The sequence below is a fragment of the Podarcis muralis genome, chromosome 2 (genome assembly GCF_964188315.1).
Source record: "Podarcis muralis chromosome 2, rPodMur119.hap1.1, whole genome shotgun sequence".
NCBI lineage: Eukaryota > Metazoa > Chordata > Lepidosauria > Squamata > Lacertidae > Podarcis > Podarcis muralis.
In genome coordinates, this window is record NC_135656.1 from 52,945,915 (window position 1) to 53,069,318 (window position 123,404).

The following is a 123,404-nucleotide window of genomic DNA, read 5'->3' on the forward strand; positions in this document are numbered from 1 at the left end:
TTTTGTTGCCTCAATACATCTTGCAGGGTGTGACACAATTTCTGTCCTTACATGGAATTTTAACTGCAAGCAGACATTCCCTGATGTATTAATGCTAGCATCCTGGCAGCCAAAGTTTGGGCTGATAAGTTCCAATCAAATGTAAATTTTCATCTCTTCTCCAAACTTTCCATGTTTTTGGTCACCTCTTTGGGTTTCTAACTCTTAAGGCCACATTCAGCTAAACAGGCACACTAGCAGAAGTTTCCAGCCTTGGAAACATACCACAGCCCTACTTTCTCATTGGCCTTACATTTATTGCCTGTGTTCCCTTTTCTTTCAAGGCTTAGGCCCATAAAGACTTAGTCCTTGCATAAAACTTTTAGAAGACATCTGAAGTTTTTAATATTTGATGTTTTGTTATGCTTTTATATTAGTTGGAAGTCGCCCAGAGTGGCTGGGGCAACCCAGTCAGATGGGTGGGGTACATAAAATAAAATAAAATAAAATAAAATAAAATAAAATAAAATAAAATAATTCAAAACAACATCAACAATAACCTTGCACAAACTACAGCGAAAACCACACTCTGTCCTAGGCATTATTTGTGCTGGGGGGCATCAGACATAAGCTCTGGAATCTGTTTTCATTTATATACTACTTACCAGTGCTTTTTTACTATATATATATATATGTTTAAGGGTACTCTCATTTTCCTACTCATATTGAAATACTGCCCCTCAATGAGGCCAAACTTAGATTCACAAAATGTTTAGGGGTATGCGTACCCATGCGACCTGCCCCCTTCGAAAAATCACTGCTACTTACATGCCAGAATGGCTTCCAAGTTCTCCATTCTTTGTCCACACCGAGGGCTATATTGCTCTAGGACTCAGGCCACTTTTTTTTTTTTAATGCCAGGTTGGCTGAGCACAGATAGTCCCTTTTCCCCCTCCACGGTAAAAGTCTACACGTGCAGTTTCTGACAAGACTTCATTGCTTGCAAGCCTATTACAATATTATATTGATTTTTCCTTGGTGTTATTAGTGAGTGAGCCTCCCTGTTGGTTTAAAATATTTCTTTGCTTTCCCTTAAATTGTATTTCACTACATTTGTTGAAAAAGAAATACTAAAAGGAAAGCCTTGTTTGTTTAACAAAAGCCTTTCTCCAGTCATCACTGTGCACTGAACACCCCTCCCCCTGCAAGCTTTCGTATTAAACCAAAATTGTTTCTCTATCCAAGTGTTTTTCCCTCACTAAATTGCTTTTGTCACTATCAGGCTGCACTTGAAGTCTGCCCTCATGATGATGTTGAAAGCAGCTTACAGTGCAGAAAAGGCATTATTGTTGTTGTTTTCTGTCAAGAACCGTGAAATATTTATAGGAGCGAGTGCTGAGATCCATGCGTGAGCCCTTCTTTAGGCAAAATTCCTATTGAATATTGTTTCTGAAGTAATAAAGATGAAGTGCGGATTTAAGCCACCCATTCAGGTTGCAATGCACAGACTTCAAAAGCTCTGTCAGCAGATTTCAGATGGGCTCAAGGAAATCGGTGTTGTGGAAGGGCCAAGCTAGATGTGAGGCTTGTCACGTAGTTAACCCAGGCATGCTTGCTTATTTTAAAAAATAAATAGCTGGTGCAGGACTGGATTTAGGTTTGATGAGGCCCCAAGCTACTGAAGGTAATGGGGCCCTTTATATGTCCAGCTGTCCTTTGTCAACAACAAATTGTCGCTGTTTTTCAAGAATTTGTGAGTTCTGATTTTTACCCTCTTCTGTGTTGTTGTCTTGTTGTTTGTTTCCTGCTATTTTTATTCTTTTGTAGGCTTGCTGACTGGCTATATCTATATGCAGGAATGCTGACTGGCATATAGATATTTACAGCAAATTTTGTAAATGATCTCTTCAGCTTGATTTATGCATCTTTTAAATCGTAGATAGAAGAAACAAAACTAAATTCTCCAGATGACAGGATAATTCAGCAGCAGTAAAACAAATCACATACACACAATTAAGAGAGTTCATGTTCAAGTGTCAGAGGATAGTGCAGAGCAGGAGGGGATATTCTTCAGAAATAACCTGTGTAATGTAAGCCATCTTTTGTGAAGTTACAGTCTTTAGATTTGCTTTCTGAAGTCAGGCCTGACACGAGCAGAATCTCCTCTTGCTTACCCTTAGATAGTATTTTGTGAAATTGAGACACAGAGGAGCAAAGGGTTAATCATCACCTTGGCTCAAAAGCCATACTTTCCTTTTCAGAATAAGCTGCATATTCAGAGTAAAACTGATATGCAGGGCCGGATTTAGGTTTGATGAAGCCCTAGGCTACTGAAGGTAATGGGGCCCTTTCTATGTCCAGCTGTCTTTTGTCAACAACAAATTGTCACTGTTTTTTATGAACCTAATAGGTATCTAAAGCCATTTGCACATAACAAAATATGTATTTTGTATGAATTACAACTCCCAGATAGCTTTGCGAATTTGCTTGCAGGTAAAGCACACCATATCCTTGTTCTCTCCCTCTGTATCTTCACCCTCATGAGCTACGTAGTTTTTTAAGCCTGAAATACGGTGTATTGGAACACATACAAAGGAAATGTGTTCGATTTCCCGAATTGCAGGGGTTTGGACTAGTTGACCCCTGGGGTCCCTTCCAACTCTAGAATTCTATGATAGCAACAGCCACCAAAAAAAAAAAGTCTTATAAATTTATTTCTAGAATCCAGAATGAATGCAACACGAGCATCTGAATCAGTGTGCAATTCCCCAAAGGTGGACATCAGATTAACTCAGGTGTGAATTGCTTGGGACTCAGGGTTCACACTTCAGTTAAGGTTTGGTTTGGAAACTTGCTGCTCAGGACTTTAGCTACATTAGTAAACAAGCTTTTGGTCTCACTCTCAGAAGAAAAAGAAGCCATTTGGAATTGTGTGACAACTGCAAATTCTGTGAACATTTTGAAGACTTATATCACCATTATCAACTTTTAGGCCGCAAGCAAAGACAGATCTGTTTACCCCAGAATTTGATTTTTAACTAAGATCATATGGTATCATCATACTTCAGCCTACTGCTGTGTTCACCCTTTTGGTAGGGAAGGCTAGGATCCAGCCTTTTTATCAAATTGCAGGAGGAGTATTTGTACTAATACTAATACTAATTGTACTAATACTAATACTAAGGAAGTTTAATTCTTTTGCTGTTGCTTTAAACTTCTGTGTTGGTATACTTTTTTATAATTGCCATCTGCTTTGAAACATTTTATGTAGCGACAAATGTAATGGATAGTCATTGTCATCATTATTAATTGTTTCATTACATCTATTTTTCTCTCTCCCTTGCTTTATTGTCTTCCTGTAGGTAAGCAGACTCGAAAGGGAGAAAACCCAAGAAACGAAGCGGATCCGGGAGCTGGAGCAGCGCAAGCAGACAGTGCAGATCACTGAACTGAAAGCGAAGCTCCACGAGGAGAAGATGAAGGAGCTGCAGGCCGTGCGGGAGAATCTCATCAAGCAGCACGAACAAGAAATGACTCGGACAATGAAAATCAGAGACAGTGAAATCCAGAGGCTCAAGTCAGCCCTGTACGCATTGCGGGAAGGGAGCAGCGACAAAGTACGGACAGCACTGACCATTGAGGCTCGCGAAGAGGCCAGGAAACAATTTGACTCTGAGCGCCTTAAGCTTTTGCAGGAAATTACCGAACTCAAGTCTGCCAAAAAGCAGGTGGACGAAGCCCTGAACAACATGATCCAGGCGGATAAGATCAAAGCAGGGGATCTTCGGAGTGAGCACCAATCCCACCAGGAAGCAATCTCGAAGATCAAATGGGAGAGCGAGAGGGATATCCGCAGACTGGTTAGTAACCTTATCTGGATGGGAAGCCACTTAACAGGGCTCAGAAGTACATACAGTGGTACCTTGGTTCTCAAACTTAATTCGTTCCAGAAGTCTGTTCCCAAACCAAAGCGTTCCAAAACCAAGGCACGCTTTCCCATAGAAAGTAATGCAAAATGGATTAATCTGTCCCAGACTTTTAAAAACAACCCCTAAAACAGCAATTGAACATGAATTTTACTGTCTAATAAGACGATTGATCCATAAAATGAAAGCAATAAACAATGTACTGCAGTCACACAATCAATCAATCAATCAATCAGTAGCTGAACTGGGTTCCACACAATCACACAAAAAAACAAAACAAAAAGAGCTGCAAAAACACAAAATAAATAGCAAAAATAGACCTCAGCGTAACACTCAAAATGGAAGTGTTGCACTCAAATCGGGAGCGTAACACTCAAAACGGAAGCGTAACACTCAAAATGGAGCACATTTGGCTTCCCAAAACAGTTCACAAACCGGAAGACTTACTTCTGGGTTTGCAGTGTTTCGGTTCCAAGTTGTTTGAGTACCAAGGCATTTGAAAACCAAGTTACCACTATACTGGTTTTGTGCAGTTGTCACAACTCTTATGTGGTGCCTGCAATGACAAAAGAAAGGTTACAGGGGCAGGAATGAATTGGCTGCCAAAACAGGGCAGTGTAGCTTGAGATGCCCCCATCCTCTCCACCACACACACCACACGGATCAAATTCACTGTGGGAACATTGCATCCTCCTTCTGAGTGTTATCGAGACTGACATATAAAATCAGTGAGCATAACTTACATAATAGTAGTTAGTCTCCCTCGTCGTTATTAGGGCATGTGAACAACGCATGCAAGCAGCCCTCTTTGACTCCGCTTGAATGTGTGCATGGGTACGCAGCTGCCAAGAAAAAAAATATATTTCTGTGAACTTGGGGTGGAGGCCCACAGCCATTTCTTTCTGCACAGCCCCTAGGGTGGGGTGGGGGGAATAAGCCAAAGCTGTACAAATGGCAATGTATTCCATGAACCCCTCCCCTAGGCAAGCTGCCTAGGGCTGAGGTGAAATTGGTGTTTCGTGTACATTTCCACTCTCGGTGAATGCATTATTCCTTTATATGTCATTGGGAGGTTCTTTTGCACCCCTTTGTGAAAGGGTCTAACACTTTGCTCAATAGGATAGCAGGTTGGGGGGGTAAAGAGGAGATGTGAATCCCAGTGAAGGTGTTTCATGGCAGGCAAATGACACCTTCCGTCGCATGTGACATTCACACTGCGTCACTTAACTGAGATGTGCATTTGAATTGATATACTGATGCAACATGCATGCATAAAGGAGGCGCCCATGATTAGAGTTCGATTGTAGCAAAAATGCACTGCCAGTGAGCAGTGGAACTGATAGTACAGTATGACACAACCAGGTGGACAACAGGGATGCTTTCTGTCCTCAGTGATGTCATCATATAACAAATTTGACTGGATACGTGCCACTGTGACATCACCAAATTCAGTATGTTATCCCTGATTAGATTAATTAATCACTGGGTGAAATCCCTTCAAATAATAATAATAATAATAGACTCCAAAGCAGCAGCAAATGGGAAACAATGGCTTCAAACAAATGTTGAAAACTGTGTTAAAGAGTGGAAGGTAAAGGATCAGCTGCAGATGTTCCTTTAATTGATTGTTGCTGTTTAAGAAAGTATTTCCCTCTTCCTCTGGCCTCCAAGCTTAAAGAGGATCAACTTGCTTCTCACTGCTAGTCTTGTAAAGTGTGCACAGAGTCCTACACAGAACAATACATATAAAGGAACATGAGTATACCTTTCAAAATCATATATATATTCAGTAAAGCAGGAAGACATCTAGTGGCAAGCAGAAGTCTAGAGAGAAATAACAAAGCCAATATCTCTCTCTCTCTCTCTCTCTCTCTCTCTCTCTCTCTCTCTCTCTCTCTCTCTCTCGTGTGTGTGTGTGTGTGTGTGTACAAACACTGCTGAGTGTATACAGAGAGGGAGTGTTGGGTTCAGTCCACAGCACTGAATTTGTCTGGATGACTAGCCCAGAATACAAACTTTTTGGGAGCCACATACAAAGCCAGACTCTTGTGTCATGCATATTGGCTTAAAAGCACATTTCACCAGACTGGCAGCTCTGTAAACAAGATCAGACCCTGCCTCGCAGACTTTGCTTTGCTTTTAGGAAAGCAGCTCCCGTTAAGGATTCTGCAATCACAAGATATTGGCAGGCTCTGGAAGTGGCTTTGAGTTATGTCTGGAAAATTCCCCAGAGTCTATTTTGTGTGAATGCTTGCACATAGACACCCCAAATTAATCATTTTCTTCCGCTGAGCATTTATTATTCTTATTTCTGTTATCTAGTTCATACCAAATCGTGACATTTTCAAGTCTCACATTGAGAGGTCTCAGTCAAAATCAGTCTTCCCCAGTGTGGTTTCTCCCTGGTATTTTGCACTACAACTCCCAACATCATGGTCTAAATTCTGGTGATGATGCTCGATATCAACTCCGCTTTAGCCAGCATGGCTGATGGTCAGGGAGGATGGGAATTATAGTCCAATAACTTCACATTGTAATGACCAGGCCTTCTTGGTAGTGGCACCCGCCCTATGGAATGCCCTCCCACCAGATGTTAAGGAAATAAACAACTACTGTATCTGACTTTTAGAAGACATCTGAAAGCAGCCCTGTTTAGGGAAGTTTTTAATGTTTAATCTTTTATCGTGGTGGTGGTGGTGATGATGATGACACAGAATAAATTGAACATGACATTGCAGAGAGGAATGGGAGATCTGAGTGTTGAGGGTCTATCATTTGTTTGTGGCTTTTTTCCTTTGTTTAGTTTACTGGATAGCACTGTGTTGTTGTTTTGCAGTACAGTATACAGTCCCACACTTAGCTGGGGAAATTGACTTTAGTTGATAAATGCTAGCCAGACTTTAATCTGAGTCACCTTCTTGTTCTAAAATTGTTCTATACTCATCTTACATAAGCAAACATTTGTATGACTTTGCAAAATGAAAAGCTGCTCAGCATCTACTGATCTTATCGACTGCAAAAGCTAAACGTTTTATGTATAGCTTAACAACCAGTACTGCAGTTACGACTACTGACATTTTTTATGGACAACTGCTTCATTTTTATAGAGTTGCATGCAGAAAATCAGGTTTCCCTGTGACTGCATTCCCATACAGGCAAAAGAGCTGACTGACTTCTGGATATCAAGCTTATATTAGACACAGAGCCTTTGCCATAAAACTGTGGGCAGGTCTATGCCATGCATTTAAACCACATCCAACACACATTTAAAGTACATGAATCTCCCCAAAGAAACCTAGAAGCTGCAGTCGTCGTCTCCCCCCCCCCCCGTGCAAAAAAAACTACAATTCCCAGCATGGTTAAACTACAGTTCCCAAGATTCTTTGGGGAAAGTATGTGCTTTAAATGTGTGTTGGGTGTGCTTTAAAGGTATGGTGTAGATCTGCTCTAATTAGCCTACATCGTCCAGAGTAACATATGTGGAAGTTAGCAAAATGTGCTATGTCCAAGTCAAAGGTATGCCTTTAGCACACAATCTTAAATGGATAGAGTGAATGGGGTGCACCTCACATTAAATGACCTTACAGGTGCCCTCTAGGTGTTCTTCCCTGCCCTGTGACAGCTGCTTGCTCGCAAGTAGTTTGCACATGGCTGTGAGAATGCTTAAAAGAACCAATCACATCTTTATTACAGATTTGGCACAGCAAACGCACCCTTTCTTGATTTTGTAAGAAATATCTACTTTATAAGGTCATTTAAGCAGTCTCCGCACCATACAAGAACTCCCTACAGAAGGACACAGCAACCTTTCCACAGAGTAGTGCCAGCCAATACAAATTGAGTGAAAACTTCTCAATCCTAATTGCAGGCCTGGTTTAGATGCTCTAAAACCCTCAGTGCAAAACCTCCCAGAAAGTAGCATAAGATCATGTGCAACAACCCTGATTAGTGTTGCTTCCTAGTAGTGATTGGTGTAGGTGCAGTAATAACACACACCCCCGCCGCCGCCGCCGCCTTTATGACCTGCTACTGGGAAGCACCACCTCCTAATGTGGTCGGATTGGGTTCAGATCAGACACTACTTCCTCCATACAGCTGCCTCTATGGACCTTTCCACCTGGAAAACTTTAGATGTAGGCTCTTTGAACCAGCCCATATTTATCACCCCATACTGACTCAGCATGTTTTTCCCCTGACAATCACATGGTAAATAGGGCAGCTATGAGCTGGCTTTTGGGGACATGCTGATCTGTCCATCACAATTAAACATTGCAAGTTGTCTCATTTTGGGAAAGTATCAGAATGTGGATTGAGCTCAGATACAGAAAGAAATAAAGAAGAAAAAATCATGAGGCCAAAATAATTCAGTTTAGGGTAGTTCCACCCAGGGCTGGATTTAGGTTTGATGAGGCCCTAAGCTACTGAAGGTAATGGGGCCCTTTATATGTCCAGCTGTCCTTTGTCAACAACAAATTGTCGCTGTTTTTTGTGTTGAATATATGCTAAATGGTAATTTATGAACCTGATAGGTATCTAAAGCCATTTGCACATAACAAAATATGTATTTTATCAAAGTAGATGTTGAACTGAAATACAATTAAGAAGAAAGATATTAATATTAAGCTCTAACTTAAAAAATATTCCTTTAACTTTTTTGGGGGGGGCCCAAGAGAGTGGGGCCCTAAGCTATAGCTTGTTTAGCTTATACGTAAATCCGGCAATGGTTACACCACATAGCTGCTACATAACAAAATGTTGTGTGCCCACCAAATAAAATATTTTCTCAGCTCTGTAAAATCTATATGTCCCTTTTCAACATCCTGTTTTCAGCCTTGGCTTGTGAAGAGTTGCAATCTATTTTTTCTTTGGCTTTTTCACATGCCAGGACATAACAGTCAAAAATCTGACAGGTGTATCTTTTCTAAACATCCAGACACAGATACTGTATGGAGATTCTTTGCCTTTTGGATTATTCCTGCTGTGCAGCTGTATAATCATTCCTTGACCATAAAAAGTTGCCGGCCATAACAGTAGGGGGTGGAGAAAATGAAACAATTGACTGAAAAGTTTCTGTTCGTAGATTGAAAGGCCTGTTTGAATGTAAACAAGTTGAGCTTCTGTATTCTGTAAACTGCCTTCATGAATGTGTAGAAGGTACGTTGGCTCACTGCTCTGGCTTGTGGAATAACACTGTCCTCCCATGTCTTAATTCAGATGGATGAGATCAAAGCAAAAGACAGAACCATCTTCTCCTTGGAGAAAGAGCTGGAGACCCTGACTGGATATGTTCAGAAACTTCAACTGCAGAAGGAGGCTTTGGACGAACAGCTCTTCTTAGTAAAAGAGGCCGAATGTAACATGAGCAGTCCCAAAAGAGAGATCCCAGGCAGAGCAGGAGATGGCTCTGAACACTGCAGCAGTCCTGTAAGAAAGGGGAACATTTGGGCTTTGACTGGATGCACTTTGCCCACTTATTGCATCATTTCCACGAGGAAGCATCCATTTGTGGTGCATGAAACGTGCCCTCTTGTGGCTGGCGTAAGACTGCACTTCAATACGCTCAATTTAGCACAATTTGCAAAAATGGTTATGGAAGTTAAAGCTTAGCATTTTTGTAGTACATGGAAGTGTTCAAATTTAAAATAATCTGTTCAACAGTTCTGTAAAGTGGGGGTGTTGAAGCTGAGAGATAGTGGCCTACCTGCGCCCATTGCATTCATGGCCGATTCAGGAGAGACCCATGCATACTATGCAACAATTATTTCATTGTTTGAATGCTTTATTTTATGTGAAATCATAAATGAATTGAATCCCAGAGGGTGAGAGACATGGTTTCAGGGTGGGGGGGCTAAATGTTTTGTCTTCTTTGGGTTAAGGTTACCAGATTTTTTTCAATGAATCCAGGGACACTTTTCAACTTCCTACCAAATAGGTGGATTTTGTCAGGGGACTGATATGTAAATCTGGGGACTGTCCCTGGGAAACGGGGAGATCTGGTAACCTTACCTTGGGATCCATCATTTCTGCCAAAGAACCTTGGGCTAGTCACACTTCTCTGAAGTCTCTCAGCCCCACTCACCTCACAGAGTGTTTGTTGTGGGGGAGGAAGGGAAAGGAGAATGTTAGCCGCTTTGAGACTCCTTCGGGTAGTGATAAAGCGGGATATCAATTCCAAACTTCCCTACACAGCCCAGCTGGTAACCAAGCAGCTCTTGCAGTCCATTTATCCAGCAAATGTACAGAACCTGGCATTTCGGATCAGCTCAGTTTCTGAGCAACCATCAAAGGCAGCCCCACATAGAGCACATTACAGTTGCCCAAGCTAAACCATGGGTATGCAGTAGAATAGACTTATCAGGTCCAGTAGCATTAGACAGACTAAGGTGGTCGCCTCAGGCAGCTGAACTTTGGTGTCACGAAAAGGTAGCAAGTTGTTATTTATTTCATTTGCCACGTGGGGTTCAGGGGAAAGGTGCCTGTGGGATTTTCTTCCTCAGATGCCAAAATAACTTGTCTGGCCTTGTGCACTGCACTGACAGCAGTTTGCCTATATGCAGCTGTTGTATTAAATGATTTAAACATTTCCTTTGCAGGACCTACGCAGAAACCAGAAGAGGATGGCAGAGCTCAATGCTACCATACGGAAACTTGAGGACAGGAACACACTGCTGGTGGATGAGCGGAATGAACTGGTGGGTGCTTTTAGCAATTTTTCAGTGGGGGTGCTTGAAAGCTGTATCACAAAGAACAAAAGGACCTAAAAGGGGCCATGACTTATTATTTTGTTTATTAAATTTCTACGCCACCCTTCATCTCAGGGTCAAAGGGCGGGTTACAGCATAAACCAAATGGATGATTTACATGGCTCCTCATCACTTTTAGATGGAAGGAATAAGCAACACATGAGTAGGAAAAACAGAGGGCAAACACAAGCACATTCCCTAAAGAGGTGGGGAAGATCTCTCCTCCAAGATTTACTCCAGTGGCAGCCAATGCAGTTCCCTGCAGATGTTGTTGGACTCCAACTCCCATCATCCCTGACTATTGGCCAAGCTGGCTGGGGACTGATGGGAGTTAGTGTCCAACAACATCTGGAGGACCAGAGGTTCCCCATCCTCTTTCAAAGCACCTTTAGTGCTCTAATCTCCCACCCCCACAAAAAAACCCTCTGCCTTCAGCTTTAATGAAAGTTAGAATTACCATGTTATCATTCCTTTCCTTGCACAGTAGACACCAGCAATGAGAAACCAAATGAAGAAATGAAGAAAGGGGTTTCTCTTATGAGTTATTATTGTTGTTACAGTTGAAACGTGTTCGGGAAGCTGAAAAACAATGCAAACCTCTTCTGGAAAGAAATAAGTGCCTCTCCAAGAGAAATGATGAACTCATGCAGTCGTTGCAGCGCATGGAGGAGAAGCTCAAAGCAATCGCTAAGGAGAATTTAGAAATGGTTTGTACTGAGTGTTCAGAACAATTTTTTTTTCTACTTGTGCATCGTAATATTGGCAAGTTTTTGCCCATAAGTTTTCTTTGCAGTGAATTTCTGGGATTTAACCGCAAAAGGCAAAGCTGACACTTGATCTCGTTAGTTGATGAAGGCTTTTCCTTCTTCAAAACTGAGTGTGAAGATTTCAGAAACTTGAAACAGGGAAATTATCAGTAGCTAAAAACCAGTCAATTTCATGCTGATCTTTGTAGCTATGACATTGTGACATTTGACACATCCAAATTGAACATCCTGGTGCATACAAACTGAACACAGCAACCTGCATGCCTAAACTTCTTGCATTTCACAGACTTAAGAAGTTTATTCTGGCATAAGCTTTTCATGGACTACAGTCCAATTCATCAGATACATGGTCATAAAGACCAATGCAAACTTTGTGCAAGCAAATCAGGATTAATACTCATTAAGTAGGTTGCATAGAGCAGCATCCATGCATGCAAATTTACATGAGAGCCTCCCAATTCTCACTTAAACTATGCTTGCGTTTGTACACATGAACATCCAGCACACCACACACACACCAAGATTCCCTTTGTGAAGTGGTGAGGGGGGGGTTCTTTCCCTTGAACCACACCCCACAGAAGAGATGTTTGAACCATTCCCAAGTAAGCTGCCTCCATTTGCTTCCCTTGAAACTTCTCCTGAAGTTTCTTTGTGTCAAGAGTAATTGACAAGCAAGAGCATTGTAAAAAGAACAAGGAATAATTTACACAGATCTGTTTCAAATCATTTCCCAACCTGCTCTCCGCTGCACTTTTCTCTTTTGAAAAAACAAAAACTTTGTAAGCCTATATCAAAAGATATGTTCAGTGATTCCTAGTCTGCAAGTAAATGGGTCGGGATTCATTTTAATGATTTTATGCAACAGAACTAGATGTCTAATTCTCCATGAAGTAAAGTTACAAACATAAGCTGCTTTTAGCATAAATTAATTTTAAGCAACAAATAAAATCCTAAGCATTTATATTCAGAAGTCCTACTGATTTTAGGGACTTACTCCCAAATAAGTGTGTTCAAGTTCTCAGCCCAAATCACAGAATCTAACATTCATACTATAGTGCAGGACTTTCAGCTCTAGCAAGGTTTTGTTCAGTTTTCTAAATAAGGGAGTATATCAGCCATACCCTCAAGACCATAGCAAGAGAACACTTCTTTTTTTAGAAACTATTTATGTCTACCTAGAAATACACAAAGTGGAAAAACTGCAGCCTAACTCCCTGACATCCATAATGATTTCACACTTAAGGCAGGAGGCAACAAAACAAAAAGAAAATACTAAAAATAGCCATGTCAATTTGGATGTCAGATTGTAGACACCTGGCAGAAAATGTTGCTGAAGCAGAAAATGTTGTTTAAAAGAAATTTAAAAGAAATTACTTGTTTTTAATAGTCAGGGGTTGCTTTTGTTTTGTTTGCTACACAGAAAGAAAAAATGACATCACATCCTCCTCTGAAGAAATTAAAATCTCTCAATGACCTGGATCAAGCTAATGAAGAGCAAGAGACTGAATTTTTGAAGCTTCAGGTTATAGAACAACAGAACATAATTGATGAATTGACACGGGTAGGTTGACACTTCTGCAAGACATTAGAAGTAGAGGAGTAGCGCCTGAAAGCTATCATTATGAAAAAGCAAGATGGCCTATAATTATGGAACCATTTCTCATATCCTGAAGTCAGGAGCAAGGCTCCCAGACCACATAGGATCAGACATAGCAAAGAAATTATAGACAATAAAAAGAAAAAGAAATAATATATTAATAATATGAATAATAGCAAAAAACAACCATCAGTTCACTTTATGGATACAATGACCATCAGTTACTGCATCAAAAGTTAAACATTAACTTAAGCCCGCCAGATATCCAAATAGATATCAACACAACATTGGCATTTGTATGGCATGAATTAGTCTCCCACTGTTATGGGTTGTGTATGGATTTCACCTTGATTTCCGTTCATGAGTGGGTGCCCTGTTGGCTGGATGGTGGTGCAGTCTGCCACAAACTGAACCCACCACGGGCAGAATAATCATGAGGATTGGTTTTTAATTCAGGGATGCAGAAAACTTTCCAGATTTTGCTGGACTCCATCTTACACTAGTCCCAGCCAGCAAGACCAATGGTTAGAGATGACAGGGGTGGCTGACCTTTTTCAACTCATGGCCTTCATTTCCTCAAGATCCCACCTTCCATTGGGTGAGGGCTAGAGACTTCTCAATGTGGGGAATATATTTGATGCCTGAGTGTGAGCCTGCCCTACCCTGGCACTCACTGTTCCTTGCTCTTCTTCTATAGGATAGAGAGAAACTTATTCGTCGCAGGAAGCATAAAAGAAGTTCCAAGCCAATCAAGGTAAGCGAAGCATAGAAATGTTTTGGACAAACAGGCTGTGCTGTATTTCATTATTGCAGAGCCCAATGTCGTGAGTCGCAGGCATTTTGGTGAGAAAGGCACTAGGCCTCGCAGACTTGGTTTTGCCAATAGAGGCAATGAATTTGCACAAATAGCAGCAAATCCAGGATGCGTTTGCCAGGGGTGGAGCATGTGGAGCCAAGAAGAAAAAGAAGTGAAAAAAGCAGAGATTTGTGAACCTGCACGTTGAGCTCAGTACACTCCTGGACCTCATCTCCCTAGAGAGAGAGAAGCTGCAAATCTTCTGCCAGTTGACCATGCATATCCCATACGCTTTCCACCCCTGTGATGTCTTATCCTTTATGTGGGAATAGAAACATTACAATACAAGTGTGCCTTAAATTCTCGTTGATCAGTCTGTCTGCAAAACAATTTCACTTCACTTGGCAAGTTTTAAGTGCTGATGCCAGTACTTTGCTATCCAAACCCACAGATTAAGCAGCTCTGTCATCTTACAGCATGACTCATCTTTCCTTTGATGTTTTCTAATTCAATTAGGAAGTCTGAAGGCACTAAGCTGGGGGGGGGGGGATGGACTGGATTTAACATGGCTTACTTCATAAAGTAGCAGTTACTTTAGCATTGTTCCTGTGCCTTAGCTCCAACTAAGCCTGTAACCAAGCATAAGGACATGTAACTGAAGCAACCATATATTGCTTCCCTGTTTCACCCACACCCCTTCCCTTCCTCTTCTGTTTTCCCTGTGTCAGATTTTAGAATGGAGGCTCCTCAGGGCAGGGATCTCAGTTCTTATATCTCTGTAAAGCAGCATGCACAATGATGGAACTATGTAAATACATTGATAACAAATCAATAGTGGGTGCAACAACAGTGGGTTGTATACAGCAGCGTCCTCCTGATCAAGGAAGGCTCTTTGATCCATCTGTGATTCCTGAATTGCATGGGGTTAGGCGAGAACACTCTTGTGGTCCCTTCCAACGCTACAGTTCTGTGATTCTGTGTGAAGAAAAGCGGGAGGCAAACAATTTTCACTGATTCCCTCTGTGTTCCCCCTTTGCCTCCCCAAATCTGTAAAGATGTTGGGGGGATTCTCTGGAAATGCGTGGAAGGTGGTGCAACAGGGGGCTGCAAGAGAAAGGGCGGCTGTGTGTGAAAATCACACCTCTCCTATTTCCATTCATGAAAGCCTGCACTAGATCAAGCAGCCTTCCCTGTGCAGGGCCCATTGCTAGCAAACGGAATCCTGGTGCCCCTGTGCACTGATTTCAGTGAGATTTCTCTCACTTGTACAGCACACTGTGAAGCTGTGTCCAACAATGACTGCTACTACTCTGACACTGGGGGGAGTGAGAGGAGGAATTCTGGTGTGCACTGTACTTCTAAAACAGAAATGGGCCCACCAATGACGCCATGTTGTACAGATCCCAGCACAGCAATCACATCAGCTTGCTGTCTAGATTTTGTGGCTCAGCAGGACATGATGAAATAGTCAGTGCAGAGCCAGCCAGGCTTCACCCATGTGCCTGAATCAAGAACGTAATGACTGGACTTGTAAGCATGACTGACTATTGCCTGTGGTGATGGAACAATACTGGCAGTATTTTTTCATGTGAGGTTTTTCCTCCCTTCAGAGGCATATATTGGACACAGTTTATGGGGGTGATGATGACTCCATGGACTCAGAAACCTCATCCATGGCTTCATTCAGGACAGACAGAACACCAGCAACTCCAGATGAAGACCTGGATGAAGTAAGATATTTTGCCTCATACTATACACCCTGAAGGGCTAGCAGTGGGGACTTCTGCAGTGGCAACAATTATTATTTTTATTATTAAGTGACTGATCGGAATTTTAAAAACAGGAAGTCTGGGACATGGCACAAATCTGAGCAAAATGTAGTTGTTTGATAAGTATTTGTTGAATAAACTATGTGAAACAGAGGACTCTCTTGTGACCTATTTAAAATATGCATTTTAAATTGAATTGGAAAGGGCCAAAGCTCAGTGGTAGAGCATCTGCTTTGCAGGCGCAAGGTCCCAGATTCAATTCCCAGCATCTCCAAGTTGGGCTGGAATAGACTCCCTGTCTGAAATCCAGGAAAGCTCTTGGCTGTTAGTGTCGATAATACTGAACCTGATGAACCAATGGTGTGAATCAGCTTAATGCAGCTTCCTGTGTTCCTAAACGAAAGGTAAACCATGGTATGGTTAGCTTCTTGTCAAAGACTACCATGTTGAGGAAAAAATGTTGTAAATTTCAGTGAATTTCTTCACGTTTTTAAATGTTTTTCTTGCTAATTCTTTGCCTTGTGTGTCATTTTGTTTTCAGAAAATAAATTCCCAGCTTTTTGAAAGCGTGATAAAATACCTTCTTTCCAGCTGAATAATCCATTCAGCTGAATTGACACGAGCCAAACTACATGTGATGTTTACAACACATTGAATTCCACAATTATACTTCTGCTGTTTGTTTAATGTGTGGAGGGGATCAGGATCAGGACTGGGGGGACTGTACCATTTCCCCACTGAAAATTCTCCCCTCCTTGCAGCTGCTATTTGCTCCCAAAGCAAGTAATAGCAAAACCAGCAAAACCTCATAGCAGTTGAAGGTGGGACTTTTTCTGCTGGGAAGCGGCATGGGAAAAGGGGTCGCATTTCCTGCCCTACGTTGCAGTCCTGATAGTTTTGCCCCACCTTGGAAATGCTGTGAGTTAAATAGAGAATTCCAGTCAGGGCATTCAGAAATTTGTTTAGCATCATGTGCCATTTGACCAAGTGTTCTAGTATTGCTTAACTCTCAAAATAAGCATGGTGTATAAATTGTGGGGGGAAATTATTTTGAATTATTGTATCTGGTGTGTTATAACTAGTGCTTTTTTTCTTAAAAAAATGTTTAGGGGTACTCTCATTTTCCTACTCGTATTGAAATACTGCCTCTCAATGAGGCCAAACTTAGGGTCACAAAATGTTTAGGGATATGTGTACCCCTGCATACCCCTAGGAAAAAAGCACTGGTTATAACTACATTTTAAGTATGTTTACATCACATTTTTTGAAAGAGAACTGAGTGTTTGGTTTTTAAAGGAAACCACATATAAGAGAGAACACAAGCTACAACAATGCTCTCTTTAGGTTACATGTAAATTGTATTCCCTTAATTTAAAAAAAAAAAAATTCCAGGAAGCAACAAACAAACCTTTTCCCTTTAAAAATATGTTATTGATGGTTGCATTTTGATATGGTGACTCTTTTTAAATTTGTGTTCATTAAACTCCTAAACAAAATACCAAAAAATTATGTGGCTTTCAGCATGGTAAAAACCCTATACAATCCTTCCAAGTTTTTGCAATATACATTCCTACAGTTTATAACCACCTGAGACTTCCTTTATTTATTTCTCTGGCAGAGCTTAGCAGCTGAAGAATCAGAGTTGCGATTTCGACAATTGACAAAGGAGTACCAAGCCCTGCAGAGAGCCTATGCATTACTGCAAGAGCAAACAGGAGGTATCATAGATGCAGAACGAGAAGCCAAGGTTAGCATTTGCCATGGGCAACATTTCTCTAAAACTCAAACATACACCCCAAACTTAAAAACAGAAGAGGAGGAGAGAGATGTTGTAAGAAACGTATAGCTGTGCTACATAATGTTGTGGCTATTCTTTTTAACAGGCACAGGAGCAGCTCCAAGCTGAAGTCCAGAGGTACAGAGCTAAAATAGAGGATCTGGAAAAAACGCTGGCCCAGAGAGGACAGGTATATTCTTTTCAACTGGTGTTTTCCACAGCTGTTTTCACCCATAGGCAATATTGATTTGCTTTTGCATAAAGAAGTTGTTAGAAGCATGGTTTGTTGTATGGGAAATAAATGCTTTGCATACATGTCTCCACTATGTGAAAGGTGACATGTGAAGACCATAAGAGATACACAGAAAACTGTAGCAACACGCCAAATTGGGTGATCATACATATCCCACCCATTAAATGTAGCTGCTTTCAATGTCCCACTTCCTACAACACAACTGTGGATTAATTTGGTAGTAAGTGCAATATAAAGCTGAATAAGAGTTGAGTCAGCACAGTGAAAATAACATCCATTATTTTCTTAGTCATGGTGGCTTTAATTACTATCATGACTGTGGTTTCCTATCTCCTGCAAATGTCAGCCCTTTCAGGGCCAATTCACACAATACAATTTTCTTTGACATGCATTAGTTCCGTTTAACAAAAAACTTGTGTCCATACACATCATAGTGTGTCTACTTCATTACATATCACACTTCTTTTAATGTTAAAATATTTCTTCCCATCAAACAGGACTCCCACTGGGTAGAAGATAAGCAACTTTTTATTAAGAGGAATCAAGAGCTTTTGGATAAGGTATGTTCAAAACCTGAATTTCTAGATTGTACATGAGTGCGTAGAATTTGGTGCTGAAAACTAGAGCCATTGCACTTTGTTCTGTCCAGGATTCCAAATGCATGATAAGAAGTTTTTCATTTCTCTGCAAATTCTGAAAACAGTAGTCTAGCCAACAGGTAGGCAAAAAGCACAGATATCAAAACGTTGCTGAAGTTTGCATAGGAAGAAAGTAAAATATATTAATTCCAAAATGCAAGAAATAAAGAACAAATGAAAGATATCAATATGAAACTCAATTGCAAAGAAAGGGCAGTAGTTGTAATCAAAAATAAAACAAGAGACTCTCCAACAACATCAGACAGTAAAAGTAACTTTTAGCAGCAATTTTTTTCATCCTTCTTCAGAGTTGGCCTTTCAGAGCAACTAAGAATTCTTCCAATTTTGCTCAAAGGCCAGTCCTTACACAATGCATTTAATAATATAAAATATGAAAACTGAAAAGTCATCCAAGAAAACTGCATGAATCATCAAAAATAATCTTCAAAAGTATCTCTTAGCCACAAGGAACAATGAATCCCTCAAAAGTCCCAAATCAGCACATGCAGATCTTGTTTTATGTGCCAGGTTGCTTTTGATATATTTCCATCGATTTTTAAAGGCAATTTATGTTTATAGCACATGACCTGTAACCTTTATAGGCTTTGTTATGTTTTCCATTATCAGGCTGACAATGAAGTTTAAACAGTTGGATAACTTTCGTTTTGGGGAAGGGGTGGAATATTGCAGGGGAGAGAGTGGTGGTAACCAACTTCTAAACAAACATGGTCCGGAATCTCCACTAATTATATATTTACATTTGCCTTATAGATAGAAAAACTGGAAATCGATAACCATCGATTGCAGCAAGAGCTGCAGGATGCCAGAGATCAAAATGAGCTGTTGGAGTTTCGGAATCTGGAGCTTGAAGTAAGACGCCGTGGACCCTTTATTGCAGAATGATTTTTTTTTTATAACTTTGTGTTTGTGGTTTGCTGTTTGGAAGCTGTTAGCTGCTTTGAATATTTTATACAGAAAAACAGAGTGCAGATGCACAAAAATATATAAATGATCATTGATGAACAAAGATAACTGAACTGGGAAGAGCAGTGTGGAATAAAAGTTGCCTCCTTCCTTCCTTCCTTCCTTCCTTCCTTCCTTCCCTCCCTCTGAACAACAGTTGCTGGGAAGCACAATTGGGGAGAGTGCTGTTATGCTCATATGCTCCTTGCAGGCATCTCATAGGCATCTGGTCAGCCACTGTGAGAACAGAATGCTGAACTAGTATTGACCTGATACAAGCAGAGCTCTTTGTATGTCCTTATGTTAAAGAACAACAGAAATAATTAGATGGGCTCACCACCAAGCATCTCCAGGTACAAACAGTGCGCCACATTCAAGCTTGGTGTTGCTATTTCAGGAGTTCCCCAGTACAGTGTCTCACTGAGAAATTCACCAGAGCACGCATTTTTAATGTAGGTCAGCTAATCCAGAATAAATAACAGGCTCCGAATCTGTCACAATCATCCATATGAATAGTCTTCTTTGATATATGTTGACAATACCATTAATAGCAGATCGGTTCCCCCTGCTTTCAATGATATTTAATAAATAATATTTAATGAATTTAAATATTGTAAGAACAGATAGATAAATAAAGCCAGTGCATATTTTTGAGAACATTCTTACTGGCATTTGGTAACCCAAATATTTCATTTCAGATTAACATTCTCATGATTTTTATTTTTTATTTAGTAAATATATATACCGCTTACTCAAAAAATATATCTGTTGTTTATTATTGAACCTACTGATTGCTTTTCTTACACAAACTCAAAGCAGCTTATAAACATACATTAAACCAAACAAATGCACAGCATATATTAAAGGATGAAGAACAAATTGGGTAAAAGGAAGAACAGGGTAAAAAAAGCAAAGTTTTCATCTGCTCAATGTACATAACTCTTCTAATTCTTACATAATTCTTACATTTTACTTGAAGGAAAGAGAAAGAAGGTCTCCACCATTTAATCTACAAATCCACCCATTCTCCGATGGTGTAAGTGCTCTGCAGATCTACTGCATGAAAGAAGGTGTCAAGGTATGTTAGCATGGATTCAATAAAAAAAGGAAAGATCCTTTTTCCTTTCTGAAACAACTGAACTAATTTCAGTTGTTAAATTGTTCGTCTAGGTACAAACAAACACATGAAGATACAAGCGGAGTTAGGATTATGGTGATCCCAATTTAAGCACATTCAAGGATCTCATTTGCATAGAGTCTGTACATTTAATCCATGGCCCTCCATTATCCAGTGTATTAGTCCATGTACATGCAAAGACACATGACTTTTGAGTTCAAGGAAGTTGGGCACAGGATCAGTGGGCCCAACCCTGATGAGCTCTTCCCAAAGTTCATTGAACACTTGAGTTTCGCTTTTATGAATGAAGTGTGGTAGACTGTAGAGCTGGATATGATTTTAAGCACTCTAGTTTTGTTGATTATACTGACTGTGAAAAGCCTTGATCCTTTTGTTCTTAATAAGTGTTTTGGTTTTTTTTAACAGGATGTTAGCATTCCAGATCTTATAAAACAGTTAGACATCTTGGGCGACAATGGGGTAAGTGATATGCATACCTGTACATAATATGAATATTATGTACAGCACCACAAGGGAAACCTGTAAGGCTGCAGAGTAATGCAGCAACCTGTTTATATCAAAGAGGAAAGCAATAGAACTGTGTTCATAATCTCTTTTTTTCAAATTAGTTTTTATTAAGGGATTTGGTTTTTTTTACAAAGAAAATAGATAAACAGGGAAGAAAACTTTGTCTGAGATGTTTGGTTTTCAAGAAAGGAATCGCCCAATTGTGCATTTTGGAGATATTTCTGTCAGTTACAAAGACTGGCCTTTTGTGGATAAGAAAGGTTTTGTCTCTGGTACAGAGTTCTGCGCTCACTGCAGAATGTAATATCCATGCAGGCATGTTTCCCCATTCATTTGAAGAGAGAATGTGATTTTGCACAGTGCATCACATTGCCTGTACACAAAACTGCTTCCTCCACTTAAGTGAATGGGGAAAGTCCATTAGGGGCATGGGAATACTAAGATACTAAGATGCATTGGACTATAGGAGAAACTGAATCAGAATTCTCTCCCTCAAAGAGAGAGAGAGAGAGAGTACCTATTTGGCAAACAACTGCTGCTTTTCTCAGTTTGATCTTTTGCCTTTTGAAATTTACAGAATTTAAGAAATGAAGAGCAAGTGGCCATAATTCAAGCTAGCACCGTGTTGTCCCTGGCAGAAAAGGTACTTTTGGGGCACTTGGTGTCTTTAAGTGTACATGAATTTAAGCTGTTAATTGGAAAGCAATGTAGCACAGAATGAGGGGGAGAGACTGAAATATTATCTGTCTGTCAAAAAGTATGTTGTCTTTTCATATGAAAGAATGGATAAGAGTAAAATATGATTCAGGTGCATTCTCCACAAAAGGAAACATTAGTTTTTTCCTGCTTGTTTGTTTTTTAAATAATTTCATTCATCAATCCTGTTGTTCATGTTGGCCTGGTTCTCGGATATAAGCCAAATCATTTTATTTTGTGACTGTTTACTACCTTTCAGTTGCCCAAGGCACTGCTCACTTTAACATTCTAGTTCCAGTAAGAGTTCATTACAGTGAAGAGTAAAAACCAGCATTTCATTGTTCAGATAAATGACAATTTGCTTGACTTGAAAGCTCCCACTCTGTGAATAACAACAGATTAATGAGCAATATGCACTTTAGCTAGCAGAGTTTGTCCTTGAAATGATGAGATTACTACCCAGAATGATGCACACACTAGTGATTCACATTAACACAGACTGCCCTTTAAATGGAGAACAGGCCCACAGTAGGGTACATAGGACATAGCAGTTTACTGAGACCATTGATCCATCTAGCTCAGTATTGTCTACATTTGACTGGTAGCAGCCCTCCATTATTTTTCAGACATGGTTTTCTCCCAATCCTACCTGGCAGGGATTGAACCTGGGCCCACCTGCACACAAAGCAGATGCTCTTCTGCTGTGCCATGGCTTCCTGTCACTGATTCTTCCTGTGCTGTAAATGATAAACTGATGAGCTCTGAGCAGGAGCAGAACTACTCAGCCCTTTGAATGGGAAAAGATGAGCAACATCAAACATGGGGTATCCAGGAAAAAATATCTCAAACATAGGGAAGATGGAAGATGGAAATATCCACAAGAACAGACTTGGAAGGATTTGCACAAGTGGTTAAGAAACAGAACTTGCCTGGACTTGGCTCTTGGACAGGTTGGGTAACTTGTAGACTTCTACATATTGCTGGGTTCCATCTCCCTTCAACCTCAGCCATCATGGCCAATGGTCTGGGCTAATGGGAGGTGTAGTCTAGCAACTTCAGGAGGGCCATAGAGGTTCCCCACTGTTACCCTAGGCCACGTTTTCAGTGCTTGAGATGTGAACAAAATGTCTGTGATTAGGGGTTTCTTTTTTTAAAACCACTGGGCAGCCATAGCCTCTTACCACATTTGGAAGAAAGAGGTATGGATCCGAGTCCAACACTTCATACAAATTAATGGCAAACAACTAAAGTAAGATATTTATTTATCCACATTATGAAAACTTACATCCTTACGGGTTACAGGTTGAGCCACAACTACAATACAAAACCACATAAACCCAACATTCTAAATGTTCTGTTTCATTCTATTATTTCATTGTGATGGTTTGCTGCTTTGTTGTTTGCTGCCCTGGGCTTCTTTGGGAGGAAGGAAATAGGAAAGAAATGTCAAGATTAATAGATAACAAATGCATAGAATTACAGGTCAGTAAAATCAGTGCTGTTATCTGTTAGAATCCCATTAACTGCCTTTACAGCTGCTGAAAGAGAAAGCCGTTCAGAAGGCTCCTATTTCCTTTGTTTCTTGTTTTGACAAGAGTAATGAAAAAAAGATGCAAATAACTTTTTGGCCTTGCTCCTTTTTCTAGTGGATACAGCAGATTGAAGGGGCTGAGGCAGCTCTGCACCAGAAGATGATGGAGCTGGAGAGTGACATGGTAGGGGAAAAAAACATAAACTAGACCTTGTAATTGTTGCAATCTTTGTCCCATACATACATCACACATTTTATTATTTATTTCCTGAATGATTCTGAGCATCAAATGCTACAGCTTTTGAATAATTAACATGTGGGTTTGTTTGTTTTTTCCCAAAATCATCCTTCATTGTAGGAGCAGTTCTGTAAAATAAAAGGTTATCTAGAGGAAGAACTGGACTACAGGAAACAAGCTCTTGACCAGGCCTATATGGTAAGTTGAAAGCAAGAGCTGGAATGAACACCAGCACATAGGTCTCAGAACACTGATTACATGCACCTCAATGTATTTGGGGGTACATTCTCATGTCAGCCATTGGAACTCGGTGTGTGTGTTTGGGTTTTTAGAAGGTAGAGCATTTTCCCTGTTGCGGGGGTGGGAGGGAAAGAAATCAGCCTGAGCTATGGGTATCTTGCATATGCGAAAGCTCCATTGCCTACATGGAGCTTCCGTGGGCATAATGGCAGAAAAGGGTGCATATTGTTCTCTATGTGCAGAGTTACATCTGCTGTTGAAGTGAATGGGAAAATCTAAATGTGACTGTAAGCATTCACTACAGTACGTCTAGGTGTGTAGGCAGGTAGATGATTTTAGACCTTCATGTAGAATTGTTATCATTCACCAAATTCTAGAGACTAATTAATACACTATATATACACATATACACACACCAAGAAAGAGAGAGAGACAAAAAACTATCACAAACTTTCCGTTTTCATTTTGACTCCTCCAGTCTAGCCACCTTGTTCTTCCACATCATAGTTTTTAAACATATGCATGTTAAGGAAACTCAGGATTATACCTACCCAAGTGGTTTAATGTGAGGTTATACACCTTTTCCTCTTCCATTGCTTAGAGAATCCAGGAGCTTGAAGCCACTTTGTACAACGCTTTGCAGCAAGAAACAGTGATCAAGTTTGGAGAACTGCTCAGTGAGAAGCAGCAGGAGGAACTTAGGACCGCTGTCGAAAAATTAAGACGGCAGATGCTGAGAAAAAGCAGAGAATATGATTGCCAGATCTTGCAGGAGAGAATGGAGTTGCTTCAGCAGGCACATCAGGTGAGATTCAGAAGAAATACTATTAGGTTTTATCTTGCAAAAATTGGCATTGTTGTCCACTGTTTCATGGCCAATGCATTTGCCCCGTAAAACACCAGCAACAAATCAGGTAGACCTGTGGATTTTGCATTACATAAGGCACCTCCAGACTGGCAGTATTTCACAGGATGGAATCATACCAGGAAATTTGGGTTCACACAATTAAAGAATAAAAGCACTCTGTCACCCTAGTGCAACAGACCTACTTAAAAAAAGAAATGGATTTTTTGCAGTTAGGAAAGTAATGCATTGAAAAGTGGGAAATGAACCAATGATTTACAAAATAAACATCCCACAAGCAAATTAGGATGAAAGTTCAATAAACAGGTTGTCCAGAGGAACTCCAAGTGGTAAATAAGTAAGTACATGCTTTACTCATTTGCAGAAATTAAGGAAACCCAAACTTATTTTTGACATTTTGAGTCTGTGATCGTATATTCACTTCTGGTGACCCGGAAACTGCAATTAATCCAGAATGCGGCAGCTAGACTGGTGACTGGGAGTGGCCGCCGGGACCACATAACACCGGTTCTGAGACATCTGCATTGGCTCCCAGTACGTTTCCGAGCACGATTCAAAGTGTTGGTGCTGACTTTTAAAGCCCTAAACGGCCTCGGTCCTGTATACCTGAAGGAGCGTCTCCACCCCATCGTTCAGCCCGGACACTGACGTCCAGCTCCAAGGGCCTTCTGGCGGTTCCCTCATTGCGAGAAGTGAGGCTACAGGGAACCAGACAGAGGGCCTTCTCGGTAGTGGCGCCCTCCCTGTGGAACGCCCTCCCATCAGATGTCAAGGAGATAAATAATTACCTGACATTCAGAAGACATCTTAAGGCAGCCCTGTTCAGGGAAGTTTTTAATATGTAACGCTGTACTGTTTTTAACACTGATTGGGAGCCGCCCAGAGTGGCTGGGGAAACTCAGCCAGATGGGCGGGGTATAAATAATAAATTATTATTCAATAGGACTTATTTCTGAGTAGACAGGTATCAGATTGCACTGTAAGTAGAGTGCACATTAACTGCTCACCATCAATACAAGTTCTTAATTTAGAAATCTTAAATGGTATTTTCTCTGTCAAAATTCAGCAAACCTAAAGTTTCTTTCTCTTTTTATGTGTGCATTTTATTTCTAGAGGATCAGAGATTTAGAAGATAAAACTGACATCCAGAAGAGACAGATCAAGGATTTAGAAGAAAAGGTTGGTTATTTACATATTTTAAAATGTGTAGAAGCCTAGATAGTTTAATATTTTATGTGTTCCTTTCCGGTTTATTAAGTATAATTGGTGTTAATTAATTGTTCTGTTGCTTTGCATTTTTTACTCTACAGATTGTACTCCATGAAATTTTGCAGAGGCTTTTCTGTAAACCTCTACCTTTCTATTGGAAATCAGCTGTTTCTGATAGAGCTGAGCCAAAATACTCCCTCCTTCACTTCAGTGCCCCCATGACTCATTGTGGATATTTGAAATGAACATGTGAACAGGTGTAAAGAATATGCCCCACTACCCAGCAAGCATGGTTCTTGCTCCCCATTGTTACTGGATGCTATTTTGTTTCCTCCCCACCTAGAAGATATCAGAGTAAGGGCTGAAAACTTTCTGTACCTGCCCTTACTTTGATTTGGCTTCAGGCTGACACCATCAGAATGAGGGCAGGAGCAAAAAACCCTGACTTTGGCATCTTCTAGGTAGGAAAGAACTTTGAAGAATAATTGTGCTTTGTAGCAACACGCACATAATCACTCCAACACTGGAGAAAAGTGATAGAGGACTATGGAAGGAGAAATAAGTTTCAGGATACCTTCCAACCCTCCAGGATGAGTGAAAAAAATGTTCTTTAAATAACTTTCAGCTCAGCACTAGTGTCTATTTACTGCTATCCTATTTTAAAATTTACAAAGGGAAAGAAACACTGGCCTGAGATATTAGTTGTGATTCAGACTTGCAGATTTGCCCATATTTGTGTAATGGCTGATCAAGAGCAGTTTTTGTTTTTAAGTCAGTCTACCCTTCATCGGATTTTTTTCCTTCCTGTTAATTAATCAGACAGCTGGTAGTGCACTTCACAGCAGCAAATGGATTTTAACTGAAGAAGCCATCCAGCCTTTAATCTCTGTGTGAAAATCAAAGCAAAATATTGGCGCTAATCCACCTATGCCATCATGATGGAAATCGTTTCAGGGAAAAGAATCAACCCAAAAGATTTTCCATCATGGTTAAGCACAAATAGTTGATGTTCATAATACAAAGGCTTTCCCTATTTACTATTTTTGCATGACCAAAATGTATCATTCTATCATTTTGCTAGTACAGATTTATGCAGGCTGTCCAGTCTTCCACTCTAACCCTGTGTTGTGATCAAGACATGGGAGCTCCAGTGCACCCAAGGAAATAAAAATTGCACTTCAAAACCCATTCTTGTGCCCTCAAATTGGGTTCTTTCAGTGACATGAATTTTGATTCCTACATGTGCATCTGAGACCACACTTCTTTATCAGATCATAAATCCCCAACTATTCAAAGTCAGCCTAACAGGCTGATTTCCATGGAAATCTGCCAAGCTACTAAGCACGAGGCCTTTAATAATGATTTGTGCCAGTTAAATGTTAACAAAATGGACGCAACCCTATAGTCTAAGTGATGTATCACTTCCAGGAGAAAAGGTTTACTGGAAGTATAATCATTGTAATCACATGTCTAATGGAGTTAGATCCTTATCACATACATCATAGTGAAAATAAATATTATATCCCCGAAAAATAATGTGTTCTTTTCCTCTTCCTCTGCAGTTTCTTTTTCTGTTCTTGTTCTTCTCTCTTGCCTTTATTCTTTGGCCTTGATGTCAAATGTGCCTCTTGAAAGGTAAGACTGCTTTCTTTGTTTTCCCTTAAAATACTAAGCCACACACATACCTCTTTCCAGGTTCTTATCCAAAGCAGCACAGCTGAATATCTAAACCAATGTTGATCCAGAAACAAGATCAATCAAGTGTGTTTCAGACCTTCTACAAAGGGCCATTTCATACATTATGCAGAGGCCAACTTGAGTTTTCCACAGGAAGTTGTAGCCAATCTCAGCTCCCTGAGTGGACCTTTCTGTTGTATGTGTTTGTAAACACATTTATTGCACTCAGACTTTACATTAGATGGTTGCTGTAATGTGTGGTGACCCTAAGGAAATGTGGAATGTTGCCTTTGTCCAGAATATATTATTGGTTGCTTCTAACCTTTGTCCTCTGTCCAGCAATCCTTCCCTCATTATTTTCCATAGCACCAGCTTTTGGTAATATAGAGTGTGAACCGTAAGTCATCATTTGGAGTGACTAGCTTAAGATGCAGAACAACAACAACAACAAAAGATTTCATGGTTTGACTTCTCTTTATGTCTTTAGAGTATAATAAACTAATAGCTACTCACCTAGACTGAACTGTCTTTGAAGACACTATCGAAGTAGAAAAAATACCCCCAAATTTTAAATTTAAAGATTGGTGTCTTCTAAATAAATATAAAGGAAGACACATATCTGGTTGCTTTTCAAGTCTCCTTATTAACAGTTGACATTTTACTTTGATTTGTATAGGTTGTAGCAAGCTGCCAGCAATCGCCACTATGCCCCACTCTCTCCAAACTGGTGTGGGAGACGAGCCAGGAAGGTCACAAGTGTCATTGCCCACTGTGATGACATCACTTGTGGGTGCTGTTTGCTTACCAGCCAGCACCACGATCAGGTGTAGCCATGATTGCTGCCAGCTGGGCAAGAGAGGGCCTAGCTGGGCATTAGAGCCATGTAAATGGTCCAGAGATGCTTAGAAGAGGGAGGAGATGGAAGGAGAGGGGAGAGCAGAGAGACTGGAAGCGGGTGCTACTCTTTAATTAGAGAGGTCATTTGAATGGTCCCCTTTTACCAGACATGCTTTTCTCTTGCTTTCTAGAGCGATTGGCTATACAGAAAAGTCCTCAAAGGGCAGATGCTTCCAAACACACGAAGAAGAGAACACTGTTTACAACCATTGCAAAACAAAGCGACACTCTGTCACTGAGAGACCACACCCACCATGTAGTTTTAAGCCATTACTTCAAGATTTGTTACTTGACAGTTCCCTGTCTAAAGCTACAAGATATGCTGCACTTAATAACATTCTATAAGGAGGGAGACAAATATGCCATCAGCATATATCACTAGGATTTTTATTTTATTTTTTATGGTGAAGAATCAGCAAGCAAACCACATTCAGTCGATTGAGTAAAGGTATGCCAGGCAAGGAACCAAAGTTACTATGAACAATCTATCCCTGCTGTGCAGGGGGGTTATTTTAAACACGGACACCAACTTCCCATGAAAGTCATCGATAATAAAGGGGACAGAGCAGAAGAAACGTATCCAGGACTCTTAAGGGGACAGTGACAATAAAACAGTTGATGTGGAAAGTCTGGCTTTCTTAATACAGGGACGCTTTCTCTCTCTCTCTCTCTCTCTCTGATTTTAAACTCAGGAACAATGACAGCTGCAATGTGAACAAAAGGGGGGGAAACATACTCTGTTTTTGTTTCATAATGGTTTGAAACTGACAATGGGATAGACGTGGTTGGAATGTTAATCTACTGCTGCTTGCAGTATAGCATGGGTGATCCATCTAGTGAGAATGCCTGACAGTGCTCTTGAGGATTCCTAACAATGCTGTAGCCTTATTTGTCGCCAGGGTCCTTCTGCAAAGGGAGGATGGCTGTTACATCAAGTGAAGAACTTGACAAGGACGCAACACTCATTTCACTAACCGTTTAATGTATCTTCGGCCACTGGAATGGGGCGGAAAGGTCCTCCGACAAAGAAATAGCTGTGTCAGAGAGGAAGCAAATGCCTGTTAATCTAACCTCAGCTTCCGAAGAGTTTCTGCCTCCACTCACTTGTACAAGTGAAATCCTCCTAAACAATTTGTTTTCCCCTGTCATGTTGTGTTTTCCCAGTTGGCCGCATGAACCAAAACGATGAAACCTAGGATGTACCCTTTATTATCTCACCCATACATGACCAGTACATATCTTGCTGTTGAGATTAGGCTTGCGTTCATCATCAAGGCCTGCCTTTTAATGCAGCATTTATCTTCCAGGTGACAAATAACTCTCACTTGATTTTGCAAGGTTTCTTGTTGGATGTAGCACCTGCTTGTGGAAATTCCTGCTTGGAATCCTTGGTTTGTGTTTGAAGAAGTTCTGATGACTGGCAACGTGCATTGAGGGCGGATGTCATCCCTGTGCTGAAGGCAGCAGTAGAGCCTGGTTTGTTATATAGCGTGCGGAGAACCTCAGCTCTGTTCCCAGAAGCCTGCACTGACCTTCTCTTCCATTTTACCACCTTATGCCTCTTCTCCCTTACAGAGATGGGAGAAAAAGCAAGGACTTATCTTCCACCTGTGCACCTGCAGAATTTAAATACATTTAGAAATATGAATACGGCAAGCATAGAATTTGCTTGTGGTTGTTTGCTCCTAATAACAGTGGCCAACATAAGATTATGCTATGCATTGCTTAGCATTCAAAATGGGGGCTTCATACAGACATAAAGCAAAGTCTCTGATTTTTTAAATGCTGGAATACTGCAAGAGCACCCATTGGTTCATTGCCATGCCATCATGTCTAACATTCATGCACATTTATCACCCCTACCTGCTCAGAACTGTCCTCCTGTTAGTGCCTTGTAAAGGCACAGTACCAAACATTCATACAATCAAGAAAATCAGTAATGAAGGGATGAACAACATTCTTACCTACAGTAGATCCGCACCGCAATGTTAGTCTTATATCAGTTGAGTTTGCCGCAGCAACACCTTGAAAGCATGAAGCTATGTGGCTAGGGTTACCCATGCAACTGCCCCTGGTGCCCATGAAGGTTTTAAGATCCTCCTTATGAGGTGGTGACCTCCCACCTACCTGGAAAAGCACATAGAAATGAAAGAGGAAGTATTAAGAACCACAGATCTTGCACTTTCAGTTACTGCCATGGTGCAAAGTATGGATGTGAGGCATGGATCCCATCCAAACCACCAGTCATGTCATAGGTCACCTCTGTGACCTTAGGTGTGTTTTGTGACTTCTTGGTGGTTTTGTTATTATTACAAATAATGAGGATTCGTGCCTTGGATCCATGTTTTTTATCATATTGGCAAGCCCTGGATCTGTCTTCTTTATTGTGCAGTCTACCAAGGTTGGCTTTAACTTGATGATGGTTTAGGGGACTGGAGGGTATAAAAACATGCAAATTCAACAGGATCCATTTTAATTCCACTGGATTCGACTTTTATTCAGACCCCATGGCAAAGCAAAGTTTATGTGTGCGTTTTCTCCCAGCCAAAGGCTCACAAGCTCTGTTTCTCAGATGTGTCCATGATCCCTTGTAACAGCTTGTCAGAAAACAGATGCATTGAAGGTTACATTCTAACATGCTTTATTGCTAAAGTAAAACTTACATAAGAGATTCTGTACAGTTCTGATTACAACCTAGGTTCAGAGTCACTCCTCCTCTAGCTCTGTCCCTTGTCCTCTCACACTACATCTTCCAGCATTCAATGCTCCAAGCCCATGGCTGATTACTAGCAATACTTTCATACCCTCCAATATTCCTCAGAAAATAGGGATGTTCTATTCTACATCAGTAGAATTAATCTTAGATCACCACAGAGCATAAAATGAGACAAAGGTTCCATAGGTGTCACTTTCCTCCACCACAAAGGAATAGCACTCAGCAAAATCAGTAGCGGTAAGAAATTGGTCCTTCAGAGAAGCTTGCCTACCATAATTGATCCTGTCAGTAAGGAACAGCTTGCTGTGTTCTGTCACTTAAAGTGATAGAAGCTCTATCCATTTTCTGCGTCTTGTCCATTATATTATGTCCCTTTTGCAATATGATGAGTGCAGATCGGTACTGAATGGTTAAGGTACTTTGCTGAGCAAAGTTTGTAACATCTCAGTTTGGAAACAAAACACTGTGGTTTTCTATCTGCTTGCTATCATTACTTTTCTATGCGTCACACTCATTTGTCTCTTAGCATCTTGTGAGAAGCCAGGATAGAGTTTACTTCCCAACGTTAAACCTGAATTTGGTCCCAAAATTCTTGTGCAGAGGTTTGCTGCACCACAAAGAGTTGTATCTCCCATACAAGATGCTGAGTAGCCAGCATTGTCTTCTGCACCTGACCTAAATACTGAAAAAGAGCTTGCTTTGTCTTACCACAGTGTGGATTGATTCTGTCAAGTCAGGTTAAGGCTATGAAAAGGCACCTACAGTAAATCTTCCCTGCAGAACAGGGCTGTGATTTTCTTTGAAGCTATTTCCTTTGCGCTTTGGAATACCAGAAGGCTAAATCAGCTTACTTCTGCTGCAATTTACATGGAACCTTACAAGATGCAGTATGTGTTGCAGGGCATGTCCACACTGTGTGTTTGCAGCTTTTGCCATTCCTGTTTAAATTACGTAGTCCACGTGACGAATCTCAACACTAATCTCAACGCTTTCCCCCAGAAAATTCCCAGTTTACCCAAAATGGGGATAATCCAATAAATTGTGGGGAATCAGGCTCCAAAACACTCCACTTATTTTGTTCCAGTGTCTTTGAGTGGATCATTCATCACTATCTACTACTCTCATTTCCATGCTTCTTCAAAACATTCATTTCTTTTTCTGCTGTGCTCCGCTATTTCTGGCATGCCCCTGAATGGAAGAGGAAGCCATAGCAATCAATCTATCATCTATCTATTATCTATCTATCGTTTGATCCTTCACATTTGCATAAAACTGCACAAGCAAAAAACATTAAAAATATCTACAAGAGATACTGCACAGCAATCTGAAAATTGTGCTCAGAAATTACGGTTGCTTTCATTTATTCCCCAGGCAAAACCCTCAATGGAGAAGCATAGCCTCAAAAACAGCTCAACAACTTTGCCCTTCCCCCAATAAAGCTCAACAACTTTGCCGCACAAAAAGCTCAACAGCTTTTAAAGTTAGGACTTGCTGAAAGGTGCTTGTGCTAACCTGTTGAGTGAATACAGTTCTCAGGTACCACTTGCATTCTCCCAGCAAAATGAAAACCAACCTCCATTTTATGTTTCGTGTGCTCTTATTATTTATCGTCTCCATTTTTGTGTACATTTCATTTGACATCTCAGAATTCTAGGCATTGCAGGTTTACTACCATATCCCTGGTGAGTGGATAAATATTTACCTGAGAAATATATCCCTTTATCAGCACTCTTTAAATTAACAATAACACTGCCCAGAATGGGATCTACAATTTTCAATTTTCTGCAATTTCAATTTTCTGGAATCTAGCAAAAAGTATGCATATCACTGATGGTAAGAGAAAATGGCTGGTTGATGGAATTTTTGTTTTCATGAATTGGGGCCAGGAGTGAAAAAGAGCCATGTAGGCAAATGGAATACCCACACAATTATCTTTATTCCCCCAGTGGAAATAACTGCTGTCAGATGAAATACAGTTTATGAGATGCCATTTTATGGTAATTCTTACCTTATCTTCAAATTGTCTGAGGCCCTGTAATTACTGTGGAATCCACCTTCAGTATACAAAATATTTCCCATTCTTTCAGGGAGAGAGTGTTGTTCATCCCATCGAGCCAGATTTCCATTGCTAAAAATACAGGCATACACACACACACACACACACACACACACACACACAGACAGGTCCTGTGACCGTCTTATATTTTCTCTCGTTAGCACTGATGCAATATTTGCAATGTAAAACATGCATTGCCCTTTAACACTACATCCCTGAATTCTAAAATATGCAAATAATTATGGCAGTCATATGTAGGGGCAAATAACATTGGTACTATGCCACTCAATTTATAGCATTTCCCAAACATGTGGCTTGGAATTAAGACCCTTTAGAATCCTGCAATAGCAGCCCAGAATGCTGCAATATGATTTTCATTGTACCACGGGGTCTTTGGGCCAGTGCTGCCATTTTTGCTATATCCATTTTTGTTTTGTTTGAAATGTACACCATTATAGGACTGCTTCCTGAATACCCAGTTTCGCACTTTAGAGTGCTTTTAACATATGGAAATTTGCCTTGTGTGCCCACATGCCAGTTACCACAGGTGGTGCCAATTATTCCTCTGAATACATCAATAAAAAAACAGTCCAAATATGAACAACTTGTACCTTCATTGGATAACAACTGTCTGATGTGACCTTATGTTTTAATCTTGTATATGCCTACCATGTTCTCTGTTCTGATCTACTGCAAATATCATTCATATAATGTGTAATTTACATGCCTATGTCTTTCAATTTTATGCATTTTTACCATTTGGGATCTCCAGTATTGAGTAACTCAGATTTGGTTCCTGTAAAGACCCATGGGTCTTCAGCTATAGACAAGAAGGTTGCTTTGTCAGTCTATGGCATTTTGTCTTCTGTCACACTGTTCTTGTTACGAGACATAGTTTGATTTCTACTTAAATGAATGGCTAAATTTTCATGGATTTCCATGGTTTTTCCAGTCCTTCCATGGGAAGATGGAACTGCTTAAGGTGATGTTCCACAGCATTCTTAGCATGCTGAAGAAATTTACGTTTTCAGTTCTGTCTTTGGTATTGAAATATGTTCCTTGTGTATGCATGTTCATCTCACTTTCTCTAATACATTCAGCCAACTTTCATTAAGGCTCTGAAGGAGGGTGGACAACCCCCAGCCCCTTGGTGACAATTCTGTGACTCATATAGTACAGAGTGGTCTGTCGGATTTGCTCTGTAGACTTTGGAGGCGCTTTTCTCTCTCTTCAGTGCAACACAATCTGTGCCTAATATTCTTGACACTGACTTTGCAAACCCTCTGCTGATCAAAATGAGTTCACCTTTTGAAATATGTACGTAGAAGCAAATACATGCATATGTTACTGTACATATATCTATCTCCAGTGTATATAGTAGGATGCTCTTAGATCTTATAAAAAAAAGTGTACTTCCAATTCTAAGAATGAGGATGTGGGGCCAAGGGTGGTTCAAAGGTGATGTGACTAGTGTGAATGAATGGCATGACTTTCAGCTCCTGGGGAATTTGGTGGCAAATCTGCAGTTCCACCCTGCAGTGAAACTGCAGCCGTTGCACCATTCCCAGCTAAGCAGGCCTCTCTGTGCATGTACAGATAGACCTAGTGCATCATCAAAGCCAGAGGTGGCCTGGACTCACCAGAATCTGGTACTTCAGACAAGTGGAATCAGGACTTCCAAATTCCAAAAGAAGTTATGGAGCATTCAAAGTGGGTGGGGCGAATCAGTGTCCACTGAGCCTTTTCCTGAAATGGAGTCCACGGCACCGCCCAGTTTGAGCAGTTCCTCTTGTTTCAGTTTGGCATCTCATTGACAATTCAAATGTTTTCTTTTTAACCTCAGCGTGTGACTCTTTTCGGGCTCTTTTTTGCCATGTGGCCCCTCAATTGACAAGGAGCATGGAGAAAGACCCCTCAAACTGACCTTTGAAGTGCACATAAGGGGGAAATGCTTTGAATGGCAAACTCTGGGCAAAAGATAGTCCCACATCACGCAGTTCAGCAGTATTACTACTCACATGGATCACAGTGGCAAGCCTTCTCTTTTGACATATCAAAAGGGCACATTATATAGTTTACTTGTAACTACAGCAAACTTCCCAGTTTCTCGATTTGAGGGCAGTATGAAGACACTGTGAATCTCCAAAGTGTTTCTCTCTGCTCTATCCCGTTTGGACTAAGCTAGCCAACCCCTTTTTAATCCCACTGCATTTAGATTCAGCAAATTGCTCCTGCGTTGGACAAAAGTTCCACTTTCTCTCCACTGCATCTCCCTGTATATAAATTGATCCCATTTTTGTGTCTATAATTCCAGAAGAGAATTGTAAATTATTTGGCAGAATGACCCTTTGATAAACACTGCGGCCATGTATATGTACTGTACGTATTAACGTGTAGATGAGAATCCTTATTGTATGTAAAGTTTTATGAATGGTTATTTTTTAATTTATGTATTTAATATAGGATTCAATGACCTCTGGTGTTTTAGTTTGTATAAAAAAAATAAAAATAAAACAGCAGCATTTTTTAAAACTTCACTTTACATTAATGGATGTGTTATCCACAGCTTGTTTGAAATCTATTTTGAAACAATACAGAGACAGTAATAAAGCAACACACCTGCTTCCTGCCATGTGCTATATTTTCACAGGAAAGTGAGCAGAGTGTGAGAAAATAACAAGTTTCAGGAGTTGTGCCAGGGATCATCAGGGATCAGCCTCAGGACTTGTTTTCAACATATGCAGTGATAATAAAGTTGGTCCTGCAACATAAAAAGAACATATAAAGATGTGCATTTGAGCATGGGCAGAGTGAATCTTCTCCACCATTAAGATTTAGGTAATAGTCTCCCATGCAGTCCTGAGCCCCATTCAGCTTTATTTTCAGGAATTTAGCAGCGGAGTCAGCAGCCAGATGTTCTAGTGGCAGAATGATGGGAAACCTCCTAAGCCACGAACAGAAGCTAAATGGTTTCAAAAAAAAGTTGGATGTTTTAATTAATGGTAAAACTGATCTATGATTTAGCTCACAGCATATAGCAGAGATCCCCAGACTTATTTAGCCTACCGCCCCCTTTTCAGAAAACAACAACTCCTCAGCGCCCCCCTGGAACATCCGACAGGGCTTCCATGGGTTCTGATTGGCTGCAGGAGCTTCCTGCAGGCAACCAGAGGCCACACTTTGGTTTCCGAATGTTCTGGAAGTCAAACGGACTTCCGGAATGGATTCCATTCAACTTCCAAGGTACGATTGTATGTAGGAAAGTGGTCTTCAAGTGGTAAGTTGGCATCTACTACCAGGTCGCAGAGTGATCTAAAGTGGGTCACAAAAGTAGCACCATCACCATACAAATACAGTATATAAGCATATATATTTTTAGGTAAAGGTAAAGGACCCCTGGACAGTTAAGTCCAGTCAAAGGTGACCATGGGGTTGCAGTGCTCATCTCACTTTTCAGTCCAAGGAAGCGGGTGTTTGTCGGCAGAGAGCTTTCTGGGTCATGTGGCCAGCATGACAAAACCGCTTCTGGTGCAACAGGACACCGTGACAGAAGCCAGAGCACATGGAAATGCCGTTTACCTTCCTGCCACAGTGGTACCTATTTATCTACTTGCAGTGGTGTGCTTTCGAACTGCTAGGTTGGCAGGGGCTGGGACAGAGTAACGGAAGGTCACCCTGTTGCGGGGATTTGAACCGCCAACCTTCTTATCAGCAAGCCCAAGAGGCTCAGTGGCTTAGACCACAGTGCCACCCGCTCCTGAACCCTTTTTTTTTATTAATGGGATCTTCAAATGCATTTTCGGGTTAAAAGTGGGTCCCGGGTCTTAAAACACCGAAGATTACTAGTGTTACATGAGATTTCACAGTACAGTGGTAAAGCACACACTTAGCATGTATGAAATCTATGGCATCCGTAGTTAAAAGGGACTCAGATATCAGAATTCTAGAAAGAGATTCTGATTCTTTCCACAAGATGGCAGCCGTTTACTGTCATCAACACTAAAATAGGACTGGGTGGGGTAACTGGGGATAGTTTCTTGAGCGTTCAGTATTGCACTTTCATATTTCTCTCTCTCCGTCTAAAGTATATGTCTTTTTCTTCTACACACAGATGAGTCACAAATCCAAAATTATTTGACATTAGATACAGTGCCAGACTATGCTTTATTACAAATGAAGGAGGAGTCAAAAATATTATTCCAGAATCTGTCTTTGTGAGAATTCTCCACATTTCTTCCTAAAGACTGAGGCTGGCTGTTACTAACAGATGCAGTAAATTAACTTACGAATCCAAGAGACTCAGCAGTCACAAAGAGCCCTGCAACTAATTAATTGCACACAGAACAACTCATCCTTGCTCTTCTGCCAGACAAGAAAAGGCTAAAGGTCTGTGTGAGTCACCCTCTTAATTTTCAGCTTTCAGAGGCACAAGTCATTTGCTTCTGTTTTGAGATGAGAAAGCATTCACACACTCCAGTTTACATGTCTTCTGCCTCTAGTACTCTTTTTTATTGTTGCTGTTCCAAGTATAACCATAATTTCTAATTTCTAATTGTTGTTCCAGCACTCTGATTTACCAGGAGACCAGAAAAACAGGACCTGTTCCAAGTACGGTAAATAAGGCACAGGCCATCCAAGTGTCCTTACCTTCCAGGGAAAAGCCCCAGATTTACAGAAGCTGTCCTGGTTTCTGATTTCATCCCAGAAGGTCCCCCTTTTCTTTAGGGTATCCCTGTTTTCATATATTCAAATGTTGGAGGGTATGATCTGTAATCCTACACACACTTTCCTGGCACTACTCTTTCTGGCAGGTGTGCATACCTAGAGTAATACAGAAGTGTTTCACATTTACAAAGAGATTAAGGCACACTTGAATTTCTAGCCACTTTTGATTACGCTTTCCTTTTGCAAGTGAAATAATCTGTTTCTCTCTAATGTCCCATTTAGCACTCCTTGCAATTCAGGATTAAATAAATAGCCCAGCAGCCTGTGCATATCTTTTAGCCAAGACAGTTTTAGCCCCTCAGCTGTTATTGACCTTTGCCCTGCCCCCCCCCCAACCAGGGGTAGCCCTCACACATTGCTGTAATCCAACCCCCAGCATGCTCCATTCCTCTGGAATGCACTGACCTGGCTACCCCTGCTCTAAACCAGCCTTTCCCAACCTGGGGTTGTCCAGATGTTTTGGACTACAACTCCCATCACCCCAGCCAGGCTAGAAAAAAGGTGGGCCTAAACTCCCCAGCAATCGAGAGATCAGAAAGCTCAGCTCCATCTGGGTTATTCCAGCTCAGCTTTGCCAATAGCTGCTTCCCTCCTAAGGCAAGCCACAGCTTTGGGAAGTCAATTCTTGACAGGATTGGGCAGGATGGGAGGTAGAGGTAGGAAAGAGAGAGAAAATTCCTCCTCCGCTATGAAACAGCAACACAGACACTTTAAATGTGATGGTGCTTTTAACACAGTATGTTTGTAGTTTGGAGCTCAGCTTCTGCTGCTGGTACAGTGGTACCTCGGGTTAAGAACTTAATTCGTTCTGGAGGTCCGTTCTTAACCTGAAACTGTTCTTAACCTGAGGTACCACTTTAGCTAATGGGGCCTCCCACTGCCGCCACCGCACGATTTCTGTTCTCATCCTGAAGCAAAGCTCTTAACCTGAGGTACTATTTCTGTGTTAGCAGAGTCTGTAACCTGAAGTGACTGTAACCTGAGGTACCACTGTATCTTGGATCCCACCCCCCTTTTTTTCCCTTCGGTACAACCGCTGCTGTTGACCAAAGGAAGATATTTTAGAAGCCTGTTGATGTTAATCTCAACTCACAAACTTTGGCTGCATTCTTCCTGAGGAGATTTAACTAGCTACTGCAAACTTTGTTTTCTGAGTGAGATCACTGCAGGGCAGATACTTTGCTTTCTTTCCTTTAAAAAAATATATGCTTATTTAAAACTTTATTTAGCACAGAAATCAATTTTAGTCTTTTTGACCCCAGGAGCTGTTTGTGTTTTAAAAGGGTGGCTTTATAAAAGAGCAAGGATCAGCTCCTTAGCACATGACAACGCAACAAAGTTCAGTGAAATCCAACTCCTTCCATGTTCTCCATGAACAGCTTCCATTGTGCTAGTTTTGCACAGTCCAGAAAAGGAGGACAAGGGAGGGGGACAGAAGGACGGGCTCGCTTTTGTCTGAAACAGCGAGACATGGTGCAAAGACAAAGAGACCCCTTGGAATGGGGTCAGTGTGATAATTTAAGCAAAAGAAGAGCTCTTATTTTTAACCACTGCAATGCTGGATGCTAGTTAAATATTTGGTACACATTGAAGGGTTGCCCAATCTGCATCCAGTTTAAAGAAAGAACCATAAGTACAGAAAGCTGTGAAACTGCCCATCTGAAGTTAGCACCCAGACAGAGTACCCCTAAACATTTTTTAAAGAAAAAAAGTACTGTGTGTGTGTGTGTGTGTTTATATATAGACATACACACACATATATGCACATGTACATATAAATTAGCATATGGGAAGTATCATCTTTTTTATAATGCGTATGTAACCACAACCCTATCAGAGAAACAAGGCCATGTTGCATGTTATAGGCCCAGCCATCAAGCAAAAGCTCCTTCAAAATACTCAGGAGAGAAACTGACATTTTTGTGATAACTTATGGAATGGATGGCTGGGGTGGTGTTCTCCATGCCAACTCAGTGTCTGGCTTGAACCTCTGGAAGGGAACAGGACTGACAACCAAGTAAGGAGCTCTCCTCTGGCAAAATATAAAATCAGAAATAAAATGATTCAGTGACATTACACTTGTTCAAGGAGCAATGATGTGAGATTAGATTGGGGACCTTAGCTGGAAAGCAAAGAGCTTGGTTTGCATGAAACATGCCAGCAAGTAACCCTCCAGGGATGCAGGTAGTGCTGTGGTCTAAACCACTGAGCCTCTTGGGCTTGCCGATCAGAAGCTCAGCAGTTCGAATCCCCGCAACAGGGTGATTCTTGCCAACCCAACAGTTCGAAAGCACACCAGTGCAAGTAGATAAATAGGTACCACTGTGGCGGGAAGGTAAACGGCGTTTCCGTATGCTCTGGTTTCCATCACGGTGTTCCGTTGCACCAGAAGCGGTTTAGTCATGCTGGCCACATGACCCGGAAAGCTGTCTGTGGACAAACGCCGGCTCCCTCGGCCTGAAAGCAGGATGAGCACAGCACCCCATAGTCACTTTTGACTGGACTTAACTGCCCAGGGGTCCTTTACCTTTACCTTACCAGGTAAGGAGTAGCTACACATTTATTCCACATATTGCAGTTCTTAAAAACAAGGCAACAGAAAAGGGAGAAAGCAATGATGACCTGGAAATATACAAATCCCGTTTAAGGCTGAATTCTAGAAACTACCAAAGAACAGAACCCTCACCCCACTCATTGCTAGCCTCCATCTTCTGGAGACTATCTTTGCTCTGATAACTAAACTCGGTGCGTTGTTGAAATTTTAGGAACATGGGAAGCTGCTTCATACTGAATTGGACCATTGGTCCACCTTGCCTAGTTTTGCACAGTAACTGACAGTGGCTTGCTGGGTTTTCAGGTGCTCTCCCAGCGCCATCCATAGATGGCAAGGAGTGGACCTTCTGCATAGAAAACAGATACTGTACTCTGCTGCTGAACTACAGCCTTTCCCCTTGTTCACTCTAGCTGAGAAAAACTGGTTCCTTTCTCACTTCTTGAGGTGGCAGCAGAGCTTTGCTTTCATTGCGTTTGTTGTCAAGAGAGACAAAATATTATTCTGCCTTTCTGGCAAAGTGTGCAGGCCCATGGACGGAAGGGCAGCCACTCACAAAAGGGAAGGCAGGCTGCACCGCAATGGAGGCCTTGTGGTGGGGAGTTGCCAAGAAAAGCCTCAGAGGAGAAACAGAAAGTATATTTTTATAACTACAAAGATTTAGTTAATTGCTTTAATTTACAGTCTTCCCCCCGCCAAAGTCAGTTCAAATCCACAGCATCCTTGGAAAAGTGTGTTTTATTGCTACGGACTTGGTAAATAAAAAAAGAAAGAAAGAAAATGCCATTTTGAAATGGAAAAAAGCTGTGTGTGACTTTATGCCTTTTGCATGTGTGTGTAATGTTCCACCCCATGACTCACAGAAAGATGGGAAGCCATGATCCAACCATTTGTTTTTGCATAAATCAGAAGACAAAGTGAAAAAGAATTATATAAATGGAAACGAATTATTCTGGCACTATAGTTTTAGATTTATTTTTTTTAAAGAAAATAAAGGATCATTTATAACAGTGAATGTTGCTAAGGGAATAAACACATAACATGGGATCTGGAATGTATCTAAATGTCACTGAGTTTTGTAGCGTCTGGACCATCTCTGTAAATTAAAGCATTCTGAATCTAGTGTGTAAGACTCAGTAAGACATCCTTAAAGTTTATGTTTGCTAAGGGAAATAAAGCAAATAGATCAGATTTGAAGCTTTTGAAGCACAGTCCAAACACATTTCCAAGGATATCTCAGCAGAATCATTTGTAACATTCTTAGCCAACCAAAACTGGCTGCAGAAGAAAATAAGAAATGATACTTATGCATATGGAGAACCGGCATTTTCACAGGACAGACTAATTCTGATAACAAAATTAACTCATTTTTTTAAGGATTGCATGCCTAGCAAATGTTGGGTGGTCGCCTTAGTCCCGGGGTCCCAAATGTAGTGCCCATGGGTGCTACAGTGACCTCAGACATCTCCCTTGCCACCTGTCAATACCTTCTGTCCCTCCCTTTTTAAAAAAAGTTATTTTTTGTGTTTTGTGGGGAACATTGTCTATTTCAGGGGAGAGATGTTTCTGAGCATTAACACCATTTTTTCTCCTATAAACGCCCTGCCAATGAAGCATGTGTTGAACTTATACCAAAAGAGGGACACAAGACAGTGGAATAAATATAGTAACAGTTCTCAGGGTGTCATAAGAACATGAGAAGAGCCAGCTGGATCAGGCCAGTAACCCACATGGTCCAGCATCTTGTTCTCACGTATGCTGCAATGGATTACAATGTGAGAACAACTTAACATGCAAGGAGGAATAACACGCAATATTGTGACAGTAAGTGCTTTAGATTTGTGAAGCGCAGAAATACTGGTTCTCCTAAGGGAATGGCGTGGGGAGCTTCCCAAACCCCAGGAACTGCTGTATTTTCTATGACTGAAAAAGCAAGCCACATGTTTAGGAGCATAAACGCAGCTGCCTAACTTTAATAATCCTCCGTGGCCTAAATCTTTTTCCAGTGGCAGACAACAAAAGCGAACCATTTTGCACGCGGATGAAGACCTTGTGAAAGAACAACTTCTAACCAGAGCCCAGTTCACAGATGTAAAGCTTTCTTTTTCAGCTCTAGCACAACAGATGGGGTCTTCAGGGAGAAGAGTTGATAATCTGTGGATTAAAGACTCCCTAATTACACACCGATTACAGCTGTATTGTGGGGGCAGATGAAACAGGCAGACATAGCCATATCTACTCTAAACAAGTACCAGATGGCCTTTAACCTGGAGGTCCCTTTGCCCATTAGAAAGAACCTGAAATAACATGGGAGCGTTCTTTGCTAAGCTTAGGGTATAGAAGAGTGGCCAGAGCTCTCCCAAAGCTGGTAACACTACAGTTTACATCAATGGGGCAGGACAGTGCTGTGGCATTGAGGTTAGGTCTGTGCCAACACCCTGATGGATGGAGTCAGTTAGTTGCTTAATGTTCGTGCATCTGCACAGCCCCAACCCTGATGCCTTTCTGCTCCTCACCCCCAGTCCTGTCCAGGGAAGGTGTAGCAAAATTGTTGTCCAAAAGGCAACACCATGGCTATTCCTCATTACATCACCTCTACTGACAGCCAGGCTCTCCAAAGTTACTCTAGGTCTCCCATTATTCCAAAAGAATATAAAAATAAAACTATGATCCAATGGAAGTAATTCTTTACGAACCACCTAAGCCTCCTGATCCATAAGCGAGAAAACCATCAATATCCCATTGATCAGCAAAGAACCAAGTCAACTAGCTCAGGTATGTTGATAGTTGTAATTCCGATCCAGCATTTAAATTGTCAAAACACAAAGCTATAAAGTCAGATGATGCTGTACATCATGGGTAGGCAAACTAAGGCCCAATCGCCTTCTAAATCCGGCCCAGAGACGGTGCGGGAATCAGCGTGTTTTTACATGAGTAGAATGTTTGCTTTTATTTAAAATGCATCTCTGGGTTATTTGTGGGGCATAGGAATTCGTTCATCCCCCCCCCATCCGCCCCCCCCCCAGGTCTGAGGGACATTGGACCAGCCCCCTGCTGAACAAGTTTGCTGATCCCTGCTGTACATTCTCACTTTAACAGGTTTAGATTTGCTCACTTGTACAGTTTATCTCCATTCTGTCAAATTTATAATTGCTTCTTTGATATTAGTAGTTCTATTATTGGAGGCAGATTTTGCATAATTGCTAGGACCATTTTTAGGTAGCCTCCCATAACAAAAATAAAATATTTCATAGTAGAAGCTGTGATCCTTAGCTATCTTCCAGCACTGGTCATTTAGGGACAGTTAGGCATAAGCACCTTCAGCAATGAAGCCCTAATTATTTCCAAGATGTTGGTTTTGATCCATAAAGCTTTAAACGACTCAGGACCACAATACCGCAAGGGCCGCCGCGCACCATATGAACCGACCTGGACCCTGTGATCCTCATTTGAGGTCCTTCTTTGTGTGCTTTCTCTGTGCGAGATCTGGAGGGAAGCAACACGAGTATAGGCCAGAGGGTTACATAAACGGTGGTTCAACTGTACATGGCTTTTAGAAGACATCTGAAGGCAGCCCTGTTTAGGGAAGTTCTTAATGTTGGATGTTTTATCGTGTTTTAATATTTTGTTGGGAGCCACCCAGAGTGGCTGGGGAAACCCAGCCAGATGGGCAGGGTATTAATAATCATAATCATAATCAATCATAATCATAATAGTACTATTTACTCCTGATTCCCCAAAACTGGTATTCAGTGGCAAACTGCCTCCAATTCCAGAGGTAGTACAGAGCCAATGTGACTAGGGGCACACAATAGCCTTATCAGTGTGTTTAATCCCCTTTTAAAGCCTGTGCCCTTGCCAACAATGGCAGTTGGCATGAATGACGCTCCCTAATCCCGGGCACGAGATTGGCCAGGAGTTTCAGGACACAAGATTACAACCCTTTAAAAATGAGCAGTCAAGAGTTGCCAGCTGGGATGTGCATTCCTGTGCCTTCAATCTCTCGGCTATATCTCTTAGGCACCAAAGTAGCAGGAGGCCTCCCGGCTCACAGACTCAATGTCATTCCAAGGCCACAGCATTTTATTAGCAGGATTAAAGACTAGGAGGAAATATTTGTTGTCAGTATCCTAGCTAATCTTCAGAATACCCCAAGCTTTGGCAGTTGCAGGAGAAACTGGCTAGTCTTTATGAGGCAAACAAAGTGCCTTCCTACCTCTGGGCTGCACTGTGATGACCTAACTCTTTTACTATGTCTTTACAACTCAAATGCAGCCTGGGAGCCATTAGCAAAAAAAAAAAAAAAAAAAAAGACCGGTGCCCCGATGTGTTCTCTGTGCTTTTGTATAAGGGGCTAGTGAGTCAGCTCATACATCATTCATTCTTTGCATAAATAACAGGACTTATTCTTCTCAGTTAATTGCATGCTGGGCCTTCAAATTTTGTGAGAGACAACCTGTCTCCCACCCTTGGATCCAGACATTCTTTCCAGAGGCACATTCCAGCACAGGCTTTGAGCTTCTGAACACCTTCCGTTCCACATAGAATTCCTCATGTCTCCTCAATAACTGGGGGGGAAAGGCATTTTGAGATGCCCGTGGCACTTTGTGGAAAGCCATTAATCACAGATTGCAAGCCACAACAATAACCCCCACCCCTTTGAGCCAAGAGACTTTAGTGTTCTTATTTGTTGAAACTGTAGTCTGCTCCACACCCCTAGTCCTTTGTCAATCTTAAAAGCTATGTGCATTATAAGCATAAGAATAACTGACCAAAAACATGGTAGGAGCTGGAACACAGCCTATTGTTTCTCATGGGGTGGCTAGTGAGAATGGCACTGTTTATACCCACTACAATGAGATTTGGGGATGGTCTTAAAAAGTGTTTGGATAAATTCATGGAGTATACTGTATGTCTACAGGGCCACAGCACTGACACTAACTTCTCCCTTTTCCTCTGCCCACACGACCTTGTGGCACTATTCTCCACCTTGCCACTTGCCATCTCATTGTCTCGCTCCTTACCTGCCATTTGCTACCTCCCATGATTTCTGAGGCCTTCCTTATGCCTCAGTGCTGTGCTCTGAGAAAGGGATCCTGTGAAAGGAAGAAAGCCATCGTGACTGAGATGTCATGACCGTGGCAAGCACTGTTAATCTGAGGCCCTTCTTCACGTGCCTCTTCCACGAGAGGTCCGGAGGGTGGCAACACGAACGGGGCCTTTCTGCCGTGGCTCCCCATTTGTGGAATTCTCTCCCCAGAAAGGCTCACCTGACACTTTCATTACATCTCTTTAGACGCCAGGCAAACACATTCCTCTTCCCCAAGGCCATTGGCTGATTTTACAATCTATGGCCTCTTAAATGTGTTGGGGTGGGGTATTGTTTTTCAGTTATTTTGTTATGTATTGTGTGTTTTTAGGTTGTAACTCCCCCTGTGATCTTCAGATGAAGGGCGGTATATAAATCTAAATGATGATGATGATAACAATCCCTCCTGGCCTGCTGCTTGAGCCACATGGCTATATATTATAGTGCTGGCCCTGAACGCTATCAGTCATGATGGCTAAATATGGCCTGGTCAGATGGCCTGGCAGTCCTAATAAGGTCAGTGGAATGGAAGTTCCCAACACTTGCTACAGTTATCTAGTACAGTGGTACCTCAGGTTACAGACGCTTCGGGTTACAAACTCTGCTAACCAGGAAGTGGTTGCTCCAGGTTAAGAACTTTGCCCCAGGATAAGAACTGAAATCGTGCGCCAGTGGCGCAGCAACAGCAGGAGACCCCATTAGTGAAAGCATGCTGCAGGTTGAGGACCGTTTCAGGTTAAGAACAGACCTCTGGAACGAATTAAGTTTTTAACCCGAGGTACCACTGGAATCAGGGACATGGGTGGCGCTGTGGGTTAAACCACAGAGCCTAGGACTTGCCGATCAGAAGGTCGCGGTTCGAATCCCCACGATGGGGTGAGCTCACGTTGCTCGGTTCCTACTCCTGCCAACCTAGCAGTTCGAAAACACGTCAAAGTGCAAGTAGATAAATAGGTACCGCTCCGGCGGGAGGGTAAACGGCGTTTCCATGTGCTGCTCTGGTTCGTCAGAAGCTGCTTAGTCATGCTGGCCACATGACCCAGAAGCTGTGCGTTGGCTCCCTCGGCCAGTAAAGCGAGATGAGCACCGCAACTCCGGAGTCGGTCACGACTGGACCTAATGGTCAGGGGTCCCTTTACCTTTACCACTGTAATCAATATACATCTGGGGGTAAACTAGCAAATATACTCAGTGACTTCACTAGAAGCAGAAAATAGGTGGATGTCCTACCCATCCCGTAGTAACTAGTTTTCTATTCAACTTGCAGAATACTAATTTAAAATAGTTTTTCCTCTCTTTAAATCCAAGTGTACAATGAAGGCAATAACATAATCTTAATACTATGCATATCTATTCATATATAAGTTCCACTGAGTATGTGTAGGATTTTAGTCTTTTTGTCAAATGGTGTGTTCTGCCCTAGTTGCAGTAATTCTTGTTCTTGACCTAGAAATCAAGAAAAAGAGTGGTTAATTAAAAAAATAATCATACAGAAGGTATATGAAAGAAGGCTTTGCCTGTGGTAATGGAATAGTGTGGAAATGCTGTGTCTGCTATTTGCTCTGCAATAGCACACTGAGATTTTTCTAGAGCAAGTTATTTGTGGCTTGTAGCCTCGATCTTGGCATAATACGGAAATGTAAAACAAAGAGTGCTGTAATGGGAAATAAAGAAATTTGTACAGGATGTTATAATTTGCAGCACATTAGCATTAGATTATTAGGTCCCTGTAAAAGAGGACCCATCAGCATATTTGTAAAAATGCTTTATAGAAAATCTCTTTGCTTAAACAAAACTTTGTGCATAAATATAACTTATTTTGGAAAAAACAGTCTTTTGGCACTTCATTGCATGAAGTGCTATCTTGAGTTTTAGGTATTTATATACATGGCTGGGTGGGGGAATCGTAAACAGTGAAGCTGAAATGAAATGTATCAACAAACATACTTTTTTGCCTTTAATTTCCTTCTGGCTTTACTGTTTACTATTTCCCTCCTCAACCATGTATGTATGTATAGGCTCACAGGCCCTAAAGGAAGAAACCAGACCAAACAGCACTTCTATTGTACAGCTTATTTAGGTTGCAGTTCTTTATTGGGTTTCTGTAACTGTTGGGAATATGTGAGTGTGGGTGATTGTGTGCAGGTGCAGAATGGCTAAGGCACAGGCATGTTAGTAGATGTGAATACTGAGTATTACTGTATTGAGTGGAAATCTCTGTTATGGAATATGATGTTTTATATATTGTAACCACGGATTTTGATGGTTAGCATATTGCCTTTAATTGTTTGCCTTTTCTGTAAATTGCTTTGTGATCTTTTCTGACGAAAAGTGGTGTATAAATACTTAAAATAAAATAAACAAATAGTATTTATACACACACATTGTTATGCATATATGGTGTTTTAAAAATTATATCTGTATTTTTAATGAAGATTTTAGATTTTTTTTTTGGGGGGGGGGGGTTAAACACTTAGAGGTTTCAACCAATTAAGTAGCGTACAAATTCTGTTAAATATATCACACCTACAACTCAGGATAACATTTGCGCATTTGATGAAGCAAAAGCTTTTGTCATAATTAATAAGTTAGTTCTTAAAGTATCACACAACTGCAAGAGACTAATATGCTGGCCTGCTCTGGAAATGGTTGCTTTGGATAATATTGATGGAAGAAAAGGCTAGTTGCTTACAGCCTATAATCGTGCTTCTGTAACATCTTTTAAAAACTCTGTTTTGCTTATGCTGTAAACCAAATAGTAAATACTCTGGTTCTTGTGAGTTTTTTGATAGTTTGAAAGATTCACAGTTATTAGTTTATGTTGCTCCACAATGCAATGATGACTTTGAAATTTACTTTATTGATTTACATAGTAGTCTGTTGGTCCATCTAGCTCTGAAGGAGCTATGTCTTGACAAGCAAAGATCACTCCCATCCCTTCCTCTTTAGTTTCTTTTAAGTGGAGATAGAATTTAACTTGGAAACTTATGCACGCATATTTATTATGCACAATGTAAAACTACTTTTATGTGCCCCTAAAACAAATAGACACAGTTACAATTAAAGAAAATCCTACTGTAATTACACTGACTGACTCTCCCATAAACATTCTTCGTAAAAGGTCAGCAAAGCCACTTCCACTTTGTATGTATATTTCCAAGAGAAAGTTCAAAGACCCGTGCTGTCACTCTCTTCCAAGAATTTCCAAGAGTTCTTTTAGATAAGCCTAGGCTACATGGATGTGCTGATTCATATGTCACTTTGGAGAAAGAGAGAAAATCAGTGAAGGCAATCTGCAGCTTCCAGGATACTTGATTAAAGCCCAAAGGAATGACAGTCTTTGCCAAATATTTATATTGCAAAACCCTCAGCCTGTGCTGGTTAAATAGTATGAATTCCTTTGTATATTAGAAAGGGACACTTAGAAGTAATTGAGTGTTCCATTACAGTGGTACCTTGGGTTACAAACGCTTCAGGTTATATACGCTTCAGGTTACAGACTCCGCTAACCCAGAAATAGTACCTCGGGTTAAGAACTTAATTCTTTCTGGAGGTCCGTTCTTAACCTGAAACTGTTCTTAACCTGAAGCACCACTTTAGCTAATGGGGCCTCCCGCTGCTGCCGTGCTGCCGCCACGCAATTTCTGTTCTCACCCTGAAGCAAAGTTCTTAACCTGAGGTACAACTAACATGAGCCTCTGATATTGGTAGGCATTCTGAAGCCTCCAGATTGGCCAGGCCTGGTCTAAAGACTAGGATCTTAGGCTTCTGCCTTGTCCTGCTTAGCAGAACAGAACCTTCCTGCTGTAGCTCCAGTGCCAAGCCACTGGCAATGGGAACGTAAAAATGAACAAAGCTTCCAGGCTCTGGTTATGGCTACACATAGCCCCAATCTGGCTTTGTCAAGAACAATATTCATGATTTTGGAGGGGCAAGAGAAGAAATCCACACTAATCATGTTGGTAATGTTCCATCCCAGTGGCTTTTCTGTTTGCGCCAACATATTTCAAACCCAGAACAACTTCCCTGAAGAACTTTGCCTTTGCTATGCACAACCTCAAACTGAACTCGCCAAGTGGATGCTTAGAGTGACAGGCACACTCTATCGATTTTAGCAGCACAGCAACCTATTGCAGCAACCCCTAAGGAAGAAATATTTGCTGTTAGTAGCTAGCTTAAGGGTTGTTTTTGTCCCCAATTTGGTTATTTCTGCAGACTGGGTTTTTCTTTACAATCCCTTAGTGCTATTTGGTGACCATTGCAAAGGAGGAGGCCAAGAGCAAATGAATGCAGGATAGACATGAATGCTAGCCTTAAATGTATTGAGTAGGAGCATTACTCTGAGTAAGTCACTACTGGCTGTGAATGTAGCATCTGTGGAGTGTTCTCATTTTTGCCACGTTGCATCTCTCACTCTGCCTGGAGCCTTTTGTGCCTTACATTGGCCCAGTTCCCGAACAGCTTCTTCAAATGCCCAAAGACTTTGAGCTCATTCATTTCATCTCCACAGCTCCTCTTGCTAAATCCCAGAGCTTCAGTGTCTTGCTTGATTGATGAAGGCAGACAACTTTCTTTGGCTCGTATAATCAGGAGGAGCCACTGAATACTCTCCACAAATGTGCATTTCTTTTATGGATTTCTTCCTCTCCATTTTTAATTTGGGGTAAATTCATCCCAGAGGTGAGATTATAACTTTATTCCCGCCCACAAAAAATACTCCACGAGTTAATGAACTGAAACACAGTAGTAGTGTTTCCATGAAAATGATTCATTTAAATATATCTAAGACAGGCATAGGCAAAGTTCTTAACCCGAGGTACTATTTCTGGGTTAGCAGAGTCTGTAACCTGAAGCGTCTGTAACCCGAGGTACCAGTGTACTGAGAACATATTATCTCAGAGGTGCCAGGTCCCACACTGCCCTCCAAGTCCCCATAAGTCAGGCATAGGCAAAATTGGCCCTCCAGATATTTGGGACTACAATTCCCACCATCCCTAGCTAACAGGACCAGTGGTCAGGGATGATGGGAATTGTAGTCCCAAACATCTGGAGGGCCAGAGTTTGCCTATGTCTGATCTAAGACAATAAACCCATCAATCTTCTCTAAGGTATCTTCTTCCCTTTTTGGACACCTCTTCCCTGAAGGAGTCCATGAAGCTGCAATAATAGCCCACTACTTGATCTATCTCTGCTCCAGGAACGAGAAAAACATCTCAGCTTAAAGGCAGTGTTCCCTCATGGGCAAGCTTTGGAGCAGTGGGTGAGGCCAGAGGCAAAAAGTGGGCAAGACAACAGATGTGGTCTCTGTGCAGTAGGTTACAATCTATACAGACGTCAGTGGTTTCTACACTCACATTTCCACCCTCCAGCCAGACAAGAAAGTGGCATTATTCAGGGACACATTTCATCCAGGCAAAAGTACTGAGGAGGGTATTGCAGGGCCAGTAAGGAGGGTATTGCAGGGTAGATGAGGTAGGAAGTATGGTGTGGGAAGAATCCCAAAGGCTTGACAGAGAGACCTGGAGGGCCACATTTGATCTCCAGTCATGAGATTTCCCAGCCTTACAGTACCTTCCAGGGACTGCCAATGCAGCACCCATGCACAACAGTACCTCCTATGGCACCTGCAAAAGGTCTCAGTAAATATCCACTCAAAAATCCACAATGCACAAGAAACAGATTGGTCTTCCTGTTTCCACTGTCTTGGCCTCTCCCATATTGAACACACCCCTTAACAAGACCAGGTTTCATTGGATGCCGGGCCTGGGCACCTACCCTCTTTCCACTATGAACAGAAGAGAGGGACAAAGAGCTTCTTTAGGAGAGTGTGGCGGTAGATGATGTAGGAGACTTTTCCCATTGGTGGGGAAGGGGCTGAGGGTGGCATGCTCCCAGCATTCTGTGGTCCTGCCTCTTTTTCCGCTCTCCTGGATGTGGCAGCCATTTTGTGTTGTGTCATGATCCACGGCAGCCATTGTGTGTTAATGTTACTCTCCCACAGCCATCGTTTTGTATTATGCCACACACCCCACAGCATCCATGTTATTGGTACCCACGGCACTTTTCCAAAATTCCAAATGTGCCAACAAAGGTTGGCAACTCCTACTAACTATACACTATATCCTAGGAGAACTTGTTAATTCATGCTAATTCTCCTGCTGCTTTATGCTGATGGCTTTAAACAATAATGATTCTACTTTTATTCACCCTCTCCTCCTCCTTTAAAAATAAATAAATCTGTGCCTCACATTGTCAGTTATTGGCCATGTTTTCCTGTTCCTGGCGACATGTGGCAAAGCAGATATGTGGAATAAAGAATTATCCAAGGGTAAGTGGTGGAAATGTTGTCAATTTGGATAAGTAGCAGTTTAGGAAAAGGGGGTTGGGTGGGGCCTCTTCTTTGATGAATCTCTCCAGCACCTGAAACAAAAGCAGTAGGAAAGGTTTTGGCTTAAAATAAAAAATAAAAATCTGAGATTCAGTTCACAGCATTTAGAACATCTGTTTTTCCTGACATGCAACATGTTCTGTTTTAGAATATAAAGAACTTAAACATATTTTCATCTGTTCCTACTTTGTCCAGCAGCCGTTGTTTCTCAAAACAAACTTCTGCCAATATCTAGGTTCATTTGATGGCCAAAAGTATGTCTCTCTGTAGGCTTTCTTTTGCATGTCTCTTCTTTCAAGTGCAAAGCATTAAAAAATAAACTCCAAATGCTGAACATATGATTCTCCTCCATCCCAGAGGCTGAGATACTTAGAAATTTGCTTTTAGAAACAAACTGTCAAACAATGAAAGTGGGATCAGCTTTGTTTTTCATGCCTTCGATGGAAATAAATGGTTTGCATCCTGGTATTTAAAGCCTCATTGTTCCCTGTAAAAACCCTCCAGTTTATAATGCTAGCCTAAATAAAATATTTACTTATTTTACGCTTAATATTTTTCCTTAATGTAAGACAGAGTCACTTTCTGAGCATAACAGACAGTTTCTACTCCAGGGCTTCGCATGGGACAAGCAGGTGCTAATTTGAGGAGAGAGGTGAATACAAATTTTGGGTTGGAAGGGAAGCAGATCATGAACTTGTATTGGGGGAAAAACCCAACAACTTGGAAATTGTGTAGATAAGATCCTTTGACATACTGAGGTGGATTCTGCTGTTTCATACACAGCGCATTTCTCCTGGTCAGGGTGGAGGTACTCTGGCCTTATAACTGATCATCAGTAGAGCACATGGTTCAGTTCCTAGCATCTCCATCTAAAAAGGATGGTGATAAGAAATATTTCTGAGCTGAAGAGCTCCAGCCTATACTGAGCTAAATCATAGAATTACGGAATCATAGAGTTGGAAGGGACCCTGAGAATCATCTAGTCCAACCCTCTGCAATGCAGGAATATGCAGCTTTCCCTTACAGGGACGGAACCTGCAGCCTTGGTGTTATCAGCACCACTCTCTAACCAACTGAGCTACCCATTTGACCAAATGGACAAATACTGAGTGAGATGGATCTGGCAGAAGGCAGATCCATATGCTCCTGACACATTACTGCAGCTGTGGCATTACCTGAAGAAACATCCTGTAGCAGCCTTGCTGAAGGTCTGGGTCACTGAGAAGACAGGAGACCAGCTGGGAATCCTGTGCATGTCATCTTAAGTTCCATGGAAGAAAGGCAGGATATAAACATAATCACAAGTATTTATTATTTCAAACATTCATATCTGCCTTCCCATCTTTTAGTGCCCAAGATGGTTTATTTAAGATCAGACGATTATTTTTAGAAATCATGGAAATATGGAAACAAAAACCCAACCATATGCCCGAACACATCAAAAACTAAGTCTGAGAAGCAGGGCAACTAACAGTGAGCAGCCATCAGGAAAATGCCTTGATGTGTAAAAGATGGCACTGACTCAGTTTTTCTGTGGTGGGTGTTCCAAACTCTGGGCACTGCAAATGCAAGGGTCCTTCACCACCTACTTTGCCTCTGAAATGGGAGGACTTGGAGCAGGGCTTGCACTGATGACTTCAGTGGATAAGCAATTTCATATAGGAGGAAGCCAGTCGTAAACCTAAATCCCAGTCTGGCCACTGAAGGTCATAACCTAGCTATGTTAGAAGGTCATAGCACTAGCTATGTTAGTGGTGTTACACAATTTGTAGTGAGAACTTGGTAAAGCAAACAAGGAGGTCTTCTAATAGACCTCTGGGAAGACATTTTAATTCTGTTTGCTGGGTTGTTGTTTTTTTTCCTAGTTGACTTCTTGAAGTTCCTAATACTGTAGGCTTATATGCACCCTTGTGTGGTGGCAACCATTGGAGATTACACTGACAGGAGCGTCTCCTCTGCTGTACTTAAAATGGGTGCAACGGGGGCCTCCATGGTGGTGGTACAGCCCTCTAAGCATTCATGCAGTCACTGCGTGGTATTGCTTTCCTCAAGCATGAAATAAATGCAAATGCAACAAGCTATTTATATACAGTACAATAATAAAAATAACTATAATTTCTTAGGAATGTAATATTGGCTCTGAAGAAGCATATGCTAACCTAAGATTAAAGCCCATTGCTTTAACCTGGCGATCCACAACCAGCTGGGATCAAGACACTGAAATGCCCTTGAATTCTTTGCCAAGGTAAGCCTTTAAGTGACAAAATAAATATATTTGCTTGGGTGGACCACGACAGAATTGCTGCCATTGCTTGGAGAGATGAGTCATGCATCAGATTAACCGCTGGCAGACTCTTTACAAAAGGCCAAACAGATTCTGGAGACTGCCTGTGTTTGGTCGCTTCATAAAGCTCTTTCTAGGGTGAATCCCATTGGTGCAGAGCATAGGATCAGGATTCAAAGCACTTTCCCAATGTACCAGTGGAGGTATCTTGCTTTGAAGATGCAACATGAAGACACAACAGTGCAGCACATCCTGTTTTGGCTATGTCGGACAACCAATGAAAGTAGTGCAGGAGACATAGCAATGTAAAGGAAAACTCTGCTCACTTTCAGCCTTAACAATTCTGAGTTATTGTTAACATTATTCCTAACTGTGCAAAATGCCGAGGGCTGCCCTTCTGCCAGGCCTACTTTCTTAGAAGAGGAAATATATAATTACAGTGTCCTTCCCATTGTAATTTCCCTTTATTGCATTTTCAATAGATGATCTATGGTGCTAGCTATATATCAGCTATGCCAATCGGGTTAGTCCCTCATTACTTGTCTTCTGTGTACAATTACGAAAGGGTGCTGTCTCCAGATCCACCAGAAAACCATTTTAATATCATTTCCCACTGATGTGGTGGTAGCAGAGAAAAGAGGAATTTCCTCCTAAGGACTTGACTTTCAGATGGTTGGTTTGGGATGAATAAGGAGTATGTATGTGTGTGCGGGCAGACAGTTATTTCCTTGGTATTATTCCTTATTTCATTTGTGTTATCTGCCTTCCTCCAAGGACTTCATATATTCAAGATAATTGTGAAAGGATGAGACAAATCATGGTGAGGCAATTAGAGCAGTTTTTTTTCTAACTAGTGCACTCCAGCTATGCTGGCTGGGATTGATGGAAGTTCTGGTCCAAAACAGCTGGAAGGCCCAGGCTAGAGAAGCCTGAGATACAGTAATGGCCTAGGGCTGTGAAAACTGAAGTTCAAATCCCTGACCCGGCATGAAGCTTACTGAGTGACTCTGGGACAGTCCTGAACTCTCAATCTAGCCCACCTCTCAGGGCAGAACCACATGCACCATCCTAAACTTCTTGGGACACAAATGCACTTCATCCCTTAAAATGGTGTGGAGTGCTGAGCAAAAGTGTTTGGAAAACAAATACTGAGCAGCACTGTTTACCTGATGTTAGCTTTCTTCTTCTTTGGGAACAAAGATAAAGTGCAGCTGGTATAAGACAGGATGTAACTGACTTAAAGACAAACATTAAGAGGAATGTTGTGGTCATGGCCCTGAAAGCAGCTGTTTGTGTGTAATCACCAAAATATTTTATTCTCCAAGCACCTAAATAATTTGACCCACATGAGACAATCCAGAAACATAAAGACTCAAGGATGGGGAAAATAGTCCCTCAGTGTCTATAAATAACTCTCATGCCCAATGTAAAATAGAGCAAGAATAAAAACTAGATTTATTATACCACAGTGCTCCATTTGGTTTCGACTGAGGTGACCCACATTTGAGGGACGGATGCTACTAATAATTTTTTTTAATCACTGCACCATATAAGCACTTTTGAGTTGAAATATCAGCTGAGATCTACGCTACTGAGGATGGTTCAGTGGTGGAGCATGCAGAAAATCCTAAAGTCCAAACTCTGGCATCTCCCGTTAGAGGATTTCAAACAGCAGGGCTGAGAAAGGCCTCTGTGAGTCAGAGTTGGCAGCACTAGGCTAAAGGTAGTGGGTAGGAGGTAGATCATGGCACCTTCCCTCTGCTGGGATGTGCGTGCAAAAAATGCTGGCATAGTTGGAGATAAACTGATAATGCAAAACACTTTTCAAGTTCTTAAGGAAGAATGCAAAGTCAGAATCACTTAACACAACTCAGTTATGTCTTATATGTTAAGACACGCTGAATGTGCATTCTTTGTAAAGTTAAAAATGCATCAGCGGACACGAAGCAGTTATCCCTACCCACCTCGCCTTACAATGGCCCTGGGCATTCCTACTGGGCATCAGTGGGTTGCTTATTGCTGCTGCTTGAAGAGGAATCAGTGGTTTTTTGTTAAAAATTTAAAGCATCAGTGAAGAACCTTTTTCAGCATGAGGACCAGATTCCCTTCTGGGCCACCTTTTGAGAGTGATGTAAATTTTACCTTTGTGCAGGCTAGTCTGCACACACTAATATATATTGCTGTCTCCCATCCAGACAAACAAGAGTTTGCCAAAGTTCAAGGGCACATTGCAGCCAGCCAAAACCACTTGTGGTGCAAAGGAAGGGCAGTGAGGGGTGTGGTCTGGGGAGAGTTCCATGGGCCAGAGATAGAATCCTGGAGGGCCACATTTGGGCCTGAGGTTCCCCACCTGTCTTAAACTGTTGGAGAATGCACCTTCAGGGGTGAAGTCAAACCACTGGAGAGTTACAGCGCCTGCTGTGGCTGTAGAGACTGATGAGGGAGAGACGTGTTTTGTTGCACCTGGGGCAGATGAAGGCGTCCAGTTGTGCTGTTGCAGATGCACCATGGCGTTTCTTCTCTCTGCGCTCTTCCCAGCGATCATTCCTCCTCTGGTCACTGCTGTGGATACACAACCTGATTGTTGTCTGCAAGTGCTGCAGTTGACTGCAAGGGACTCCCACATGGTGGGGTTAATGTTGCCAGCTTTCATGTCATGCTTGCAGACATCTTTGCAATGCAGAGCTGGCCTGCCAACGGGCCTGGTGCCTGAAGCTGGCTCCCCGTAGATTACACCCTTGGGTATCCTGCCATCTTCCATTCTGTGGAGATGGAGTAGACGTCACTGAGACAGGAGTGTGGACATGCTGGGAACATGTGGGATTGGGAGAGCACATCTCTGCTTGAGACTCTGTACTGCTAACTGATGCCCAAGGCTGCCTTCTACTAATCCCTTTACAGTGGTACCTCGGGTTAAGTACTTAATTCATTCCAGAGGTCCGTTCTTAACCTGAAATTGTTCTTAACCTGAGGTACCACTTTAGCTAATGGGGCCTCCTGCTGCCGCCACGCTGCTGGAGCATGATTTGTGTTCTCATCCTGAAGCAAAGTTCTTAACCCGAGGTACTATTTCTGGGTTAGCGGAGTCTGTAACCTGAAGCGTATGTAACCTGAAACGTATGTAACCCAAGGTACCACTATATAGAAAAGACCTTTTAAAAAATTACACTCTGGAAAACTGGGCCCTAATTTCCTGATAACACCAAGGTTTCCAGTTGTTAGGAAAACCAGATTGCACGTAAAAAGGAAGCTGATAATTGCAGTGTTTCCACATTCCTCCTGATCTCTATTCAGTTTTTATCACACAGTTTGGCTTGCTATAGAGAGTCTGGAAAAAGAGGTCTACTAAAAATAAAGAGGTGTTTGATAACACATGTTTTGATGAATCATCTACGAATCATTTGTGGGAGACGCTGAAATTAGACAAAACACCAGAAAATATGTTGTGATGTTCCATCTTGCCTTGGTAGGGGACATACAGACAGAGTAGTAAACCAACAGGAATTTGCTATTAGTAACTTGGTTTCTGTCATTTGCATAATAGCAAAATGTAAGAAATGTTTCCCACAATTACATATACTAAAAATTATGGTGAAAATCAAGTGGTTTTTTTCCCCATGACAAGTTCATAAAGACATTTTAGTTTAAAATTATTCTCTGTTTTCACAAAACCTAGCTAGCAGACCCACAACAAGCAACAAAGAAAATGGACAGTGAATTCTAGGAGTCAAAAAATTATAGAACACCATACCATGTGGAGTGGTTATGTCTCATTTCATTAACTAATCCTCCTGTGAAAAGGGATTTGCTTAAAGGATATTTTGAAGAAGGCTGGACAATTCTTCCTCATTCATAGTTGTTCTTACGAATTGCTTTGCAAAGCACTTGGGAGCTTCTTAGCATTTCCAAGTGTCTGATGCTGAAATAGTATTTCTGTCATTTCCATTAAAGTAAGCATTTTAAAAATTAGTTTACTTTTCTGTAAAGCAATCTGACATGAAAAAGAATTGGGTTGCTGAATGAAGAATATGGCATTATAGGGCCGGAGTTCAAAGTATTGTATGTTAAGTCTCAGAAACTAAACTAGAAATTTAAATGTGACTATGGCTTTTTCCTGAAGGGTTTGGAAAATCTCAAACATGCTCACTTAAGTTGCAATTCTATACCCATTTACCTTGGTAAGTGGGGTCTACTTCTAAGTAAACATATAAGATTGTGTTGTCAGTGCAGTGCACCAAGTTAGCACAAGCAAAATAATACCCACATTTACATCCTGTACATGCTTGCCTGACATATGCAAGGAAGTACAGGCTACATACAGGTGCTTGTCATCAGTAACAGACCCTCCAAGTGTCCCTATTTTCCAGACAGTCCTGTATTTACTGAAGCCATCCCAGCTTTTGATTTGATCAGAGAATGTCCTGATTTTCCTTAAGATGTCTCTATTTTCATCAGAGAAATGTTGGAGTGTATGCATTAAAGGTTGTAACACATGACAACAAAAGTACAGAAGGCAGCTGAATTCTTCTGTTTGGCCTTCTCGGTAGTGGCACCCGCCCTGTAGAACCCCCTCCCTTCAGATGTCAAGGAGATAAAGAACTACCGTACATAAAGAAGACATCTGAAGGCAGCCCTGTATCAGGAGGTTTTTTAAGTTTTGATGTTTTTAAGTTTTGATGGTGCCCTCATTTCCTGTCACGGTCTGAGACGGAAGCAAGCGTTTAATGTGTGAAGTAGGAGTTGGGATCTAGCACGGTGATTGGTCAGTTCCATTGTTACCATCTCCGATGGCGGCTTCATTTACTTTCCTGGTGATTTTCTTGAGTCAAAATGAGAGTACCCCTAAACATTTTTTTAGGGGGAAAAAAGCACTGCTTTCATATATGCTGTAAACCGCCCAGACTGGGCGGGGTATAACAACAACAGCAACAACAACAACTTCTATAGGGAAAATCTTATGTGTAGATATCCCTTTGGTCCCAATTCTTTTAGTGTTGACTCTGGAATAAGTGTAGTCATTTTGCATTTGGGACAATTTCACTTCTTTTCCAGGTTGTCAAGACTTTGGCTGTTAATTTTAAAATTAATCATATTTGGCTGCATCCTGCCCTGATTAGTTCTCCATTTCCAGGATTCTTATCCTGAAATATATAGTACGCACAGTTACATTATGCTTGTTAGGCAACTGTTTTATTATTCCTCATTCCAGCCACGGTCCCTCCTGCTCCACCTCAGTACTATTAAAATATTCCACCCTTTTCTTTCTAACACTGAACATGAGCATTTCTACTTACTGACCCATCCTTAATGGCACACCCCGCCTTTTCTTTTTTGCTCTCTTCTAATACTGAGTAGTTATGGACAATTTCTAAGCCATTTGGAAATGAGGCTAATGCTGGGAAATATTTGTATCTTCTAATTGGATTGTGCTTGGTACTGTCAAGTAGCACACACAGCTTTGACATTATTAATATTTCAGACGATAATACTGTAAAGGGAGTCACTTGGAGATTTGTCATCCATTTAAGTAATGCAACAGAATAATGAGGTTTTGAGACAGAGCCATTAGCTGCTCTTGCATGGCTGTCTGGTTAAGATGCTGCTATTTGAAAGTCTATCAGCGCCAATCCTGGGTATTTTGCCGCTTAATCAACTTCCTCTCCCACCCCCCAACCTCAATATGATGCTCCCTTCTTTCCTCTTTGCAGTAGTGTGTACCTGATCTGCCGTTCTCATGAGATACTATAACCAAGGTGGTGTGGTTGTGCTACAGAGGGCTCTGGACTGGGAACTTTGTGGACAGTCAGGCGGCACAGAGTGAGAGAGTTCAATCAGGATATATGGAGGGGGGAAGTGTTAAAGCTCTCTCCTCTACATGCTACGGTCCTGATCCAGCTTCTCCCCACCCCAACAAACAAACAAGAAACAAGAAACCTCAACTGTGTATGAGCAAACTGTGTAACAATCATCATATCTAGTTTGGCGGCAATATCACTTTGTGCAGGAAATCCAGACAGCAGCTACTTCTAACTTCCCTGGGTGGCTTGTACAAAGGGAAAAGGAAAAATTTGCTGCTCCCCTAAACTTGCCTCCCAGTCTGTCCCTTGCGCTGTTCAGACCTACCTTTCTCCAGAAGATGTTCCTAAAAGTACTATTTTGCCCAAGTCCACAGAGTCTTGTTTTTTTTTTTTACCCAACATTTGCTATTTTAAGTGTGAAATGGAAAATAGCCCTTTGTATTGTGAAATACAAAAACTGTTTAAAGAGTAAAAAAAACAAAAACATGCCTGAATCTCTACTATGCAGTGGGTGGTGAAAATCAGGGCTCATTTAGTGATCATTTGTTTCCATTCCATTCTATTCCATTATTTTCCTTACCCACAGACCATTGTTGGTTTTGGAGTCCGTTATACAGACAGTGGTGTGTACGAGAGGAAGAATTTATTGTTTTGAGAGTTTTCTCCTGTGAATCTTACTAATCACTGATAGACTTTTCTTAAACAAAACTCATTGTGGCTGCTGACATCAGCTTCACAGATGACATTCAGTCATGAGAATAAGTCAGAGATGGTAGTAGCAGGAGTAGGAGAGGGAACCAGACATGCTGACAATTATCTCTGAGAATGGCTGTTGTGTTATGTTGCACAGTCATTGAGTCTAGTCAATGAAAGTCTAGTCAGCAGATCTTGAGAAATTTAAAAAACAAAACAAAAAAAAACTGCTAGCAGTCAGAGCCCTGTGAGTGGTCTGCTGCTTTCTAGCTGAGGTTATAGATCTGGTCAGTTCTGGATGGTAGACTGTGTAAGTATGTGATATAATAAAGGGTGGCCCAAAAGTAGCTATACATTCAATCAATCAATCAATCAATCAATCAATGGATTATTTTTCTTTACTGAGATTGCTAATGATGAGAACTTGAGTCAAGAACAAAGAAACTGGATTCTAAAGCAGTATACCTACTTTTGGGCCACCCTGTATATAATAAATAAATATTTTCATGCAAACATTCATAAGGGACAATTCTCATAACTGTGCACAGAAAGAAAAACACCGCAAACTGAGCTGTGCACGCAGGAGACTCCCATGGTTTTTACAGTGGTGTCTAACATTAAACAGGATGCTTGTGGCTGTATAAATGGATTCTACCTTTGGGCACGCACAGATTCATTTACACTACGCTTTCTTCACCCACTTACATACCAAATAGAGGAATCTGTTAGTATGGGCAACCATCTGAAGTGAGCTAGGAACTAAGAGTTGTGGGACATTCCAGAAGCTAGGAGTAAAGAGAAATAAAGTTAGCAAGAACTAAAAGACCAACTACGGTGCAGAAGCAAAGGACAAACTGGGAGACAGGGCTAAGGATACAATAATATCCTGCCGTTCAGAAAGACTTCATTCCTCAAGTAGGAATCTAATTTTCCCTCCTGTCCAGAAGGATCCAATGGCTAGCCTGAGTGGGGAGACCAGAGGGTACCTCACCGAAAGCTGCCATTTGACAGGTCACTTGCTCACCACACAGGGCAGCTCTCTCTGTGATTCTAGCAGCTTTCTCCTGATACACTGAAATCCCATTTATTTGTTTTTCCCCCAAGAGATCCATAATCCTTAATTCCCTATCAGTAAATTGCAATCCAGGACCTTTCTGGTATACTCAGTGAGTGCATGCTAAAGATGCTATTTTGACAGTGACTATGGTGTTCTCGTGACCACTTAATAAAAATCATGTGAACCCTATTCTGCTTTACCTACTAACTCTTATGATTAAATGTATGCAACAGATTCAGAGACCACTGAAAGATGATGACTAATCTCTTGGTATGCAGTTGCTTTCTGAATAACAGTAAGAGTAAATGTGACATTGAATTGTTTTAAAGAAGTCCTTAAATAGGAGCAAAAGTATATCATTAATACTGTATTTACTCGAATCTAATGCTCACTTTTTTTGGCCAAATTACATTGCAAAAATTAAGGTGTGCATTAGATTCGATGGCACATTAGATTCGAGTGACTATGGTAATTGAATAAGTGTAATAATTTGTACAGTATTATGCATTATAATGTAATCCCACAAACACACACACCCTCCACAAGTAGTGGCTTTGACAGTTGTAGAAACTTACCGGTGTTGAAGACTGTACATTCTTTGGGTTCTTGTAACACTGATTAGAATGTGAGTTCAATATCAGCATTATGTCTTTCACAAGGAAGAATTACTACAACTTAAAATGGAGTCATCATGAAAATAACGATGGTAAGCAGTCCAGAGTTATCTTTGATTTTAACGGGCATTTGGGAACAATAACATCTCTTTTGGTGAATACTGCATGCGAGATGTGCAGATTCATCATTTCACTCCTTTTACCTTGTCACACATTTAAGGAATGCTTTGCTGTGGAGCAGGATTTGCAGTTTCCTAGCTTGCCAACATTTTTGTACGTCTGCAACTTACTGTCTCAGATGAATCCTTATTTTTTACTTTAGAGCAGCAGCTTGTTGGGAATTCATGAAACTTGTAGCTGTCACACTTTGGTTTACAGTAATCAAGCCTGCACATTTTCCAGAAGCATAGCCATGTCAGTCCATTTTAGCAAAAACAACGAAGGGCACGGTGGAACCTTAAAGACTTGCACGATGTGGGAGCAAAAAACAAAAAAAAAAGGACTTAGCAACACAGAGCTTTGAAGCCTGTTGTTATGATGCACTTTAACATTTATGCTAAACCATACCACAAAAAAGAAACCTGGTCATCAAGTAGTCAAAACAAACAGTTTGATCATTACAATAGTCTGATGGAATTAACTTAATAGTGTCATAAACAAACTGTATCATACAACTCTATCTGTGCATATTTATTATTTAATCAATATAGAGTTTTCAGGTAAAAAAATAAATTGCAAGTAAATATGATTATGTGTGTTGCTATTTTCTGCTTTATGTGAAGTTGCCTTTATTCATTCATTCATTCTTTCTTTCTTTCTTTATTTATTATTTATTTATTTATTTTCTCAGTTGCTTTATCTTGCCTAGGGCAACCCAAAACAACTTACAACCAAACACACATACAATAAATCTCACATACATTAAAACCAAGGGAAAAGATAAAAGCATTAAACACATCCCAATCACTTTTAAAAGCCACAGATAGTCAAAAGCCAAAGGCCTGGTATCTAAAGATATATAATGATGGTGCCAGGCACACCTCCCTGGGGAAAGCATTCCACAAATGGGAAGTCACCGCACAAAAGGACTGTTCTTGTGTTGCCACCCTGCACACCTCTTGTGGAGAAGGCACACAAAGAAGGGCCTCAGATAAGGAGCGCAGGGTCTGGGTCTGTTCACATTGTGAGAGGTGGTCCTTGAGGTATTTAGAACTACTGTCTTTTTATGGAAAAGAATTTCCCTTACCTTAAGTTACTATAGGCAGGCAGAAATCAATACATAAAGTCCTTCCTGGCATGGATATATGGATGGAAAAAGATACATCTGTTGATTTCTGCCTCTCATGCAATTCTTAACAGTAGCAACTCTACAAATTATAAGTGAGCCTCTGGTAAGCTATAGTTTTCACTAAGCAAATGTGTTATTATCTATGTGCCTAATGTTGACCTCAGTGAGATTCTGAATGCATGCTGTACCATCATGTCTATACTTCAACGTCTTTATTTAGGGAGAGATATGATTTAATTTAGCTATAAGTCTTGTGATTATAGATGCGTGTGGAAATATAAAATCATGGCTTCTGTTAGAAAATAAACTTCAGTTTGGAAGAAAAAAGAGGCCTCAGTCCCGAGCAGTCTTTCATGCCTTAAACTTTCATGGATAAAAGTGAAACTCCGCATAACATTCCTTCATTATGCTCTCTTGAGCTAGATAGGGTTGCCATATTTTGAAGAGCAAAAAAGAAGACACATTTGCCGACTTATACTTTTAACTATGGATCTCTATGACTCTCATCATGAAAAAGAGAATGTGTCCTGGAAAAAGAGGACATATGGCAACCCTAGCTAGAAACTATTATCAGTTCCAGTTCCTGGCCTCGGGGAGTAATGATGATGAGGCAAAACAAGAATTGGCCTTTTCTGCAGTGGCTCCCCAGTTGTGGACTGCTCTCTCTTACATTGCCTTTAGGCACCAGGCAAAAATGTTCACCTTCAACCAGGCCTTGGGCTGATTGTCATCCAATGCCCTTTTGGATGTGTTGTGGAAGAGGTGATTATTGGGTTGTTTCTGTTTTTATTATGTATTTTGTGGGGTTTTTTATATTGTAGTTTTGTGTTGGGAACTTCTCGGAGATCTACAGCTAAAGGGTGGTATCCAAATGTAATAAATAATAATAATAATGTAGAACATGGGCAGGGAACATTTTCCTTATGTTACTAAATAACTGCACTCAGCTTCCATACATCTGGGATTTAGGAGGAGAGGTATCCATGTTTTATTTTAGAAATGAAATACTCCCAAACTTGCTACCTTTCGATTGCAATCTTCCTGTAACTTTAATATCTACATGGCGTACAGAAATTCATTTGGTGCAGTGGGCCCATCCCTGCATCTCCATGTCAGGAAAAATGGCACCTGCTGAACATATGCCCACAATGTGGTTGTTGGAAGCCATGGGGATTCCACCTGAAGTACTACCTAACTTGCCTGCACATTCAGTCACAATAGGGTAGGATATCACTGGTTGTGAGCTATGGCTGCATAGGGGAATCTCCGGCCCATGGGCCTAATTTGGCCCACCTGGCCGCTACAAATGTCTTGGAAGGTCGTTTTTTAGCAAGCCCCACTTGCTAAAGTCCTATTTGACACCAACTGCCATTTTCAGCAGCATTCCGCATGTTAAGACTTTTCTTCCATTTATGCATGTTGTGCACAGTAGAAGTAACCCAGGAAAGAGGTTCGGTCAAACATTTGATAAACCACCAAATGCCTCCTTCCGTTCTGCAAGTCCAGTTCCTATTAAAAACACAGGAGGTCCAGATAAGGAACCTCTCACCAATGGCCAGAGATGATGGAAATTGTAGTTCAGCAACATCTCAAGGACCACAGATACCCCACACCTGATGTAGGGGGGCATAAGGAACCTCTCACCCTAGGAGCCAAATCCTGGGGGCAGAGTTCCCTTCGCGCACCCCCTAAAATATTTGAGAGGGCCAGGACCCCCCAAAGTTGATTGGCATTGTCATTCAAATAGGGTGCGTGCACCGCATCATGTGACCTATTTCTCTCCCCCCCCCCCCCAAATATTTTATTCAAATTGGCACTTCTCCCTCTCCCAACCCCACCCCTTAGCACTTGTGCGAAAAGCAGAAGTTTAGCCGGTGAAGTTTCTTTCCTGGCATGTTTTCCCCCTCCCCTCCCCCAACAAACTACTGCGAAGAAGAGACACAGATTTTTTAAAAAAAGTAGGCCGTCCTGTCAGGGACGTCGCGAGGATGGAGGCGAGCCGCTGCTGCCTGAGGGCTTCGGCGCCGGGCGCTTCAGGTGCCCGCCGTTGCCGTTACACAAACGCAGCCTAAGAAGAGCGGGCGCCGTTTCCCCCTCACGGCAGTGGCGGCCGGTGCTCGTCGTGTGAGGAAAAGTCCTCGTGGCCGGCCGGGCAGCTCTGCCGCCGCCGCCTCCCTCTCTCCCTCCCTCCCATCAGGCGCTCTTTCTCCCTCTCTCCCCGTCAGCCAGTCACTCCGCGCTTGAGCTGAGGCGCGGCGGCTGCGGCAGAGGAGCCGGCTGAGGCGCGCTCTCCCCCTTTCCCGCCTCCTTCTCCTTCCTCGCAGGCAGGCGAAAGGGGCTCGACTTGCCACCCGGCGGCGGCGGCGGCGGCGGCTTGGGCTCCCGAGCGTTGTTTGGCGCTGCCCGCCCGTCTGCCTTGCCTGCGGCGGCCATGACCTCGAGCGGCAGGCGGAGAGGCCGGGAGCGGGGGGAGCCTCACCAGCAGGAGGAGGATGAGGAGCTGCCCGTGTACCTGGCGCGCCCGGGCACCGCCGACCAAGTGCCCCGCCAGAAGTATGGCGGGATGTTCTGCAGCGTGGAGGGCGCCTTCGAGAGCAAGACGCTGGACTTCGCGGCGCTCAGCGTTGGGCAGAGAGGGGCCCGGAGAGCCCCGTCGCGGCAGCAGGAGCCCCAGCAGCCCCCGCCGGAGCCCGACGCGCCCCCGGACGAAGCCCCGGCCCGCAGCGTCGAAATCCGGGCCCGCTCCGGCAAGGAGCGCCTGCAAAACCTCGACTACGAGGATTACAAGGTAAAGGGGGTGGGATGGGGAGTCCCTCAAGGGTCAGAGAGGAGGCAGGGGGACCGCGGAAAGGGGCGGGGGGGTGTCGGTGGGTGGCATCTCTGAGGTGGGAAACAAAAGATGAGGCGATGAGGGCGAGGGAGACCCGCAGCCTGATCTGGAGGGGTGTGTAATGTGTGTGTTCGTGTGTCGACGGCTCTTTGTGGTGCCTGTTTACTCGCGAGTAAAGCGCCCCCGAATCGCAGCCTTCGGCAGCTGGACTGACACGAGACAAAACTACTTACTTCTGGGCTTGTGCGTGATCTGCCCTCTTGAGAAACGTCCGAAGCATCTTTCGAACATCTCGCCCTCGTCAAGCTGCGAAGCGGTTAAAATTCAACAGAAGTTAAAACAAAACGGCACGAATCCTACTTGGCCGTACATTTTTACGGCCTGTTCCGAAGTTGATGATGGCTGTTAAGACGGTTACTAAGAGAGAGAGGCCCCTAGCGCCCCCCCCTTCCTCCTGAAAAATAAACTTAGCAACTACGGTAAATAATGTGTGGATGAGGCATTGTGTTTCCTGACGTTCCCGATAAGCCCTTGCAGCTAGGAGTAATTCTGGTAAGATATCAGGGTTTAGGGATGTATGAAACAACCCTACATACTCTTAGTGGCGCCTGGATCTTAATTGTAGAGGTCACGTGACCACATTCTAATTATTATTCACCATCCCTGTGAATGAATCAGTTGCTCATTCTGCTCTGTATATATGCTGAATCTTCTTTATTGCTCACAGAGGTTGTGGTTAACCAAGAGGAGGCTCTGCAACTTTTTTCTGTTTCTTTTCAAGAGAAAAAGGGAGAGACAGCTTTTCTTTGCCATCAGCCTGTACTGCACAAGCCGAGTGTCAGCATTTTTAAAGTTATTAACTTAAAAGCTCTATGCCCTATGTTCCAAGAATGGTCAAGTAAGCCAATCAGGAGAGAATGTAGTCAACTTATGCCAGGATTGGTTACTTTAAAGTCAGTCCTCCCCATTTTCTTCATAAAAAGGATGAACTTGGAACTTAATTTAAATGGCTTGACTTTCAAAAGTTTGACCTTATAAGGAGCAGCTGAATAAAACAGGAACACCTTAAATATTGCATCATAGAAGTAAGAGCTCTTTTGTTAGAGGTTACATGCAACCTTTTAGGTTTTAAAAGTGGCCTAGGCATTCTTTTTTTAGGGACACGGGTGGCGCTGTGGGTGGTGGCGCTGTGGTGGCGCTGTCCACAGAGCCTAGGACTTGCCCATCAGAAGGTCAGCGGTTCGAATCCCCGCAACAGGGTGAGCTCCTGTTGCTCGGTCCCTGCTCCTGCCAACCTAGCAGTTTGAAAGCATGTCAAAGTGTAAGTAGATAAATAGGTACCGTTCCAGCAGGAAGGTAAACGGCGTTTCTGTGCACTGCTCTGGTTCGCCAGAAGCGGCTTAGTCATGCTGGCCACATGACCCGGAAGCTGTACGCTGGCTCCCTCGGCCAATAAAGCGAGATGAGTGCCGCAACCTCAGAGTCAGCAACGACTGGACCTAATGGTCAGGGGTCCTTTTACCTTTAATCATTCTTTTGGGATCCAATAATTTCCAAGTCATTTATAAATAGCCTTTATATTCCGTTGGTCTGACCTACTGCAAAACAGGAAAAATACCTGAGAACTACTAAAAATAAGTGTCCTGCCTTCTAACCCCATCCCAGTTAAATTTCAGGAAATCTTCTCTGAGCTGACACCAACAAAAGTTGGTCCTGAAATCAGGGGTGCGTTTTTCTGATTTTGGTCAGTATGTTTCTTGAGCTCATGTTTTGTTTGTAGCCTTGGCTAGAATACAGTACAGGTTTCTGGTGAGTGATACCTACTCATCTAAGGCTATGTACACATTAGTGGCTTAAAATGCAGCAAGGTTGTAGTCCCCATCCTCCCTGCTGTGTTTTAAGTCACATTTGCCAAGTTGCTGTGCACACCAGAGAGGGGGCAAGGATGTCTTCACCCAATGCACATTACCTGTTTGTTTTCCTCAAGCCTACAACCCACTCACCCTGAGCTTCTGCTCATGGAGCTGTCATCTGTGCATGTAAATGTACATACTTCAGCTTAATTGTGAAATGATTGTGGATTACGTTTTCAAATCAGATGAAAGCTGATTTGAGGGAAAATGCATCAAATAGCAGTGTTTCTCAAGAAACTACACATGGATTGTGGCTGATGTCATGTGGACATGGCTTCAAACGCCAGTAGTGGCAGTGCACTGGAGCCAGAGTTAAGTGCTAAGTGTACATAGCTGGTGTTACTGATAGATGCTTCAAGAATATAATGCCAATATTATTTACACAATGTATATATTTGTCACAAATAAGGTTTTTCTGATAAGTCTTATAAGTTATGGTTTACATTGTTAGTTACTCCATGCAGGAGAAAGCCACCATGCATTAACTAGTTCTGAGTTCCAAAGGGGATGGAACTGTGCCAGATACGTGCATAAGTATTGGTTGGAAGTTCTGCTGTCCATTTCTAGGTCAGTGTGGGTTGCTTCAGTGAAGTCAGCTGGAGCTGAAATCATCCATAGAATGAATTCTTATTTCATATGATTCAGTAAGGTTGCTGCTTTGCTAAGGGGCTGCCTTAACAGAATAAGGCTAATTTCACACTGAACTTCAGTTCATCCAGCTGTAGATGAGCGCCGGATCCTTGAGACTGGGACAACAGATCCTTTGTCACATGTAAGAGCTGGCACCCCTTTAAGCGTGTAAGCCAAATAAAACTGATTGGAAGATTACATTCTTAAGCAATGAATAGGTTATAAACGAACTGTTGATAAATGCTTATAATGGTATGATAACTTCTTTTTCTCTGGTTCTGCCTAGATCTGTATTGATCTAGGGTTGTTAGTTCAGGTATTCCTGATCTGAAACTTTGGAAGAGAGCTGTGCTGGATTTTTAGCTGTGGTAGGTTTTTCTTCAAAAAGGTGCAAAGAACGTTGATTTATTAGTACTGTGCTGCCTTTCAAACAGCTTTTGCTAAATATTTGCCAAAAGAGTCTGCCGTGACACATACTTTCAGCTACCAACTTTCTATCCAATTCCTATCTTACTATTTAGTCTTGTTTATCCCACCCTTCTTCCAAGGAGATCCTGGGAGAGTACATGGATTTCTCCCCCTCAGTATTTTTTCTTGCAACAACCCTGTGAGGTCAGTTAGACTGAAATATAGTGACTGTCACCCATTGGGGATTTGAACCCAGGTCTCCCAGATCCTGCACTTAAGCCACTGCAACACACTGTTTCTCTTAGGATCGAGACAGCATTATCACACAATTTTTTTTCTTTACTAAACAAATAAGATGTGTGGTGATCCTGGCTGGGGCTGGAACATGAGGGAACTTCAACCATTTGTCCCCACCACTGTTCCAATCTGGATTGAGTGGGGGAGAGTTGCAGTTGTTATTTTCTCCTAGAACATTGGCAGTCTCTGGGCTGTGTGTGTGCGCAATCCAGATCAGGACTGTGTTGAGGACAAATGGTTAGAGCCCCCTTTGGTCCAGAATAGGATTGGGGATTCCTGCAGCTGCTATTAAGTTAATAAAACTAGTTTGCAAGGGCCAGTCATGTGTTAACATAATATCTTTGTTCCTTTGTGCATTACGATCTACATTAGTGCATAGGCTGAACCTCAGCCCTTGAGCACCCTGGAAGCTCTATTGCCCCACTAGGAAAGATGTTAGAATGTACAACACTCATTTATTTGGGAAGCCTATATCCTGCCTTTCCTCTAAAATAATCCCCAAGGTAGTTTAGAGAAAGAAAATTCAACACCACAAGTATAGTAAACCATCTTCAAAACATTAAAAACAGCAGACAAAAACCAATAAAACAGTTACAGGACTATAGCCAAATTTATCAGTAGAAGAAATATCACTATCACCACATAAAAAACCCTCTCTCTGGTAATTACCTCCACATCCTCTAAAGGCAAGTTTGTGAACACTCACAAATATCAATGTTTTTTCCCCAAAACAAAGTTGATATGAGTAGTAATTTCTGATAAAAAAAAGAAAAGACCACAGGACATGCCCACATTGTATGCCTCAAAGAGGGTTTTCAGCGTTATGTTGCCAACATCTTTCTGGACTAATCAACCCCTTCCTTATAAAGGGGCTGTGAAGTTCCATATACTCCAGACTTCCTTTTTTCATTGAATCAATCTCAATTTTAAATCTAAACAAATACCGCATATTGATGCTATAGCAACTTTCTGTCGATTGGAAAACATCTAACTCCCTTCCATTTGTCTCCACGATCCTGAACATCAATTTTACAACATTTCTATAAACAAGTAATATGGGTTTAATCTTCAAACATCCATTTCCTCCAAGAGATGCTGAGGCTTTCAAAGCTGATGGTCCAAAAATAGACTAAAATGTGCTGTAGTTGAAGGTATTGCCATTCAGCACTAGTGAGTCAAGTGGTATGTAACCTGCAAAACTGAAAATGGCAAAAAAATCCATCTAATCCTATTAAGTGGTCTAACATGTAAATAAATATCACTTCAATCCACATCTACTATTTTATTATTTATTTTCTTGTCTTTTGTTGTTATATTTTTAAATGACACTTGCCACACATGCACTTGCCATACATACAACACCCACAAAACACCCACAAACAGTAAACAAACTTGCCAGGCATACAGCTGTCTATTTAAGAATTCAGTACATACCATTCCCCGCTATTTCCAGTCATTTCCCACTGCCTCCAATGATTTTTATATAAGTTATGCTGCCATCAGTAATGTTTTGAAATTGTATTTGTCATTTCTTCAGTTCTCTTTGACACGCAGGGTGCTCACTTTTTAAAAAAGTTGCTGCTCGCCTTCTTAAAGCTCCTCTGTTTTTCTCTCCTCTCTCTTGCTGGCTGGCTGCAGAAATGCTATTAGTATAACAACTTGTAAGGGACAAAGTTCTTAAATAAATAAGCACAATAAATCCACAAAACACCCAAGGAACACCTGAGCTATGGAGGGAGAAGACTGGTTGGTAAAAGGTTAGAACGTGGGAGGAGCTGCTGTTGCTAACATAACCCTGTACTGTATATGGGGCTGCCTGTCAAGGAAACTCAGAAGCTTCAACTGAAAGCCTCATTCCCATGTTGGTGGCACATCATCCCAGAATGTATGGCATTTGAATAGCTATGTAGATACATCAGTTTATTTTTTTGCTGTGTTCTACGTCCACTGTTGGAGGCAAAATGCCTTTGAATACCAGTTGCTGAGTATCACAACTGGGGAGAGCACCTTTGTACTCAGGTCTTGCTTGTGGACTTCCCCTACATTTCTTAACTAGCCACTGTAAGAAAGGATGCTAGACTAGATGGGCCTTTGACTTAATCCAGCAGGGCTTTTCTTACATTCTTTGAGAATTCTTATGTCCAGTACTGATATAAATTAGATCTGTTCTAGAATGTCTGAGTAGACATATATAGGATTGCACAATAAGCAGAGCTAAAATATATGGCAAAACACTGTTTTGTGAGCTTTGGGAAGCATAAGGCAGAATGATTATTCTGTTAATTACATCTCCTTCATCTACCTTAATCAGAAAAAAAACATTCTATTATGTTTTCCTTTATCCAAGAATTGGACAAGTCTTTGTCTCTTCAGCATGTGGACAAGACATTTTCTCTTTTCCTAGGTAATTCTCTGAAGGGCTTTTCCTTGACAGCTGGCTGTAATACAGTATTGTACTATGCAACACAGGCTTTACTGCAATTGCAAATTACAACTTTGTTGCAGGATTAGGCACAGAGATGATCTGGTTTATGAGGGAAAATGCTCCTACTCTTCAGTGGAAGCCAATGGTCGCTAAGTAAATCTTCCATCAAAATAAGAGTTTACTGAATAATCATTCATTTGCTGGTATCTATTGCAGCATTGTGTCATGGTTTCCATTGTCTATATAAAAATCAGAATGTATGAAATTAGTACATCTATTATTTATGTCTGACCTAAAAGAGGCCAGTTAAATTAAAAATATAAAGTGTTCCTACCGTAAGTAACTTGTAGTAGTATATAGAAAGATGAACTGAAATTGCTATAATGTGCATGAATACAGATGCAGCTATATTATCAAGCAGTTTCAAGGCCCATTTAAAATGCTTTAGGTTTCTCATTTTATGGGGGGGGGGGAGATGTGTCTGCCTAACTTTTGCTAATTAGGAATTTATACTACTTCAGAGAAATCGGTGCATAGCACTTGTGTGGAAGCACAAGTGTGCCCTTGAAGAGAGGAAGAAAAGACTAGCTCTTAAATTGATTATTCTGAAGGGAAAGTTTCATTCCAAATTCAAAACTGATTGTAAAACGATTAGATCACAGTTTACCTGTACTAAATATTTATGTGTGATATTGTGTAGTGTGTACTTTGACCTACAAATGCAGAGGAGACTGATTGGTGTTTGGATGGAAATCCTCCATCCAATAAATGAAGAAACATCTCAGTAAGTGTTACATTACAGTGGTGACTACTATTAAACGCCTAGCTAAGTGGCTGTCCAGTTTGATGGGGTCGGATGAATGGAGAAACAAGCCAAGTCCTTCTTGCTCCTAATGTCATTTCTTGAAGCTAGTTGTCCAGGCCCAGGCCATACCTCTGTGGCTGTCTTTAGCTGCAGCAGCATCTGTGGCTAGCAAGCAGGCCTTCCAGCCACTCCTTGTTTCTCCCAGCAGTTACTCGCTCAGAGTATTATTATTCTGGGACTAGTGCAGGTGGGAATGGAGGAAGACAAATGCTTGCAGTCTGTGGTACAGTTTGCTGTGACACTGATCTCCTTGACATGCTGCAGACCAGGTGTAACTGGGAGCGAAGACAAAGGCCCTGTCCTCACATCATAGTAAGCTTACTGGGATAGTATGAATGAGCTTGCTAAAAGAGGAGCAGAACAACTGTGATCTTCCTGGCAGCCAACATATTTGTGCATTTGCACAAAGTCATGGTTTGGCTTTCATGCAAACATGGCCAAATTGATTCTAACTTAGTTGGAATCAGCTTTCCTCTTTTCTCTCAGCTGTGTCCTGCTCAACAATAGCTGGAAGAAGTGGTAGTGGTTCTCTGTATACTCCTATGGGAGACAGTTTTCCTCTTCTCTTTCCCTTTGTCTCATAGTTTTTTGCAGGTATTGTTGTTGGCCTACCATTTTTCAGTCAAATATAAGGTATAAGAGCAGTGGTGGAGCTGATCCAGCTCTTTGCACAGCTGCATTGCATTTCCCCTCTTTCCCTTGCATGCCCTATTTTGCTGGTGAATGTGGCTTAGTCAAAAATATTTTGTTGGCCAAATGTGGTGGCCTGACTGACCTAACTAATCAGTGCAGGGGAGAGATCTTGGAGGAGTTAGTATTCCATAATTAGGGACACTTGATAGGGTGTATATGCTCAGCACTTCATTGGATGCCATTTTTTCATATTTATATTCTAAAAAAAAATAACAGAAAACAGGTACATGCCTTTGCAAACTGGAAATGTGCCCAAATAATTTTGTGCTCAATGTATTGTTTAGAAGATACAGTTTAGAAGATTTATAATAATGGCCCCAAAGCATGAGTGCAAAACAGTAATTGTCAGTTTCAATAGCACCTAGTTTAGAAGGTTAGTGATTGATTGATTGATTGATTGATTGATACACATCTGCTCACTTGTGGAAGTGCTCTGTTGTTTAGCCACTGGCAGATATATTTTGCCTTGAAGAACAATAGACATGAGGGTGCCAATATTTTTATTTGTTACTCCCGTGGTGTAATTTCCTTTCGGACTGCCAGCTTAAGTGCATATTTGTTATGTAATTGCTTTAAGAAACTTCCTGTATTTTCATGTAGCTGTTCACATACTGATCTGTGATTCTGCTTCAGCTGTGGACTTGGGATGGAATTTAGGAAGGCAAGCCAGATTTCTCTAGTACTGCTCATTATTATCAATAGAGCTCCTGTCTTTTAGCTGATATAGCATCTCTGTGAGAAGATGATAGATTTGAGGATGAATTGGGAAGCTCATCAGATGTAATTAGAAGAATTGTTATGATTGTGTTACTTTCAGGTCATTGTCTGAATGACTTGGAAATGTGATGTAGTGGGTTTCTTTCTTTTTTAGTTGGCTGTTGATGAACTGTCAACAAAAAAACTTTTCAGCCAACATGTAATCATCCAAAACTGGCCCTGTTTTGGTTTTGATGGGAACAATGAAAACTTATTTTAAGAAACTTAAGAAAGAAACTAATGTCTGCAAGGTTGTTAACAGTGGCAAAGGCATGGTGAATTCTTCTGTATCATTAGAATGTTGGAAAAGTCTGGTTTGGAATTCAGCCTTGTTAGAGAAACTAACTACAGGTACCAAAGACATACATGTAGAGCAGTTTGAAGTCAATTCGAATGACGTTGTTGCTTTTCTAAATAAAGGAAACAGTGGTTGGACACTTCCAAAAATGTATTGTTTGATGTGATATTTTGAGTTCACAGGTGTGGTACTTAACAAGATTCTTTCTGTAAAAGAGGAATTGAAAAGAAAATACTATCATGTTGGTTTGTATATGTTGTTTGTTTTATTGTATAAAGTATTTAATGTTAACAGGTGATTGCCACTTCTGCTCAGGATGAATATTATTATTGGTAATTATGTATGACATACAGCTTCCAGAAATGCTGCATATGTGTTGATTATGAAGAATACTTGCATAGTATCAGGATGCTTGCATATCTAAATCAGGCATGAGCTCTGAACCAAATATCCCAAACCTTTGGAGAATTATTGTATCCAGTCTTCACTAAATTTGTACTTGTTTGACAAACAATTGGAACCTACTTATTTGTATCAGGTTGGAAATGATTGACTTTATACGTCTTGTACTGTAAAGGAGTGGACTAAAATCTAGGCTTTGGGAGATTCAGAATAGCAGTGTGCTGCTCCAGCTCTGGACCTTACATGATTTACTGATGGTGCTTTGCATTGTACTGAGTTTATGTTCAGCAAGATAATGGGAAATTTACAAATACAAATATTTGCAGTAATTGTGGTCACCTAGTGGAAGAACTGTATGCATTGCTATCGGAATAGTAGTAGTAGTAAAGCGAAATAAAGTCAGTATTGCTAACCAGAAAGATCTCACTTTGCCACCAAGTGTCCTATCCCTCCTTTCTGTAGCAGTAAGCCAAATGATCAGTTCTCTTTCCTCAACTCTTTCTTCCATGGAGTAAGTAATGCCACATCTACCTCCTAAACGCCATATAACTGACTCAGCCACCCAGTTCCTTAGCAGGCTATTATGCCCAGTAATGAAAAATGAGCTGTGCTATCCCACATTGAAGTAAATTTGAATCTAAATCTAGGCCTAGTCTGTGTTAGATGCTTTTTATACTTGAATTACTATCCTAGTAGACTCAGAATTGACTTTTCATAAAGAACAGTCACAGCATCTGAGTTGGAAATGATTAAGAATCCATATTCTTTTAATTAAATTCATTGGAAACATGTTGGTTTAAATTAAGGAGGAGTGGAGGAAGAGTAAAATGTTCTTTTGTTGAAAGGGGGGGAAACCATTTAAGTTAAAGCGTGGTTTTTTAAAAAGTCCGGTGCTTTGGAAAACTTTCCGTTGCTGGGGTTGTTTGGCTATATAAATTAGAGGCTGAGGAGTAGGTGTAATCTGTGCAGGAGATTCTAACATCTGTCTATTCCCATTGTGTGTGTTTAGTTAAAATTGTACAGGAAAATGTGCAGGGCAGAACAGAAATATATAGTACAGCTTTGAATGAAAAGCATCTGGACTGAAATCACCAATGTGTTTTCAGGAAACCCAGTTACTGTCCATTTCAAGTTTCCCAAATTCAGGGAGAGGTGCTTATGAGATCATAATTGGAAAAACAGATGTATTCAGAGGACCTTTCCTGATAGTGATTTTTTTGCTAAGTGAGCATTGATCATTTTGGCAACCATTTCTGGTTGTATTTCTTTTTCCGATAGAGATTTTGTGAAGAATTCATTTTAAAAACAACAACAAATCCTCCTGAAGAAGTGTGCATGCACACAGAAGCTTATATCCAGAACAAACTTGGTTGGTCTCTAAGGTGCTACTGGACATTTTTTTTTATTTAAATCCTCCTTAGTTACTGGATTTTAAACTCTCTTTTAAAATCACACGCTGTACTCTGATTAAAGTACAAAAGGAAAACCAAAAAAGTCAACCTAAATATAAGTCTACAGAACGTTCAAAAAGCTTCAAAATCAAGATATTAAAAAATATTCAAGCAACAGTTGTCCCAAACGCCCCTTACTAACAGTCACATTTAAGTCTTGAAGGTTAAAGTGTGCATATGTGTAATGGAACTGAACAGATAGCTGGAACTTTTTTGACAGAGTTGTTTGCTGTTACTCCCAGAGAGAGGCAAGTGTCATGTCACTCTGTGTTTGCTGGAGGGTTTATTGGGAAGATACAGCACAGTATCATAAGCTATAAAAAAATACATTTTTAAGCCCAGTATCTTGTCTCCATTAACCACCAGAGTGTTCTTGTGTCCAGGAGTCTGAGCTCACCAGATAGACCTAAACACTGGACTCCTCATGATGGACAATGACAATTAGATGATATAAACTAAGTATTGATACACTAATGGGGAGGCCTTTTATTTTCTGCCTGTCGTGCTGTTAGCTGGCTATCTCCATAATGAGCTTTATTCTTGGAGAAAGGACTCTGATATTATAGCCTCGGTGGTCTATCTTTCTTGCAAGGGTATGTTGCATTGATAATTGTGGACTAAAATATAAGCATTCTGTATATGTACATAAGGCCAAACACCTATGAAAGTACAAGTGTTACTAAAAATAAGAGGTCTGTGTGCCATAGGCAAGGTATGATGGGACAGATCCCCATCTAATATATAACTGGACCAACTGGAGTATCTGTTAGTCATAGCTAGCCCTATATACAGTATAAAAATTTGCTTTTAACATCAGTTTCACACTGTTTTATATAAAACTATGGCTAGTGAAAACATTGACAAATACTAATATTTTAATATTTAGAAACAACATAAAATGCTTAAAAGCCTGGGTGATCAGCACCTGGGATATTTTCTCCTCTTCCATGTTTCAGAAGTAGATGTTCTTTAAGATAACTTTATATTTGGGGAATTATACAGCATTTTTCTTGGTGGTGCCCTTCAATATTCTGATTATTCAAAAACAAATAAATATATGTGTCAGAGACTGCCTCCCGGTCTCAGCTCACAGAAGACCAACGCTAGCCATTAGAACTGTACAGAAGTCTTTATTGGCATTTAGTTTCCATTTCCAAACACTAGCGTGCGTCTCTACGTCTAAACCCTAGACCAGCGAAGCCTCGTCTGAGTCTCCGCCCCCTGTACACCAGCTTAAGACTCTAGCCTTACTCCACCTTCTACGTTTCTCCTTCCTCCTCTGGGTCCTACTACCCCCCTGGGTGCCTTCTTTCCGGGATGCCTCGGAAGCGGACCCTTCGGACTCCTCCCCTTCTCTCCGGCGGGCTTTGGGACCCGGCTCTCTCTCCGGACTGCCCATTGCACCCCCCTCCTGTACATTTGAACTTGGCGCGCGCGCGCTGCCCCTGACCTTCCTTTTGACCGTTACCTCGCTCTCTGATGCAGGCGTGGCTAACCCTGACTCATGTCCTTCCGCTGACGGAAGGCTGCCTGCTGCCGATGTTTGGGACTCCTCCCCCTTACTGCTCTCCGGTGGGAAAGTTGGTCCCGATTTCCAGCTGCTGCTCTCTGAGTCCCCTCTGGCCCCTCCTTCCTGGGGTGTTCCCTCTGGCAACCCCCTGGCTCTGACCACTGGGGCCCCTTTCTGTGAATCCTCTGATTCACTGGAGAGACTTAGAGACCTCGGATGGCTACCCTCGCTGACTTCTCCCTCAGATTCCTCTCCCTCGGTCTCTACTTCCTCCCTCTCCTGTCCCTCTGCTCCTGAACCCCTGACAATATGGTTTGCTTGAAAGTATTGTCACACACATGTAAAACTGGAAAGAACAGCAGCAACATTGAGCCTATATCATGTTGGTGTTTTAGCAAATATTCATTCATCTCATTAATTGTCTAGGTAGTAAGATAAATGACATGTATCTTAGATGATAGGTTATACTGCCAACATTCAGAAAAACACTGGTGAATATGATCTGTTTGGTGCATAGGATGTTCTTAATACCCCAGTGAGATCTAGAACTTGAAAGCTTTGTGGTTCTGAACCTCTTGCAGCTTTTCCTGTGTACTTCAGGTAGAGAATTTAAAATATGTTCTCCATGTAGAACCTGTGCTGAATTTTTTACAGTTTCTTTATGTGTTAGGTTTTATGCATTAGTACTATCATTTAAGTTGGCAAACACACTCCTTTGTGATATTTGTCTGGCTGCTTGTTTTGTGTCAGCCATTGTCTAGTGTTCTCATAGTGTATCACAGTCTTCCCCAATCTGGTGCCCTCCAGATGATTTGGACTACAACTCCCAGCAGCCCCAGCCAACCTACTTCTTACCCTATCACTAGTATGCACCATTTCAGTACAAATGTATTATTGTATTTTAGTGTTGTGTTGGAAGCCACCCAGAGTGGCTGGGGAAACCCAGCCAGATGGGTGGGGTATAAATAATAAATTATTATTATTATTATTATTATTATTATTAGTCCTCAAGTAAGCAGGTGGCTTTGAGGAAATCACACAGCAACCACTGTATAGAACTCACCACATACAACAGCTGCCATACTGATGAAATTTGAAGCTGCCTGTATATGGCAGACATCTTGCATGAAATGATCCTTCAAAACTACAAATACATCAGTTCAATCAACCAAAACATCTGGGAAGTACTACATGTTGTACAGTCTCACTGTGTGTCTCAGTGCATCTCAAATTGCAGCTGTGATTGTGGGAATTCCTTGAGACTTTGACAGGCACACCATATACATGGTTACAGTGGGGAAAATAAATCGTGTGAATTTGTCTTCAGAAGTCTTTCTGTATGAGTGTGAATTAAAAGAGAGAACAGTTGCTATGGATGAATGAAGAAAAGAAATTGTCAAAAACAAAAACAAATGTCTGATATGCTTTCCAGAAAGCAAGTTAAGGAAGCAGGAAAATGGGCATTGCTTCATACATGTCCAACTGAAGCCTGGCTAAGGCAATGTGTGGTTCCATCCATGACTTTCCCACCTCTCAAATGGGAAATTGCTATGATCCTTTTATACTGACAAGTTTGGAGGAGGAAGTTTTGAGCAGAAATCTCACCTCCCTCTTTACATTCTTAGTATTGTGTGTAACTAGGGGGGAGTGAAACAGGTGCTTTGGTTTTATAAACTTGCCTTTATTCTTCATTCTTGTCAGCAACTGAATTAATGCAGTGGGGAAGCTGGATACTGTTCACTGTTTTGACCAGATGATAATTGCATTGGGGTGGGAAGAGAAATATCTTGCAATGAACTTTCTCCTCTTTTCTAGGCTCAGTTTACAAAATCCTAAGATGCCCTGTCCCATTCAGGATAGCTCTCTGGCTCTAACTAGCAGATTCAGGATGTGGTGCTTTCTGTTCTTCCAGAAAGAAGAGGGTAATTTGGCAAAAGCTATAATAAGCTATTTTCTCCTTCTGGCTTTTACAACTTTTCCTTGTGGCACTCTCAACCGCCAGTGATGTGGGGTGTAGAATTTTCAGTGCTTTATATTTTTGTGGGGGAAAACCAGTTTCATAGCTTCATCAGGAACAATGAATGACTTTCAATAGCAAGTATTAGGGAAGCTTGGCCATTTCAAAGATTATAGCTTGATATACTAAATACAGGTAAAATGAACATGCTAAATTAGATCACTCTCAAGGATATCAGAAAATGTTGCAGTGCAAACTGAAAATATTCCAATGTCAATTGCCTCAGTTGGTTTGTTTTATCCTTCTTTATAGCTGTTGAATTTACTTAGTTTTTGTTTATTGGAAGCTAAGGGTTCAGGCCTTCTTTTGGAGGTAGTGGTGGGAGGGAATGAACATGAACTAGAAGCTGTTCAAAGTTCAGCCCCAAAATGAACTTAATTCTCCTTTAGATTACCTAGCAATTATGGAAACTACTTCCAGGCAGGGCTCTTTTTTTTCACTGGAACTCAGTTCCAGCACCTCTCAGGAGGCATTAATGGTGAGCCCCTCTTTTTCTAGAAAAATAGCACAGCTTTCAGAGATGTTTGAACTGGTTCATTGAACTGAACTAGTTCATTCCAAACCCTGCTTATCATAGCCCCCACAAACTAGGCTTTGAACTGTGCTTCTTCAAGGCAAACAACACTGTTACAAGCAAAGTGTCACCTTTAAAAGCCTTCTTTTGTTTGAAAAGCTGCTTCAGGAAAGGACAGTTTAAGAGTTAGAAGAGTAAAGTACTCCCTGCACCTATCTTAATGTTTCCAAAGAACAACAAAACAGTTGCCTGAGTACCATTTCTGATCAAGAGCTTCATTAACTACAAAACCCAACATTTGGGATCCCCTCCAAATCTTTCGTTGGATTTTGTAGTCATTTTGTAGCTCTGCCCAAGTCAGTACTGTATTAGCACCCCAGAGTCTTTGGGCTATATTAAGACAAGGTGTTTGAGATCCATTATGAAATTTGGACAACAGTGCATTGTAGGAGGATGGGGGGCGGTGCGGATAACAGCAACCCTTTCCCTGCATAGATTTCCCATTGTAAGTGCTCCCTAGCTGCCCCATAATAGGTGCTTGGGTGAAGGCATTTACGCCAGAAAACAGTGCAGTGAGGAAGGGTTCTACCTTCCCATCCCCACAGTACTAAAGTCTTGATTAATTCAGAGGGAGGAAGAGAGAGTTGTTGCTTTAAAAAAATGAAAAGATTGGGAGAACCAATCATGGATCTCAAACATATCTAATCTGGCCCACTGCTGCAGAAATTGGGTGAGGCTTATATCATATCATATCATGCACATCAGGAAGTCATCAATGGTGTAAGGCTGATGCAGAGTATGCATACTGTTTCCAGTGTGATTTTTGGCCGAAGCAGCAAGACTTAAGCACTTTTCTTTAAAAAAAAGAAAGAAAGAAGAAAAGAGAGAGTCTTTACAAGGGTAAAAAAGAGATATGAAACAGGCCCAGAAAGGAATGCTGGCAGCACATCCCATACAGGATGAATGTAGGGAAAACCATCAAGTGGAACAACTTCTAGCCTAGACTTGGCATGGAAGTTGATGTCTTGTGCAGTGAATCTGAGAAGTAAAAGCTTTTTCAAAAATGTCATTAAAAATGAATGTTTAAAAGAATAGAAAATGTGACTTGGCAACAAAGAAAGCAGAACCTCCCCTCACTTCCCAGAACTTACATGCAGCCTGCATGGTGTAGTGTGATGTAATGGTTAGTGTAAGACTAGGACCTGGAAGACAAGGGTTCAAATCCTCACTCAGCCATGAAACTCATTGGATGACCTTGGACGAGTCTTGGCCTAATCTACTTCACAGGGTTGTGAAGTAGATTAAATGAAGTAGGAGAACCCTGTACACTGCCATAAGCTCCTTGGAGCAACAGCAGGATATAAATATACAAAATAAATAAATTAATGTATTGTTTCTAAAATGTCATGAAATCACTTTCTTCAAAATGTACATACTTCAGCTTAATTGTGAAATGATTGTGGATTGTGTTGCTACAGGGGAAAAATTGAACTTCATTGAGAATACTGGGTGTTGCAATATAGTTAAATAGTGCAGAAAGTAATAGTATGAAGACATGTCAAACTTTTGTCAGCTAACAAATATTATGTGGGATCATCTTGTAGTTGCAGAGGCAAATCAATAAATGTTTCAGAGGCCTAAAACGGATGGGTGGTGTGTGGTTAGTTTTTTTTAAAGGGATCTGTATTTAAACCACACTACCCATTATCCAGTAATACACACTGGGTAGAATTCAGTGTTGTGCTATTACAAACATTTCACTTGACAAATGGAGCAATTCTGCCCCTCCCTTTCTGGATATTCTCCCAACACCAGCAGCCCTACCAAGGGTAGGGGGCGCAAAGAAGCAAGGGGAAACTCCCATTGTGTAAGTGTTTGCATGGGGCTTCTGCTGATGGGGTTTGTTAAGTGAATCCTGATCATGAAGTTTTATCTAAAAGATACACAAGTGAAAGTTGCTTCTGCTCATTCCCCCCCATCCCACTGCAGTTCCCCATACTACACGTTAGCTCTTTCCTAAGGGTCCTCTAACCTCAGGAGCGGTTTTTCAGGGAGCTGTAGTGGGCCGGGAAATCCTGTTATTCAAGCAGACTTATATCTGCCTAACTTTGGATGCAACTTATGAAATGATGTGTGTTGTAAAAAGGTAAAGGGACCCCTGACCATTAGGTCCAGTCGTGGCCAACGGGTTGCGGCGCTCATCTCGCTTTATTGGCCAAGGGAGCCGGCGTACAGCTTCCGGGTCATGTGGCCAGCATGACTAAGCTGCTTCAATATTTGAAGGACCATCCCTTGTTTTTGTATTATGTATGTTGTTCACCATCCTGGAATCTATTGGATGAAGGGCAGTATACAAATAATTTAAACAAATAAATAAAATAAAAAGAGTGTTTGGTTCCATTTGACCAGGCTGACTGTCATCCACCTGCACCAATGCTGATTTACTAGATCTGTGCTGTTGCTCTCCAGAGACAGTTTACCTCTTTGGTAAAGGTAAAGGACCCCTGACAGTTAAATCCAGTCGCGAACGACTCTGGGGTTGCGACGCTCATTTCATCATGTGGCCAGCATGACTAAGCCGCTTCTGGCGAAACCAGAGCAGCACCCGGAAATGGTGTTTACCTTCCCACCGGAGCAGTACCTATTTATCTACTTTCACTTTGAGGTGCTTTCAAACTGCTATGTTGGCAGGAGCTGGGACTGAACTATGGGAGCTCACCCCGTCGCAGGGATTCGAACCGCTGACCTTCTGATCTTTAAGCCTTAGGCTCAGTGGTTTAGACCACAGTACCATCCACATCCCTTTACCTCTTTGAAGCGGGTGGAAACCATACTTACAAATGATTCGAGAAAGGCTCCAGGCCCGTTTTCCCACATGCCATTGCTGTGTTGAGAGTGCCACTGCTTTTGTAACCTAAATGGCACCATCACAAGTGGACAGTATCAGACTTAGGGGAACCCAGAGATTGTAGAAGCACAAGTAATTTCTATGACTGAGAGCCAGTGTGGTGTAGTGGTTAAGAGCGGTAGTCTCCTAATCTGGGGAACCGGCTTCGCGTCTCCGCTCCTCCACTTGCAGCTGCTGGGTGACCTTGGGCTAGTCACACTTCCTTGAAGTCTCTCAGCCCCACTCACCTCACAGAGTGTCTGTTGTGGGGGAGGAAGGGAAAGGAGAATGTTAGCCGCTTTGAGACTCCTTAAAAGGGAGTGAAAGGCGGGATATCAAATCCAAACTCTTCTTCTTCTTGACAAACTCTAAGGGGAACTTCAAAAACATCCCCCAAAGGATTGAGCGTGCTCAGTGGCTATGGAGTTTGGGATATGAGGAGAGGAAGGAAATGGAGTGGATACAATAGAAGAATAGAGTCTTTTGCAGCTCTTGCTATGTATATGGATTTTGCAAGAGAGTTTTTATAGCAATACATAAAATGACTTGCCGGATCTAAAATCACACAAAAAGTGACAGGTGCCTTTCCCCTTTCCACCGTAAGTCCTGCCCCTTTCATTGAAAGTTCCCCCTTTTGCTATAAATTTTATATTGTTTAATATAAATTTGATACAAATTATTCAAAAGAGTGATTATAAAAGTTTGTTTTAGGATATCATGTGACCTATGTACATGGCTGTCTCAGTGCCACAAATCTGACAGCGGGTTTTGAGTCCCCGTATAGATACTAAATGTTTGGGTTGTGCCTCCCCACCCCACCCCTGTAGATGTTGTCATTAGCATCTAGCATAGTGTTTGAAATTCCAGTGTGTGTATACTGTAAGCTCTTCAAGGTAGCCTGCCCTTTGCCCCAGCTACAGAACAGATGTAGATGACCCAACCATCCTTACCCCAAGGCTTTATGAATGCTATGACCAATAGGAACAGGCCTTTCCATTGACCATTGACCAATGAGCTTTTTGGAAGACAGGGACATGCCTCTGGGATATGAGAACTAGGAAAGGTATAAATTTGAAGGCTGTTTTTTCTTACTACACTTGTCTATTGGTTTATAAAATCTGATTTCTTCTCGGGGCTAAGATGCAGAAAATGATTATTTGTTACAGAAGTTCCATGTCTTTCTGTGGAGATCCTGTACACTAGGAAATCCAAATATTTTTATTAAGGGGATTTAATGGAACCACTAGTATATGTGCATTGCAGAAATACTCAATTTTCATTAAATAATATGCTGCACAAGAGATAAAATTAACTTTATGCTATTTCTGAACAGAAACTCGAGCCATAGGTAGTTCTGATTACTCGCTGTCTCTTTCGCTTTATATTTAACAACAATTATTTGCTGTGATCTTGCTGTGTTTGACAAACCCACCACCTGCTCCAGCTCCAAGAGAGGAGGAAGGGAATTCCTTCTACTGTAATTCCCAGTCTCTAAGCATAAGCTGCTCCACTGAGCATTCTGATGGATGCCCTTGGCTCACTTTTAATCTTCAAACCAGTATTGGCTTTTCCATGGCATGCCAGGTGAGATGCATGCGAAAGAGGAGATCTGAGAGTGGAACAGGAGTAGAAAGTGGGAAAGGTTAATGTAGCAGAAGGATGCAGGTTAATCAATATGCATAAAGACTCATACAAAAGGAAGCCCATGTTTGTTTATTCTCTAACTTCTCTGCATGAATTCTGAGGGTGGTGTAAATTGTTGAAACGTGAAAGTCCCTGGAGGTAAAAGTTCTTTATTGCATATTTATCAAAATGAACAATCACTGAGCAACAAGAGCTGTTACGTTACACAAGTCAGTCATTCAGTCATTCGCTAGCTACTGTGGAATTACTGAATTTCCCGTCAGCCCAACTGGCAAATGTTTTTGTCTCTATTGAAAATAAGCGTTTGTAAGGGTAAGTGTGAGCCATCCCTACTGGCATAGTCTGTCAGCTGACTTGGTAGGTGGTGAACCCTAAAGCGGCTCTGTGGTCTGAGCACCCACAGTCCTGGACTCAAATCAAGGGGTTTGTGGTTAAAACCCTGGGTGCTTAGTGGGAATTCTAGAATGTGCCTTAGGATAGTTTGCTTCTTTCCACAAGCTCTAGTAGCTGACTATACAATATTTCCCCTGCCCTCCCTTCAGCTTACAGAGCAGATATTTTGTACATATGTTCTGCAAATGGATGAGATTATCTCACCTCAGGTATGAAGCGCAATATCCACAAACCACATCAACAATCTTAGACCCCCTAACCACACTGTAAAACTTTTTAGAACAAAGAAAGTTTATATTTCAGAGGGCTTGATGATGAGAAACTTTTTTATTTTGCTTGTTTTGTGCCCCCCCAGCTTTATGTATGTCAGTTACTTTTCACAAGCCCTGAAAGAAATGGATTTCCAAATAAAAACCTTTGAAAAAATATTGATCATTTTGACTAAAAAAAATTTAAAAATATGAAAATTCTTTTAAAAAACCAGGTGGGGGGTTGTTCTAAAATAAAGTTAGGTCTTGTAACCCTGTTGCACTTCTCCCTTTCCTGCACACACCATTTTCCGAACAACAGCAAGATTTTAAAAATGGATGGGTTTTGAATTCCTTAGGGAGCACTTTCCAGTGAAATAGGGTTGACATGGGTTAGGTTTTCAAGCTTGGTCTAAAACCATGAGAACAAGAAGATTACTTTGCAGGGGATGGTGGAAGAATCAGTACAATATGAAAAATGATAAGGTAGCAGCTTTCCAAACTGTGTGTCACAACACATTATTGTGTCAGTTGCATTGTGTAGGTGTGTCATGGGAATGCTCCCCATGCTCTTCCCAAGGCTGGAAGGGGGTTAGTTTATCCTCCGGTTTGCTAGTAAAACTGAATTACTGTGGCTTGAAATGATGCATTGTCTAAAATGTGTGTCACCAAATTGGAAAGTTTGGAAAGCTGTGTAGGGATTTTAAGGAGACTTTCTTACAAAAGAAACACTGTTGTAAATATGAGTACTAGCTTAACTGCCTCTTCCTTTACAAAGTTTTTAGTCTACCACATGGCAACTTAGCTGCTACTCTTCCACTTATGTACATTTTGTTAAAGCATCTGTTTTAGACAAGAAACAAACTAGAGTAAGGTTACCGGACATCCCTGTTTCCTGGGGACAGTCCCTGGATTTACAAATCAGTCCCCCTTCCAAAATCCATTGAAGTTGAAAAGTGTCCCCAGATTCATTGAAAAAAATCTGGTAACCTTAAACTAGAAGTCATTTGTTGCTCAAAGAGATGAAATATATTTGACCATTTTCCACTGGGTATGTATGGATACTAATTCCTAAAATCTTAGCTGCTTGCTAGTCTCTGGGAAGTTTGATGCGCTTTTCTGACTGCTCCCTTGAATTGTCAGTGCTGGCTTGTAGCTCCTTGCTTCTTCTGCAGTAGCTAACGTCCCTGGGAAAGAGCTTATGGGCCTTGCCCAGTCCCTTTGCAAATCTGGTAGCCAGTCTTTCCACTGCTACCCTCTAGCGGCTGTCATGCCTTACTGCTATGACAGCAGCTCGGAGTGGGTGAGGCAAATAAGGCGAGGAGAGAAAAATCAATGCACAGAGAAAGCGAGACTGGGAAGAAGGAGAAGGGAGGAGTCGCCTCATCAGCCATTCCTGTCTTACAGGGTCCCAGCTGTCATTGGTAAAAGAGGAGGGAGGGAGAGGATTTACTATTGTGTGAAACAAGTGGGAGGGGGCAAGACAGAGAGGAAGACGAGGAAAGGAAGGAAGCACCATTTGTTTCACCTGAGCCTGAGCTTCTTTGCAAGCTGGTACTGCTCCTAGGTTGGAGGATAGGAGCTGGTTCTATCCCTGCCACAACAGCCGAACGTCATGTCTGGTTATCAGGGCAAGAAGAACATCCCCAGGATAACAGTGAGTGGCTTAACGTATCTTCTTTCGTTCTCCCCACCCTCCGCTCTTCATGTTTGCTGCATTTATGCTTCTGTCTTCACATTTGTTTTGTATTAGTTTACTCATCCCCACCAGCTACAACCCATGTCAGTCTAGTTTTGTAAGAAGCTGGTGCTGATTCAATTCATAGTTGCGAGGGATATTAAAAAGCCAGCCAGCTTGCAAAAATGAGGAGGTGCATGCAGGGGCAGCCCTGATTAAGTAAATCTTGGGACTTTCATAAACTGTACAATTGTCTCATGCTGTTAAATTACTGTCTGGGAGGACTGTACTTGTGTGAAGCAGTGATATCAGACTGCAGTATCTTCAAGCCCCCCCCCCCACATCCCCCTTCATGTCTGTTGTCCATGTCTGTGGGGCATGGTGAGGATTTAGTGACATTCTGTTTTCAACCCTGCATGTTGGGAGTAGATTTCCCTCCTTGTTCAGTTCAGGATGTTTGATCACTTTTTAAATGCTTTGGACAGACCCTTGTTTTTGTTTTTTGTTCTGTCACCACTCCTTTTTTTTTAAAAAAAAAAGCAGGAACACTGGTATGCCTAAGTTGCCTGCTGCATAGTTTCGTTTGCTGCATATTTGGGTGCGTCATGTGCTTTGACTGGCTCAGGAAAAAGAGGAATTGATTCATCTGTAAATGTGAAAGCTTTGTTTTACAAATGAATGTGAAATACATAATTTTCTCTTGTTCTAAATAATGGTTTGCTTGTTAACATGAAATAAAAACTGTCTGTTGGAGAGCATGGGGGGAAATACCGTGAAAAATAGCAGTGTGTTTTGCATCTTTGCATCAGTGTGTGCCCTGCAGATGCATTTCCAGTGGCTTCATACTCCACCCTGATTTATTGTTGATGCAATGAAACGGCTTGCAGAGGGGGTACCCCCTTGGTCTTTAATAGGCCTAGGGTTTATTGTCGCTGGCTTCAGATGCAAGGAGTGCAGCTGTGCTTTGTCTCCAATGCATTTTAATGAAATCTTTTGTGGGATAGGGTATGCATTGGGGGAACGGGTGGCTACTCCATCTTTGAGGCAAACAAAGGAAGCAGCACAACCAAGCATGCACACACACTCGCACACACACTGGGTTGGAGGGGGGAGAAGCTTAGCAGATATTTTGTCTTCCATCGTACTTGTTTAGAGGGCAACTAATTTCACTAAAGGATTGCCTTTTCTGATGGGATTTTATTGAGTGCTTTCTTTTGTTTGCCCATTTAATGGCTTAAAAGCATTTGAATAAAATTGATGCTCATGAATTCATTTTGTGATGTGTGGGGCATATTTTCCTACCTGTGACCTTAAATAAGGGATGAGTTTATGTTAACTACGGCTGCCAGTTTGTTTTTGTCACCCCATCCCCACTGAAACAGCCAGTTTTCTTGAACCTTTTTTGGAGCAGATATTTTTCTTTTAAGGTGAAAAACACTGAAAATCGCAGACAAGACAGTTGGGACTAATTATATAAAAGAAGTAGACATAGCCAGCATCTTATTTTACTCTCACATTTCTGGCAGTACTGAATTATTTGCCTTTAATACCAAAGTCATTTAATATTTAAGCCAATTTTTACCTGCTTTCAGATAAAGCAGCTAGGTGTGTACATGCACAGTATAATACTATAAAGCAGCCATGTAAAAGTGTTACATTTTCTTCTCTCTTAGGTCTAGAAGGTGTGACCTACATTAGCTAGCTAAATCCCATGATATTGTTTTCTTTTGTGCTGCTGCACCTGACTGCAGCAGTTTTTCCTCTTTGACGCTCTGTGCAGTGGGGCCGCACCTATCTTGGTATTCAGCATATGCTTTCTTATGCTTTCTTTGAAATAGTGGAAAGTCCAGCTGCACTAGGGCCCAGCTGCTCACTATTGTGTGTTGTTTCATAGGTCTGCTTTGGTTATTTTATGGCTACAATTAGCTTAAAAAATTATGGCATTTAGTGCTGTGGATCTAAAGTCAGGATAAAAGTAGTGATAATAAATAAATTATTTGAGAGTGATATTATTCTTTTCAGGGGTTTTTAAAGCATTCTCAGCAGCACTCTCTCAAATTAATGTCATTTTAAAAAGCAGTTCAAGATGGTGTAGCTGGAAAATAAATGGTAAAGTTAGGTATGCCCCTTTAAAGATGCACACCTAACAGTCCTCTGATAGTGTTAATAATTGTCAATTCTATACCACATGGTAACCACATAGTACAGAACTGTAAGGTGTGTACTATTGCGAGAATTTTCCTTGTTCAGTATATGAGATGTTGGTCCCCTGAAGACATGACACATTGAAGAACTGCTTTCTTAGGAGTCCTGGGGGAACCCCACCCCCACTTTCTACAGGGAGGTGCATCCCTGCATTTGAAAGGGTGTGACCACCCAGTAACCAGAAGTAATTTCCAAGAGGGAAAGAGTATACTGGTATTCAAGATTTTTTCTGCCCACAACACTGATTGCCACATGTGGCCAGCTCAGGCTGTGCACAGCCCATCGTTTTTTCCTCATTTGACAGGTTGACTAGCAGGGGATTGCAATGCTGTAGAAGAACATCTGAGATCAAGAAAATAAACTCTTGAGGTATAAGAGCACTGAATCCCTTTGTCATCATAGCTGGCAGTAAATCTCACTGCTAGTAATGAATATTGGAGTGAAAACAGTAGTACGCTTCCACAGGCAGTGATGTGTGCCTGGTTGTATGGGTGGGGCTCTGCCTAAACTCAGGCATAACAGTTTCTGCGTGATCCTTAGGGATAAGCCAAAATCTTGCAGAATAATAGTGTTGCTTGTTTGTACTTAGCTTGTACATAAACTAAGAAATCCACTACAACTTGTGCAGATATTCATCTTGCATATTGTTGAAAAGCAGTCTGATGAAATGGGAATGGCAGGATGTCTGTCTTGTCTTTCATACTGGTGCTCATGAGCAGGGCGTTGCCACCTTGAATATGGCTATACATGTATAGTGAGATTACCTAGACACCTGAATTAGGAAGATGGTGAGGTAGACTGAATAAAATAAGTTGTAGATAATGTATTGGAACTGGCCAATATTGCAAGAGCTCAGTGGGTTTAGGTTAGGAAGTAAAGATGTGAGACAGATAAGATGCAGACTATACAAATAGTATGTGTTTTGCTCAAAATAGACTCTTAGGAATCAAAATTACAATTGATGCTATGTTTATTTTTTTAAGTCTTGACAGATAATTGACTATACTAAAGACAATAGATGAAACTTGGATTGCATGCAAACATCATGCAGATTCCGATCTGGAATATTTCACTAGTTGTTTTTTTTACTCCTCATCAATATATTAGATCTTCACTTTGGGAAGAAAAATGGAGTCCTGAAGGTAAAAGTGACTTTCTCAACTACATCTGCATCAACTACATGATTTTATTTTTAGACTAGCCTTTTTTCCACTGGGCATCTCCTAGCTCCACAGTATATTTTTGTTTATAAAAATATAGTATATTGGTGAATATACCATATATACCCAATTGGCGAACCCAGTGGAAAGTTGTTCATGAAGCTGAGGTTTCTAACAGTAACCACACCACCAGGATAATGCATACCTTGTACAGTATGTAGAACACTATTCACTTGTCCCTGCAATTCCCAGAAATTGTGATTTTTGGATTGTCTTGGTAAAAAAGAGGGGACATAACAGCACTCTTTTACAAGAGAGAGCTGTATTGTTGTCAGTGCATGACCTTTGTAATGTTTCTTTCAGTAACAGGAATAACGTTTAAACTCTGCCCTTCTTCCAAGCCATGTGCCTTATGGACTGTAAATATGTAAAGTACTGTATTATCTTCCTGGCTGAAACTAACCTGTTCCTTTTCTGACCTGAGTCTCGAAACATGTACCCAGTTACTGTATTTCTGAACATCTTTTGGCCTGTGAAGTGTTGCAGAGGACCAGGAATTGCATGCAAGTGTTAAGCAATTTCGAAGAAAAGTAATGGCAAAGTGATGGTTTTCAAGGAAGCATGCCTTTACTACACACACCCAGAACAGTTTACATAGGACTCCTTGATTCAGTCATTTTAACAGGCCAAATCTGCTTAGTTGCAATAGTAGAATTCCATTGTCTGCTGTGATACCATTCTCTATATAACTCTGCATTGTATAAAGAGTCTGTGTAAAATTCCATTTTCATACTCCTGCCAAGTCAGGAAGCGGCTCTAATATATGTATGTTTTATGCTAATTTAACATACTTCATTGGCCACATACCCAATACTTTGAAATATGAGTATACATCTGAGAGTCGCACCTATACCTATAAAAAGATCCAGGAAAACATCATGTGGGAGACAAGATGAACAAACTATGGAGCTACTCCAGCAGTACTCTGTGTGCATGTGCTGCCCAAAATTGTCTAAGATGGCTTTCCCCCCTTAGACCTTTGAATATGTATGAAAGAAGTAGAGTAGAAAGAATCTACTTCAGTCTTTCAAAAGTAAAATGAGGAGGGGACTTAGATTTAGACGAATGTTATCTTTTTTAACAGAAAAAACTGTTCTTATAACTTGGACTCCTGTTTGTTTTCTGTTTCTCTATTGTTTTTTACAAATGTCAAATACGATGTCCCAAAAACATGAGAATCAGGTAGGGAAGGCATGGTCTATCATTTTAAAGCAATCTGAAAGATGAAATAAATCACAAGTATATGCTGTGCTACTTTTCTAGAAAAACAGGTGCTGGAACTCACCAGGAACACCTTCCCCTTTCTCTTAAAATGGCAATGGCACTCACCTGAGAGGTGTCAGAACTGAGTTCCGGTGTGTTACCTCTGGGAAAAAAGCCCCATATCCACCCTTCTGCCACTACCACTACTGAACCCAAGCACCAGTGTTCAAAACTTTATCAGAAGATATGTTGCTTGAACCACACAAACACAGTGAAATTGATTTCCTGAGGAGTACTGCCCATTGTGTTTTTTAAAGAAACCCAGTGAATAGAAATACTTTGTGGCTTGTCTGTTAAAGTTCTGGGTTCTCTTGATGCTTTGGTTCCATTTCAAAGGCAAAGGGTGTGTTGGGTTCAGGGTGTTGGGGCCAAGACACTTGAAAATACAGAAGACACAGGGTTAGCCATAGCATATATTTCCCCCCACAAGCTGGAAATACATAGGAATTGGAAACTTGATTTACAATTGGTCCTTTGTGGTAGGGATTTAAAATCAGTTATTTATTTTAGATCAACCTGCCTTTCTACAGACCATTGTTTTTGGTAGGGAGCATGCTAGTAATTGCACATTTGTGCTGCCTACCAGGAATATTTGACTGGATTGATCAATATAGATTTTTAAAGTCACCAGGAAAAGGGTCAATTTTAAATCAATGAGTTAAACCAAATTTCCACTTTTCTAATTCATCTATTAACATGCATCCTAACTGGTTGTTGTAGCAATTAAAACATCTCCATACAACCTATGAATATAATCCAGAACCTCTGATCATGTAGCCTACATGGCCTTTGTACAAAAGGACTTTATGCAGATTTGGAATAGTTTTAAAATTAGGAGTGCCTGGTGTTCTTGCATATGCAAGGACACTTAGCAAGATCACTTACATGAAGATTAAGTAACCAGAAGTTTATTGTTGTTAGCTACATTTATATCCAATCTTTCCTACAAGTATAAGACAGCATGCATAGCTCCCACCTTCCATTTTATACTCACAACAGTCCTACAAGGCAGAGTAGTGACTGGTCTAAAAATCACTTCATGGCCAAGTGAAGATTTGAACCCAGTAATCCCCAGCCTCAGTCCAACATTCTAAACACTATATCACACTGTCCATTTCAGTGGAAAAGGGAAATGCTCTTCGGTTGACTTCTAAATATTCATGGCTTCCTCGGTGATAACTAGAATATATATTACATGTGTCATATCTGTAATATGTGATCTTGAAAGTTGCATATGTTTGCCTTTTGTTTCTATTTTTAATACAATATTCCTTCTACAGAGTCAATTGCTTTAAACATGTTTGAACTGAATTTATATTTTGTTTTAAACCACAAAACAAACCTAACTAATCTTTGGAGAGAGAAAAAGTTGTTTCAGAGAAAAAAATGGTTTTTACTGTTCCATCCTGTGGTGCATAATCCTCTCTAGATTTTTATAGACAATAGCTATCAAGGAATCTGGCAGAGGTGCCAGAAGTTTCAGTATCAGTCTTGGGGCCATTTCACATCTACAAACGTGACTTCCATTACAAATCTATGCAGTTAGTCTACATAGAGTGAATGTTTGCCTGTGAATTACTACAAGGATAAATAGATTGTATTCATAGTAGAGCATCAGTGCAGTTTGTCCCATTCATTGGTAGTGATTTATGCTTGTGAAACATGAAGGGCTGAATTGTGCTACCATTCTACCTGTGTACATTCAATCTCAACTAAAAGAAACCCGTGCATTAGTATTCCATGTGCACCCTTCTTTTCTCATAAAGTCAGTGTTGCTTTGTGCAAGGATTTTTGGATGGCAGGGGGGAAATGGGAGTTCATGGTGGCTTGCATCTTTTTAAAATCAAGCCATCTGCCTTCCTGATCTTGCTTTTGCAGTCAGACAGTACTAATGTCTCTTCCTGTAGAAACTTGCAGAGGAGTAGCCAAATGAGTCTGTGCTCTTAATAGTTCATGGCCATGTATGCTGTAATAACTTTTTAGTCTTAAAGGTGGTAGATAACTCTTTGCTGTTTATCCTTTTGGTAGAAAACATCTGGTGTGTAGGGTAACATTTATGTGAGAATGAACAAGCAATAAAGTCTCCTGTAGCAACAGAGAGGCATCTTCATTTAACAGGATGCTCAAAGGAGGTAACAGAGAAGGCCTGGGATCTGTGCCAGAATTTCCAAAGAGAATCCAAGATGCACTTAGATTCTTGGTGCTTTTGTTGTGACTCCATGGATGTGATTCCTCTCATCTGTATCTTGCAGATAAAATTTCCCTCAGGCCAACAGTGGCTAATGATGCAGCCTGCAACAGGGTTGGCAGGAAGACATGGCTGGGTGTGGGGAAGCAGAAATGAGCTTTGGCAGGATGAACAGAGTGTTTATTGTAATAGCCCGGGAGATCTTGGTAAGCATGCAAAAGCCCTTGAATAAGTCAGGCCCGTTTCCTGATAAGCGCTTCAGTTTCCTCTTTAGTTCCTCTTGCATACGAACGAATCCAGAACTTTCTGTGCCAGAATAGACATGATGTAATTGAATGTGCCATCCCCCACCCTTTTCTGCCCACCAACTAATGGAGTTGGTGCTGGCCTTCCTCTTTCTTATTTTGCTGCTACTAGGGCTCGGCACAAATGATGATACATGCAAAACTTTTAAATATCAATGAAACAACCACTAAGGCCATTACATTCCTGTATACTTTCGCTACAGCAACAGTAGACCAAAATAAACTTCTAACTGTGCTGTGCCTCGTCCTATATTCAGATGCATTAGCATCAGTTACTTCTGCCCTTTAAGAATTCAGAAGGGGGGAAATGTACTTCAGTCAAAAAAGTTAAGTAACTTGCATTCAGCAGTGAGTTAGGACAAGGTGGCAATAAGGGAGGTGCACACAGACCTTTTGTTCCTCTTAAGGTTTTGTTCGGCTGCGAGCATGCAGACAGGGGAAGGCTGTATTGAGCCCTGTCAGAATCATCCCTCTGTGGGGGCTGGTACGATCAGATTGTTCACTTCTTATTTTCTCCACATCATTATTTGGAGATCACATTTTAGAGCACGGGTCTGAATCTAGAAGATAAAGATTTTTTTAAAAAAGCATTGCAGATCTAGTACTGTACTGTATTAAAACAAACACAGATTGTGCTACAATGTAATTTGCACACACTTGATACATTCTGCTTATGAATTCCTGGCCTGACCTTCAACACTTTCCCACCAGCCCTTTAGTATAGGCAATGTTATTTTGCCACACCCCCTAATTATTCTGTTTGCTTCACAATTTTGGGAAACTTGGTGTCTAGAACTGAAATTGATCAACCTAGGTGAGATTTTTGTCAAGAGCTTGTTGTTATTTTGTGCTGAGGAAATCACCAGATATTCATTATACAGTGGTACCTCGGGTTACATATGCTTCAGGTTACATACGCTTCATGTTACAGACTCCTCTAACCTAGAAATAGTGCTTCAGGTTAAGAACTTTGCTTCAGGATGAGAACAGAAATCGTGCTCCAGCTGCGCGGCAGCAGCAGGAGGCCCCATTAGCTAAAGTGGTGCTTCAGGTTAAGAACAGCTTCAGGTTAAGTACGGACCTCCGGAACAAATTAAGTACTTAGCCCAAGGTACCACTGTATTTGTGTTATGTGCACTATTAGAATGCAGATGTCTTAGGGTAATCTAAGAAACAAGCTGAAATCGTATATTTGTTTTTAACAGTGTATATTTCATATTTATTACAACATGTGAATAAAACTTGGGGTCCTTTTATGGGAGACCATCCAGATGATACATATGTACCCCTGTCTCTTTCAGATGTGTTGGGAATTTGAAAAATGTTTGTAGGAGGTCTTCCAAGAAACTTTTCATTTGGGAGCAAAGCATAACAGCACACCATAAAATCAGTAAAATCACAGGTTGTGTACAAGTGAGAAAGATGATGTTTAAGAACAGAGAATTGTATTTTTTGTCTCATTGCACCTCAGGAATTACGAACTGGAGTTGTTGCTTATTTGAATTTTCACCTCTCCAGGAAGGCCAACTTTATTATAGAAGTAGATGCCATGAAGAATGAAGAGGTGGAGGGGGGGCACTGTTGTTGCCATAAATTCCCTTCTAATATCTACAAGCCTTGGGTTATTTGGAAGACAGGTGGTGCTGTGGTCTAAACCACTAAGCCTCTTGGGCTTGCCAATCAGAAGGTTGGCGGTATGAATCCCTGCAATGGGGTGAGCTCCCGTTGCTCTGTCCTAGCTTCTGCCAACCTAGCAGTTCAAAAGCACACCACTGCAAGTAGATAAATAGGTACTGCTGTAGCGGGAAGGTAAACAGCATTTCCAAGCACTCTGGCTTCTGTTCTGTTGCACCAGAAGCAGTTTAGTTATGGTGGCCACATTACCTGGAAAGCTGTCTGTGGACAAACGCTGGCTCCCTTGGCCTGAAGCAAGATGGGAGCCACACGCCTTTGACTGGACTTAACCGTCCAGGGTCATTTATCTATTTGGAAGACTAGCAATCCTTAACTAGCAATCTGTATTGTAATGTCTATTCACTTAACTGATATGCTTGGACTATACTCCGAATAACCATGGAACCCATAACAGTAGGGATTCAAGGTTGCAGAGAGTAAAGAAACTAACCAAATGTTTATGTGTAGGTTATTGTAACAGCTATGAAAACAAAGCCTGCCCTTTTTGTGTGAACGGAAATAACTATTCCTGGTTCACGAGTCATGTGTGTCAGCATGGCGCAGCAGCAGAAAGGACCACGGAGGAGCAAAGCATCTGCAAGCTCCCTCTCTGGAAGCCCACTCATTTGTGCTAAGCTAAGTGTGATGTGTGGAAGAGGTGAATGCATTTCAGAAAAGGACTCTGTGTATCCAAAGAGTATTTCTTGCATTATTTCCCCCTGATTTTTATTACGATGTTTGCATGAGGTCTTACTTTGGATCTCATTGGGAAGTAAGATTGGGCTATGTATAGGGTAGGTATGGAACAGGGTTTCCCCAGACTTGGATTTCCAGCAGTTTTGGATTACAACACCCATCATCCCTAGCTAGCAGAACCAGTGGTCATGGATGGTAGGAACTGTAGTATAAAAACAGCTGGAGACCCAATTTTGGGTTGTTGTTGGAAACAATAGAGGAGTGCACCTTGGGGGGTGAAGTCAAACTGCTGGAACGTTGCAGCACCTGCTGTGGCTGTAGAGACTGATATGGGAGAGACAAATTTTTTTGCAGCTGGGGTTTCTTTTTAAATGGCGTTTTATACTTTTATTATTACATTGGTTTGGCGCTCTTATACATTAAGATTTTTTAATTTTTTTGCATATATATTCAAACTTGTTTTTTCACAACTGGTGCTTTTATTTTCCCCTCCCCCCCCATTAGTGTTTACTTTTCTCTAGAGCCAGTGACCATCTCATTGGGTTGTTCATGAAGGGGAGGTTTATTCACTTTGGGTTCCCTCCCCCTAAATATTCATTTCCACTGCTACAAACCTTACAGTTCCCTCAAGCTGATAGCCAAATAGCTAAAACGGAAACAATCATTCAACTTTCTTGAAGCATTTTTAGGAAGCTCATTTTTACAGTGAACTGACCTTTCTACAACATAAAAACATTGCCTTTCATCCAAAATGTCTTAAGGCTGCAGAGTGTGCACGGAGCTTCTCAAAGGAGGGGCTGCCCCAATTACGGTGTTGGAATGTGTGCAGTGCATGCATGGCATGTAACTGAATCCTTGGCCTGTACAGAGCTGGATGGGCACATTAGTCTGGGGGGTCGGGTTTATTTGATTTTGTTGTCTCCTGTGACAAAAAGAGAGAGAAAAGATAGTGAAAAGGAAGAAGAGTACTTGCCAAAGTAACAAAAATTGTGGTGTTTTTTATTTTTTGTAAATTGCCTTAGAATTTGAGGCAAGGACATTTTAGTCAAAATATATTTTGAGTCAGGAATGCAGAAATCAAACATTGTCTGGGTTTCCAGTTGAATGCTGCTTTTAGGCTACCCATAGGCATCTTCTTGGCCATTGTGAGAACAGGATGCTGGGCTAGATGGACCTGATCCATGAGACACAGTGATATGGTAACATCCAAAGGAATAACTTTCATAAATACATTTAAAAAAACTGGTGCAGTGAAAGAGCTCCCCCCCCCCCCCGACTGGTGTAAACAGTGGGGATACGAAACTGCCTTAGTTTAACCACCAGGGACCAATTAACTCTTTCTGGAGTCCTTGGGAGAAATTGGTTCTCGCATGTACCAGCTTGCTGCTTGTGGCCCAGTACTGTGGATTATGTTGGTTATTCTATGATGGTCAGCCTTTTCAGGCCCATTTATGTACCCTCTCTAATTTTTTTAACTTAAATGGTGCTGATATTTTGACCAGCCTTAGGTCTGGCTGTGACCCAGTAATAGATCCCCATCCACCAGTTGAAGATCTATGGTTTATGGCAGGCACGGCCAAACTTGGCCCTCCAGATGTTTTGGGACTAAAATTCCCATCATCCCTGACCGCTGGTCCTGTTAGCTAGGGATGATGGGAGTTGTAGTCCCAAAACATCTGGAGGGCCACGTTTGGCCATGCCTAGTCTATAGGAAGTTGGTAAGTCTTTCCTTTGGTCCAAGTGTTGAACTAAATCTTTTGCACCTTCCAATGCAGATTATTTTAATGTTGTGAGGGCCCCCCCCCCCAAAATATGTAATGTTGATATGATGGTGCTCAAAATTAGCTTCTACACTGAATGCTGTTAAAAAAGAACTCTCAGAACTGTTCAGTAGTAGCAATATCAATAGCACCCAGGTGAAACTGCCGCTTGTTCATGGACAGCAGTGGGATTGCATCAGCTATCCAGCTCTAGGGAAATGGGCAGATAATTTGTAACTTATGCCAAACAGAGATGGAATTGATTAAAGATTGGGCCTACTTTAACTAAGCACAGTTCATTGGCTTTGTGTTACTCTTTCCATGGACACCCTGGGTTATAAAAAGGAGATGCAAACATATGCATAACATCTGTCAAATACAAATCTTTGCTTTCTCTTCACAGAGCGACCGTCTTCTCATTAAGGGAGGGAGGATAGTCAATGATGATCAGTCATTCTATGCTGACATTTACATGGAGGATGGTCTTATAAAGTAGGTATACAGTTCCCACAGCCCACTCTTTGTTTTCCTAGTGGTCAGAATATATCTATCTCTTGAAGAGAGGAACGGGATTCCAAAAATTGTTATGTGCAAGTTTATATTGCATGTATACTGTCTTGTTATTCATGTCAAATAGTCTATGATTAAGTCATTTACAGCACATGGCTTTCTATATCAGTGCATTTAAACTGTCATAGTATTTGGAGACCCTTTGTTAAAGAGAAGAGATGACAAATGTAATTTATGTTTGGTTTCTGGCTTGCCTACTGCATCATAAAAATGACTGTTACATTTATTGCAGTTAAAGATGGTAAAGATTTTCTTAAAAGAAGCTGTGTCTTTAAGATTCTGAGAGGTTTTAGGCAAAAGTTGTTATGGTTTCTGTTTTATCTGGCTTCTGGTTATGTTTATGAAGTCAAAGTAATGACTCCAGTGGTTAAAGGCTGAAATTGTTCTAGTGTGTAAATACATGCAATTAGGATTAAATCCCAGTGCAGTGGGGTTTGAGTTGTGGGATATTTTATAGCCAAGGATCTCAAATGATCTTTGCCATTAAAGTATAAAAGCAAATATCCAGATTCTTCTGCAGGAAATATTTTTAAAAGCAGCAACAGGGGAATCAAATAATATTTAAGAGGAGGAAATTGTCCAAGTGTTCAAACCCTGAGGGAAAAAGGCAATTTATTAACTGCTGGTTTGTTGCCACAAAGACATTTGGAAAGAGTACCATCTGTAAAATATTTAAAACTCACAAATAATTTTTCAAATGTTGTGAGTTCATTGATACAGAGATGTGGGGTGTTTGTGTTTAAAAGTTTCTTTTTTATACCCCAAAAATGTATCCCCAAAAGATGTATACAAGCAACGAGCATTTTATGCTTGTTCAGTATGTGTGTAGCTGCACACACGTGCATCATTGCAACCTGGAAGTGGCCAGAAAAGGGGGGTCGGAGATGTACAGGGCTCTGCTGATGTGCACAGGTTAGTAACATAACCCCTCGTGCAAAACGGCCATTGTCTGTCATATCACAAGCTGCCAGATTTGATTTGAATAACTATTTGGTGTAATCAACATTTTGATGAATGCAAGAGTTGGAATTGCTTCAGTTAAAACTGAACCAGTGTTCTTTGTGTACACAAGGTTGTGTGGGCTTGTAGCCCCCCACAAGCTGGGATAGGGTTGGTGATGGATCTGCTGGATCCAAAGCAGGCCTGTTTCCTGGAGCTAGCAAAACAAAGTGGAAAATTACAGCCCTTCGGCTTCTACCCTGGCCAGCAGGGCTGTGGATGTGGCAGTGAATCCATTGGTTCACTACTACCCCAGCTGCAACGTGGATTGCTGTGTAAGTCCTTCAGGTCAGAGGAAGATGAGATTCAAGTAAGAAGATAGTATTTCTTGTACTGCTATAGCACAATGAACGTGCTGTTAAAAATTCTGCACAGAATGCACAAGGCTATGTCAGTGGATGTCCAAATACATAGCGAACTCATTGTCAACTCCCAGGGAAAGGTTTTTGTTTGTTTTATAGAACTTTTTGATGGTGGTGGAATTGCAAAACTCTGGCAAAACTTAATAACAGTTTAGCAGCTGTGTCCATTATATTTGGGAGTTTTCATTTTTTGCAACAAGTAATTCTAACTTTTAGACCTTAAGGACTTGAGAATTGTTTTTGCATATGGAGACAGGGCTTTTAAAAATATTTTTTAAAAGCTTTCTTTTTACCTCCTATTTATTTACAACAAAATACAAGTTTATTTATTTTTAACATCCAGACAAAATTCTCATGGAATTAATCGGTTGCAAATAGTACAATTGGTGCTTTAATTTTTTTGGTAGTAAATAGAGGTGGGAGCTTGATCTTTTTTCAGTTATTTTTTATGTTTATTTTGGAGCAACCTGATCTCATTATACATTTTAATGGTGTGAATGAAGAGTGATTGCATCCAGCAAAGCTGATGTTGCAGTAAGTTCAGGACTGACAAAAGGAAATGCTTCTTCACACATTTCACTTTTGGAATTCGCTGCCATAATATTTGCTTCAATGCTTCTTGCTTACAGCCACTGCAGTGCTGTAAGCTCAGACAAGGGAAACTGAGGTTTAGATCCCTGCTCAGCTGTGAAGCTTACTGGCTGAACCTGGGCACCTTTCATTCTGTTGGATGATTGTGGGCCCCCTGAGCTCCTTGAAGATACAATATATAAATGCAATGAATTATCCTAATTCATGAAGGTTGGTCTGTGAACAGCTGTGAATAGCCACGCTAGCTGCCCTAAATGACACCGTATTTAGAGGCAGTATGCTTCTCAATTTTGAATCCAGGGGATAAGCAGGGGTTGGCCATCACAAAAAAGGAAATAAATCCCAACAATCTGAAGTCTTGATAAAAAGATTGGGTTCAAAAAATAGTTGCAAACTAATGTAAACACACACAGAGAGAAGGGCAGGATTCACCTAAGAAGCCCCTTCAGCAGAAGTCATGCACAAGGACTCCTGCTTGCACAATGGGACTTCTCCCCCTTTCCCTGTGTACCCCTCAAAATTGGCTCAAATCAGTCAGGAGAGCCCCCAGAACAGCAGAAAGAGGAGAGGGGGGTTGTTCTATCTGGCAAGCTGAAATGCTTACACAGATGGAATAGAACAGTGTTGAATTCCACCAAATATAATTTAATGGAATCTAATGACAATAAAAAACAAACAATGCTATTTATAACCAAAGCAAAAGCATACAAATGCAAACAGTGTATATTAGCAAAATAACTGAACAGATGTAGCTCATAAGATATCACAGATCGCTGGAATGTCAAGAAACAAAACAAATAAAACTTGCAGACTATCCCAAGACTCAAAGATATTTTGATATTGGTCTTCCTCACTGGTCTTTACTATGTGCATGAAAACTGTTTGGTGGAAAAAGTAACTGTAACTCAACAAACACGAAGCCAAATGTACAAATTAAGAAAGTAACACCACCTGCTGATACAAAATATAATAATAAATATTATTATTTATTCAAAACAATACATTTAAAATTTCAGAAGCTGCCTTCCCAAATAGAGCCTTAAAAGAGCAGAAAACATATCAAGTTACAATAAACTATACAGTGAAGAAAAACAATATAATGTTAATATAAATTCCATCCTTCAAATGATACTTACAAATATCTTTTAAAAACTAATGTTAGAACTGCTTCATAAATGTCATAACTTTCTACATGAATATGATTTCCATGTAGGAAATTGCTTGCATGTACCTCACGGTATGTGATGCACACCATGTCTGTTTCTCCATCATGAGAAGCTTTAGCTTGTTCTGTGATATATACATGTGATGAAACAGAAACATTTGCTAAGTGTGATAGGGTATATATAGGGTACATGAAATTTCCTACATGAAAATGATGTAAATTGTCCAATTACATATATCTAGCTTGCCTTTCCAACATTTTGGTCCATATGTCTTACAATGACACCGTATACCAAAAATATCATTATTATTGAAATTCACACACAGTGAAAATCCAATCCATAATGAAACACTAATCTTTTGATTACCAGAAAATATTTCACGGCTTTGTATAAATCCAGCAGATGCCCGTATTGTTGGTGCCTGAATCTCTGAAGCCTTGGGAGAAGTACATTCTTCTCTGAGCAGGGTGTTCATGGGTGAAACGATCCTTAGTCAAGCTGAAGCTTGGCTTGTAAACCTTGGGAATTGCTCCCCCCAGTTTTTAAAACAGGAGGCTACTATACTCCATACCAAATGGAGAACATTTTGCTTAAGGTAGCTAATCAAAATTAACTGTAAAAAGACAGACAAACCAGCAGTAACAGACTTATTTCTAGTTAGTAGGAGCAGAAATGTGGGACACTCACTGCTGCAGCCTGTCTGGAAATCTGGGTCTCTGCCAAACAGCTGCATAAGTGGCAGGTGGAGGGCACAATTTGACATTTCAGGGGTACTGCTAAACTCATTCACTTGCTGCCCTTACTTGTGGTATGACAAATGTAGGAAGGGCTAAGCATCCTCTTCTTGCCCACAAGTGCCAGTCACATAGTCTTCCTACCTCTTTGCAGCTTTTAGGTAGAGTCCTGGTTTTCCATTTTTGGGTTTCCATCAATGTGTGGTTCTTCTGGCATTAGTATAATAATGTATTGAGTTCAGGTATTTGGCTTCTTAAATACGTACTCTTCTAATAGGCAGGTCAAATAAAGAAATGTTTGATGAAATTCACTCAAATCCTAACTCTTTTGCAGAAGGAGTAAAAAAAACATATATTTGCTCCATTATTGTAATACTTTACTTTACAGCCTAAAGTAACTAAAATGTATAAGAGAAATCTGTACTAAATATGCTGGTTTGCTGATCAGTTATGGTGGATGAAAGAACTGTCTTATTGTGGAATAAATTGCACTCGACATTTGTCATTGTAAACGTGTTTATCAGACTGGTTTGTTATTATTTAATCAGGCAAATTGGAGACAACTTGATAGTCCCTGGTGGAGTGAAGACCATAGAAGCCAATGGAAGGATGGTTATACCTGGAGGGATTGATGTCAACACTCATTTGCAGATGCCATACAAGGGGATGACAGCAGTGGATGACTTCTTCCAAGGGACAAAAGCAGCCTTGGCGGGTGGGACCACCATGATCAGTAAGTAGAGGTGGAGGGGGGCTCTCTTTGTGACTTCCTCGACAGTTTGTGGGTCTTCTAAACATTACCTTCATTTTTTATTATTACAAAACTTGTTTCTGGTGCATAATATGGTGCTAGGTATAGATATAATGTTGGTTATAGTTAAGATAGGGTGAACGTTTTACAAGTGGAAAGTACAGTTCATTGAGTGTCCTTCTACATGCTCCCATCAGTCCCAGCCAGAGTTGTGGTCCATTACCATCTACCACATCAGTCATCCTTGCTGTGGAACATATTGAGGGCTGCCTCAGAAGCTCAATAATTGCCATTATTGGTTCATAGTTGTTTATTTCTATAGTATTTAAAATGTTTAAAAATGCTTGAAAACTGCTCTACTCATTGCAGCTCCATTGGTCATCAGATGTAATGGGTGATGCATATTTATTTTTGTTTTTCCTCCATGGAAATAATTTGGAGCCAGGAAGTGTGTAGTTATGGCAAATGAACTTCAGTAGACTCCAAAGCGAGATGAAGTTTGTGTTACAGCTTCCATGGAAAAATCAGGCTTTCTGGAAAAACTTACTGAAGTGTAAGGATTTCTGCAATAACCCAACTTAGCTTCATTATACTGTGAGATTTTTGTTGAAGGTCTTGTTTGCTCAAATATCAAGATTTAATCTTTTATTCAATGGCATTTCAGCAGTTTAACAAAGAATAAACGTGCACAAAATTGTGATTTAAAAATAATAATAGTAGAGCATGCCTCAGAAGACAAATCAATCTCCCAGCATGCCTAGGAAGTAAACTAAAATGGGAGAGCAATTCTTGCTTCTTGTTTTTAGAATGTTCTGGTTCATGGTTTGATGGTTCTGCATGGTTTTTTTTTGGCATATTGAGTCATAGTAACAAGTTGCAAGTTTGACTGCAGTTGGTTGAAAATGTTTTATTTCCTGCTCCTTCATTTTTGTGTTGAAAGAACTGCAGTATCTGCCGCAGTGTCTGTTGCACATAATAACTGCAGTAGAAATTGAGGATTACGTCAGGGGCAATAAAAAGGTAAATTAAGCTGCATGTTAGGAAGAAACTTTCTTCTTTTTTTAATGAGTCGTAGTGAGGGAAAGAGATGAGGCAACCTGCTACTACTTCCCGCTCACTTCTTAGCAAAAGCCTGCTAAAAGCACCTGGTATAATGCCAGGAACTATTAATCCAAAGCACAGTGCCTTATTTTTTCATTCTTCCTTCTGGTAAGTGCACTCTAGACATATCTGAGAAATTACAAGCAGTAAGATGAGACATGCTCTCTTGGTTCACTTGCTAGACCCAAATTGTCAAATATGGTAGAGGCTCCTGTGTTGAAAATGCCTGGACAATGACTGCTCTTTATAGTTCTAAAATATTCCTATTTCTGAAGTATCTTCTCTGTTTCTTCTTTACCCGGATTCCTTGCTATTAACTTTGTTGCCTAAGTAGTCCTCTATACCTATTTACAGTGTGCTCCATCACAAAAATAAATATTGAAATAATGCTGCATCTGTTCTTTTGGTGGTGAAAACATTGCCCCAAACAGCATAGTGACTGAGACTTTGAAAAACTGTTTAGCTGGTTTCTGTGGTACATTGTGTCTTGTAGAATGCTGGGAAACAGCATCTTTTTTGAAGGATCCATGAAGTTGGCTATTAGGAGTTCAGGAGTCTTTGGGCTACAGAAGACTTACTGTATTTACTCGAGTCTAATGCACCATCAAATCTAATGCGCACCTCAGTTTCCGGAACCTTGAAACCTAAAAAAGGATATGCTGGCGAATGTAAACGTGCCATCGAATTGAATGCCCACCTTAATTTTCGCAACGTAATTTGGCCAAAAAAGGGGGAACATTAGATTTGAGTAAATACCGTAATTGTTTAGAGGGAAATCTCCAGACAGAAGGGAAGAGCATAAGACCTTCATTCTTCACTACAGCTTGCTGCCTTTGTTCACAGTTGATCATGTTGTTCCTGAGCCCGAGTCCAGCCTCATAGAAGCATATGAGAAGTGGCGAGAGTGGGGTGATGGGAAGGCTTGCTGTGACTACTCCCTGAATGTGGACATCACCCACTGGAATGACAGTGTCAAACAAGAAGTGCAAACACTCATCAAAGAAAAAGGTTTGTCAATGCCAGAGGCCAATCCCTTGTCTTCCCACATTCTAATTGTATGTTAGAATATATAGTGCATGATTCTGTCTTAACAGACATATGTGCTGAGATTTGTTGGGTCCAACCACAGTTTTCTTATTATCTCCTTTGGGTGATATTAATTGTTCCCCAGTTGTATGATAAGTAACTCTTGATTCTACGTGATAATTATCTTAGTGTAGAAAATGGCTTATGAATCATAGTGCTGATGTTATTTGGTATTGCAATCTCTTTTTGCATGCTTTCTTCCAGGCTACTAAATCAGTGTGATCCTGAAAGTGTCCTCTCATGGTTGTTAGATTTCTATAAGCAGCACTCCGAAAGGTGGCCACATGCCCAATAAATATTTTCCCTTTTCTTAAGCTTTTGACTACATTTAAGATTCAACAGAGCTTTGGCTAGATAACTTCAATGTTTCAGAGAATCAACTAACAGGACAATAAACAGAAAATTTCCCTTTGCTGCTGGCTCTTGCCAAAGATTCCCATTCCATTATGTGTGAGTAATTCCTCACATGACTAGTGGAGTACCGATTTAGAATGATGTGAAGTAGAGAATAAAATCTTATTTGCCAACTTTTCTTCTTATATAATCTTTTGCTTTAGGTGTTAACTCTTTCATGGTTTACATGGCCTATAAGGATTTGTACCAGATGTCAAATACAGAGGTAAGAACTAAGCTGTTCAACTGTGCTGTGTGCATTGCTTATCAGCCTTTTTAAAGGGTTAATACTGTGTTTTAATTTGTGATTTTGAGACTTCTTGGTGGCCTCATGTAGGACTAAATGCCAGGACAGAAATTATCTTACCAGTAAAAATGGCCATCATTTATTTGTGACAACTACAATCTAATACAAATACCAGTCCTCCCCATTTTTTTTAAAATGAGGGCTACACAATGTCTCACAAGACATCTGATTAAGAGGCAACAACACATGTAAGTGCAGCTAGGATTTATAGGCTTCAGCCAGTAGTCCTTTAGTGTGGACATCTAGTTCCTTCTCCTGAGTTCTCACTATTTTTCTTCCTTTATTCTTAAGTGGTAGTTGACTGAATTTCGAAGTCCAGTGCTAATAACAATAAATAAAGAAATAAAATCTCTGCTAATCAGAAACATGAAAATGTTGAACCACATGTTTTCTAATGTTGGCTTTCTTGTTAATTTCTCTTTTTCAGTTGTATGAGATATTTAGTTTTTTGGGAGATCTTGGTGCAGTAGCTCAAGTTCATGCTGAAAATGGAGATATCATTGCACAGGTGATGTTGTTCTATCTTCTCTTTGACCAAAGCACATATTGTAAGCAGAAATAATGTATGTATACTAGTGTAAAACATGACACATTGTACAAATGTATTCTGAGAGAGCCAGGTGGGTCCTTAGATCCCAATCAGGTAGAGATTGTAAATGCCTAAATTAAGTTTCTGTCCTTCAACTGGAAATTCTAAGCAGTTAAGTAGGATTATGTTGTCTGAATACTGTATAGCTTGTATTATGTCTTCTGATTAATCAGCAGAACTGGTAATGTACCAAAATTCTGAGACTTACAGTAGTTGTGGGCAAGCATATTATCCAGATGTACCTGGGTTTTGCAGATATTTATCAGTGGCTTTAAATCTTGATTTCAGCACTATAGTTCTACTATAGTGTTTTGTTCCAAAAATTGTTTCGTAAATGCTAGCTTATGTAAAAGCTTAATAAGTTTTTAAAAAACTATAATAAGCTGACAGCCAAGGCTATATAACATTTAACTATAGTCATTCCTGTATTAGGATAGGTTAACCTCAGTAATCCAAGCTCTGGTAACCACACATTTAGACTTTGCTCTGTGAAACATATTCAGATGACTGTAATGTACTCAGATTTACTCCTTAATAACAATTCTTAAATCTGTTTCTTAACTTCATTCTGTTTATATTCTTTAGGAGCAAGCTAGGATGCTGGAGATGGGAATAACTGGCCCAGAGGGCCATGTACTTAGTAGGCCAGAAGAGGTAAGATGTCACTGATGAATCAACAGACACCCTTCGGACAGATTGTTGCTGCTGCACACTCAATTTTGCAGTAGATGGTTTAAGTTCCCAGTGCTAACATGAACCAGTGCAGTTCCAAAAGCAACCCACAAGTCCTGCCTGGGCAAACTGGGCATTCCATAGCACATTCCTGCAGCTTTGCTTTTTATAGTCTTGAGAAACAAGACAGTGAAAATTAGGGTAATTAAAAGCACTCTCTAGCGGTGCATCTGCATGGTAAAATAATTGTCTAGAAATTTGCCAGTATCTCATTTCTGCTTACAGCTAATATTAGCATCCAGGTTCTTTATTATTTGGCCTATTAATCCACATTTTAGTTTAAGGCTGAATTTTATATTATCACTTATGGTAATGAAGGTTTTTTTCATACATTCCTAGCACTATAATCAGGGCTGGCCATGGTAGTTTTGCAGCACTAAGAGCAAAGGAAATTACTATGTTTAAATAGGTATAACTTTATACCCATAGGGAGCAGGAATGGTAGGAGCATTACATTTGCACATAATACTTTCATTACTATAATTGTCCTAAAATAGGAAGGTCAGTGTACGTTAAATGCTAACATGCTTCTACAGCTGGCTTTGGAATAAGGTATCTTCCATTCATCTTGGTAGGGTGTAACACATTTTCTCTGCTTACTATATTTTTGTGGTTGGTTTTGAGGATTTTTGAGAAAAAGGACAGGAATTCTGAAACTTATGTAAGTTGTTTGCCCAGGCAGCTGTCCCGAGTCTCTCTCTGTAGTGCTGCTGCTGTTCTAAGGTTGCTGGACTTCATGGACAGTCTCTTTACTCCTGACTCAGAACTGTCTTGTGGGGAGGATGATGTGTTAACCACACATATGGTTTCCTTAGCACACATCCTGATGGCACATGTGGTATGGTTTTTGGACCGCAAGCCTCAGTCATTACCGAATAGTTGCAGCCATGTGGAAAACACACCACTTTGGTTATCTGGAATGTTGCACAAAACAGCCATTCAAAAATATATTATTTGGGATTCCTTTAAATTTCTAGGATAAAGCTACTCCATAATTCAGGGAAATCTGAACATGTCTGGGGTATAATTGAGATTCCGTGTGTTGTAGATTGGTGGGGAGCAAGTTGGCTGTCCTGGGGCTGCAATTCCCCATCACCCTGATGAAGATCTTAATTGCCTATTTCCTCTAGACTTAAAGCTGAGAAGCTACATATCTAAAGCATGCTTCCTTTAAGCATACAAGACTGCGCCATACTACTGTACAAAGTTCCACATTGTTTTTGTATTTGGATGTTAATTTGTTTTTCAAATTTGTAAGCAAATACCTTGTTGAGCACAACACCAGTCTCCTTCCTTGGTGTTGTGCTCTCTCTCCAGGAAAGCAACAGTGCACATACACAGCAGCTGCAGCACTCTTCCGTCTTCCTCCAGCTGGCTGGTCAAGTGTGTAATAAAAGGCATGTCTTAAATCACTTGCTATGAAGGTTTTTTTTTTTCATTTTCAGCAGAATTAGTTCATAAAGAATCACCTGCTATATAACAAAATGCTTAAATATTCTCAGGCTGGCTCATAACAGTGAAATAATACATTCAGAACATATATTGCAACAATATTTTGCAAAAAGTTCAGTTTTTATCCCTGTGGGCAGCAAGTGATTTTTGAAGGTTGCTCATAGCTGCCTTCACCTGTGGAACAGGGAATTGTGGTTTGGAAATATTTCAAACTTATCTTTGCTTGGAGGTTATTTATGTTTTGCATTTTCTGGTGCGTCTCATAAACATCCTTGTGCTGAATTTCCAGCATCCCAGCTGTATAGCAGTTAGGTCTCAAATAACATTAGATATTCAGATTCTGGGGGGGGGGGGGGGTATACGTAAGTATGTTACTCTTGGCAAGTCCCTTTACAATGCTGACAGATGGAATTTAAATCATTTCCTCAGCAAATTGGCATTAAATAAGACAGCCCTAAGAATTGTATTCACATAGTCTTGACACTTTGTTAGAGAAACAACAAACAACTTTTCAAACTTTGATTCCTTGGTTCCTTTACAAGCTTACCTACAGTCGAACCTCTACTTACCACCGCCTCTTCTTACTGTATATGGTTTGTTTCAGGACACTCTTTTATTTTTTTCCTTTCCTTTTTAAAATATCAGTATTTAAGCTGTTGGCAGTCAGAAGGTATTTTAGATTATGTCAGGCTGAACAGTGAATGATGTAATGCTCCAAAGATATCTTACTTGCTGAAGTGTTGAAAGTTATAACAGCAAGCAAGATATGAAAATTACAGGCTTCTGATGTCATGGGAGGCAGCAGGGACCAATAGGAAGGGAAAACAGTCATCATAATTGGGTTGGAACTGCATCCTAAACAAATAACCAGCAGAAAACCATCCTCTTTTCCAGTACAGCCATTGTTAAGTAACAAAATAGACTCAGGCTGCATGCCTAATTCAGTAAATAAGCTAAAGCTTTAGTTCAAAATTAATTTTAATCAGTGAGGGTTAAACTTGAGGACTGAGAGATAGGGAGATGAGGAGAAGAGAGAAATTGTTGTAATTGTGGGTTGTACATATAATAATAATGAAATTGGCAAATTTTGGGTTTGTAGCTCACAGTTATATGGCTCAGGTGGTTTGATTGGCTCTGCAAGAGATGCATGCTGTTGCTTTTAGAACAGCTGCTAATATATTCTCAATGTTAACTGTTAATAAAAATGATACACAATTTTATCACCACTAACAAATTAGTGAACTCCATTTTTTTCCTTTTTGCTGCTGCTTTGGGACCATTCATAGCCTAAACAGTCTCTCTGTGAATTATTATATTCATTTCTATCCTGCCTTTCCTCCAGACTGGTACCCAGGGTGGCTTCTGGATAAAAATATAAAAACACAAGATAAATTATTCCTCCTTTCCCCCTGTTAAGTAGCTGACTGCTGTATGGAGCACATCTCTCTATCTAGCAAACACCGGTTTCATTTACTAAATGGGTTCAATAGGGGATACAGGGTTAATGCACAAGCTGAGCTTAGACATAATAGTCTCACATAGCAGGTTGTGTTAGCTTTCATCTTTCAAGGCCCAAAACTGCTACTGTGCATGATTTGCAATGTTTTCTATTGCAAAATGCATGAACTACTGTGAATGAAGGAGTCTTTGGAGAGAGAGAGGACAGTTGTGCAAGAAACACCCATCACACATAAAATAGAAAGTTGATACTGTGTTGGGTAGACTTTGGAAAGGTTAGTGAGGGAAGCATTTTAGAATTTAATGCTTCTGCTTTGTTCAGGATTTGAGGATTATTCTTTTCTTGCTGTTCCAAACTTTCTTAAGGGAATGGAAAGGTCATGCTTTGAAGTGGAATATATTGTGTCATGCAAAGTTACTGAACTCCTTTGCTGTTTTCTGAGCTCACAGCCCCTTCTCTGTTTCAGCTGGAGGCTGAAGCTGTCTTCCGTGCAATCACCATTGCCAGCCAGACCAACTGCCCCTTATATGTGACCAAAGTGATGAGCAAGAGTGCTGCTGACCTGATTTCACAGGCCAGAAAAAAAGGTGAGCAGCTGCATCTTTGTTACCTTACTTACAAGGCTTGCTAGAATGGCTGTAGCCTCTGAATGACTTTAAAAAAGGAAATCAGTATAAAAACAACTAGAATAAGGGTAATCATCTTGTGGACTACAACTCCCAGCAGCCCCAGCCAAAACGGGAGGGACACATATTAAGCGCTCTTGAACCAGAAGAACAAAAACCAATAGCACAGAAGCAGCCAATTAAAAGAATACAAAAACATAACTGAAATAGACCAAGGGCCACAAAGCTTCCCCTAAAGAAGGTTTTCATGATCCTCCTGAAAAGGAGTAAGCATGGTGGGCAGTGAATTCACTTGGAAGAGGATCCTACCATCAAGGAGGCCTGCTTATTTTAGCCTGCTTACATCAGAAGATGAGGCTCTTTATCAGCTATACCTTTAACACTGTCCTTCAAAGGGGTCAGTGCTTTGTTCCGTTCTTCAGATAATTCCTTTTTAAATTTCTCCAAGATTCCCTTTGCCAGCTCAATGTCTTCCTTACATAGTCTGTGTTTTTTGGCACCATCGTGGGTCCATCTTCAATGTCATCAGAACCCATCTGTTGAGTCAGTTTATGATGTTAAAATGAATCTTCAGAGTCCGTTCTTTCACTCATTGTGATATATCCTTCTCAAGGTCAATGTTAAATCTAAATAGTTTTAGGATTTGGGGTACATTTAATCTGTTATTTCAGCTGGCTGAGGAGGAGAGAGCTGCTCAGCCTGCCATCTTTATCACTGATGTCACTGCTCCCCTTGGACTAGTTGACAGGATGTTTGAACCTTGATTTCCCAAGTCCTAGTCTGACACTCCTTTAAGGAACCCTGGGTTTAGAGCTTTAAAGGCAGTCTGATTTGTCCTTGTGAGACCGGAAGTCGATGTAGTTCTTTAAGCATAGGTGATATATGTGGTCTGCAGCAGGTTCTAGTTATGGCTGCCATATTCTAGAGCTAGACTAACTGAGGATGGCACTAACTTTTATAAATGTGTACTTCTGCCAACAGAAGCAGCTGCAGGCCTAGCTCCCCCTCTCCCCTTCTGTAAAATGTATTGTCCTTGCCCTAAATCTCTGTTGTTATTTCCACCATCAGGTAATGTAGTGTTTGGCGAGCCAATTGCAGCCAGTCTTGGAACAGATGGAACACACTATTGGAGCAAAAACTGGGCAAAAGCTGCTGCATTTGTGACCTCCCCTCCTCTGAGTCCAGATCCAACAACCCCTGATTACATCAACTCCTTACTGGCCAGGTTGGTTATAGCGAGAAAGGGAAATACTCTCTCTTGCAACCAGTCCTATGGAAACTGAATAATAAGATGATGCTTGGAGCTAACATAAACAGGAAAGTAGTGAACTGCACCCACTCAACTGGGGACTTTCCAGATTCTGTTTATATTGCCTTGTTCATTTGGAGGATTCTGAGGTGTTGCTATTGCAAGTGCACATTTGCATCTGGAATAGCTCATAAGACAGCTTCAAACTGAGGACAGCGGTGATGCTGAAAAAGAAGGGATATTTACTAAAAAAATTAGACGTATAGAAAAACAAAAGAAGTGGGTCATTTAGCAATGGGGAGTAGTTAGCTGAACTGCATGTTGGCACAGACCTGGATTAGTGAGCATCGGTTTTATATTTGGAAACAGTGAGGTATATTTCAGATTTCAAGTTTGGAAATAGTGAGGTACATCTCAGATTTCAAATTATATGTGGAGACTGGCGACTTGAAGAGAAGACTGAATAAACTAGGTGTGAGTTGTATTAAAACTGACCAACATGGAAAAAATATTTCATAACACATATGAAGTGGCCAAGTCCTGGAAAAAAGGAACCATGCCTGCTTTTCTTAAACTCTCTGCTCAATATTCTTTTGGATATAGTCTTTAGGAGGATTGGATGCCTGTTAGTTAGCTAGTTTTTAGCAGAACAAATCTGACTGACACAAATCTCTCTGTGTAGTAAAGCAGACATATGGCACCAAATTATTAAGAGGAGATGGAGATTATCATTGGATTAGGACTTGTGTTCTGAAGCCCAGACTGAGGCCATGAGGCTCAGAGACTCTTTGAATCAGAAAATCAGACACAGGGTCCATCTGGAAGGCAAACAATCTCTATAGTTTCCTTTTTTAGTGTTTAGACAAGGCTTTAAGCCCCCCCTTTTTTTTTCTTAATTACCGTGCATCCTTTCAGCTAAGTCCCCGGCAGCTAGCAGACGCCAGGAAGCAGGAAGTTTCCATGGAACTCTTTGCATAGTCTTTGGTATGATTGTTTGACCATGACCGTTGTTTGTTGCTGCCCTCTAGAGCCACAAGCAGATAAATATAATGGACGAAAGCAAATGACTTAGTGTCTTTAGACACTACATGAACTTTGAAACAAATTAAAGTTAATAGGTTATGCTAAAAGCTTGTTTCATACAGTGGTTGAAATACTTTGGATTATGTGGGTCAAGGTTTTGTTACATTGCAGGAAAGGGTAGAATAGAAGCAATGTAGCAATTCTGTCATAGACGAAATCTGGATGCCTTTCCAGTATTCTAGTATTTCCAGTATTCCAGTATTCTAGGTGTGGCTAAAGTAATAAAGTCTTTACCTTTACCAAGAAATAGACAAACCAAGAAGCAGATGCTTTAGGCAGCCAAGCAATTTTATTTCTCTCTCCTTCACATAACATTTTGACAGTATGTCATTGAAGATTTCACTGCTAGTGGGCAATCTCTTGTGACTCCAGTATCTAATTTTCACACTGAGAGCGGGTTCTAATCATATGCTGTTCTAAAAAAAATCCTGCTCACATACATTGTACCCCCCTGAGCATTATAATGTGGAACCTGTGAACTCCTGCAAGATCATGGCTCTCCTTCCATGAAAATGAAAAACACTTTCTGGTTTCACAGGAACTGTGGATTCATCTTAACACTGTTCATGTGAATAGACTTGCATCAGCAGACTTTCTTTAAAGCACAGTGTTGGCACTGATCTGTTGTCTGACTCAGTTGTCTGCAATCAAATCAATCTGGTGCTGGCTGCAATAATTTTCTTGCTTCATTTTTCAAGAGCAAATAAATCTTCAGCTGAAAAAGGTTCTTGAATAGGTTTAGGTTTACAGTGATCAGTAAACGGGACTGTCTCTGTCCAAGGCTTCCAATCTAAAAGGCATGACACAAAAGGAAAACAGATGTGGGAGAAGAAGGGAAAAAGCAATATTGGGCATTGCTACTTAGTCACAAGTTTCTTTTATACATTACTTTTCTAGTTCACATCTATGCTAATTACATTTATGTGCCTTCATTTTTGTTGCTGCTGTTGTTACCGAGAGTGGAAACTTTCAGTAAACTACTTGGAGATAAAAGTGTTCTTGTATGACTGGACTAAGGGCATGGCTAACCAATACATTTTGTTACTTGTCTCTGAGCTAGTGGTGACCTACAAGTCTCAGGAAGTGCACACTGTACATTCAGTACAGCACAGAAAGCAATTGGAAAAGACAACTTCACAGCAATCCCAGAGGGGACCAATGGTATTGAGGAACGGATGTCTGTTATTTGGGACAAAGCAGTGGTAAGTAAAGAAGATGGGGAAGTGGGGATTGATATTACTTGTATTATTTATTCAGTGTATTAGTTGCTTGCCTCACAGAAGTCTTGAAGTGACATAAAAATTTAGGAGCATAACGCATAACGTAAAATCATAATAAAGCACTATACATTACCATCAGAGCCGTACAGTAACTTATAAAACAGAACCAATAAAACAGCAGCAGAAAAATACCATAGACAGCTATGTCATAATCCATCAAATATATTGGCACCATGTGGACCTTAGTGTGAAAGCATTCCAAAGCAGGTAGCCACAAATGAAAAGGCCCTGTCCCTCATCACCACCCTTCAAATCTCCTTCAGAGGGGGGAACCTGGAAGAAGGCCTCAGATGACAGATCAAAGGGTCTGTGTAGGTTCTTATTGGGAGAAACGCTCCAAAATATATTGGTTGTGCATTTAAGTTGAGTCTGCTTAATGACCTGCTCTTTTAATAATACTAGTTTTATCCAGAATAAATGAAACTGAATTATTCAGCTATTGGAAATGAAAACTTCCCTTTGTAACTCGTATAGCCCCTGTTTAAAACAGCTGCATGGTTGTCAGCTTGTTTCTGAGCCCAATTCAGGGTGCTCACATTAATGTTTAAAGCCTTATATGACATATGCCCCAATTATCTGAGATTGCCTCCTTCCTTACAGACCCTCTGGGTATTAAGACTGGCAGAGAGGACCCTCTTGGTAGTTCCACTACCTAGTGGTGGCCCAGGAGAGGGCATTCTCTGTGGCATCTCCTAGGCTGTGGAATTCCTTCCCCACAAAGGTGCATCTGACACCTTCATTATATGGTTTCCAATGTACTCTGAAGATGCAGCTCTTTATCCTGGCATTTGATATCTGAGATTTGTATTTTTGGGACCTGCTTTATTCCTGTGACTGCAACTTGTTTTACTTGCCTTATCTTTCTTTTATGATTCATACCCAACAGGCTACGGGGAAAATGGATGAGAACCAGTTTGTGGCTGTGACAAGCACCAATGCTGCCAAGATCTTCAACATGTACCCAAGAAAGGGCAGAATTGCTGTTGGATCAGACAGTGACCTTGTCATATGGGATCCCGATGCAGTGAAAATTGTATCTGCTAAAAGCCACCAATCAGTAAGTCTTTTGCTGGTCAGTAAGTCTTTTAACTTCACAAACTGACATGGTCAGTTTGTGAAGTTAAGCACAGGAATATAGGAACCTGAGCCCTGGACAGCTTTGTCCTCTCTTCATTCTGGGTTGCTCTTTTCTGCTTCAGTCTGCCTTAGCCCACCCACATCCTCACAGAAACGAAGTAGCAAACAAAAATGAAATCTATTTCCTTATTTTTAAAAAAGATGTTTAGGCTATAGGGCCAAAGCATTCATCTCTTGAGGGCAAAAAGTTTTGGTCCTGAATGCTTGTGTGTTTTCAGACCTTAGGAGGAATGCAGTGCAGTGCTAATATCATTTAGTTAGCACAAGCATTTCAGCTTGCCAGACAGAATGATCCCCCACCTGCTGTTCTTGGGTTTCATAGAGTGTATCTTTCTTTTCTTTCTTTTTTAAAATTGATATACCGCCCTATACCCATACGTCTCAGGGTGGTTCACAGGATAAAATCAGAATACAAAACCGCAAAATACATAATCACATCAACAAGAACTCAATCTCTCTCTCTCTCTCACTCTCTCTCACACACACATTTTAAAAGGGCATAGGGTGTCAGTCAACCCAGCTAAAAACAGTTAAAATAATTTAAAAAGATATTTTTTAAAAAACACAATTTAAAAGCAATTTAAAATAAGAAGCAGTACACTGCTGGGCAGCAGCCAGGTGGCTAGAGGCAGGGGTAGGCCCGCAGGGTAGAGGGTTAGACTTGGCACTGGTTTAGGTGGGCTGGTGGCTTAATGCATAATGAGTCTGACTCCACTGTGTTGTAGGCAGCAGAATACAACATCTTTGAAGGAATGGAGCTACGTGGAGCCCCCTTGGTTGTCATATGCCAGGGGAAGATAATGATGGAAGATGGCAACCTTCATGTGACACAGGGGACAGGACGCTTCATTCCTGGCACCCCTTTCTCAGACTATGTCTACAAGCGCATCAAAGCAAGGAGGAAGGTAAGATAGAGAAGCCCAGTATGTAGGGTTTTAATGATGGTGTCTCTTCCTTCATACTGCTTTATGGCAAGGGAACTGTGCACCACAGCTCTTTCCCATGCTGTGAAGATACTACCAGAAGCCCTGATTCACATGGGAGTAGCCAGCATTGTCCTAGTTTCTAGAAGGTATCATGCTTATGTTGGGTACAGCTGTTGCATGCGGTCTCCTCTCTTACAGCCATGAACTTCAGACATTATCTTTGTCATAGAGGCAGCCATAGAGTAGTAGCTTCTACAATTGAGAAGGGACCCTTTCTGTGTATCATTAATGAGAAATGCATGGCTACAGGTCCTTCCTCAGAGAGCTTCTCCTTATTCAGATTGCCTTGCTTGGTAGCATGTTTTCACTGTGTTTACGAGACCAAAATCTGTAGTAAACCATCATATCACTCCCACCCTTCTGCTAATTGTGGATGGGTGAGACGATGATGGAGAAGTCTGTGAAGGCCTCTGCACTGACAGTTGAGCCGACAGTTGAGGGAAGCCAGGCCTAATACAGGGGTTTTCAACCTTTATAGGTCCACGGCTACCTTGACCAAATACATTCTTTATGCGGCACCCCTGTGGGGCTCAGAAGCCCAGTTATGTCACCCCTTGTCTGCACAGCTGGCAGCCTCTCACCCTTTTTTGAACACCCTCCCTTGTGGAATGTTCCCTCAGCCTCCTCTCCTCTCCCCTTGGGAGTCCTCTGGGCAGCCGCTGCCGCCGTCCCTGGTTTCTGAGTGGCACCTCCTGCCCCAAAGAGAGGTGTCTCCTCACATTGCCCCAGAGGGACCTGGGAAGCACCCTGTGACCAGCCCAAGAGGCACCATTCGCCTGGGGAGCTTGTAGCCAGAGCTGCTGCAACAAACAGCTATGAAAGCCTTTGGGAGGCAGAGACACAAGAGGGCATCAGAGGAGGGAGGGAAGGAAGGAAAGAGGGACAGAGGCCAGTGTTGCAGCCCTGACCACCATTCAAGGCACCCCAGGTGCCATGGCACACTGGTTGAAAACCACTGGCCTAATACATTGCTTTTTTCTCTTACCTGTGACAGATGGCTGAGATGCATGCTGTGCCAAGGGGCATGTATGATGGGCCTGTGTTTGACTTGACCACTACACCTAAAGGGGGCACTCCTGCAGGCTCTACTCGGGGATCACCTACCAGGCAGACACCCCCAGTAAGGAATCTCCACCAGTCTGGATTTAGCTTATCGGGTAAGCTATCGGGTAAGCTATCTGTTAAGCTGATTCTCTAAGTGAGAAGATGGTACATTGATTGCAACACCTCTAGGCAGAAGGCAAGGGAAAAGGTGCCACTGGTATTTAGTACAGCTTCTCTAGCTGCAATAAAATCAAATTCACCCAGCTGGCAGTTTTGAGATTTGTTTCATTCTATTAGGCGGAGAAGGGAAGAGGACGTCTTTTCATTCCATATGCTTATTGTAACCTTTGTCAGCATTTATGCGTTAAGACCACTAGTGGATTTTACACACTAGATTTGTAGCCACCTATTCAGATTATCAGGGATCTCAAATAGGAAAGTTAAGCCACACCAGGTGCTACTCTTTGCTGCGGAATGGTTGACTGTCATCTACTTTTTATATGATTTACCGCCACTTCTCCCTTTATGGTGAGCATAGATACTTCCAGAGTTAGCTAGCTAGCTGTACCTGTGCCAAAACAATTGTGTTCTAAGATTTTATGGTTGACAAGAAAATAGCCTTCATAGCAGGTCTTTCACTGTATTACTTTTTCTTAGCCCTGTGAAGAAAAGCACCTAACTTCCTTTTCCTGCTTTTCCCCCTCTTTCATCTTGTGTATGCCCTGCAGGTACCCAAATTGATGAAGGTGTTCGTGCAGCAAGCAAGCGCATTGTAGCACCTCCAGGAGGCCGCTCCAATATAACATCTCTGAGTTAAGCACCCAGTACTCAGGGAGGGGAGAAGGGGGGAAGGGAAGGGGGAAACTGTTATTTGAGAAAACTAAGCAATGGTACCTTGATATTTAAGAAGGAAAGAGCAACCTGAAGAAGCGTTCAGATTTTGAAGAATCAATAAGCCTCAAGCCTTATGTTTCATAAATGCTACTCGCTACCTAGCTTTAAAAAATATTGCGGGTTTTCTTTTCTGTTTATTCATAGCCTTAATATCCCCCCATTTTTTTTTACATGCATGCAAATCTGACAGGTGACTAAGTTAAGAGTATGTAATTGTACATGGTGAGTGCTTGTGTGATAACACATTGTAAGAAGGGGATTGGATTAAAGATGGGAAACTAATGACCTGAGCTGTTTATTTAGCCAGTTTACTTGGGCAGAATCAACCAAGGAGTTTTAGTGTTGGGGAAGGGTGGGGGCAGAAGGTGGTGGGGCAGGGTAGTGGGAGGTGGACGGGGGGCAGACCAAGTAGATCTGTGTATTGTGTCCATGTTCTTCTGTTTCCACTAAATTCAGACAAGACATAGTTGCCTCAGAGCACTACATGAGGCCATTGGAAAATTCAGCCATCTTTGTAATGGCTCTGTTGTATCACCTTCCTGTTAGAGATTTTATTACTTTGTACATTTTATTGAATAAAAAATGGAAAGGCATGGTTTTTCCCCCCCTCCTTGGCTTGTCGAGGCAAAGTAACAGTTTCTTCCTCCCTCACAATTAATTTCAAGTTCTTGGGGTGGGGGTAGGGGAAAGGTATGCTCAGTTTGTACAGGACTGAACTTCTTGCCAAATCCTCTTTCATATCACACAAACTGGTTAGTGAACTGGAAGTTGTAGCATCTCCTCTCATGAGGGCTGTGACTGATTTCCATTCTGCTCTGTAATCATTAAGGGCTTTTTGAATCCCTGGCTCTGTTGATTGATTGGATTTATATACTGCCCTTCATCTGTAGATCTCAGAGTGGCTCACGGCATAAAAATACAAGATAAAAACACAAAATACATAATAAAAGCAAAACAAACCAATAACCCCCAACCCCCTCCCACAAACACATTTAAAAGGATTTAGGATGTTAGTCAGCCAAAGGCCTGGTTGAAGTGGAATGTTTTCTCCTGGCACCCAAAGGTGTATCATGAAGGCGCCAGCAAAACCTCCCTAGGAAGAGCCACCACAGAAGAGGCCCATTGCCGCCCTCCAGGTTGGTTAGTGGCATGCCTGCATGACTACTTTGAAGATAGGCGAAGCTCTTCTCAGTGTTCCTCACATTCCTCAGTGCCGTTTGGTACCATGGGTTGGCAACAGGGATCTGCATGGGCTCTGCATTCCACACACTGGTACAGTGGTACCTCGGGTTACATACGCTTCAGGTTACAGACTCTGCTAACCCAGAAATAGTGCTTCAGGTTAAGAACTTTGCTTCAGGATGAGAACAGAAATTGTGCTCTGGCGGCGTGGCAGCAGCAGGAGGCCCCATTAGCTAAAGAGGTGCTTCAGGTTAAGAACAGTTTCAGGTTAAGTACGGACCTCCGGAACGAATTAAGTACTTAACCCGAGGTACTACTGTAGTTGCCCATGAAAAAGTGTATTTATAAAGCATCTACTTAATTTGCTTTCAGTTCAGTACACAAGCACCAAACAGACCATAGAATACTGCTGATTTTATCCGTATTTACACCAAAATACATTTTCACTTTCTCTATTAAAAAGTGCCTTGTCAAACATTAATATGTGTCAGGTAGATTTCAGTCAGGTATAAACAAACAGCATCTATGCCAGAGAAGTGGCCACAAGCTTCCTTCAGTTTCAGCTGCAATAATCATGAACATTAAGTTATGTCAGATCAAACCAGCTGAGACCCTGTCTTTCCACAACAGTTGATAATATAGCCTGCGCCATAAACAAGAAATGTGCTTGTAAATTAAAGGAGGCCCAACACAATAGGTTTACCTGTCAGCTTTTGGACTGCCCTTACCTGACAGATTATCATAGAATCATAGAGTTGGAATAGACCATAAGGGCCATCGAGTCCAACCCCCTGCCAAGCAGGAAACACCATCAGAGCACTCCTGACATATGGTTGTCAAGCCTCTGCTTAAAGACCTCCAAAGAAGGAGACTCCACCACACTCCTTGGCAGCAAATTCCACTGTCGAACAGCTCTTACTGTCAGGAAGTTCTTCCTAATGTTTAGGTGGAATCTTCTTTCATGTAGTTTGGATCCATTGCTCCGTGTCCGCTTCTCTGGAGCAGCAGAAAACAACCTTTCTCCCTCCTCTATATGACATCCTGTTATATATTTGAACATGGCTATCATATCACCCCTTAACCTCCTCTTCTCCAGGCTAAACATGCCCAGCTCCCTTAGCCATTCCTCATAAGGCATCGTTTCCAGGCCTTTGACCATTTTGGTTACCCTCCTCTGGACACGTTCCAGTTTGTCAATGTCCTTGAACTGTGGTGCCCAGAACTGGACACAGTACTCCAGGTGAGGTCTGACCAGAGCAGAATACAGTGGCACTATTACTTCCCTTGATCTAGATGCTATACTCCTATTGATGCAGCCCAGAATTGCATTGGCTTTTTTAGCTGCTGCGTCACACTGTTGGCTCATGTCAAGTTTGTGGTCAACCAAGACTCCTAGATCCTTTTTATATGTACTGCTCTCAAGCCAGGTGTCACCCATCTTATATTTGTGCCTCTCATTTTTTTTGCCCAAGTGCAATACTTTACATTTCTCCCTGTTAAAGTTCATCTTGTTTGTTTTGGCCCAGTTCTCTAATCTGTCAAGGTCGTTTTGAAGTGTGATCCTGTCCTCTGGGGTGTTAGCCACCCCCCCACCCCCCAGTTTGGTGTCATCTGCAAATTTGATCAGGATGCCCTTGAGTCCTTTATCCAAGTCGTTGATAAAGATGTTGAATAAGACCAGGCCCAAGACAGAACCCTGTGGCACCCCACTAGTCACTCTTCTCCAGGATGAAGAGGAGCCATTGATGAGTACCCTTTGGGTTCGGTCAATCAGCCAGTTACAAATCCACTGAGTGGTAGCATAGTCAAGACCGCATTTTACCAGCTTCTTTACAAGAATATCATGGGGCACCTTGTCGAATGCCTTGCTGAAATCAAGATAGGCTACATCCACTGCGTTCCCTTCATTTACCAGATTAGAAAATGACAAGGAGCAGTTTTGTGATTTAAACAGATAAACTTCACACAAAGTTAGCTGGTAGGCTTAAAATGTGGAAGCTGCCTTGTTTTAGGAGAATTAAACACACTTGGTGAAATTCCCCTTGCCCTATTAACATTTAGTCCATCAGCACAAACATCTCAGCTTGCCAGATAGAATAATCTCACCTATCCTTCCTCCTTGCAGTTCCACAAATGAACTATGATGATAAAAACGTCCTTTGCAAAGAGCAAGACAATAATGTGGGTTTTGAGTCTCTTAGTCATGGCCTTGTTCCACATGATTTAAATGGATAATTTTGTTGCCTGACATTGGGCATGGTGAAGATGGAACATAAGAGTGTTTTTAAGGTAAAGCACTGTAGCTAGTATAACAACATTGGAAGAGGCCTCTGTCATCTATGTGCCCCGTCTGCTTGGTTTGCTTCTCTGGTTCCTGGAGGAAATGCATGAGCATTATTGTATCCTGCTGTCTTAACTCCAGTCTTTGCCAGGTTCATGCTTAAGAATATCCTTCACAGCAGGCTGCATGTTCAAATAACATCCTATTTAATAGCTGTTAAATTAATATAAGCTAGAAAAAACTTTTCTAACCAAAGGTATAATATGGGCCCTTTGTAAATATGCCAAATGACTCTAAGGTAAACTTGACCTCACATTGCCTAAGGTGCACAAATATGTATATGTTGTCAGTCACATTTCTATTTCGCCATCTCTTTGGTATGCTGGAGTAACCTTTCCTTCTGTGCCTCTAAATATAATACAGAATCTCAGTCACCATTTTTTCTTGGTTGGCAAGCTGACTTCACCAGTGACATCTGTGGTCTGCTGGCACATACTTTGCCTGCAAAACATCCCACATTATATCCCTGGTATCTCCAGGTAGGACTAGAAAAGATCTATCCAGAACAGGGGAGCTACTGTCTGTCAATGTGGAAACAATATTGAGCCAGTTGGACCAATAGTCTCAATAAAAGACAGCTTACAGTGTTCCTACAATAGTTGCATTATTCCCAAGTTGCCACAAGATGGGGCCAAACTACAAATAAGGGAACACA

General features: G+C 41.2%; 2 protein-coding genes and 1 long non-coding RNA gene across 12 annotated transcripts in view; 2 read left to right on the top strand and 1 right to left on the bottom strand.

Annotated features, from left to right (window-relative positions):
- JAKMIP2 (janus kinase and microtubule interacting protein 2) overlaps positions 1 to 35,515 on the top strand; it is a 91,555-nt gene extending 56,040 nt beyond the window's left edge. For 3 of the 7 annotated variants that reach the window (XM_077924472.1, XM_028717884.2, XM_077924473.1), the window contains exons 3-21: positions 3,342 to 3,839; positions 9,120 to 9,329; positions 10,499 to 10,597; positions 11,209 to 11,355; positions 12,836 to 12,976; positions 13,710 to 13,766; positions 15,419 to 15,538; positions 17,196 to 17,324; positions 17,461 to 17,544; positions 18,105 to 18,167; positions 19,017 to 19,115; positions 20,188 to 20,286; positions 20,752 to 20,805; positions 21,431 to 21,496; positions 23,196 to 23,264; positions 23,439 to 23,516; positions 24,160 to 24,363; positions 25,537 to 25,602; positions 28,338 to 35,515. In XM_077924472.1, coding sequence (XP_077780598.1) covers positions 3,342 to 3,839; positions 9,120 to 9,329; positions 10,499 to 10,597; positions 11,209 to 11,355; positions 12,836 to 12,976; positions 13,710 to 13,766; positions 15,419 to 15,538; positions 17,196 to 17,324; positions 17,461 to 17,544; positions 18,105 to 18,167; positions 19,017 to 19,115; positions 20,188 to 20,286; positions 20,752 to 20,805; positions 21,431 to 21,496; positions 23,196 to 23,264; positions 23,439 to 23,516; positions 24,160 to 24,363; positions 25,537 to 25,602; positions 28,338 to 28,445 — 2,391 coding nt within the window. In that variant the 3' untranslated portion in view covers positions 28,446 to 35,515. Of the gene's footprint in view, positions 1 to 1,241; positions 1,664 to 2,292; positions 2,316 to 3,341; positions 3,840 to 9,119; positions 9,330 to 10,498; positions 10,598 to 11,208; positions 11,356 to 12,835; positions 12,977 to 13,709; positions 13,767 to 15,418; positions 15,539 to 17,195; positions 17,325 to 17,460; positions 17,545 to 18,104; positions 18,168 to 19,016; positions 19,116 to 20,187; positions 20,287 to 20,751; positions 20,806 to 21,430; positions 21,497 to 23,195; positions 23,265 to 23,438; positions 23,517 to 24,159; positions 24,364 to 25,536; positions 25,603 to 27,194; positions 27,772 to 28,337 lie in introns of those variants that run through there. The other 4 variants (XR_003705211.2, XM_028717882.2, XM_077924476.1 and 1 more) reach the window with 4 other exon arrangements.
- Positions 35,516 to 48,183: 12,668 nt separating this feature from the next.
- On the bottom strand, positions 48,184 to 65,332 carry LOC114591211 (uncharacterized). 2 transcript variants are annotated; one of them, XR_003705213.2, is made up of 4 exons: positions 62,139 to 65,332; positions 61,216 to 61,291; positions 52,907 to 52,991; positions 48,184 to 51,763 (listed from the first exon to the last, which is right to left on the bottom strand). It is a non-coding gene; the product is annotated as an uncharacterized LOC114591211 (long non-coding RNA). The 2 variants fall into 2 exon arrangements; XR_003705212.2 differs by lacking the exon at positions 62,139 to 65,332 and having other exon boundaries at positions 61,216 to 61,476.
- A 122-nt stretch (positions 65,333 to 65,454) lies between these two features.
- On the top strand, positions 65,455 to 119,819 carry DPYSL3 (dihydropyrimidinase like 3). 3 transcript variants are annotated; one of them, XM_028717888.2, is made up of 14 exons: positions 65,455 to 66,253; positions 99,039 to 99,127; positions 103,606 to 103,790; positions 105,753 to 105,917; positions 106,553 to 106,614; positions 107,123 to 107,203; positions 107,870 to 107,938; positions 111,394 to 111,514; positions 112,622 to 112,778; positions 114,946 to 115,087; positions 116,052 to 116,222; positions 117,028 to 117,207; positions 118,283 to 118,457; positions 119,061 to 119,819. In XM_028717888.2, exons 1-14 carry the CDS (start codon positions 65,897 to 65,899, stop codon positions 119,147 to 119,149), a joined length of 2,043 nt encoding a protein of 680 aa, XP_028573721.2. In that variant the 5' UTR covers positions 65,455 to 65,896; the 3' UTR covers positions 119,150 to 119,819. The 3 variants fall into 3 exon arrangements, with proteins under 3 accessions (XP_028573721.2, XP_028573723.2, XP_028573724.2); XM_028717890.2 differs by having other exon boundaries at positions 65,456 to 66,253; positions 118,283 to 118,445; XM_028717891.2 differs by lacking the exon at positions 65,455 to 66,253 and adding an exon at positions 87,024 to 87,303.
- Positions 119,820 to 123,404: the final 3,585 nt, after the last annotated feature.

Excerpts from the sequence above, each read along its gene's own strand:
- DPYSL3 (XM_028717888.2), top strand. The coding sequence starts at position 65,897 with ATGACCTCGAGCGGCAGGCGGAGAGGCCGGGAGCGGGGGGAGCCTCAC. Across the intron at positions 99,128-103,605 it reads ATGGAGGATGGTCTTATAAA|GCAAATTGGAGACAACTTGA; the intron begins GTAGGTATACAG and ends TTATTTAATCAG. Across the intron at positions 118,458-119,060 it reads CTTATCGGGTAAGCTATCGG|GTACCCAAATTGATGAAGGT; the intron begins GTAAGCTATCTG and ends TATGCCCTGCAG.